The sequence below is a fragment of the Aplidium turbinatum genome, chromosome 3 (genome assembly GCF_918807975.1).
Source record: "Aplidium turbinatum chromosome 3, kaAplTurb1.1, whole genome shotgun sequence".
Taxonomy (NCBI): domain Eukaryota; kingdom Metazoa; phylum Chordata; class Ascidiacea; order Aplousobranchia; family Polyclinidae; genus Aplidium; species Aplidium turbinatum.
The window spans coordinates 35,545,256-35,689,434 of NC_137474.1; the positions used below are offsets into that span (position 1 = coordinate 35,545,256).

The 144,179-nt window shown below is 37.4% G+C and overlaps 3 protein-coding genes and 1 non-coding gene across 10 annotated transcripts; 3 read left to right on the forward strand and 1 right to left on the reverse strand.

Moving 5' to 3' along the window:
* Positions 1–20,205: 20,205 nt before the first annotated feature.
* LOC145766339 (uncharacterized) lies at positions 20,206–35,989 on the forward strand. Of its 3 annotated transcripts, none has more exons than XM_082578029.1 (14): positions 20,206–20,441; positions 22,892–22,948; positions 24,928–25,094; positions 25,810–25,924; positions 26,525–26,678; positions 28,317–28,438; positions 28,878–28,960; positions 30,481–30,607; positions 31,033–31,164; positions 31,656–31,806; positions 33,023–33,141; positions 33,884–34,001; positions 34,462–34,623; positions 35,076–35,989. In XM_082578029.1, the coding sequence occupies exons 1-13, from the start codon at positions 20,295–20,297 to the stop codon at positions 34,605–34,607; spliced, it is 1,638 nt and encodes a 545-aa protein (XP_082434155.1). In that variant the 5' UTR covers positions 20,206–20,294; the 3' UTR covers positions 34,608–34,623; positions 35,076–35,989. The 3 variants fall into 3 exon arrangements, with proteins under 3 accessions (XP_082434155.1, XP_082434156.1, XP_082434157.1); XM_082578030.1 differs by having other exon boundaries at positions 35,341–35,989; XM_082578031.1 differs by lacking the exon at positions 22,892–22,948.
* A 6,388-nt stretch (positions 35,990–42,377) lies between these two features.
* Positions 42,378–46,211, forward strand: LOC145767050 (uncharacterized). Its single transcript, XM_082578788.1, has 3 exons — positions 42,378–42,586; positions 43,879–43,979; positions 44,201–46,211. The coding sequence occupies exons 1-3, from the start codon at positions 42,508–42,510 to the stop codon at positions 44,567–44,569; spliced, it is 549 nt and encodes a 182-aa protein (XP_082434914.1). The 5' UTR covers positions 42,378–42,507; the 3' UTR covers positions 44,570–46,211.
* A 16,236-nt stretch (positions 46,212–62,447) lies between these two features.
* On the forward strand, positions 62,448–120,285 carry LOC145767644 (uncharacterized). 5 transcript variants are annotated; one of them, XM_082579506.1, is made up of 21 exons: positions 62,448–63,991; positions 64,465–64,630; positions 74,488–74,644; positions 75,351–75,442; positions 77,257–77,330; positions 83,935–84,142; positions 86,113–86,164; positions 87,850–87,937; positions 88,354–88,417; positions 108,373–108,940; positions 109,798–109,857; positions 110,999–111,156; positions 112,074–112,183; positions 112,435–112,551; positions 114,111–114,234; positions 114,817–114,885; positions 115,160–115,226; positions 115,920–115,951; positions 116,149–116,623; positions 117,244–117,403; positions 120,174–120,285. In XM_082579506.1, the coding sequence occupies exons 1-20, from the start codon at positions 63,942–63,944 to the stop codon at positions 117,267–117,269; spliced, it is 2,757 nt and encodes a 918-aa protein (XP_082435632.1). In that variant the 5' UTR covers positions 62,448–63,941; the 3' UTR covers positions 117,270–117,403; positions 120,174–120,285. The 5 variants fall into 5 exon arrangements, with proteins under 5 accessions (XP_082435632.1, XP_082435633.1, XP_082435634.1 ...); XM_082579507.1 differs by having other exon boundaries at positions 62,450–63,991; positions 108,373–108,922; XM_082579508.1 differs by lacking the exon at positions 114,817–114,885 and having other exon boundaries at positions 62,451–63,991.
* On the reverse strand, positions 66,042–66,144 carry LOC145767740 (U6 spliceosomal RNA). The gene has a single exon (XR_014288889.1). It is a non-coding gene; the product is annotated as a U6 spliceosomal RNA (small nuclear RNA).
* Positions 120,286–144,179: the final 23,894 nt, after the last annotated feature.

Here is a 144,179-nt window from a genome sequence, read left to right on the forward strand (position 1 = left end):
CCCGTTACCCTTACCAGAAGACTTAATGCAAAAGTTGGGTGGTGGGTACGGTTTCAGCAAGATAGACTTGGCTGATGCCTACAATCAGATTCGACTTGGTCCTGACAGTCGAAAACGACTCGCATTAAGCACTCACCGTGGCGTACTTTTACAAAATGTTTTACCTTTTGGCATATCTTCTGCTCCAGGTTATTTTCAGAAGATCATGGACGACCTTACAGCCGACCTTCCAGGGGTTGCAGTCTACCTAGACGACATTCTTGTCAGTGGCACTACTGTTGAGGAGCATCTCCAGAATCTTAGACGGCTCCTCGATCGACTTCACTCAAAAGGCCTGAGGTGTAGGAAAGACAAGTGTAAGTTTGCACAACCTCAGGTAGAGTATCTCGGACACATTTTGTCCAGGCAGGGCATCTCCAAAGGTCCCAAGGTAAACGCCGTACTGGAGATGTCTGCCCCCACTGACGTATCTTCTCTTCCTTCGTTTTTAGGTTCCTTACAATTTTACTCGAAGTTTCTACCATTGAACGCTTCTACTGTAGCAGAACCACTATACCATCTCACGAAAAATGACATTCCTTGGAGATGGGGAAAACAAGAGGAAAACTCTTTTGTTCAGCTGAAGCATTATCTTTCTACTGATGAAGTTCTTACACATTTCAATGCGTCACTTCCGGTAGGTATCGCATGTGATGCTTCTAGTGTGGGCATCGGTGCTACTTTGTTTCACCGTTAACCAGATGGCACAGAACGGCCTATAGCAAACGTTTCAAAAGTATTAACAGCCTCTCAGAGAAACTATAGTCAAATTCAGAAAGAGGCTTTGTCGATAATTTTTGCGCTAAAGAAATTCTATCAATATCTTTTTGGTAGATCATTCATTTTGGTCACAGATCATAAACCATTGCTTAGTCTTTTTGGCCCGACCAAATCGACACCTTCTTTGGCAGCAAATCGTTTGGCTCGTTGGGCACTCTTTTTGTCGCAATTTACATACACTATTGAGTACAGGAAGACGAAGGATCATCAAAACGCTGATGCTTTGAGTCGCTTACCAGCAGGAGGGGATAAAGTCTTCGATGAAGAAGAAAGTGCGGATGACATTGATATCATCTGTGCTATCGATGCTTTGGATTTGCAGGTCCAGACCCCAAATGCCGCCTCACTGCGTAAAGAATCTTCTAAAGATCCTATCATTTCCACGGTAATGCGTTTCATTCATGAAGGATGGCCGGTCAAGTCTTCTCCACAAGACCCGGTCGAACCGTTCCGTAAGTACGCAGACTCTCTTTCTACTTGTTACGGATGTCTGCTTTATGGTTCCAGAGTGGTCATCCCTTCCAAACTTCGTCCTTCCGTCCTTCAGTTGCTTCATGAAGGACATTTCGGCATTGAGAGAATGAAGCAGTTGGCAAGGACGTCCGTCTACTGGCCAAACATCGATCGAGACATCGCGGAACTTTGTCACAAGTGCAGTACCTGTGGCGAATATCAACCGCAATCTAAAACCCAGGTCCAATCATGGACGGTTCCAGAAGCACCGTGGAGTCGCTTGCACATAGATCATGCGGTAGAATTCATGGGTTACCATTGGTTACTCAGCATTGATGCTTTTTCTAAATACCCTTGTATTCATGCTACTACTTCCTTATCTTCAACAGCTACTATCAACCTGCTAGAAGAAGATTTTGCTCATTTCGGCTATCCCCATACTGTAGTTACCGATAATGCTACTGATTTTAAATCCACAGAATTCCAAACTTTCTATAAGGAGAGGGGTATGGTACACATCACGGGTGCCCCTTACCATCCGGAAACCAATGGAGCGGCGGAGCGCCTCGTACGTACGTTCAAGCAAGCACTTCGCAAATCTTCCCTGCCCCCGAAACAAGCAGTCTTGGAATTCCTACAGCAGTATCGACGCACGCCCACTCCGAGTGGCTACTCTCCAAGCCAATTACTCAACAATCGTCAGATTCGAACCAAGATCGACACGCTTCTCCCCACACCGTCTCAAGTGGTACCCCGACAAAACCCTCACAACACGGACGCCTCTGAAGTTACAAAACGACATTTCAAACCGGGAGATCCCTGTTACGCGCTATCATTCACTCCACGACGGAGCCAGGATCCTAGTTGGGTTCCAGCCGAGGTGATTAAGCGACAGGGTAGCCGAATCTTCCTGGTACGTCTGCTGCCACATGGTCCGACGTGGAGGCGCCATATGGACCAACTGCAACCTCGCTATGCATCATCGGAAGACCAGGAGCCGGGAGAAACTCCTGCACCAACAGTCGACTCCTCCGCTGTCTCCACCTCAGCTCGAACGGATTTGGACGACACACCGACTGTACCAGAATTCGGGCCACACAACCCACGAAGGTCGAGCCGTCGCCGCAGACCTCCGGCCCGTTACGGACTTTGAGAGTTATTGTTTAATTCGGTGTCTTGTTCATATTTTTCTTTGTGTATAAAAATTATCGGGGGAGGTGTTATAGTCGTCATTTTATTTACGTTGAATATATGTAACTCGTGACCAGCGTCTCTACATAATCACAGTTCAGCGTTTTCTGGTACAGACGTTGGAATTGATTACTACCGCACTGCGCGTGTAATCAATTGAGCGTTCTGTACCACGTTCCTTAGTTGATTGTTTTGCGTTTCTTTCTTACTATATATTGCGTTGCTTTTATACACTGAATCAGTAAGTAACAAGAGGTAAATGGTTTTCTCACTTGGTTGGCTATCGCTACAATTATTATTGTTTATTTTATATTAAACGTCTGGAAATACAACAATAAGAAAAACATGAACAGCCTCACGAAGTTCGACCAGGCGGGTTATCACTTTGCCACGAGACAGCCATCGCCCATCGTACTTCTATGTGCTACAGTAGGCCTAATGCTTCGTATCTTTCTCCTATCTTCTTGCACAGTTCCTTGAAAAGACGACTGCTCAATTTCTTCACTTTTATAAAGTTCACAACCTTAAATTGCTTCACTGTTTCTAAATCGGGTCTCGTTACCCTCCAAAAACAGGCAAATTCCCCCCCGGGGGTAATTTACCCCCAGGTTGGGAACCACTCCTTTAAGCACATTTCAACTCACATTTCACATCTTAATCCCGCGAGTAGGCTATCATTTATCTTGCACTGCTGTCAGCCATACGACTCGTAAATGTCTTGTTACAAAAGCATGCATACAAAAGCAAACAGATAAGTGAACGGTATATTGCATGGGAGAGGATCAAATGTTTAAAGCATATTGATATTTTAGAGTTGCATTGATAGAAAGCAAATCCTACCGTACCTAATTCCTGTTACTTGGAGGTCCATTTCACGAGCAGCATCTATCAAGCGATGTGACAACTCAATATCCGCACCAAATTTTTTGCTCATTTTATGGACACCTTGGAATCTGTTTGCTTGAATACGTAAAATAAGCCTATAAAAATAATTTTTAAGCATCAATATTAGGTTATCAAAAAGCAACATTTTTGATGGATTAAACCTTAAACCCATACAAAAAGTACCTTTCGTTAATGTTTATCTGTAGTCAGACAAAAGGCGATAAAAAAATGAAGTTTTGTTGTCTAACTCTAGTCTATCGAGAATAGCCTACAATAAAGATCAACTGTTTAAACCAATGGTTCTCAAAATGTTCCCTGGTTGGCACTACCTTGAAATCACTAAACAGTTCTCCCATCTCTTTTACAGTAGAATGGCTAAAATGTCATAATCACCTACAATTCAAAATGTAGCCTGATAGGCTAAAGAAGCATAGTTTCTTACTTCATTTTATAACTAAGATTATTATTGATTGAGCAATGAGCATCTAGTCCAGTGCTACTCAAACTTTTTTATGCCGTGTACCGGCTGAGCACCTTCCATCACTTGGCGTCCCGGTCAATTTGCGAAAAAAAGACAAGAGCAAAGTCATTATTACTTATGTAACAAATACACAAAAAAACAAGTAAAAAAAAAACACTTTTATTAATGGTCTTTCGAATTTTGATGCGAAGTATGCGCTTGCTTATTTGCAACCAGCTTATCCAATAGCGGTTCAATGGAAGACAATGCTACTCGAAGAGGAGCATGGATATCCAACGCGTTTCTGTGTTGTCCCTTTAAACAGCTCATGGTAGAAAAGCCGGCTTCACATAGATATGTAGAAGGGAATAGAAGCAGTGTTTTAAACTTTTAATAGTCATGGTATACAGTCTCGGTTATTCTGCTTCCAATAATTCTGGATACTCGGATATTCTGCTTCATTTAATTCAATGATTCAATGAAGCCAAATTTTAAATACGATGGATCATATTTTCGAACAAATGTTGAACGACTTCTTTTTACAGTCAACACCTCTGTCACCTCAGTGCTTCCAGCATTACTTTCGTTTGAATCAGAATCATCATGTAGGTCTGAAACTGATTGTCTCTGCTTCATATATTTGTCCATAGGACCACGCTTTGCCATTTGTAAAACTTAGCTGAAAATATACTTTTTATAGGCTAATAGGGCTAACAGCTAACTCACTTTCTAAAAAAGAACAAGGTTTATAGCTTCAACAAATCTATGTAAAAACATGCTCAACTCACTCCAATCATCTGATATTTTGAAGTCAGAGTGTGGCCGATCGATTGAGCCTCTCACTTCTCTACTCGTTACTGGACGCTGCAGGTATAGTCAAGCACGTGGACACAGCACAAACACACAAAAAGGGTGATCATCTCGCATCGGCCATTGCTATACTTTGTTGAAATAATGGATAACAATTACGAAACACTTCTTTGTGACGTAACTGGAAGTTTAGCGGGCCCCGTAGCAGCGGGCCACCAAACAATCTATAGCTGGGAAAGCAGATTGAACATTATCGTTGCCTAAAAATTATTATATAGACGTTCTGATCAACATAAAACAACTTACTCAATTGACAATTTCTCCTAACTGACCGCGTACCAGCAGCCAAGTGCTCGCGTACCGGCACCGGTACGCGTACCGGCGTTTGAGTAGCACTGATCTAGTCTATACACTTCTCGGCAACAGGTTTTGCACCATTCAGTGGTGCGTGCAACCGTGCATCCCTGGTTAAAAATCCCTGGCTTAAGCTATAATCATGCTAAAAGTTATAAAATTTTAACTGCTTTTATGCATTGCGATTTAAATAGTGTAATTCATAGCCTACATACTACTGTAATATTCTGATATGTACAAGTTGTGCGCTACTTAAGATGTCGTGTTATAGTGGATAACAATCATCAGCCACAAAAACTAATCTAATGCACTAAAAGCGTATTGTATATCTGTTCATTTTACGATCTTGTTCAAATGAATAAAAGAATTCATACACAACGACTCACTCAGCCTGAGGATAGTTGGCTTTCATTTTAAATAATTCCTCTTCACAGTCAAAAACAATACGTTTGACACCAACGTCACGTGCGTAACGTATGTGTGAAGCCTGCTTCAAGGGATTTGCGTAGATGATTTTCTCAGGCTGCGCACCGAGTTCTAGTAGAGTTCGAATTTCTTTCTATTACAGTAAATGTTACAGTTTAAATTCATCTTTAAAAGAGATGTAGAACCAACTAAGTTACACTATAAGAATTACAAACCACACTTCTATGTTCTTTTGAACGATTGTGGGTTCTTTATCCTAGAACTCAGAAACCTCTTCGTACAAAATAAATCCTATAGAAGCTTTGCGTATTGATTGAAGTTTTTGAATCTCTGACGCATATCTGGTTTTCAAGAATTGATAGTCTTCATCTTTATGGGTGAGGTAACCCCAAAGACCTACCCATTATGCTTTCAATTGATTGTTATTGCAGTTTTTTCTAAAGTTTTTCCCAACTTGCAATCGAACTTTTTGGAATGTCTAACTTTGTAAACCAAGCTTATAATTCAACATCCGTTAATGCATAAGCTATGTTAATATTATTCCAAGTCGATACTTTTACAAAGAAAAGCCTAAGTAAAAAGACCGTGGTAAAGAAATGCTGATTTTCTTACCTTACTGGCACAGTCAAAGCCAGTTCCCAGTGCCAGAAGCGTTTTAAGCATCGTTGAATCAGAATTGCATTTAACAGCATAGAATGGAACAATGCGTGGTAATGTCTTCACCCATTCCTGGTACTTCGACAAAATAGCTCCAAGATCACAAATGAAAAATCCATCATCAATATCCTGCAGTATTTGGCATTATAATTAGTTTGTCAGGAAAAGTCATGTCCACTGAAGAAGCCACAGTTGTAACAAAGTGTTGTCAAATGCACTTGTCAAAACCACTATAGCATTACTACACCGGACAGGGTCCTACAATCCCTGACAGTTTACGTCAGGGACATATACTGGTTCTTTCAACATAACTCTTATACGCCATGATGGTATAAATTCTACATACACCTCCTAGTATTTGACAACCATATTTTCAAGGATTTAACTATTTTCAATAAAATTTTGTTGTCCAGAAAATGCGGTGAATTTTTGACAACACATTTAAAAGTGTCTAGCCCTCCTGCACACCAGACGACACAGCTGCAGGTGGCAACAAACAAGTTCAGACGCCCCGCCATCCTGCAGCTTAACATAGAATAAAAATCCACATTTAAGGTAATTGCAGAGCTCAACTTCTCCGACGTGAAATGGTTTCGCTCCGGCTTTACCGTCAACGCCATCACGGTTAAAACCATTCTCATCAAATAAAACTATGATTTACTTAATTGCGCTACAACTGCTAAGGATTTTTAGGGACAGGGCTCATTTTTAATTTTTCAATCATATTTATTACTGCATTATTTTATTACATACCACTACATTATTACAGACTTATCCTCTTTGCGTTATGTAAGCGAAAAGCCGAAAATACAGTTGGTATTGGCTTTAAAGTCTTCGGTATAGCTTGTCCTAGAATCGACCTAGACCTACCAGCACTAGAGCCGAAGACAATAACCACTCGGTCACTGAGTTATTTCTCAAGTTTCAAGTAAGCGCAGCAGAAATTAACTTAAGTAGGCAATACCATTTGCACTTTTTCAACATTTACGTTTTTAAACAACAGCAAAAAATATTTCATCGACGGTAGAATTTTACTTTTTTTATTTTTTTATTTAAGTTAGAAAGTAAGTTACACTCACTTCTCTGCCTTTAGCAATGCAAGATTTTTCTTCAATCAGTGCAACTTTGTCCTTTGAAGATACAACCTCAATGCAAATGGATTGGTCCTTTGTTGCGTTGCCCATTTTGTACTAATTAGCATACAAACTGACAATTTAACTACAATACACAACTCAAAAACTACAGGATAGTTAAGTAAAAAAAACAAAACATTAAAATATTGCAACAGATTTACCTGTGCCAGTTGGTTAACCTGCACCCCTTTTAAAAAGAGCAGTCAACCAATTTGTCGGCTGCGTAGCCGAGCGGTGAGAATGTCTGCGCGACGTTCGAAAGGATGTGGGTTCGACACCGCTCCAGAGCACGCGGCTATGTCTCGGCAAAGAAACTTAATAGCAAGCCAAAATAAGGGGAGCAGCTGACTCGAAGACTATATGTCACTTCGCTGCTTCCTGTCGTCTGTTGTATCGCATCTGTGATCGCAGTGTACTGTATGTTATCACAATGGCCGCAAATAAAAACACGATTATTATTAAGTCCACAATAACCTGTATCAACAGCTTCATGGACAGAAAATATGGCAAAACCGTGTGCTAGAATTGAGTTGCAGCGTCATTTTTACGATTATACTCATGTCACGCTCTTTGGGATCTACCATCTCAGTTACGTTGTTGTGCGTTGGATAAGGTAGGTTAATTGCTGATACCATATCATATTTGTCGGCTGCATAGTCGAGTGGTGAAAACGTCTACGCGACGTTCGAAAGGACGTGGGTTCGACACCGCTCAAGAGCAAGCGGCTGTCTCTCGGCAAAGGCACCTAATGGCAAGCCAAACAAGGGGAGCAGCTGACTCGAAGACTATATGTCACTTCGCTGCTTCCTGTCGTCTGTTGTATCGCATCTGTGATCGCAGTGTACTGTATGTTATCACAATAGGCACAAATAAAGGCACGATTATTATTATTACATTTTCCTCTTCTATGCCCTGCGGCAAAGTAGTACGCCACGGAAAAGGCAAGTGTTTCAGAAAATTGCATTGGTAATCAAAAACCTCAAAAAATCTAAATATTGGCACCTTTTACAAACGTTTATGCAACAAACGTAGCCGGCAATGGTTGAGACCCTTCATCAACCTAAAAGCAAACCAAAACCCATCGTTGTGCACTACTGTAAGTTAAACTGATCTTTTTGAAATGATTTCAGACAAAGTGGTCCGCGACAGAATATATTTGGACCACAACAATCTGCAACTTTGATTTTGCTAGTGAGCCATGATAAAAACGCTGAGAGGCATGCGACATACAGCACTATACTACTGTACAACTATGATAACCAACTGAGATTCCCTTTCACAATTTTTTGCTATATCATGGACCATTTCTTTGCGTATGCCACTACAAAGAGCCTGTTATAAATTGTCTACATTTACTATCGTTAAAAAATATGCAAACAACACGTCGACAATAATCAAAAAAATATACAAAAGATCTATAACGTTTTTAATCAATAAATTTATCAAGCAATAGTATGGAGGTACAGTAGTACACTACACCAGCCACTCATATCTAACTGCAATACTATTACTTTCACCTTTCTTTGAATTTAGCTTAATGTTTTCCTAACGTTCATCAATCGCAAAAGCGCCAACGTGATGTAAAAAAAAGACCGTTTGCTGACTCGGTGAGTTGTATTATTTAGTAAAATTTTCAACAGTCTTTTTGACGATCATTTATAACTAAAATACAATCGTTTCTATCGAATCATTTCTGTTTCTGTATTCAGCTCAGTGAAACCACACCTGCTTCGTTGTCTTGACCAGTTATTTTTCCTTTATGCGGTCAGAAATAAATCGTACAAAACTGATTACAGTTAGCCTAAGGCAACATCAACACTTTGCAGGCAAGGACTTTTTTTTTACAAGAACCTCTACGTTTAATTTTGGCATGAAATTTGTTATGCAACCAGTTGTTTCAAATTTTAAAGCTATCGTATATTCAGGACCAGTTGCCTAAGTTACGAAACAATTCTTCTTCCTCCTTCCAATGATCTCTCCCAGAGTCAGCATCGTGATATCTGCAACAAATCTTTTCTGCCACTTTTCTATTTACGCAAATGTCCATCTTTCTGCTACTTTAGCTGGTCATGTTGTGGACAATAAGATTTTCTGTAGTTAAAAGTTGAGACCCCTTATGAATGTAAGTTTACAATTAAGCTACACTTCTTTAACTGCAACCGTACACATATACATCATCATCAGTCGTTATCTCCGCCTGCGGCAGATTGCGCATCAACATGGCTTATTTGCTTCCAAGAGTGGCGATTTTGAGCCAACTCGTCCAGTGTCGTCAAGTTGAGTCCGGTCCATGATTGAATGTTGTCTTGCCATCGTTTTGTTTGTCTGTCACGTTTTCTTTTTCCTTCTACTTTGCCTTCTGTGCAAACTTTGCTGATTCCGAATTGTGATCTTTTAGTGTGGCCGAACAGTTTTAAAACGTTTGATTTTATTATTGCTGCAACTGGATGTAGTTTTGTCATAGTTAGAAGATCTTCTATTTTTGTGTGATCAAGTAACCTTTTGTTGGTCATGCTTCTCATGATGTGATTTTGGAAGGTAGTGAGTTTTTTCATTGTTGATGATGTCCAATTTACGCATTCTAGACCGTACAGCACGACTGGTAAAACGTAGGTGTTGAAAATTTTTGCTTTCAGTTTGATTGGGAGTCTATTGGATGTTAGAATCTTTTTGTTCTTTTCAAATGCTGCCCAGTCTAAGCCAATTCGGTGTTGCACTGCAGTCTTTCCATCGTTGGTTGCGGATAGTCGGTGGCCAAGATATATGAATTCTGGTACTTGTTCTATTTGTTTTCCATAGAGAGTGAGATTGAGTGTGTTGTTAGTTTTGTCGGTTGTCATACATTTGGTTTTGGACACATTTATTTGGAGGCCGAATTTAGCAGCATTTTTTGACAGAGCATCTAGGTATTCCTGCATTTTCAGTTTAGAATTATTCAAAATGGCCATATCGTCTGCGTAGCTTAAGTTGGATATTACATGACCGCCGATGGTGAATCCAGTTGTACACTTATTTTCTGTTTCTGAGATTATTGCAGCCGCTACGATGCAAAACAGGATAGCAGACAAGACATCTCCTTGCTTAACACCTTTTATAATATCAATTCGTCTGGTTGTTCCGATGTCTGTTTTGATTAGTGCTTTAGAGTCGTCGTACGTTGCTTTCAAGAGGTTGATGTATTTTTTGTTGATGAAAGTTTTATCCAGAAGTTGCCAAAGGTAGGGTAATTTAACACTGTCAAACGCTTTTTTGAAGTCAATGAAGGTGATATGAACGGGATTGTTGAATTCAATAGACTTTTCTATGATTTGTTCCAGCGCTAAGATTTGCTCGATTGTTCCTCTTCCTGGTTGGTAGGCTGCTTGTGTAGGGGGGAGGGATGCGTATAGGTCATTTTTTACGCGTGCCGCAATGATAGTGATAAAGAGTTTGTATACATGACTGAGTAGACTTATTGGACGGTAGTTGCTGCAGTCGAGTCTATTGCCTTTCTTGTAGATTACAATTATTAAAGCTTCTTTAAAATTGCTGGGTATCTTTTTCGTTGTTAAGATAGAATTGAAGAGATGAAGCAGTGCTGTGATTAGAGGTTCGCCTCCTGCTTTGAGGTATTCCGAGTAAATGCCGTCTATACCTGGAGATTTGTCATACTTTAAGTTGCTTATAGCATTAGATATCTCACTTCTTAAAATAGATGGGATTTCGTCAGAGGCAGAGTCATCGATGAGTATCTGTTGCGGATTGTCGTGATAAAGTTCTTCATAGAATTTTGCCCATCGTTCGAGGATACAGTTTTTGCTCGTGAGGATGTTTCCTTTTGCATCTTTAATTCCCCAACTGATGTTTTTAGGTTTTGTTTTAAGTTTCTTTATGGTAGCATAATAGATTTTGTGTGGAGGTAGGGTGTTGAGTTCATCGATTTTATCTTCTAATTGCTTCATTTGGTCTTTTTTCACGAGCTTCTTCGACTCAGATTTAGCGATTTTGTATTGAGTAGATGAGGATCCATGTTGTTTTCTAATTTTATGTTTAGATTGGATGGCTTTTTTAGTTTGTTGCGACATCCAGTTCGGTTGGTCTTGGTGCATTTTTCTGGGAAGAACAACTTCTGATTCTTCCCGTAGTCCTGCGGTTATAGCTTCTTGTATGGACTCTGGGTCTGTCATTTGCTGTAAAGTGGCATATCTGTTTTGTAAATTTACTTGGAAGTGTTCAGCGACTTCTTGTTGTTTCATAAGGTGGGGTCTCTGGATTGGTTTCCGCTTCTGCTTCTGAGGCCTTACACATATACATAGACAACATCAAATGCAATTTTCATTCATTAAAAACCTTAACAGGCTGTTTCACCCTTATTAGAATTATGAGAAGATTTTTATTCAACTATAATTCTAACTTATTAACAGGTAGGCTACAGGTTAGTGCAATATGAGGTTGCTAGAGAAAACATATGATAAGGGTAAATGGTTTGATTCAGAAGGTAAAAAGAGAGCTTTTCCACTGTTGAGTATACCGAGAGATGGACACTTTGGCCACGTGGCCAACTTACCTTCCATGGTGGGCCAAATTACCTACACAGGCGGGCAAGACAGTCCATTTTAATTTTTCGGAAAACTTGAAAAATTACATACCTAAGAATGTTGGTTCGATGCAAGAATATGTCCATCTTCAATAGCATTCGCTTTAGCATATCTTTTGTTATTAGCTCACAAATCCAATTTTACATTTTGCTGGGCCAACTTACCCAAGTCTCCCTTAGGCTACTGTTTTGGTATCAAGCACGTTATAACATTCAGTTCAATTGTTTTTATTTCTGACCATCACAGCAAAAACAATACACGTCAACATATCAAAGGTCCAGAAAAAGGTAGAAGCGACAAAACGCGAATGTTGAAACGTACTTGTGACCGAAGTAAGTTATTAAGTTAAAAGAAATTTGGCACGGTTGCAACACTTTCAGAAATATTTAAAATAGAAAGGGAATTAAAAAAAGAAAATGTTACAAACAAAAATAAAAAAACAACAACATTTATTTAGGCAATAGCTTTATTAGCCCATATAGCTTTAGCTGATATTTTCAAGATTTATAAATATTAAATAGACATTTGCTATGAAGATCGGCCATGGTGCGTTATCAAGAGTGCTGATGGTCGTGAGGGAAACACATCTTGATCCGTTTAGCTCAAAGCAAAAAAGAGCAAGGCAGGCAAAGAAAACCCCACAAAGAAATCCTACCACGGGCAAAGCCATTTCAAGCGCAACACACCAGCCCTTGCACGACTCACAAAATATAGTTAGCCTATAACTTAACGACACGAAACAATGACAAAAACAAACAAGCAAAAACAACATCATCACCTTGCGGAAATCCTATTATCCCCAGCGAAGTTATGTCTTGCAGATATGAAGCCTGCTTGGATATAAAGTTACGTCAATAAAGCGATAATTAAGCTTATAAAACCCCAGCCACAGTTAAACTCGTCCTTTCAACAACGATCGAACGTCAGCAAACGTTGAATCAATGCAAAAATGACAGGCCTCACTAGCTGGGAGGTAGGCTAGTCGTGGCATGTCACATACAATAGCATGACGATCCTGTCCAATATATTGATATAAACTGGTTGGAGCACATGGCCATCGCTTCATCGAAAGATGGCGATTGGTCGAAGAGGATGGAAAAAAACTTCTGTAGACCCTGTTTGTAGAACTTCTGTAGACAAAAAACAAAAGAACGAGAAAGCTAGTAGGAGTATTTACAAACTTACTATTCTGCTAATAAATCTACACACATTAGATTAGACTATCTTTGCAGGACAATGAAATATGAGTAGGCTACCGTACAGTATGTTTGGTGTCAACACTCTCTAGACGCGTATTGTAAAGGGGCACACCACATATGCAATACTTAGATAGGCTTAGGGTTCCTTCCAGGAAGATTTAGCTTGTTCATTTTTGATTTAAAATCTTTTACAGTTTTACATTCATTTCTTATAGTAGGTGGAAGCTTGTTCCAAACTGCTGGTCCCATGTACGGTACCGCACTGATTGTTTGCAAGTGTTAAGTCTGCTGTAGGAGTAGCCTAGCCTATATCGGAATATAAGGAGATTTAGCCTACTTCTTTTTGACTACTAATTGTTTACACATAGGCTAAGCTAAGTATATCATTGAATGTTTTGGGAAGTAGCTTTTTTTAATATTTAAAGATGAAAGTTGCAATCTCTGTAGTTTTCTCATGTGGTTAATTGATTTTGAATTGTTGAGTTACATTACACCTTTTATGCTTTCTCTGCGGACTGCGGTCAATGTCATATAGGCTACAGTAGGGTACGAAAAAAATTATTGCATGTAGCCAGTGGCGTAGCTAGGGAATGTGCCGCCCGGGGCGGATTCAGATTTTGCCGCCCCTTCAAGAAAAAGCATGTGAAAATGAAATGCGTTTTTTTATCAGCACTGCAACACGCAACGTGCTATTTTCAATTTGCGGTGTAAAGTCACACGAACGTACCATTATCAGTAGCGTAGCCAGGAATTGTGAAAGGGAGAGGTTCTGACGGCCGGCGGGCGAAGCCCGACGACGTACTCGCCGAAGACGACACTCATCGGCGGGGGGTCTGGGGGCCTCCCCCAGAAAATTTTGATAAATTACTTTGAATTTGGTGCATTCTGAGAGCACTTTCAACAAAAATGTGGGTATGAATATTCCTGTAAAATGGTGCTGTCCGGTGGCATAGCAAAAGAATAAGATCATGTTTTCTTCGGCATTTTTCGAAAATAAAGCTGAAGTCTTTTTGTTTTCTTGTTGCTAATTCCTGACTGAGATATTTGAATGTTTGGTATTGGAAAAACTAGCTCTTTTAATGCAGTTTCGTTTAAAATTAGGCAAACTTTTTTTAGAGACATAGGTTGATTGCTTTTTTTTTGCGAGATTATTACAGTTTTATGATTTATCAATTTTCTCCTTAGTTGATCCAAAAAACGATCTTCTTCCGGTAAGTCACTAACTTTTATGTTTTAAAGTTAACCCGAAGTTTAAAAAATGTAGCTTCATAGACGTCATACATCTTAATGAGTGTCAGACAAAAAGCTTTGAGACAAAGAAGTTACTTTATTTCTGATATATTCAAGTTTTGTATAACGAATCACTGGAATCGGCTATAGGCTATAAAAGCTTAGTGCAATTTTTCACAGCTGTAGATATTGCGATGTTTCCATCGACTGCACGAATTAGCTGCATACCATGGATACTGAACAGTTGTAGAGCGGTCACACTCTGCTATAATATGAAAGGTCATTCGAATTATAAAGCATATGACACACAAGTTCTTACTCATTTTAAAAGATAAAGCACCAGAATTGCTTTAACATGTCGAATTAGTAGAATCATGCTTACAGCTAACAGTAACAGGTGAAGAATTCATCAACACAAGCAATAAGAATGCAAAAAATCATTGATACTGATGAAACTAAAGGGAAAAAGAAAGTCGACGAACCTTTTCACACATCTGACATCCTCAACAGTTGGGACCAATTTTCTATACAGATTAAGCAAAGCCAAACCATTTAATCGGTTTTCAGAGGTTGAATTTCTTAAATAAGTTTAAGTCTTCGAAGAGCAGAAAAAGATCTTTCATTGGTGCAAGTGGTAGGCTAACTGGAAGAGTAGCCAGAATGCGGAGTAAAATATTAGTGTTTGGAAACGTTGACTGCGGGCAAAATGGCAATGCACTTACAGCACTTTTTGGCAAGCTGGTTTGGGAAGAATTGAAAAGACATCGATACCACATATACGCAGTTCAGATATAATAGCAAGGGTGTTTATACACGGCAGATCTGCTTCGTAAAATTTAAAGAGTGATTCAGTTTTCTCCATTTAGTTTTCTCAAAAGGGGGGGGGTTGAACCCCCAACCCTCCCTCCCCCTTGGCTACGCCACTGACCACTATAATTTAGTAATATACTGAATGCAAAAGCACAAAAACTGCTGCAGAATTAAAATAATCAATTTGTAACCTTTTACAAGTCTACCCAAGTTTGAAGATCATGTTTCCGCCTCTGCTTAATAAAGGCTAGTAGGAATTTTTGTAACGTATTTAAAAACATAACGGCAGAAAAATTCATGAAAATTTGAAACGTTTTTAGATGTTTAAGATGTTTTGAACGTTGCCATTCTGTTTGCTTTTATTTTTCGTGTACTTTTGCATTATCAAAAAAAAAAAAACGTCCTGTCTGAAAGTGCCGCCCCCCCCCCCCCCCATGCCCGAGTGCTTGTTGATTTAGAAAAGGCTTAATTTTTTTTGTCACGTATGTTTATCTTATTTTTTAAAGCAAGATTTCTATATGAGATTTCCATGACAAATGCTCTATCACAAATATTTCCAGAAACTTTATTGAGGCAACCTGTTCTTTATTTTTTCGTATATTTAAGGGTGGGTTGCATGATATTAGTGACTTGCTTCCTTGACTTGAAAATAATAACTTACATGTTTGGTTTTAGTGACATTTAGACACAATCGATTTGTTGATAACCATTGGTCTATGCATTCAAGCTCTTGATTTGCCATATCATTTACAGTAGAAACGGTTTTATTTTTATATAGGTACAATGGTGGTATTATTTGCAAACATAATTGCAGTTCCGTGTTGAAGGCAATTAGGAAAGTCATTTACATAAATAAGAAATAGAAGAGGGCCTAAGATAGACCTTTGTGGCACACCTAAGATATATTAGCCTAACATTAAAAGATAGTATGCCAATGTCGACTTTAGACTTGGTCAGGCCTTCCACATTTAATTGCAGCAAAGTGATGCCTTCCCATACGACAACCGAAGTTGCCCGCCCTGAACAGCTATTAGACATGAAGGGCGCATGCTCTGGGTCGACATCACTCTGTACAGGATGGAGTTGCATGGAGCTCTGTGAGCTACAATGGCTGTCTCGATTTGTTGTCATTCGCTTGATTGCAAGAATCAATTACCAGGGCTCACCACTAGGAGGTTGACAACTTGAGTGTGCCAATGAAAACTACGCAATAATGGATCTCTACAATATAATCATACTTTTATTTGCGCTCATTGCGATAGCATACACAACACTGCGATCACAGATGCGATGCAACAGACAACAGGATGCAGCGAAGTGACATATAGCCATAGACATGTCAGCTGCTCCCTTAACTTGGCTTGTCATTAAGTGTCTTTTGCCGAGATACAGCCGCGTGCTCAGGAGCGATGTCGAACCCACGTCCTTTCGAACGTCGCACGATTCGGCTACGCAGCCGACGATTTCATTGAAAACGTTCGGGTTTTTTCGCTTCTACCTTTTTCTAGATCTATGCTATGTTTAGTACATATTATTTTTGTTGTGATGATCAGAAATAAAAACAAACTGAACTGATTAGCCGAGTTTTAGGGCACAGTGAAAAAAATCATTAATTGTCATCTGGCAGCTCTGGTTCGTGGCGTCAAACATTTGTCACGACTACTGCAATTGTTACTCTGGTAACGAACAAGCTTATCCCAGATTCCCAGTGAATTGGTAGCCACTTTAACAAGTCGAAATTCTGCCACTGCGAATGACTACAATGCAACCGCCAACCAATCAGAACATGTTATAACAGGCTAACGTCCAATTGTGACCCTTCTAGCACTCATCCAGAGAGTTAATGCTTGTTTTGAACTTTATTTGGTAATTACAGAAGAAAAAGAGCAATAGCAGTGGTGGGAATCAAACCCGCGTCAATGAAATGGCTACTTTCTAGCCCTAATCCTAACCCTTAAGGCTAAGCCAACCAGCTGACAAAAAATCCATCACTTAATTTGCTTTCTATCATCTTCTTTTGGCCATTTTTTACGTCACTTAAACCGTAGCTTATGATTGGTTGGCGGTTTCATTCTAGTCAAGTTTAGTGGCAGAATTTCGACTTGTTAAAGTGGCTACCCAGTGAATTAGGATAATACACTTGTAATTTATCACCATAAGAATAGTATTATTAACCTTTAAAAAGGATCTATTTCCTGACTGAAACAGAGTGATTAAAGTGTTTGAAAAATACGCAAAATTTGAGCATTGGTAAAAAAAAGACAGCCTCATTTGTAAAATGTTTCTTAAACTGACCAAAAAAGTAAATAGTGAGTGTTGTGATTTGAAATAAATTACATATCTGCCTGCAGGGGTGGATCCAGTTATTAGTTTTCAGGAGAACAATTTCAAAAAAACACAATGATGTGTAAGTTTACATTATTTCGACTTTGAAAAAACACCATAAATACAGTTACTTTTCTTTGTTTTGGAGGGTCGATTGCCATAATCCCCCCTGGATCAGCCACTGTCTGTCAGCTAGACCAACCAGTCAGCATCCTACTAGTTCAAATAAAAGCAAGCTGTTTAGGTCTAAGCATTGCCCATGGCGGTGGTTCCCAACTGGGGTGCCACAAGCTATTTCTCATATCTTTAATTTTCATCCGCCCCGATAGCTCAATTAGTTAGTGCGTGACTTCTGGAACAAAGAAGCTGCAAGATCAAGCTGTGCTGGCTGCGCTGGTTCGACTCTCGGGGTGTGCGCTTGAGCAACGCACATTAAGGACTGCTCTCCAATCTCCATTCAGCGGCATCTAATGGCAGAGGTGGGCAGTAGCGCGCTACTAGCGGCGCTACTTTTTTGGTAAAAGTAGCGGTAGCGGCGCTACTTTTTAGCTGGAGTAGCGGCTGCAGTAGCGGTGCTATTTTTTTCCAAAGTAGCGGGAGAGGCGCTACTTTTTTTCAGTTGCACTCCCGCTACCCGCTACTTTTTAATTTAAATTGAAAAAATGCTTGTTTTTTTTGCAATACTGGCGTGGCCAAGCAGCTATATAATCGGCTTGGTTGCAAAGTTTTGGTCTTTTCTAGCTGACGTCAACTTCTTCGGCGAATATCTTCGTGTGATGAAGCCTATCTGCCAGGCTTTAGACATTCTTCAGGGCGAGTCCAAGGCATATTACGGAGTCTTGCTTCCAACCATTACAATTTGTGAGAAGAAGTTGACCGAGATCAGTGATCTTGTGACCTGTGAGGAGTTGAAAGTGAAAGTCCTTGAAGGGGTGAAGAAACGATTCAACAAGTGCTTCAACAACATGAAATGCGTTATGGCATCATGTCTTCATCCCTCCTTCAAGACGTCGTGGCTACAATTTCTGTACTACGTTTCCACGGATGATGCTGACGCACTGTGAGAAAAAGTCAAGACAGATGTAATTCGACTGTTGCGGGAGACATCAAGCCAGGTTGATACCGAGAAGAGTGACACCAACACCAGTCATGACTCCGAGGATGTATTTTTTGGTGTGTTTGCGCCATCCCATGAAACGTCGGTACAGAAGGAAGCAGCAATTGTGGAAGCCTTTTTTTCGGACAAGAGCAAGTCCTTGAGCTTTTCGAATACCGAGTTAAACATATCTGTTCATTACACACAACACCCCCATTCCTTCCAGTGCTGCGGTGGAGAGACTTTTCTCTTTTGGAAAAGATGTGCTTATAAGCGAAAGCGGCAGGACTTAGTGACTCTCATTTTGAAATGCTCGTGTTTTTAAAAGATGCATAACAATAAATTTCCCTTAGAGTGTGTTTTCTATAACGACGTTAAAATGACAGCGTAAACGAATGATAACATTCGTTTTCAAGGTCATTTTTGCGTTATGCGTCACTAGGGACTTGAGTGTTTCCTAGTGTGATTTTAGACAAAAGTAGCGGAAGAAGTAGCGGTCGCACGCGCTGTTGGCCCGAGTAGCAGTAGCGGGTAGCGCGCTACTTTTGTAAATTGGTAGCGGTAGCGCGCGCTACTTTGGCCCAAGTAGCGGGTAGCGCGCGCTACTTTGGCCCAAGTAGCGGGTAGCGCGCTACTTTAAAAGTAGCGAGTGCCCCCCTCTGCCTAATGGATGGAATAATTCCAGGCAACAAGACTTCAACAATCGGAAACTTTACTCTGTCAATCTCGGTGACTGGCCTGGGTCAGTGATTCAAAGCTTCTACAAATATGTGAAACTGCCAGGATTAAGCTCTGCAAGAAGCTTTCCCAGTTCAAGGATAAAGATTCAATCAATCAATCATTCGTTTTCAAATAAATGTTAAGATCAATGTTGGTAATAAAATTTTCATGCATCATTGTTTTGTTACATTTTTGTTTGGTAATTTTCTGTCTTAGGCCGTTGTATACCTTATGCTTATTATGGTCACAAATTCTTACTGTGGTACCCTTTTATTGTTATGGTTTTGTAATGTCACATGCAATGCAAGTTGTGCTGATTGTCAAATATAGTTCTTTTAGTTGGTCAATGGTGTGCATGAAAAGGTTTTTACTCTTTTTGTCTGCTAATGGAAGAGCAGAAGGCCAATATGTAGTTTCAGGCTGATTTCAAAATAAGTAAACTTGACTTTTTTTAAATGCCATTTCAAAGTGGCATTCAATCTCAAATAAAATAGCTGTTACTATTATTGTGTTGGTTTCTAAAGGTGTTACCACGAGTGGCCATTCCCAAGGGTACAACAAGCAAACTTGCCTACTTTTCTCCACACTGCATTACAGAGGGAAGTCAAGCATCATTAAGTAGCTAAATGTAGAATTGTAGATTGATTTTTTCTGTCAGTGTAAAAATGTAGCCTATCACTCAAACTTTAGTGAAAACTTTTGTTTGTTCAAAGTAGAATTCAATTTTTATGTATATTTTATTTTATGTATAATATATTGTTTCAGATATTAGTGACATTCAATGGCGTACGGTGACCGTTTTTTTGGGTTTTCACATTTTTTTGAAAGTTTGAACTGTATGCTTGATTCACATAATGACTTTTTATATCATATCACATCAGTTTATTTTAATTTGATGTGAAAAGCTATTGAGCAAGCAAATTTCAAAACTTAGTGTGTGTTTAAAGACTGCTGAAAAAGAAAAAATACCCCCCCCCCTAAAAAAAAAAATGGTTACTGTATGCCACTGGTCACATTTTCACTGGAGACTGGAGAGTTTTACTTTTTATTGATAGACAGTTTAAGATACGTAGGTATAAGTCAGAATATATTTGTTATTTTCATAAACATTTGTTAATATTTTGGTATTAGTCTGATTAACCAGCAATCATGGGATGTGGACAAAGCAGTTATCCTCCTGTCACAGCCCATCAAAGTGTTGTCACAAGATCATATCCACAATCTGTCGTGCTACCACAACAAGTTGTTCAACCTCAAACTGTCATCAATTTTCAACAGCAAAGTGCTCCCAAGCAGGTATACTGTAGTTTATTGCTTCTACAAATAATTTGTCTCCAGGATGGCAAATAATCATATTGAAAGTAGGGAATTGTATGGCCACAGTGCATAAAAGGCAAGGACTTGTTATTGTCCAACCAATACAATCATGATATAAACTACATTTTCCACATGTTTTATTTTTGACTTCGTTTACCAGAGACATTGTCTTTTCAGAAAAATTATGCTAAATAGAATGCATATGACATTGTGAAAAGCGGGTAAACACAAGTATGCTTTTGTGGTAAAGAAAGAAGAAAAATGAATTAGTTTTTGAATGTTTTAATTCTGAAAAGTGAAATAATTTTTTTTATCAAAACAACCTTATGAGCTTTTGTTATTAAAAGCTCAAAAGTTTTTACTTATTTTAGTGTGAAAAGGGCTCTTTTATTGGACTAGACTCATTTTTTAATTTTAAAGGAGGCTGTGGAAACCCATAGCAGAGTAGCTTTTCCAGTATTTCTGTATTGTAGGTTTTATTTGGTTATAATACATTTAGAACAGCGATGCCCAAAGTTTGGCTCACAGGAACACTATCCGCTGCCCCCATCTGGCCTTTAGAACATATGCAATCTTAAAGTTTGGGCCAAATTTCAAGAAAAAAATGAATTGATGCACTAATTTTTAGAAACATCTGGCAGGTCAGATTGGAAAACCCGATGGACCAGGTTTGGCACAAAGACATTAAAAATGACTTGGTCAACAGTTTATTTTTGCTCGTTGTATGTGGCGAGGGATCACAATTTGATTCCTACATACACCTGTTGGAGGTATCTGGGATTCAAATTTGGTTCTCTGTTCTCTTGTTTGACGTGTAGTAGCTTAGATTGGCAATGCCTCCTCGTGCAGCCAAGATACGGTAGTTGGGTCCAGTTGTCGAATACCAGTGATCTCCACTTGGGGGCCGTAAGATGGAACATTCATGGAGTATGTGTTGCATTGTTTGTTCTACCGCTCCGCAGACACATATCAGCGAATTATACAACCCCCACCTAAACAGATTAGCTCCAGTGCAGCCAACGTCACATCTGATCCTGTTCAATGTGACCCATGCCTTTCTTGAGAGGTCTGCTCCAGGAAGGATGGAGAGTGCTGGTATAACTGAAAACTGGGGAGGGATATGTGGCAGCTCGTTCCATTCCTGGGCCCATGTCTCCATGCAGCTGAAGTTCTTATCCACAAGTTGTGTAGCATATCGATGGAATGGGCGCCTTGATGATAGGCGTTGAGGTCTGACTGGTCCATTTGTTTGTGAGTGACTGTGGAGAAGGTGTTGAGGATCGAGTCTCGCATGCAAAGCCAGTTTGTGAGAGGCTTCTTCCCTACGAACGTGAGCAGGAGCAATGCCAGCCAAAGTTGGCAGATAGGCAGTAGGTGTGGGGCGGAGACAGCTAGTGATGATGCGCAAGGTGTCGTTAGTGCATACATCTATCTTTTTTGTGTGTCTGCTGCGGTTCCACACAGCTGAGGCATATTCGGCTGAGCTGTAGACCAAGGCTAGTGCACTTGTACGCAAGGTTGATGCTCGGGCGCCCCATCCTGTTCCTGCTAGGCTTCTCAAGAGGTTATTTCGTGAGGTAAAATAGGTAAATAACTAGGTAAAATAACAAATTTGGTAAATAACTGCGAATAAAAACATTTTAAAGAATCTCCAGGGTGGTAAAACGATCAGTCCTTGATCCCAAAGAAAAACAACAACAAACTTATAGAATCCTTGTCAGGATGACAGACCTTTAAGGTTGCTTTGACAAAGAGTGGTTTGTTTGCTCTGCTTAGCATTGAGCACTCTTTTAGCTATAATCATCAATCAACAGTATCATAGCCGATGCGGCCTTTGATGAACTAGATGCTCAGTTCGTAAATTTTTCCAGTGTTCCCTTTGTCGCGCAGTGTCCCAAAGTGTTCTTGGTTGGCTGATTGATGTATTGAAATTAGATATAAATGTTGTTCTTTGTCTGCCACGAGCACGTTTCCCGAGAAGGCGGCCGCTTAACCTTAGCTATAATATATACATTTTAAAAACGATATTTTTCTTAACAGAAAAGTAAGTTTAATTAATTATAAATATTTTGTTTTCAATAAATAGTATCAGTGTAAACTTGTTTGGTGATGTTAAAAGATGTCACTTCTCACAATCTGTGAATGTATTACCATTGCTATGCATGTATATGACAACGTGGAAATTTCCAAATTGAATTAGCTTGAATTAGCGTTGCAAATTCAAGCTTACATTATGTTTTGTAAAGAAGGGAGCATTCTTCTTGGTTATCAACACACGCCTGAGATGTTGACACAATATTAGTTTTGGCAGAAAGATTGTTTTCCATTCAAATTAAGCCATTTTGCTAAATATTTTGTGATTAGTCAAATTTCAGACCTGTCAATATTTGCTGTTTTGGCACATATTTCATATCAGCGATGATCTTTAGGTTCCACACAACGTTCCTGTAGGATTTTCTATTCCAAAAACAAATGAAGCACTGGAGGTTTATTTGCAACTTTGTGAAGTGTAGTCAACAGAGCCACTAATGATGTTTTTTATATATGATACAGTAGCTTAACTATAGTTTACTTGTACATTTTGTATCATTAACCTTTAGCAATGTGCTGTGTTATTTATTAGTGTAAAATTCTGTATTATTTCTTTTGTATGATAATAACAAAACAAGTAACAATAGAAGTATGAATACCTAGAAAGTAACTTTCTCACTGTGTCTAAGATTTTAATATTTCAAAGTTGTGGTTTTTTGATGAACAAACTATAGACCTATTGCTTTTATGCTTGGTTTTTAAATAAAGTTCATACTCCTTAGTTTTGAATTTGTTTGTCACAAGTTAGTCCTATATTATTCAACTATCTTCAAACAATGTATCCTGCTCCAACAAGTTTTTGTATCTCTGGTAATTTTATAATACAGATTTTTTGAAGTTGTCCATACTGGACAAGTGCTACTTTTATGTACACACATGACATTTAACTCGCCCACCAAATGCAGCACAAGTTCTGCTTGTTTTAGACGTAGCCTAATTAATGATTCCAAAGGCTGGCTGTTTTTTAGTAGCCTTGCGGTGTTGTCAAGAGAAGCATTGACAATCGGGGTAATAAAAGATAGACCCTCTGCCCCAGAGGTTGAAGCAGCAACGACTTTCTAATTATCAAAACTATCAAGATTAAGCCTGAAGAAAAAATTGTTGCATTCAGTAGAAATATTTCAAAAATAATTGTCAGATGTCACACTGAGTATGCTTTAACGAAACAACACAACTAGTAACGTTCATTTAAAAAACTACTGTTGCAAAAAAGTGAAAGGATACCAGTAATGTATTTTTTTGTTGATTCTAAATTTCTAACATAATAGTCCGGTTGCCAAATCCAATTTTTGGCAAAACCTGGAAATTTTATGTAAAGTTTTTTTTTATTGATTTTGGTATGGAGAGACACCAAAATTATCATTCTAGACCAAATACAAGCGAATTTGTTTGTTTTTGTTTGAATTTTGTAATATGGCAGCCCTATTGGCGGCATTATTGCATTTCTACATGACAATGCAATCCCCAACCTGTCAAATAAATAGTTTCAATGGATTCCTTGCCCCTCGAAACATGGTTAGACACCAAAATTATCATCCTAGGTCAAATACTAACTGAGTTATAGGGAGTTATCTGAAACGGCAGACATTTTGGACGCCGTCTTGAATTTCTCAAAACGCTCAAGGATGCACGGAGTGCACCCGGCAGATTCTGAAAAAGTAGACCCTAGGCTACCAAAATCAATAAAAAAAAAACTTTACATAAAATTTCCAGGTTCAGTCGTACTTTTGCCGGACTATAAGATGCTATAGTGCTTGTATGGGTGAATTTTTAATTTTATCTAGATTGGTGTAGTAGTTCAACTAACAATGGTAACAACGCAAATGTAGATTTTATAAACGCCGTTGCAGATTTTATATTCTTAACTTATACTAGCAATGTTTGTGTTGCTTATTTGTATAGCTGATTGAATTTGTGCTGTATTATAAGTTCTGTATATGCTGAAACCTATGTTCCTACCTTAGTCTATATTTGCATAAGTGTTACATTAAAGTATCGGCATTACTAACTTTCTTTATTTTTTCAAACTGTAAATAGATGAAAACATTACGCAAAAAATAAAACTATCAAACTTAAACAGGGAGAACTGTACCAGCTGAAAAAACTTAGAAGTGTTGTTTCTATATATTCTCTTACTTTCCTGTTAGTGGCTGTTTCTTAAATTCCAATTAAATGCAGTAGCGTACAGTTCGTATCCAGACAACAAATCAGTCGCTTTATACATTGATTCAACGTCTAAGAATCAATGTAAAAAATGACTGATTTGCTCTCTGAGTATGCACTGTTCTCAGCATGTGTTACATTATTTCTGCAAATCTTACTGCATTTTGCCGCGTTTTTGATGCAGTGATCGCAGTCTAATTTTTCTTTGAAGATAACAGAAGATATGGTGAGAAACTTCCAAGCTTTAAGTGTTGTGATCACTGAAATGGAACAGAAGAACATTCTAGCACGTCTGGCTGCAGAAATTGCGAGGCAAAATCAATTGCAGAACGACATCACTGAATTGAACCAACAATATACAATGCTGGATGCCAAAACGTATACATTTACATAGATATTTATATCAAATCTGTGCCAATGTCTTTGTTCACATCTAATCACTTACCGTCTTTATTAAGCTGGAATCTTAAAGATTTAATTGTACTTCTTCACAGCATCGTACATTATGTGGGTAATTACCTTGTTCAATGTTTAAAGAAATACAATTGATTAAGCCTACTTTTAGTAGCCTTATCTGCCTGATTATATTTTAATTATGGTAGCCTAAAAGGTGTGCTGAAGACGATTCTTTATTTTGTTTCAAAGAGTCTTTATCTTGATTGATTGATTGAATCTTTATCCTCGAACTGGGAAAGCTTCTTGCAGAGCTTAATCCTGACAGTTTCGCATACTTGTAGAGGCTTTGAATCACTGACGCAGGCCGGTCACCGAGATTGACAAAGTGAAGTTTCCGATTGTTGAAGTCTTGTTGCTTGGGAATTATTCCATCCATTAGATGCCGCTGAATGGAGAGCAGTCCTTAACGTGCGTTGCTCAAGCGCGTTAACCAAGCGCGTTAACCGATTGAGCTATCGGGGCGGACTTGAACAGGGAGAACTGATCTTGAAACACCAGAGTCGACCAGTTGTCTGCAGCAATGTTAAATCTTAATAAAAGTAAATGACAGAATACATGTAGCCTGATTATAGAAGTGATTCGATTTTTTTAGGCATTTTTGTGCATTTAAGTGAAACAGCTTTCAATATGATTTCAGTAAAAAAGAATTTCAAGACGTCAGCAAAATGCAAACACTTGCTCAAAGCGATTCTGTCTCCAAATACTTTTCTTCCCAACATGACTTCGAAGCACAATTTTCTAAAGAAGAGGAGGTAAAACATTCCATATTTAACTGTTTTAGCCTACATCTAGTTAAATAGGAGCATTTAAGATATCACGAAGTGATGAGAACGATAACAAGCTTTATTTTCTATGCTTTATCAATTATAATTGATAGCGTCGTGAGAGAGGTATGGAATGGCATTTGTTAGAAACACAACGAAGAAATGCAGACGTACGGTAGTTATTTGTAAAACGTTGGACTTAAGTTTGTGATAACCAAAGTTCAAGTGTCTCTACACGACGAAAAATTTAAGTCTTTGTAGTGGTTCTTTTACTTAAATTTACTGTACGATTATATGGCTTTTTTTAAGAATTTTGTGTTGCAGTAGATTGTGGAACATTTAGTATTATCAGTTACCGATTTCGTTTTGGTTGATTTAAATCTTTATCCGTGGACGAAGGAAGCCTCTAATAGAATATTCCTCGCCCACCCCGAAAGCCAGACCACCGACGCTTGATTGAGGTTTCTTCTTGTACTAAGTCGGGTGCTTAGCCACAGAGCTAACGGGTGGACAAATTCTTATCATATATTGTCATTTTTGTTCCACCTGTTGTTCTCTATCATCTTACATTGAAATTTATGTCTTCAGGAATTCATCCAAGCAAAGACAGAGCAGGAGAACTGCTACCAACGACTGGTCAAGCTGCAAGAACTTAGTTCTCAGCTAAGTGTAGAGGTTGACCGTTTGAAGAGGGAAAAGAACGACCTTCTAGCTCAATATGCAAAGCAAGATGCGCTACTTGGTAAGCGGTAAACTACATTGAATGAACAAAGTTTACAGTACATAATGCTAGCTGCGTCTGAATTACTTTTTGTATTATTTGCCAACAGTGTTAAAGTTTTTCATTTCAGTAAAAAAAAGTTCTACTGCAGTGAAATTATTTAACAAAAATACCGAATAGGCTATACACACTTTTGAAATCGCCTGAATGTTTTTTTAAGTAGCCGTAGTGACTTGTGTATTTAATAAACATTGATTGAATTATGTCAAATTTGAAGCAAAACAACCAACACACACAACGATCAAAAGAGATTTAGTGACAGCGCATTTAGCAAGAGACTTATTTTTATCTTACGAGTCTGGTGACATATCGGCAATACAAATTGAAACCTTTACCCTGGATATTCTATCAAGCTCTTCAAAAGCGACTAGTAGGGTACTGTAGATATTGGGTGCACGTTGGGTGCTTGACGAAAATAGTTGTTATATGTGAAATTGGATATCACTTTGTAATTGAATATCTCACCATGACTCGGCATGTTGAGAAGTATGGAACAGTGTCCGCCGTACAAAAAATGTACTGTCTACCCACTCGATTGCGCAACTAATTTTTTTATGTAGATTGTTGGTTTTTAGATAGGCTTATGATGTGAACATAGCCAGTCATTTGTAGTGAAGTTTACGAGTGTAGAGATTCCTCGTAAAACCGGCACTTTAGAAAACAAAACTAGATGAAGATAAAAAATAGAGATGCTTTTAAAAAAATGACCTTTTTTGAAAAGGAAACTCCGGTTGCAAGCATGAGTTTATCTTTTACTCATGATGTATTTAGAATTGTAAATACTTCTGTTCATGGCAGCACCAATACTGTTGAAGGCTTTCATTTATTTAACAAGTGATGGTTGTAATAATTTTCTGTAGGACGGTTTTAAAAATAATAAACATTTTACCTTGTTTTATCGATGTCGGTGAAAAACATCTCGCCATGGAAATATTTGCCTATTTTTATGGCAGGTTGTTAGTAGATAGTCTCAAAAAATACCGAGTAAAATATAAAAAAAGTTCTTCTCGTCAGTTTTTCTTTGCCTTTCTAATTCATGTTAATAAAAAGTCATTACTGAAAGGAACTGAACAATAATACTGACTACACAATGGCTGAATGGCGGTGGTTTTGTTTGGATTGTTCTTTGTCTTATTGTTTAGTTTTCCTTGGCGACGAGGTGTTCTAGCTAGATAAGCTTACATGTTTCTTATGTTCCCAGACTGCAAATCAGCCGTTTATTTTACATTGATTCAACAGCTGCAGACGTTGGATCAATGTAAAAACGGTTGGTTTGCTGTCTGGGTTAGCGCACTTGCCTTGCAACCGTTTTGACGACAGGATTGTGTTTTTATAGTTGATGACGTAATTAACACAAACTTTGTTGCTTCTCGGGTACTGAATGAAACGCGAACACTTTTTGTACGGTTTGTTACCAATTCACTCGCACAAGCTTGCTGAGAAGTCATTAAAAGCTTGTGTCTATTGCTTAGCATTTATACGAGAATTGGGTTTTGAACTGACATGATATACTGACATGCTTTCGCAAAGTGTGTCTTAAAAAATTTATTTTGTAGCCTTGTTTTAGCGATATGAACTGTTGTTTTGTTTTTCTTGCAGAAAGCATCTTTGGAGGAACTTACGGGAGCACGCTGGAGGATGAGCTGGAAGGAGAGCTAGATAAGATGGAGGAGAAGCACAGAAACATCAGGATGACGATGGAGAAGTGGAGGAATGCGGAGGTCTGAATTGTATTAACAATTTGATCGACACTAGTTATTTATTGCACTACCAGCTTTGCAACTAGCAAAATTGGCCATTTTTGCATTGATGCTTAACTTATACAGACGTTGAATCAATGTAAAATGAACCAAATTTTCTTGCTGGGTTATAGCTAACTTCACTGTAATTATTTTCTTTGTGCTTTAATGTTACAACTTCGTATATATGTGATAGGGTTGCTTAAGACTAAAAGTAATATAATTTTCGCTGCAGCTTACGTAAAATATAAGATGTCAAGCATGTTGTACCAAGGACTTCTGGTATCACTTTTTGATATCATCATAAATTTGCATGCTGCAATGGCCGAAACTGTGGTAACAAAAAGAATCCAAGCAAAAAAATTGTCTGTTTACATTGTTTCAACATCGCATTGCATCATGTTGAAGAGTTACGTTTCAGGCGTTGGTCAAAACGGCTTCAGAGCAATTGAAGTTCTCTTGCAGAAGATGGTTCGATATCCAACAAATATCTAACAAGGGAAAGTAAGTTCTGGCAATCCAAGTTCCAATTCACGTTGCTTTAACGTTAAGATTTTGATGTTTTCTTTTTAAATTGCTTCAAAGTGGCAGCTACTCTTCCATGCAGCAAAATCCGTCATTTTTACATGGATTCAACGTCTGCAGACGAGTATACAAGTTCAACATCTACAGACTACGTCTGCAGACGTTGAACCAATGCAAAATGACGGATTTTGCTGTATGGGTTAGTTGACCATAATCTGTAGTCATAGTAGTCCAGCTGTAATCCGGTGACGTCCCCGTTACCGAGGGTGACCGGATTCACCTCCAATTATCGCAATCGCCTTCACACCCTGCCTCCACATCGACCTGTCTAAAGCGTCTTCTCTTGTCAAGCCTTGAGCGGTTGAGGAGGAAAGCAGCAAGGTCGGCTTGAAACGTTTTCCACGTTTTCTTGGGTCTTTCCTGTTTTCTACAACCCTCCACTCGCAACTCCAGCGCTCTTCTCAACACACAATCAACTGAGGGATTCTGAGGGCAATGGTACTGAAGGCAAGAACCCCTAAACTACCAACCGCAGACGTCGACAGCCGGGGGTACTTTATCAGATAAAAGCATTTGTGTGAATCTGCAAAAATTAGGATTTAAAAAAAGGCATTCCGAACAAAACATAATAGGCCTTTTCTAAAAGAAATGATTTTATTTTATTTTTGATACAATTTAATCAACTGGCAACACAAAACTTTTTACATTAGTCACACGATCCCTGTAACCACAACATAACTTCATAATAGCCTTTGTAAAAAATTATACAACATTAAAAGAGTCAGCCTGCAACTGGCTAAGCTTCAGTTTGGAAGTTGTTAGAAAAAATGTGACAATTTTCCCTTGTTCTCTGACTGACCCCCATTTTTGTTGTTAGAATTTAAATACTTCCCGGAATGCTTGTAATGTATTTTCTTTGAACATTGTATGACCCAATTACCTTCATATTTTACATAAAAATTGTCATTATTACTGCTCGTAGACTAATTTCGCAGACTAATTCGTTTCTTGGCAACCACATAACAATTTTGTTATTTTCTAAAGTGAACTGCTGCAAATTTTACTGTACTATGCTGTTGATAAAGTTGTACTGAAGAGGGTTTAATACCCGAAATCGCGATCTGCAACACGATAATTTCAAGCTGGACCAGAAAAACTTTGAAAACTATTAATGCTGTAGTTGATCTTACATGGAAGTTTAGCAAATAAATTCTTGTTTCTCTTTGAATTGACTTGTACTCTACAAAGTGGACGTTAATATGTTAAGGTATTCTACCTATTTTTTTCTTAAATTTTCGACGCATAAGTATCTGCTTTACGTGGATCCCTTAAAAACTTTACGTTTATTTAAGGTTAAATGTGTCAAACCCCTTTTTAATTTGTAATTAAATATTGCACTTTTTCTTATTTTTTTTTTACAGATAAGTGATCAAACGGGTTACTCCTTTAAACATCTTCCCATAAGTTTTACTTCTTTTTATTATTATTCTTACCTGCAGCACACAGTTGGTCCGCATACAAGCCATTGGTGAAACACGCAACCATCTCATCGCTGCAGCGAGAAATCTCACCAGCGCCCAGCGATACCTCAGCCCTGTCAGGCTTCCTTACTGCGATTCTAGCGAGGTAGGTGGTGTGTTTGCTGCTGTGTTTTTTTGACGGAGGTTTGTCTATTTTTCGATTTTCTGGCTCTAAATGTTTATCGTTGAAAATAAGGTGTAATGAAATGCTTGTCATTTTCTTAAATGAATTGTAACTTTTGGGTAAATAGATACTAACAGAAATAGTGTGTGATTTACAAAACTGATATGAAGCTTGTACTGTTATGATGATACTGTATGGTTTTGGTTGCTCTCTGAAAGGCGCTTCCCGGTAGCATATGACAAGTAACAAATCATACACCTACAGTCCTACACTTGTTCCACTTTGTATGATTCTACAGTCCATGGCGACAAAATTCATCATTTTACATTGTATGTTTACCTATAGGCTACCGTTTTCGACTTTCAGGTGTGAAAATACTAAAACTTTACAGAATGTTTTATTTTTAGGTGGCAACCCTAAATAAAGCCATCACTTACATCTTCATCGACGGCACCACTCGGGATAGACATCATCATGCCATGCAAGTCTACCAAACTTCCAGTGCAAGATCCATAATGTTGCAAAAGTGGATCAAAAATGTAAGCTCTCGCATGGATTTCGCTACAGACTATGATATTAGCTACATTATACCTACACTCACCGTTCAAGTCTTCTTTTTCGACGTAATTAGAGGAGTTTTAAAATGAGAATGTTTAGGTACATTCTTAATCTATAACGTCTTCATTTTACCAACCCTAGTTTTATTAAGCTTTTATTAAACTAAGGTTTGTGAACTGATTGTGTTTGAGTAACCATTTGCCTATCTTTTCCGTTATGAAATGGTCCCCTGCTTCAATCAGACTGCTTGCCTGAGTTTAAATTTCAAGACCAGAGAGCTTTTATTAGGTTTCGTATCATATTTAGTTGATATCATCTTCCAAAAAAATAACACATTTTTACCATGATTTCAATGTGTTCATGCTCAGGATTATGACATTTCATGGAAATATTCAAAACAAGAAAAAACGCTGATACAAATACTTGCTTGCACTGAAAGCAAACAATGAAAGCAGATGATTTGCTTTTCCAGGTGATCGATCAGCGGATCTCACAGGATCTGGCACAGATTCGTATGAAGTGTAACGAATGCCGCGCCTCCCTGAGGAAAGAAAGAGTGAGTTTGATGAAAAAGAAAGTGGAGGAAGATACTGGGAAAACAATGGATATAACCTGGTCTGATGGTAAATAGCTTTGTTTTTAAATCCTGACAGAAACGTTTGCAAAATTATGTTTGTGGGATTGCACCAATCATGGCTATCTAGAGATACGGCTTGATTTGTCACATTTTGCAGAAATTTCCAGATTTTGCCAATTTTTATCCACTGTTTGAATGAATTTTTCTAAACGTTCTATTTTTACGCTTTCTTTACTATTTTCCCCAGATGACACAATAGGTTTTAACAGCATCAGATGTTGAAAAACAAAGACAATTTGATTTCGAAAATTTTAGTCAGACTGTTAATTTTCAATAACAGTCTGATTGAGCGTTTTTCAGCTTACTTTTTCTCATTCGCCATTGCTTCCCCAAGGCAACAAAAAGCTTTTATATCATCAAGAGACAGCAAAAGGTAAAAAAATCTCAGAAAATGTCAGTCAAACACTACCAGTAGCGGCAATTAGAATCTGCAAAATGTGACAAATCAGGCCGCATATCCAGGTGGCCATGCACCAATGCAATACAAAGCTGTAAGTAGTTAACTTTCTACCGCCATCTCATGATATTCCTTACATGACTGAACTCCAGAAGCTTGATTTGGGTGTAGATTGGAAGAATATAGATTTAACTTTAACTGCAGACAGTGGCACACCGTTTCGGCCTTTCGGCCTCCTCAGTGCAGTATGTACACTGGGTATGGCCACGGAGATATATACCTCCGTGTGACGTTTTCCCATTTGTGGAACCCAAGCTCCAAAAATGGTACTACCGCCAACCTTGCCAAACTGCTTAAACTGCAAGCAGTGAGCTTTGCGTACTGCACAGCAAGGTGCCACCAGTAAAGTGCTCAATCGGCATAAACCAAGAGCGTCCATTAAGTTTTCAATTAAAGAAAAAATTACCAACGGATTTTTTTGTCAATCTGAGTAAAAACTACTAAGCCTAAAAACCAGAAATCAAACTCATTGTTTGCAAACGTTTAAAAAACAAACTTTTTTATCGTCAGTGCTGCAAATTGAGTCAATGATGATACTAAAAATTTTAGTTTTCGAAACATTTGCAAACATGGATTTTGTCGTTTTTAAGTTGTGTATTTGTTACTGAAATTGATCGAGCATTAAAACCTTTTTGCTTATAAAAACATCAAGTTGTTTATGGAACTACTTGCCTCAGCTCTACATTCCGCTCTTTATTTTCCGAATTCGAAGCAAATTACTTTACAAGTTAACTTTTCCACCCAGGCCCAGAGATAGATGCAGACCTTGAGGAGACAGTTGATTTGGCCAGTGTTGCCCAAGCTGAAAAATTAGAAGACGTTCAAAATCTTGATGACCAAATCGAACAGGCTAAAGCTGAAAACGTACGTATCTTAGTGATCTTTGGTGACGAATATAAGATTATTTGAACTTGATTTCAACACTATGCCACTCACAGGAAAAGTTTATTTTAATTTTTGTAGGTCTAATCGAAAAATATCTAGTTAAATATTCAAAATTTACTTTTTTAAACAAAAAAATTACTATAAGTAAGTCAAAAATTTTTTTCAATCATACGTAGACTTTATGTCCAAAATAGATAAAAAAAAATTCTTGCTTACTAAATAGTGCGCACTGTAGGTTTTGTATTGGAAAATCAGACAACTTTTGCATAGTGAAATGTATAATAAAAATCAGCAACCACTCAAGCACATTATAACTCCACACGTAGTCAAAGTTACAAGACTTGACAGCTCTTACTTTCACACTTATTGATTAATTATTTTTATGAGGAAAAGTTTTGTAGTGATATCACCATTGAAAATTGTGCACCTGTGTATTGCATAGTCACAATTGCTCTAAAATGGAAATAGGAGATTGTGATGAAATAATTGAAGATAATAATAATTAATGATGATGATGAAAAAATTATTTTCATGGTCAGCGGTTTGATCTCTTTATAAAATAGATACTCGCTGATTTCAAGCTGATTAACATTTGACTGTTGATTATTGATTTTTATTCAAATTTCATTGCTTGTTTCTATGGTAGACACTCGTTGCTCCTTGTTTAGCAACAACATAACAACAAAAATATCTCAATTTTTCCTATTTCTTGCTGATCCAGGATGAAAAGGATGAGGATGCTGCCGCAACGCTTGCTTTAGCTTCCGCGGAATCGGAGAAAGCGGATAAGGCTACGTTGGAGGAATTGGCTCCTGCTCCGTCCAGAAATGAACTGTTTGGTGAGTTAGTGCAAAATTGGTTCTTTCACGTTGCCAGCCAAATAAAACTATTACCTTTTTTCTTAAATTTCTTCGATTTTGTTTATTTTTTCTCGAAGAATAAAACATGGTATGCTTTTGTATTGGGTGAGTTGTTTTACTCGTCGCTTTTATGATTAGCTTTTATTTTAACGCTACAACCATGATTACAAGTCACAGCGTAATGCTCTTGCACGGCCTGGTTCTCTGAGACAGGACAAAGCAACATCATAACGCAATCTAAACGAGTGCACTGCACCATCTAGCGGCAAACCAATCTCAACATTTTTCAATAAATAAATTTGTAAGCTATTAAAAATTATAGAGCTATCCACACGTCAGGCTTGATGGTTTTTTGAAAACGGGTACATGACCATAAAACATTTCGGAACCACTGATTTTGATTAAAGAAAAACAACTTTCAACAAATCTTTCACTCCAGGTGACTTGGATACCATAATGGCAACGTATGACCAACAGAAGCAGGTTCTTGAAAGCGAACACCAGTCTGCTAGAGCCAAGCAGGAAGCAGCTATTCAAGCCAAACTGAGAAAGAGGAGATCGAAGCTAATGAGATTGGAAGGTTAACCAGCAATTTTCCAGGGTAAGTTTCTCGTTAAATTTACCACATTTTCCTATCCGGTACTTCCCAGACAACAAAATCCGTCATCTGCTGTCTGGGTTTATGATCTAAAACAAGCCTGGAAGGTCTGCAAACGGTGAATTAAGTTGATAAAGGACTGATTTGTTTGTCGATGATACCGCCTCATAAATTCTCACAAAGTACTCGTTTGAACACCCCCGGTAGAACGACTTCTTTGTATTATGGATTTTCTCAACAAAACGTATCATACCCCAGCATTCGAAGTCATTTCGAGTCACCTTAGAAAGCCATAGGTTTTTGAACTGTTTATTCCTATCCACTTCCCATTGTAGTAACTTGTTTTAGCCTTGTACTTGCTGTTTGGGCCCTGATAAATGCTTATTGTTTCCACAATAAAAATACTTCTTGTCAAATGTTTTTGCACACTGCTTACTGGAACTGTATATTTTCAGGAGATATCTCGGCACATTCTGCACAGGGAAATTTTTCAAACTCATGCCCCCCCTGTCGCTGTGGTTTAGTCGTTTATGCATTTTTATAGCTTTTCTAATTTAAGATCTTGAAAAATTATTGCACTTAATTTTTATTACGTACTTATGTTTTAAAAATATGTTTTTTCATAATATTTTATCATAAACAAAAACAAACTAACCATCGAAACTGTATAGTAAATGTAATTTATATTTTTCAATAAGCTCATTGTGCGTTTTACTGTAGTTGCAAATTGTCTGGGATCCTCTATTTCGACTACGTAGGAGCAACATACAATTTGATTGGCAAAGAAAAAGAGGCAAAAGTAGCCGATGAAAGCTTGTATCACTGTTAAAGTTTTGTTTTCTAACTGTGAGCATTATATAAGTTGTGTGACGATCATGAAATTTTATGATCAATGCAATAATCTTGTTCTTAATATGATATGCTGTGGTTCAGTGGAATTGGTAGAGATGTAGTTTCATTGAACTTCCTTGCACTGGTTCATGGACATTTTAGAAGCCAAACAAACTGTCTGAACTGCGTAACATCTCTATGTTATGCGCTTCAATTGTTGTCAATAGACCTACAATATATTTATCCGATTTTGTTAATCGTTTTCAAGTGAAACTGACATATACTTTTTTTGTTAAAGTTATTATTTTTCTGCACTCCTTTAAAATACTAATATTGCACAATGCATAAACCTGCAAGTTCCCCTTACAGTAAGCCTACGGCAAAATTTTCAAGACTTGTAAAAAGTGTTGTGATAAATAATATGTATAGCGATTAGTATTACCGATGCTCCATGTCAGTAGAATTTGTAGCATTCTTTTTTGATGTGGTTAACTTGTCGGAAAGCAGACGTTTGGTGAAATAAAATTTGCTGGTGTCAGCTCACACGTTATTATTTGCAAGATTGAACTCGAATCCCGATAGCTCAGTTGCTTAAGCGCCTGACTTTGCGAACAAAGAAACTGCAAGATAAGCCAGCGCTGGTTCGACTCTCAGGCTGTGAGCTTCAGCAACGCATTTTAAGGACTGCTCTCCATTCAGCGGCTACTAGTGGAGGGAATAATTCACCGACAACAACATTTCGACAATCGGAAACTTCATTCTGTCAATCTCGGTTCCCGGCCATTCGTCAGTGGTTCAAAGCCTTTGCAATGATGCGAAAACTGTCAGGATTAAGTTTTCATAGTAGCTTTCCCAGTCCGAAAATAAAAGATAGCCTAACAGGTATTGCCCAATGTTTATTATGCATGGGGGGAGGGCTATGCCTATTCTCGATGCGTTTTTGCTTCATACAGTCAGAGTCCATCTTGTAGCTACCACTCTATTGTAAGGCGAGAAGTAAGTAATAATGTTATCGTTTTATTTATTGTCGCTCTGCAATTGCTATGGTCTTTTAGCGACAGTGCTCATTTTATATCAGGTTTACGATGCCATCACGTTATTACCTGACTTATTGTCACCGCTATATGCAAGAATGAACACAATCGATTCAAGAAGGAACACCATATCGGTCGGGAATATACCGAAGACTTTCAAAACGGTACCGATTAATGTTTTTTCTTGCATAAGACAGTGAAAATAAGTCTGATAATAATGTGATAACATCGTATATAAACCTTACCTGATATAAAATTAAAAATGAGCCCTGTCGCTAAAAGACCATAGCTGTTGTAGAGCGACAAAAAGTAAAACCATAACAGTATTATTACATAACTGTAACGTATCTGAAAATAGCCTACACCACAGGCAGCATCTAACATTATGTTTAACACTTTTGTCCTTTGATTTTGCATTAGCTTAAGCTTATTACAATGGAGATGAGCCGCACTTTGGGACTTCTGCCATAGACTATTCAAACAAAAAAGCAACGACTTGTTTAGAGTTCACCCAAGAGCAACTGCCTTTTAAACATTGTGTTTTTCAAAACTGAAAAACAAATAAGTTATGCTACGGCTGTAGAAAGTCACGAATAAATCTACCGGTAGGAGAGAAATCATTTCCAGTAAATTCTTACAAAGCGGATAAGAATCACACGGCGTGCAAATAGTCGGAGTTATGAGTCAAAAGAAGAATTATGATTTATTGATTTTGGCCCATTTGGTAGTCATCTTTTATTATTCTTTTCCTTTTCGTTTCCATGCATCATAAACGAACAATAAATATTATTTTAAAAAATGTAATCTTCTGCAAAAGAATGTTGTGGGCGTTTGTTTTCAATGAGAAATACCACGTGTTGTTGTGTTTTGAAAAAATTAGCTTGAACTGCCTCACTTGATGTAGCCTAACTGCCTCTAACTGATGTAGCCTGACAATTCCACTTGACTTATTTTTTTCACCCGTATATGACGTAGGCCTATGTCATCAAACTATATGACGATTCTGATACCTGCTACTTACCTCAAGCGCGTCATATGGGGTATGTTTATGTGAATAACACCTTTTCAATTTTTAGATTTTAAGTTGTATTTCAGGACTTCAACAATTTATCGATGCAAAACCTCGTCACTAAATTTTTCATTGAAATCTTCTTTTGAATGATCCAAAATGATGCGTAGTGCGATAAAAATAATCGAAAAACGTAGAGCGTAGGCAACGGCACTTAATCGGAAAATTCAAGTTCATCAAAGAGCTTTCATCACAAAAGTTTGGCTTCATCAGCAGGGCCGTTAAAAGGGAAATTTGGGCCAGTATCCATGAGAACCTCAAACCCTGAACCAAGACATTTCTAGAAAAACTTACTATATCTAAACAATACGACGTGGTTTCTTCAAGTTCCCTGGGCACCCTATAAACTTTGTGTAAAGGTTACGGGCTCTAAAAATCCTCCCGGCCCGGTTCCTAAAATACCCCTGGACCCCCTGTCAACGCCACTGTTCATCAGTATATAATTTTATTCAAATAGAAGAAGTAATAAGATGTGTCTTAGAAAGAAATATAAGTTTCTATTGGAATAAGATTATATGCTGATGAAGACACTTGTGTGGCGAAAGCTCTTTGATAAACTTGAGTTTGCCAATTAGGGCTGTACTCTCCAATTTTGCCAATAATTTAGCATGTAAATTTATTGCAGGTTTTACGTCATTGTGAGCATGTTGCGACTGTATTGCGCAATTGTAGGATACCCACAAAAAGAACAATTTTTATCGCAAGTTAATAGATTTCAACAATCCTACTAGGCACCGCAAAGTGAGAGGTCAGAATTTAAGAAGGCTACAACGAATTCTTGCTCAGATTTTCATTACTGGTCAGTTCAAAGACCAAGATGACTTTTTGAGTTGCGTCCAAAGCAGAAAAATGGTGTTTTTTATATAGATTCAACGTCTACGTACTTTAAATTGATTTGCTGGTTGAAGAATGACCAAGCCTCGGAAAGCCGATGACTCAAGCAAAGCTTAATATTTGTCAAAGAATAACAAATTGACAGTGTTGCATTTTTCGGAGATCATGTGATGCAAGCACAAGCATCAATCTCCTATGTCGGATCAACTTCATTTTTGTTTGAAACCGATGCAAACAAAAATTATCTTCCAGATTTAATACAGATTGAAAACTGTTTCGATTTTTATGTCATCATGCAATTGACAGTTTGCTTTGAAGTTATTGTTAATCGCTTTTGATTTGAACTACGGTCAATCATTGATTTTACATGAGCAATCATTGAAAATAAAAATGATGGATCTCTAACTAGTAGACCTGTGGTTCTTAACCTTTTATTTGACACGCCTCCCTTTAGCAATAATCAGATGCTCTCCCCCCCCTACCTTTAGTTTTGAACAAGCGTAACGCAAAAAGCAATTCTATTTTGTATATTTTATCGATCATTTTACATGTTAGTGAGATACTTGAAATTGCTTCTCTGCAACTACACATTCAATGCTATGTTCCACTCTAGAAATTGTGCAACGTAGCTTAAGTCTATTAACTCTCGCAGTCTATTCTTGGTTTTAACAGCAACTGCAGTAGAAAATTGAGCTTCGCAAAGAAATGTCGATCTGAGTAGCCTACCTAGTAGGCTATTTGAGACGTAGGCTGAATTAAGAGTGAGACGACTAAGTAGGCTAAATACGGTTCCTTAAAAATATTTGATAGATTTCCAGGTTTTCATGTAGCGACTAGCCTATTGTAGAAGCCACACTGCAAAGCAAGTGCAACGAAAACTAAGCCTGCATAGTGCATATAACCCTCCCAGTGATTTCCAGTTTCAAAGAAAGGTAATCTTCAAAAAATAGTTTCCGTACATTAAAATCAGGGACCTCAGAATACCTCAGTACTTCAGAGATCCCTGATTAAAATCACTGCATACTACAAAAAACACTAAATATCGCAGTAGAGCTCGCGCTCCGCATGAGAAGTGGTTGAGGGGGCGTACTCCTTCCCCACCCCGGTTAGGAACCACTGTAGTAAACTCTCCCATTCCACTATACTAAATCACAAAGATATATTTGTTGTACAACAAAGAAAACTTTTTATCAAAGCTTTAATCTTAATCAATTATTAGCCCAAAGCGCCAGCGAGGCTACGTCATAAATCAAGCAGTTTGTTTTTATATCAAATTAAATAAGAAATCTATTTATGAATGGTTCAACATAATTACAAACAAACAGCGCAAACAACTCATTAAACATTATGTAAGTATCACTTTTTATTATATAAACTTAAAAATAAAAATAAAATCTTTGCTAACCCATATTTTGTAGCTGTAATTCAGGCTCATCATTTTCAACTCAGGTTTCGGGAAATCCGTTTCGTTTCATAACCGTTTTGGCTCCAACGTAAAACAAAGTGGTCACTTGTGGTGAGGATATAATATGAAGTAGTAGTAGTCCAGTTTTAATCCGGTGATGTCCCTGTTACCGAGGGTGGCCGGATTCACCTCCAATTGCCGCAATCGCCCTCACAGCCTACCTCCACATCAAGGATAACACAGTATAGTCGTTTTTGACCCACCCGAATTCAAGAACATTTTATTAGGCTGAATAGGCTGCATTTACCGTGCTGGAAGCTACTGATTTATGCCCAAAAGAAATCTATATGTTATTCTTGGAATATTCTTTTGGAAAGAAATGTTTATCACAGATTGGAGTTGCGTGGGATGACTTCCATCAATCAAATTATTATCTTTTTTATTAATTTTTTATTCGATTTGCTATTACCATTCCGCTTTCCTATATACTGTAATTATTACTGTAGGCTATAGTTCCTTTTTTGGATTGTGTGCATGTGTACTATTTTGCCCTAGAGAAAAATACCACTTGAGATTTATAATAATTGGGCGTTCATTGTTTAAAGACCGGTATAGGATCCCTAATGTTCAGGCTACCATCAAGGGTTCGCAATTTTTTTTTTGAAATGGGGCTGCAGAGTGTAGAGCAAAATTTTGTTAAAAGCATGATGAATCTAATAAATTTTACCTAAACGCCACAATACTTCTCAATCACAACAAGCGTTTAGAAATGTATTTCGAATGAAAAGCAGTGGAATTCGGCTATAGTGACATTTCCTTATGGTGACACTTTCTCAAAAGTCTCTTTAGATATCACTTGTTTTTATAGGCGAATTCTACTGTATAGCCTAGGTTACTACTTTTGTGGCTTTTAGAATATGCTACAGCATTAGACCTACTCCAGTTTCGATCAAGCAAAGACCATAATTATAGCATGATTTGTTGTTGATACCAGTTTCGTACCCATCTGATGAAAAACAATAAAACTCTCAAAGTCCAATTCTCATAAACTGAACGCTTGAACGGTACTTTCTTGTTGTCCCGCGTTAATGTTTGATAAAGACGACAAAAAGGCACAACAATAAAATTTCAGCGAATAAAGTTTCAATTCTAACGTTGATTAAACAGCGGCATGTGTTGGATTAATGGAAAATGAAATAATTATTTACCAGAAAATAGTTGGTTGACTTGTTCTGATTCATCATTTATGGTTGCGCAGCTTCTTTAAAAACACAACGGCTTCAGAAACATCTTAAATGAAAGGAATTTAATCTTATTTCAGTTAAATCAAAAACCGATAGCAATAAAAGGAGCTTTTTTGGAACAACAGCTCAAAACAAAAGTTTTGCAATGAAAGAAAAAATAGGAAGAACAAATAGGAAGATGCAAATTTAGTAAAATAGTTATCTCAGCTTTGTTTGGAGAAAAAGAGAGTTTGTATAAATCTGATTCAAAGGCTATCGAGATAGGCTATGCTTGTATGCGAGAACATTAAAAGACAAATGGATTTTGATTACTGACAAGTTTGTTTGATTTGGATTTGAAATTTTAGCAATAATTCTTGCGCGTATTGATTTGCTATCAATGTAATTTTGAAATGGTCCATGTCAACTGAGCGCCTATAAAGTTTGTTATGAGGTAAAATGGGCTACAATTTAAAATTTCTAAAAGTTTACAACCCATCCAGCAAATCAATGTTTTTTTATATTCAACGTAAGCAGACCTTAAATGAACGTAGAAAAAAACTGGCTTGTCAATTGGGTAGATACTCAACACAGAGGTGGTCCTGGACAAATCGTAAAAACTTAACGTTTGTTTGGAAATACTAAATCTGGTTTATTATCTTCCGTTCCCGCCTATATGCTCATGGAATCGATTTATTTGCTCAACCAATGCAAAAGATTTATGAAGACCAAACATAGAAATGTGCTGATCAATATAGATCTTTACTTTCTAGGCTACAGCACTGTTGTAGACATTTTGCTTCACTGAGCAATTGAGCATAGCTACAGTGCAGAATGCACAGAGTATAGTCACAAAATTGTGTCTACAATATTGAGCAGATTAACTACCAAATGTAGGTAGAGCTAGTGTTTTGTATGTTTGGTTCAAGATTTAACATGCAAGCTAGGATTGTTCAAAAAAGAAGTGTTGCAAAATTTAGATAACGTTTGCTTATTTCTTAAAGAAGTTTCTCAGTGAAGAACTTTGTTTCATTTTGTTTGAAATTTAAGCATTTTTGTTTCGTTACGCCTTCAAAACGAAAGTTAAGCGCACAAAAATTTCATAACTCAGAAGGCGTCGTATAAGTCAAAGAGAATGCTGAATAATTTGATCTCGACCTTGAGTTAATTAGCCTACTGTACAGTGTACAGTACATGCTGAGGACAACAATTCACATTTCCAAATTTTGTTGCTTAGCAGCAGGAAAGAAAACTATGTAAAGCTAAACATAAATTGCGAGTTACAATTTCATGATAACTATTATTTTTTTAATCAACTCGTCTTCAAATATTGGTTGTAATCTATTTGCTTAGGTTTGACGTATTCGCATACATTTGTAGTCCAAAGTAAACTTTCTTTCAAGTGTTCTGTTGGTTTACAATCGATTTATATCCCACCTCACCAAAGATAGCAAGCAATGAAGAAAAGCTCTCGCTGAACTCTATCAAAAGATGATGAGGCAACGGAGAAGTGGAGTAACTTCAGTCAAGAAGATCGCATTGAACAACAATGATCACGATAATGATGGAAGTGAGTAGTTTAAAGTTTTGGTTATAACCTAGCCTACCTTTGAAATATGTTCTATGAGTTTGAGACTGAAAGACTAGGCCTAGTGGAAGTTATGAACGATGTTCAGCAAAGTAGCCTCTACTGTTGTGCGAAGTAATCAATAGAAATCCACACGGACGTAATTTACTCTGATTAACATAACCCAGGATAGAATTCTTTTGATAAATAGCCTATTCCCATGACATTCTCCACGGAAAAAATTGAAACTATTTAATAAGAAGATAGTTTTTCCTTAAATTTTTAACCGGATGAATTTATTTTGAAATGATTTTTAGGGTGGATTTTTATAATGACGACATGAAACGACAATTACGGTCGTTGTGTTGTTCTGGAAACATGTTAAAAGCAAGGCTTTCCAAATGTTCGATTGCTGTTAAAAATGTGTTGTTTCGTTCCTATTGTATTCCTTTACAGTATATGCCTGTCAACTATTATGGTGTTACTATCTTTTATCCAGTAGAAATCGCTTACGTGTTGGATACAATAATTACAGAATGTTGCATAATCTGCAGAGACGATGCAGCAACACTTCTGCTTTCGTTGATAACAATATCACAACATTTCAAGCTCTCATTCGTAAAAAATTATATCAGTTTGTAACCCGATGTAACTTGTCTTCCAATCAATGGATTTATGAATTAATGCGAACAGACTGTTAATATCAATCTTTGTATTTGGTACATTACGACTTAGCTCTTCCGGGCTGAGTATCTGCTCTGTTTGTACTTTTTATGTTTGATCGTAATATGGACCATCTTGAGTCTGATGCAAATAAATAAATAAAAATAAAAGTAGATTTTTACTGCGTGGCATTATCCCTTACCCACATTCGTATCGTCCTGCTTTTACCCAACAAAGGTCAAATTTGAAAAAACGTGCTCAAATAATAAGAGAAATTTTGATCTTTCGAAAAAAGGACATAGCTCAAACCTCAAACTCCATTTTCTAAACAAAATAGCATACCCTTTAAAATCGTCATTTAAGCTCATTGAATTCAAAATAGTGATTTCGCTTCAATTTACATCTCAACATAACATCAGTCAATTTTTATGAACGACGTTTTATCACATTTAACTTAAACTGAGTTTCCTGACAGAATTGAAGATAGTTGCAATTTTCGTATCTACATTCTACAGTGTAGATTTTTTTATAATAAAATTGTAGCCAATCATACAATAAATAAGTCTTGTAACTTAGTAATTGCTGTAGCTTATTGAAAACACATTAATGTTTTTAATGTTATTTATGTTAAGATATTTTGCAACATCACTACGCAAAAGCTCATCAGCAAAGCAGCAACAACCACAGTTTAAAGAAAGTTCCAAAAAGAATAGCGGACCCTAGAGACGTTCAAGTAAGTTTTGCTTTATGCTAATGCCACCAGAGATATCCAACTTAAAGTTAATCAAACGTTTTAGAGTAAAAAATGTTTTTATTGTTTCACGATGCAGGTTTTGATTGATTGTGGGTATTTTTATCCTCAGATTGAGAGTTTCGTTTGGAGCTTAATTCTGGCAGTTTCGCATACTGGAAACCAGAAAACTTTGTTTTGTTATGTGTCTTTTTATTGTGCAGGATCAAGGAAAACACAACAATTCAAGGAAGAACGTAGCACCAGTTCGACGGATTTCCGCTCACCAAGCCCCGATGCACACCGCATCCTTAAATGGACACGTAAAGCAGCCTGTGATGAGACGTAAGTCTGCTCCGGCCATGGTCTCGGATCAACATCTCAAGCAACTTCTTAAGGAAGAATTAAGTGAAGACGAACGCTTGCTTTTGGCAACGTATCGTTTGCAGCAAAGAAACGATACGTCATGTCATGCTAAACAAAATCATCATTCAACTGAGAAAGAACTGAAAAAGTCCAGAAGAGTTTCATTCTTGGCTGAAGTTGAAGAACATCACTTAGCAGTTTTGCAAGAAGAAAAAGAGGACCCATAATAACAAGCTTTTTATTATTACTTAAACTTTTATGCAAGCCTGTTCAGATAAACTATTTTTTACCAAATGAAAGGTAATTATTGAAGATATCATTAACATTGAAAGTCTTCATCACCTAAGTATGTGCTCTCTTCGTTTTTCTTTCTCTCTCGTTTACTCCCTATTTCTCTCTCAAAAAGTACTTGTGAGAGAGACCTCTCTTGTCACGTTTCTTATAGGGGAGATGTGGGACTTGTGGACCACCGGGACCTTTGGACCATGACACTTTTCTCGAAAACCAAAGGGGACTGAAAATTAAATCTTAGCTCAAAATGTTTACTTTTTTGATTGGAAACCCTGTACTTGTCCAAATCAGGTTTACCAGCAGTGCTTAAAATGTCATGGCAGAAAATTTGTTTTGACAACGTAAAAGTAAATATTTCGGATACATTTCAAACTTAACTACAGTAGCCTAGTTCAAAAACGTAGCAAATATTTTACATATTTCTATTTTCTAGTACTGTATTAGCTGATAGAATTTGCTTTACGAGTTAGACGGAAAGTTGAATTAAAGTGCAAGTTCTTCTGACTTTTTTTAATTTTGTAAAAAATGGTGGATTGGGGGACCATTGGACCATTTAATCAGGCTACTTTTAGACCATGGTCCAAAGGTCCCACAGTGTAATACCAAACCTTTATTTATGCAAATTTTAGGTTTTTATTATCTAAACTCTAGATAAAGTTGTGTTTCGTTTTTGTTCACAGTGATAACATTGATTGAGCTTGTTCAGTGGAATGTAGGTGTAGTAGTTCAAAGGCCCCACTAGGACGATCCAAAGGTCCCTACCCCTGGCGACCTTTGGACTAAAAAACTGCAACATTTTAAGCAAAATAAAATCACTGACTAATATCTTTTATCAAACTAATTTTAATTCTAACATGAACAGTAAAGCTTTAATTTCATTTGAAACTTAATTTCATTCCGCGTTGAAGCGAAATAAACTTGTCAGACAAAAAAGATCAAATTTTGACCCAATGGTCCAACATCTCCCCTAGTATGTTCTTGTTAACTAAATCTTGAGAAAATAGGCTTTAGATGTTGTAAGATTTTTGTTATTGCAACCAAAGTTTGGTTTTAGTAAACAATCCCGCCCAGCGTAATAAATGAGTAACTTATTTACTGCAAACTAAAAAGCGAACAATGCCAACGAACATGCTAATCTTCAGCCTTTAACCTTCAGCATGTATAAACTTAAGACTGGGGTCGGCAGCCAAGGTTTATCTAATAAAGAATCCTATAGAGAGCAACCAGTCTTAAACCTGCTTATCTAAAACAAGCAGTTCACTGGCCTATTTGGTGGAGGTAATCAATAATAATGTCAGTAAAATTTAAAGTCCTGTAGATAATGAAGTAAAGGTTTCTTATCGATGTGTTTTTGTGTTCAAATTGTTTGATTTGCTCACATTTAACCCGCCACCAACTTACTTGAACAAAGTTCTGAGAAAAAAATAAATTTCTTGATTTAGTAATTTACTTAGATATTGTTTGCAAGTTACTTATGTTTTTTTTCTACAGTGTTACAATAACAAAAGTCAGGCGTTGTTTAAATGTCTTTTGTTTACGTTATCTATAAAATAAAGCTTGTATGACAATTTGAGTTTATTCTACTGGTGGTGTATTTTATCTGTTAAACAGTTGTCAACTTACCAGATTTCGAAAAAGTGCCTAAGGCTAAATTATCATGTCAAGTAAACTACTTTTGCTTCTGGAGTGCCCGTGATTTTGGTAGACCTAATATCCGCCATTTTGTCAAAAATGACTTTTTTGCATTTTTCTACGTTTAAAGACTTCATGCATCTCCTGACAAAAAATTGTGCTCCAATGTAGTATGGTTTACGAGATAATTGGTGTGTAAAACCTAACATATTCCAATCTGTGCAAGAATAATTTTCTAAAACCAAACATATTCGTCTATCCAATCAAGTAACAGGAAATTGTCACGTGACCGGCAAAATTTCAGCAGAGTAGCCCAGGCTACTTCACATCTTACATCTCTTAGAGTTGCGTCGATTGGGTTGAAATGTTGTTAAGCACTAGGCTCCACTAGGTAAGCTTAATTATGCAGCTCAAAAATGTTCGTCCGAGCACACTAGCTTTTCATTAAACGCCGCATCATTTAGGCTACGTCTCGCCGAACAGTTTGACTTTTCGTAGCCTACCAGTAGCCTACTGGTGAACTGATGGCTTAGTTGACTTTGCGGTAGCCTACACTAAATAGCTTAGCTTGCATAAGTTTATTAAGATTTTAAAGCAGAGGCCTGGGAGTACGCTACCCAGTGTGTTTGGTCATTTCTAATCAACCAAACCAGATGCTGTGTAGCCAATGTAGTAGGGTAGCCTTAAATAAATGCATGGTAATTAAGTAGGCTACCAGCAACTGATTTTAAATCGGCGATAGCCTTTAACCTAGCAGGCTTCTCTGATATCAGCAAAGTTATCTACATATTACAGTGACGAAATGATACACAGTTCTGGGAGAAATTCAAAGGCTTACTTTAGGTTTGATTTAGGCTTCTATTGCTGACTCTTGCTATTTTAAGTAGGCCTACTGGTAGCCTACGCTTAGGCTCTACGTAGAAACTATCCATGGAATAACTAAAACGGTAACGACGCCTTGCGGTTTTACTTGCAGGCCTAACTAGAAGTTTGGTTATTTTAATAACACCATTATCCGGTCGACAAATAAATTTGATTATCTTCCTGAAATGTTATGACTGTGATTTAAAACCAACATATCACAGCAAGTAGCAAAAACTTCCTTGAAAAATCAAGGAGGCATCAACATAACGACTTGTTTCAATTATACTGTATGTTAATGCTTCTATTATATCTACTACGAGCAAAGTAATCCACAATTTATTTATTTCAGGGTACTGTACTCACACTAAACGTCAAAGTAAAAAATCTGCCAAGGCAATTTAGTAGCCAATAATGTTATACTAGGCTTTACTATTCAAAATCATAAAATTATAGTGTGATCAAAGCCAACATTTAGTTTATATTAAGCTTTTCCATACAAAAGCATAACATTAAATAAACCAATAAGGTGGTTAAAGCCTACATCGAGATTATATTAGGTTTTACCATACAAACCTAATACATTTTTTATAACTAGTTATCTGGCAAAACCAAACATACGCCATATTTTAATTAACAAACAAAAACCTGGCTTAAATTTTATTTATAAAAATTTTGTTTGCTTGTCCGCTCCAGCCTTCCAAAAGTCAACTTCGAGTGTTTTACCTTGTTAATTTTACAGCTATAAACACAAAAAGTCGTTTATCTCGAAAACTTGAAAATGGCGGATATTAGATTGTGACAAATCACGGGAGTGCTCTCTCAATCTAATGAGTTACATTACGCCAATGAGTGAAATTTCTTAGAGTATTTATGTCAAGCAAGACACAGAGTGGCAGTCCTGTGGCAACCTCACATGGTTAGATTCCTAACGTGATTGAAAAGTACAACTTATTGTTTGAGTGTGACGTAAGTATCCAGTTAGTATTAGCAAGAAGTCGCGAAGGGTGCTGTTAATGAGACGAATATGTGCTCTTCGACTACACGCAGGTGCATAATGCTCAGCAGTGATGTAAACTAGGGATATTACATTATGAGACGCGTAGCTCCGTTTTTCCGGTTACATTAAAAAGGTCAACTGCCAATTTGAAATTTTTAGCCTACGCCTCGCTACAAGCTTGCTTCCAAAATAAAACCTTGACAAATTTTATTATTCTTATATCACTTATAAAAAGTACAAATATGTTCAAGATCAGAAAAAAAGTAACCCTTCTAGTGTGGCGGATAAGCCAAAAGCGGATGTAGGCTAGTTTCTAGGGATTGTAGATCATAGGGATGCGAAACTACATCCGCTTTTGACTTATCCGCAACACTAGAAGGGTTACTTTTTTTTCTGATTTACACTACAAATTAATGTACTTTTATGGGTTTTATGAGAAGAGTGAAGTTGGTTTTAAAGTAATTTAAAGCTTTTAATTGAAAGCAAGCCAGCAACAAAACGTAGAAAAATGTGAAATTGGCAATTGATTCTTCTAATGTTGGCGGAACAACGGAGTTAGGCCTACGTGTCCCTTAATGTAGGACTGTGCCTAGGTACAGTGCCGGTCTAAGGGTATTGCGGGCCCTGTGCGAAATATGTTTTGCGGGCCCCAAGGACAATGATCCAATTCAGTAACGTATTTAGAAACGGGAGGGGGTGTTGACGGCCGGCAGGCGAAGCCTGAGGACGTGCTCGCCGAAGGCGACACCCAGCGGCAGGGGGTCTGGGGGGCCTCCCCCAGAAAATTTTGAAAAATTACTTTGAATTTGGTGCATTCTGAGAGCATGTTCAACAAAAATTTGGGTATGAATATTACTGTAAAATGGTGCTGTCCGGTGGCATAGCAAAAGGATAAGATCATGTTTTCTTGGGCATTTTTCAGAAATAAAGCTAAGTCTCTATGTTTTCTTGTTGCTAATTCCTGGCTGAGATATTTGAATGTTTGGTAACTAGCTCTTTTAATGTAGTTTCATTTAAAATTAGGCAAATTTTGTTTTAGAGACATAGGTTGATCGCTTTTTTGCCAGATTATTACAGTTTTATTATTGATTAATTTTGTACTTGGTTGATCAAAAAACAATCTTATTCCGGTAAGCCACCAAGTTTTATGCTTTAAAGTTAACCCAAAGTTTAGAAAATGTAAACAGACGCCATACATCTCGATGAGTATCAGACAAAAGGCTTTAAGACAGTGAACTTACTTCATTTCTGATATATTCAAGTTTTGTATAACGAACCACTGTAATCAGCTATATATAAAAGATCAGTGCAATTTTTCACAGCTGTGGATATTGCAGTGTTTCCATGGACTGTACGAGTTAGCTGCAGACTACTATGGATACTAAACAGCTGTAGAGCATTAAGATCCTATACCATACTAATTTAGTGTTGATTAGAAAGCACAAAAGACTGAAAGCATAATTTTCAATATCGTGACATCACACGCGTTCCAAGGGGGGGGGGGGGGGGTGTAACTCCCAAACTCTCACTTGGCTACGCTACTGATCCAATTTGATTTAAGAAAATCGGTTTACTTTTACTTAGTTGCATATATATGCATACAAAGCATGAATGAAAATACATCAAAAACACAATGCTCAACTTTCATGAAATGTGTGCATATTGTTTTATGGGAATATTTAAGCATGAAATATAACAATGCAAAAGAAACAAACCCAACCAAATGTACCTGTGCAGCAACCAGCAAGGACTCCTTATTATGCTTAAATTGGTCGGAATCCATCTGAACTCAGAAGTAGGTACCTAGATTGAAGTTGTTTGAAATGCTTGCAAAATGTCCAGCAGGTTCACTTCAGAAAAAGTTTTTACTAAAACTGCTGGCTGCCAAACTCAAAGTAACCCTGCAACTGAAGATGGGCAATATTCTCTGTCAGAGTCAGTTTCTATACAGTGGCAGAACAGCATTTAATTAAATTGTTTGCCTCATTCCTGCAAATGCAAGTTAAAACATAATCAAGCAGGCTAGAAATGGATTCGTACATGAAACTAAGCCACAACAGGCAAGACAACAAGGGGAAATTTTGAAGACGAGTGAAGGTGTTATTATTGAAGACCTCATGCATCAAGTACGTAAACCATGCAATCATGCATCTTAATACTTTGCGGTGAAATACCTCAGTCATGTTATACAAACATATTGAAAAATAAATACAGCTACTCAATCCAAGGAAAAAAGCACATTGAGATGTATATCTCAATAAGTTAAATATGAAGTATTATATATAACATAATAAAAAAATGAAAACCACTGCACTTGCTATTTGCATGCCACATCTAGTAGCTCAGAGTAAAGACATGTTGTAAAACAATTTTAAGGTTATGGTATAGCGCACACTAAGCATGCCATGTAGTTCATTAGGGCTATATAGTGAATGATGTAAAATACATGCAAAAATGCTATGGCCAGGGCCGTTTGAGAAAATATTTATCTGGGATTTCTTATCATCAACACCAAATTTAACTGAATAGACATTTTGTACGCACACTAGCTCTTCGAGCAAAGACTTGGCGTTTAGGTCATTTGGGTAAAAATTAGCCAGCACATCACATTTAGAGGAAATCGAGCATTTCTGCTATTGATCTAACATCATTGCAAGCAGCTGGAGTTTGAATAAGGCAAAGCTGACCTCAGAATTTAGTGGAATTAATCTGTTACCACCAGTAGTGACATCATTTAAGATGTTGTCAAAGAAGTAGATTCAGAGAGAGAGAAGTTCATTTATTTGCATCAACAGCACATGTGGAAAAAACAATACAAGATTACAATGTGAACTAGGTTGTTTTAGGTTTGTTTTCATTCACTGGTGTCATTACTGCATTTACTGCAACTAGTATATTTTAAAAACTTAGAAATTGAAGAATGCTTTGTATAATTGCTCAACAACTCTTTTTTTAAACCCTTTTTTTCTTTGCTCCACTTTTACAATGATTAGGTATATAGCTAATGGATAAATCACTAATGGTACTCTATTATTGAGTTAAACAACCTTTGCTGGTACAAAAATTACATTGGTATATCATCAATCTTCTTCTTGCTTTTGAGGCAGCAATTCAGGTAACATCTCCCAATTGTTGCAACTAGAGCAGTGTCTTCATATATCATCAATCAATCACAGTCCTGATTATATTACTATTCAGTGAAAAAAATCCAAGCAATGAATAAGTGTACATTGCAGCGTACAGCACAAACTGTACATATCTAAATACAATAACAAGTAGCCTATATTAAGATTTAAAAATTGTTTAGGTTGGGTACTACAGAGTAATCAACTTGAAACAATTTGAAAAGATCCGGGCCCCTTAAATGTTATTTTTCAACCCATGGAATAACAATGACATTTTAGTACCGTACTGGAAGTAACATGTATCTAAACACAGTTGCCACAAGGTTGAAAATTTTGGTTTCTGTTGTCACTGAGCAATGTTAAACATTTGGTAGCCTACATGGCGTTTTGAAAAAACCTGAGCCCCTCAATATTAGATTTTAAAAATTACATGCATAGGGCATAATAATGATAGTTTAATACTGGAAGTAACATGCATTTAAATTTTCACAAGAGTGAAGTTTCCTGAATTCATAGAATATTAAGTGATTTGATACATGGCGTTTTAAAAATCCGGGCCCTTTAAATGATTAGTTTTAAAACTACACATCATATATATGGCATAATAACAATGGTTATTGTATAGAAACTAACATGTATTCTATTTAAATGCAATTGTCACAAAACGAAATTCTGTTGTCACACTGCCATGTTAACTATTTGGCACATGGTGAAATGTCATGGGGGGCCTAAAAGCATGTAAAGGTGGCCCGACGCGACAATTTCAGCACTTGCCTCACCCTAAAGCCGCAACTGACTTCAAGGATACCGGTACTTGCTTGGGAATCGAATTGAATTTTTTCCATTATACATGACAAAAATTACTGCATTTTCTGAGTAAATTGCGGGCCCCCTAATTTGCGGGCCCTGTGCGATCGCACGGTTCGCACACCCCAAAGACCGACACTGCTAGGTAGTTTCGCATTCTATAGATTAACAAATGTGCAAGATCTGTTGTTGCCAAAAGTGTTTAGCGAGTTGTTGTGCGTTATTTGGTCAAGGCAATGGTTATTATTTAATTTTAAATCACACTAAAAAGTGATCTTGACAGTGTTGTACGCGTCAACGAAATAAATTGACTGTGTCAGCGTCAGCGCGAATTGCCTAAAAACTTTACGGCGTAAAGTACTGCGTCAGCTCTTAAAGAAATTGACGGCATCAGCGTCAGCGCTAATTTCTAGCGCTATTTTAGCCAGAGTCTCACAAAACGGAAGTATTTCAACTAAGTTTAGGCTAACAATAGCTATGAATAAAGAGCAGGTATTATGTTTTAAACCACCTGATTGCTGAATGTGTGTATTGTAATTAGCTGCTTAGCTTATTAGTTATTTCCTTGTGGAAACACAAGCATTTGAAAACGTTTGTCTGACAATGTGCTGCGTTTGGGACGCATAATGTCCTTTCCATGTGAAAACATGTGTTCCACAGAAGCGCTGGATGGTATTGGTGTGTTGTATTTCAAAAACAAGCCTTGCTGAAAACGTTCACTCGGAAAGGTATCACTGTTCCAAGCGTGCTGTGATGGTTTAGCGTATATAAATCTTTTAACGAGGTCCACTGCAACAAAATCGCTCTTTTCAGGGCCATAGAGCTCTTGAAATGAAGTAGGCCTATCTTCAACCTCAGCGATGACATTCATTGATTTTTCGCTTTCTCTGTCTAATCCCTCGTTCTCGATAGGCTACTGCTCACGATATTAGTGATCGCCATTTGGCGAACTCCTTCCGCTTGTATTTCAGGTAGCCATTCCAGCCAACGCGAAAGCCAGTAATTCCATTGAGTCGCGCTGGCCAAAATACATTGTAAAACTCTCATTGTGAAACAAGAAAACAAAAAAATGACGCATAGCGCTTGACGCTTAAAATCGGCAAAATAGATGATGGCCCTATCACTTCCGTCAATTTAAAAAAAATGACGGCTCTAGCCTCAGCGTCAACGTACAACACTGGATCTTGATTGATTGAATCTTTATCCTCGGGCTGGGAAAGCTTCTAGGGCAGGGCTAATCAACTGGTGGACCGCGGTCCGAATCCGGATCTTCTGGGTGTTGATGGTGGACCTTGAGCTTTTGGAAGCATAACCTCATTGTCACGTTTCAGGGCTTCTTTGAACATATTTCTACTGGGAGGAAGCAATCTTTACTGTGATTATCCTAGTTGCTAGTGGGCTTCGCCTCCCAGACTCCCCAACACTTTCTCAGAAATCCACGTAGAGTTACATTTTACCTAAAAAGGTGGTTTGGTAGAATAATTTAACATTCGTAGTTGCATGTGAAATAACCTATTTACCGGACCGCTAAAAATATTCAACTGGTCAAACTGGACCTTCGTTAACATTAGTTAAGTAACCCTGTTCCACAGACCAATAGAGTGCCCTGTTCTAGGGTTTAATCCAGGGGTTTAATCTTAGCAGTTTCGCATACTTGTAGAGGCTTTGAACCACTGACGCAGGACCGGTCACCGAGATTGATAGAGTGAAGTTTCCGATTGTTGAGATGTTGTTACAGAGAAATTATTCCACTCATTAGGTGCCGCTGAACGAAGAGCAGTCCTTAATGTGCGTTGCTCAAGCGCTAACCAACTAAGCTATCTGGGACGACTTAGATAAAGATTACCAAAATAAAAGTGATCTTGACGATCACGATCTTGATTGTCAAGATTAGGCTAGGCCCATGCCAACACAATAACGACGATCCGTTCAAGCTGAGGCTTCTAGAGAAAAAAAAACGTTAGAGGAGAAATGAACCGTTAAAGCAAACGGAAAACGAAAAAAAACATTAGCCTATCATACTAGAACAGGTCTGTATAAGTGTATAATCCCATCGGCGTGTAAAAAAGTTGATTAGGATCAATGAGATGCGAAAGCGTTCTGTTTTGGTATCAAGCACGTTACAACCTTCCCGTTTTGTTGCTTCTATTTTTTTTAGACCACTGTTATGTTTGGCATATATTGTTTTTTGTTGTTGTTATATTCAGAAATATAAACAAAATACAATATGCATTGTAGTCTGCATAAAATATTCACTGTTTATTTTAACTCTTTCTGTGACTTCATTAAGAGGGGTTGCGGCGTTCAATTTCCTTAGCTTCCATGCATAGCCTACCCTACGCCCTTCTGGCCTATGTTGTAAGCCAACTTTATAACAGGTTATTACCGACCACCGTCTTTCAGAACTTCAGAAGTAGCCTAACCTACAAATCGTCGCGAAATCTTGTCTTTCAAATTACCTGCCAGTCATTTCGAAGTGCCTTTTTCAAAATCGATTTGAATAAGCTGTTCGTTTCGATTGTATAACATCTAACAAAAGAAAACAAATGTTTTTTTTCAAAGTAGAAGGCTTATTTATTTTATTGGCTTCCTCGAGTAAATATCGGAGTAAATATAACTTAGGCCTACTATTAAATGTAAAAAAAAAATAACTGAAACAAAAAAGATTACAACAAGCTTATAAATAAATCCAAATGTGCAGTATTGGCGTTAGAGCAAAGTCTGAGCTAATATAATAGCCTGTGAATTCAAAAAAATTCTATGATTGTACCGTATACATAGCCTACTTAAGTTATAGCCTACTATTCTCGCAACAGACGAAATAATAGGTTTCTCTCTCTGTGAAAAAATATTTTCTTGAAAGTTGTCTTCAATAATTTTGCATACTCTAAAAAAAAGGTAAAGGTGAGTCCCATACTTGATTCAAGCCTCGGGGAACGAGAAGATAAGGTTCTCATTAGACTAAGCCTTCGGCACTAACTCTAGCATACTCTAGGTAGCGCTAAAGCACCTCAATTCCATCAGATTTCCAGTCAACTTTTGCAAACCTTTGGAAAAGTATAAGCCTTTTCAGCCACTCAACGCAACAAACAGTTTACCAGCCTCATTTTTTAATTATAAATTGTTCGACAATATTTTTGCATTTTGTTTTTATATGAAATTGACCCGTGGAAAAGGAAACAGTTTGACAGATAATAATAATAATAATCTTCTTCAACAGATTGATCATGTTTGGTTAGCTGTGATCTCCTGTATGAGCTGCCTCCATTTTGTTCTGTCTTTTGTTTTTATTAGTGGTTCCGGCATGCTTTTTATAATTTTATAATATAATAATAGTAGGCCTACCGTAATGCTTGTTTTTTTATATAGTGCTGTATCCATCGCAGGATGTTGCTCCTCATCACTTTACAAACCAGACAGTGTCAATGCCGCCGTATAGATGCGCAACTGAGTAGGCCTACATTATTACCCGAATCCTTTCCGCTGCTCAGTGCCAAGCAGGAATTAGATTTAGTAACATTTTTAAAAAGTCTTTGGTAACCAATGCTGCAGCGGGCGCACTAATTACTAAGCCACCGAGTCCTACAGATGGAAATTTGGGAAAGTTTCAAGATCATTGGGGACAAGAATGGCTGAAACAGGCAACTGGACTTACTTCCAAAATAGGTCGATTTTTTTCGAGATCATGACAAAATCGTTAGAAAACCTGCTGTATAAATTGATTCATTTGATCTCTATTCTCGAAAAGAAAAAACTTTATTGAAAGCTAAATCCTGGTAGCATGGCTTTCGCATAGCCTACTTGTATAGGGTGAAGTTTCTGATAGTTGTTGAAGTGTTGTTGTTGTCGAGGTTTTATTCCAACCACTAGGTATCGCTGAATGGAGAGCAATTCTGAAATGCGTTGCTTAAGCGCACACTCCGAGAGCCGAGCCAATGCTGCTTGATCTTGAGACGGGCACGTAACCACTGAGCTAACGAGGCGGACGAAAATGTATCTTTTCAATGGGTGAAGCACTAATGATTAAAAAAGAAAATTTGTGAAAAAGTTTTTGTGACATGGTATTTTACAGGTGGCAGATGAGGAGTAAAGGCAGCTGATATGGTTTCAGAACTGATTTTATTTCTCACGGTGCTAGGCAGACAGGGGCTCCGGACATTTCCTGAGAGTGGGAGGGATAATTTAAGCAGGGGCGAGAACGATATTTTGACATCGACAGGGGCTTATTGGATAATCGCATCATAGGCTATATGTAGCCTATAGGCCTACTTCTGGAAGGTCACTCTCCAGACCCCGTTCGCATTACTGAAAGCTTCAGTTTCTTATACAGTGTCTTAGGCTGCATGTTTCGTGCCAAAGGCGCAAAATTTTTGCCTTTTAGACGATTTAAAATCGAAAAATTCTTTCAACGAATCTGAAATCACGAGCAAAAGCTTTTTAACATTTTCCACATTTTTTGAAGTTTTGAGACAATTTTGACTGGAAGAGGAGACGTACGCAAAATCCCTCTCTGTATTCTTCCTTGGCTCAAGTCCTCCAAATTTTGCACTTCAGACTCTAAAAGGTTAGATTTAAAAGGCCAAAAGCGTTAAGGTCAAAGCTATAATCTATAAAACTTAATTTATAATTAGGCCTATATGAATACAACACGACAACCTGTGCCATAACATCCACAGTGAAATGAAACGTTTCAGCATCTAGGGTTAGGCCTACATTCAACTCAGAAAAAAATAAGCTAAAATACATTAACTTTTACAAGAACTGAAAATAAGGAGACATCTTGATCGATAGCCTACTACAGGAAGGCCTACCATCTGCGCCGTATAAGAAATAACACTAAACAAAAATTGTCATAACACCCAGGTAATAGGCTACCTTGTGCCAAAATCTCACAAAAACTACAAAGAAATAACATTATAAACGAACACCTCAACTCAAAAAAACATTGAGTGCACTCTGCTTCTATTCTAAGCAGAACAGTCAGAAGGCGCCAAATACTTTAAATCTTTGTGCATTGTTGAAAAAAATTTCTTTGCAGATTTCATCTACACTTAGTTCATCCAAATACACTTAATGGGCATGGCACATGGCAATGGAATTGAGTCTTGAAGCAGTCATTGTGCTTCGGAGCCATGTTTTTAAGCGGCGTAGCGAGCTAAACGATCTTTTAGCTTCTGCAGAAGAAAGGCCATTGACCAATAGCAATTTTACAAGTTTTTCCACACTAGCATAGAACTCTTTGACAATAATAGGCCTAAGTCCCATTAACTTGTTTCGAGCATCGCACACATACTTGATCAGCCCAATTTCTGATGGAAGTGACTTAAATCTTGGCCCAAAATTTTCACGTCGAAGCCATATCGTTCCAACGCTGTAACAGCACTGTCGTTGACTGTGCCAGATACTAAAACTTCAAGCATTTGGTGAGTATTAATTTTTTCGCCATTGAAGTGGTGGGTGAGGCCTTGCACTATGCTGTCAATAGATGCATAGAACTGCCTTCTGTAATGAGAAGCGAGGTCATGGGAAGCACTTTGCTCACAGGGCTTTCTTGAAATTTGGACTTTTATAGCTAAGCCTAAACTATCTACTTGCGGCTGAAATTCCTTGTATAACTGCATAAATTGTTCTTCATTTCTAAGACTCTGGTAATTAACTTTTGAGTTTTCAACTAGCTTCGTCATGTCGCTGATGATATAAGACTTGATCTGCAACAGGCCAGTTATCTTTTCAAGTGAGAAATTTGCCAGTTGGAAGAGAAAAATTCTTTCTGTGGCGTCTGGCAACACTGTTTTTTGCACCAAGTTTTAAGAGTGAACTTGATCTGTGACTGACCGTACCGTAGCCTACCTTAAGTCCTAGGTAGTAGGTACTAGGTACGTTACTAGTTCTAACCTCAACTGACTAAAGCAGTGACCTTATGTTGGTTTGACCAGGTCGGAAAACTCATGAAGTATTTCCAAGGGTGCCGTTTGTGAAGTTGTTTTTGTTGGTGTTTGAAGTTGTGGAAGCTGCTGGTTCTCAAGCCCTTAGCCTATAAATTGTATAGATAGCCTGTTGTCTTGTAATCTCAGAAAATGTACAATTCAAGATAAACACTACAGTGTAAAACAACTTTTTATTGCTAACACGGTGCTGAATTTTGTTAGCTGTTTAATTGGCTACAATACTTGAGATTAAGATTTCTGAATGAGCCATATTTTGAAGAATTTTAGTTTAAATGACAGTTTTAATGTTTGCCCCAATAGCTCAGTTGGTTAGTGCCTGAATTCATGAACGAAGAAGCTTCAAAATCAAGCAGCACTGGTTTGACTCTCAGGGTGTGCACTTGAGCAACACATTCTAAGGACTGTTCTCTATTCAGCAGCATTTAATGGATGGAGTAATTCCCTGGCAACAAGTCAACAAGACAGCAACAAACTGAACAAGACTTCAACAATCGGAAATTTCACTCTGTCAATCCCGGTCACCAGCCCTGCATCAAAAGTCTCTACAAGTATGCAAAACTGCCAGGAATAACCTATCAAGGCCTTGTCAGTCCGAGGATAAAGATTCAAAACCAACCAACTTTTCTTGCACTCTTAACAGAACATCGATCTCTAGCTTGTCTAAGTAAGCTATTTTCAGTATTATATTGGCTACTAAATTACTCTCGTTTGGTTAGGCTGTTAATTTTTATTTAACCTCGGTGTTTAGACTTAGGCTAGTACTTTATCAAAAGAAGCAGTATAATACAGTGTATGTGCGTATTTGTAACCATTTTTTCATGAACTTCTGAAAATTGTATTTGTTAACAGTCAGTCAGTCAGTCAGTTTATTTATATGTCACAAACACAAACATGAAAAGAATACAAAATATACAATAATCTGCTGTGTGTCATATGACGAGGAGACTACGAAAAGACCAAGCGGTCATCTAGTCAGCAGCCACCTTAACATAAACACTTTAAACTGCTATATATTGTTTTTTTTTTATTAGAAAGATATTTTCATACTCTTAAGCGTGTTATAATTTGGTGGTATTTTTGTGTGTATTAAAGTTACCATTATGCAATTATCTCAATGGTCGCAAATACGCACTTTGACCCTAGCAGCATAGGCGCCGACTCCGGGAGGGCGGAGGGGCGGCGCCCCCCCATGAAATTAGCTCGGGGTGGCTGCCCCCCCGCAAATTATTTTAAAAAAAAATCCTAAAGCAAATGTAAACTTGTAAATTCAAATTTGCGTTAGTTTGACCTTCATTGCGGATCGATCTCAATTAAAACATCTACTTGTTGCAACAAGAGCGCTGCTCCTAAGATAACAAAAGAAACAGAAGTACGGTAGCTGATAAACGCCAGCATGGTGCCGTTGAAGCATAGTAACAATGATTAAAAACCTTTTTCTTGATTTCTTCCACTTTCTTTTTTCTTGGGAGTGTCAATAACGAGGTGCAATTTGCTCAGTTTAGTATCTACCCGTATTAAGAGCTAAAGTTCAAAGTGACTAGGATATAATTCGAAGTAGCCTACAGGCCTCGAAATTCGTTTTTGTTGACGGCGGACAAACGTGTCCGGTCTGAGCAGCTATCTCGGCGGACAAATCAAGTCTCACGGCGGACACACCACTTTTAGCCATCGATCGTCATGCTTAATCACTTTATCTTGATAATAATTCTTCGCCATTTCAGAACTATAACTACGGTTTTAGAAAGCTTTTTAAAAAAATCAGTAAAGTCACTCTGAAAGGCTTTCATCAGACCAACGACTTGCGCTTGAAGAGTCAAAGCGCCGTGTAGCTGGTCAATACGTCACATAACTGATTAACTTCCCCTGAACGGGGTCGTGTGGCTTATTGCGTCACAATACTCTGGGCAGGAATCGGAAAATTTCTACACCAACGCTACTATTTTCTGCTGTGCAAAGCTTCACAGGCTTTTTTCTTTACGTTTATTTTTGCGTGTCATGTGAGCGAAAGTGAATTTTCCTTGGGTCTTTTCTTTCTTACTGAAATACCAAAACTTAATAAATTTTGTTGCATCTTGCTGTGATAGCCTACTCGTATAATCTAAATTAGTAACCAACCTTGCCGTATCATTATCACTCGGAGATCAAAGCCAGACAATGTGACGTAAAACTTGAACTAAATTGCGCATGATTAACTGATTAGTGTAGAAGTACCGGTACTCCTATCGATTCTTAGCGAAGAATTCACCTTTGTTACGCTGATTCAATGTCATCAATCGTTGAAGCAACGTAAAAAGCGAAAGTTTTCCTCCTTGAATGGAAGCTAAGGGATACAGTATTCACATTTTCTAGATGCGCGCTAGAATGCGCTAGAAAATATATTATTGCAACAATTGTTCGTGCTATGCAATGACGATTTGTATCGCTAGTTCCTGTGTTATTTCTCGGCGGACAAATATGACCGATCTAGATGGTACTTCCCGCAGACATCACATGCTGTGACGGCGGACATGTCCGCCGTGAAATTCGAGGCCTGAGCCTACATTATAAAGCTTGGCGATATAAAATGGCAGATAGACGCAAACAAACATCAATGATGACAAACAAACATCAGCATTTTGAATGTAAGCAATCAGTCGACTAGAAAGTTTGCCCCCCCGGCAATTTTCAAAACCCGGCGCCTATGCCTAGTGGATCTTACAAAAGTATTTGGGGGCCCCCAGAATTTTAACGTCTCAAAAATTTCAAACAAAGTAAGCAATCTAAATATTGAGATACAATATTAAAAAAAGGGAAAACAAAGGCCAGCAGGGGAGTTGGTCTATCTCCCAAAAATTGTCGCAATTGTTACTTTAATTTGGTAGCTTAATTTGTTCTCCATTATTTTGCCTTTGCCTGAAACTCACATTGTGTTTGGATAAACTTATTTTACAAAAAGTTGGATAAACTTATTTTATAAAAAGCTAGATTTCTGTCAAATTTAAACTGCAATGTTTGGTTAATTAAGTTAAGTTTCAAATTATTTTCTTTCATTGCCACATAAGAACATCAATTACTAATTTTTTGATAAAAATTTGCCCAGCACTTGACCAAGTGCCTCCCGATCTCCTACTGGAAAGAAATCATGTTTGCAAAGCCTTTAATAATGCTATTTCCTTTGTTTAAATGCACTATTAGCGATAAATCTTGTTTTTGACAGTTGATTGGCCTATATCTAGGGATGGGCAAAATATATTATCGAACATAGAATAACCGGTTGTGAAGCCTAACCGATTTTAAAATGCACATGAAATCGGATAATTGAAACCGCTTTAACGATCAACTTCGTACCACTCCGTCTGATCGCAAGGAATTCGCTACAGCAAAAGTTGAATTTTTTATCGATTTGGTGCAATCCAGCGTAGAGAAAACGCACAAGTTTCGTTTTTCGCATTAAAAAGATCTTGTCAAATGCTTTGCAGTCGTCACAGTCTTGCAGAAGTACATATCGACGGTCGAAAACAAAAAAGTCGTAAGTGCATTTTTACACTTTGGAGTAAAGGGCCAAAAAAACACCTTTTTTTTCTTTTTTCTATTTTGTTAATGCTTTTACTTTGAGCATTAATATCTGTAATTATAGTAGTAAAGTAGTATTAGTAGATAGTCCTAAGTGCATAGGTTTTAAAAATGCAAAAAAGGGAATTTTTCCAAATGTCACTTACGACTTTTTTGTTTTCGACCGTCGATATGGGGAGTTAGCTTTTACTATGCCAGTACAGTAACATAGACTTGTTGTGGGGATGAGCTGTGGGATTAGATGAGCTGATGGGATTAAAGATGCTACATGCTGTAATGAAAATGAATCAGCAAATTTGGCTTCCCCCCCCTTTAGAAATAGCTAGCTATCTCACGTTGTTGAAAGCATCCACTGCATCTGTTGAAAACGCCCTAGTTTGGTGGAAAGCAAATAAAAACCAGTTTTCTTGTTTATATCAGTTAGTTTCAAAATATTTTTGTGTACCTGCCACAATCCATTTGCTTTTTCAGACAAATGTTTTTCAAGTGCAGGTTTAACTGCCACCAAGTTGAGATCCTGTTTGACTGGTGAACCTTTAGAAAGCCTAAATTTGTTACGGTACACTGCAAGTGCAATAAGCTATTTTTGTGATGTTCATTGTTTTTGTAAACTCATAAAAATTATTAAAATGTGTCGATAGTAAAAACGGTCAATTATTTTAGAATAGATATCTGTATTCTATATTCGGTTTCAGTGTTCTAGAATATTCTAGAATAGCTATTATAATTATTCTATTTTGCCCATCCCTACCTATATCATCATTGATGTGAACAAAAGGTCTTGAAAGTTTTAAGGGTCTCACCATTCTTCAGCTTGGGCAAAACAATGTATGTAAGAGCATGGTGGCTTAAAACTGACCAGATCCAAAGAAAGATATTGTGTGGTTTGTTCAGTTTTCTTGATTTTTAAATGAATTAAAAAGTTGAATTTTGTGCTTGCATACATTGCAGCTTCAATCAAGACTTACCAGTTTGGTAACATAACTGCTGTTTAGGAGGATTTTTGAGTTATTGCTATTTGCGTAAATATTATATTGTTTTGGTTTATTTTTAAGTCTATTGGAACAGTATTGTTGCAACTATGTGATTCAATGTTGGAATTGGATTGGCCAATTTGTATTTAACCATGATTGTGGCAAAAGCATAGATTCATACTTCTACCAGGATGTAGTGGCAGTAATATATAATAATGTGGTAAATTTTTATGTGAACAAATTTGGGAAAATAACTGTTAAATCTCAGAAGGGGTCTTGTTGCCTCAATATGTAAGTAAAATCATCACCCAATCTGTTTGTTTTTCGTTTGTGGGAATGTAGATTTTCTCTATGCACTGATTGTATTTATATCTTTTCTACAATCCGATCTGTCGACTGCATCTATTTTATCTTATGATGTTTCCGTCAACTTTTTTAGACATCTTTTCTCTACTCATGTATATACCTTTACAAATACTTTTGGTTATTTGTGCCACTGAAAAATTAATGCTTATTAGTTTTAGATGAATTTTCTATTGCATGTATGTTGGCTTGGTGAATATCAAAAATAAACTGAAAAAGTTTTTTAATTTAGCTCTTTCTTTAGTTCTGTGCCAGGCCCTTGTTTTGCACTGTTGTTGCATGCTGGGGAAGTGGGTGTGCAAAATCTGTTTCTTGCATTTCCACTCTCTTATGAGTGGTATAAAGTTGCTCAGTGGAAAATAATTTCATTATTTCCACTTAGTTGTCTTCATTTTGATTAATTTTACTTCATATATACTGTATATATATCATATATACCTCAGTCCCTGGTGGTTAATATCTGCGTATAGTCAATAGGCTTACATAATGCTTCCACCACTTTTCATTGTGTTTTTATTGTTTGACAAGGTTATTTTTGCTCAAACATGTAAATTGATCTGAAGACGTTTCTATGCTACCAAAAATACCTTCACATACTCACAGCTTATGTTAATAAGGTATTTAAAGCCCATAAATGACACTACTGTGAAAGTTTAGTTTTATTGTAATAGCTTACTACTGTCTATCAAAACAAGATTATCATATATGGGTTTATGACATCATAGTACATTTCTTATTAAAATATATAAGTATTTGTTTGATGTCTTCTACTTATGTTTTGTATCTGCCTGTATGCAATAGGGTGTAGCTTTTTGATTCACTTTTTAAAAGTCTTTGAACATTATTTAAAATGTGAGGAGGATTCAGAATATATATGTTTTGTATGTTGTGTGTCATATCAGTGTTTTGTTAGTTATGTTTAGTTTCATGAAGGAAGTTACCAAATACGTAAAATATCAGTTTCAGCACCAGTCGTTCAACGTGAATGTGTGAAACTTAGCAAGTGGTTTAATAAAAACGTTCTTGATTTATTTGACGAATTTAAAATGACTGACTCTGATGATCAAGGTGACAGCATCTTAGACAATTTGAATAAGTAAGTACATTCTATGTAGTTTTCTGATAATATTGGTCACAGCCAAAAACGGCTATGTATTTTGTTTTTCATCATTATCAAGTCTTGGCCAAATAAGAGTTTCATTATCAGCTACAATTAAATTAAAGGAAATTATCTGCTGTTATTTTATGATAGATTTAATTTACTGTTCAATGTTCATGTAATATGATGTCGCATTCAAATTTATGATATACATAATTGTTAACATCAGGTAATGTGTATCTTACTAAAAACTGAAATATGAAAAATGCTTTTTTGAAGATTTCTATATATTTTTGCTTTTATGGCCGTCAATAAGAACTTGTCGAAGTTTTCTTTGATTTGTTCAAAATAATAATTATGTCTTCAAATGCAATTTTGTAAATTTCATTTCATAAATTTCATAATAAACTAATTTTTACGCTGCTATTATATTTTGATAGTTTTTTTCATTTCACTCTAATATATTTCAGAACTCGAGAGCTGTGGAGCTCAAAAGCTGATCTGGGGACTCCAAATTATTTAATTCCAAAATCACCTACATCACATTCTGCACCAACAAAGACCTCTCATTCTGCGGCTTCTTTACCAAATGGAGCTACAGAGGCACCTGTAGAAGTTGTCAGAGCTGAGGATCAGGTAACTGCACATGTTCAACTTGCCAGACAACAAATCAGTCGTTTTTAACATTGATTCAACATAGAATGCCAACTAAAGTGTGTTTACTGTAGTTTGGTGGTTTGTAATCAAGAAAGTAAATTTTTTAATTTTATTGGAATGTTGCTTGTTTTGCAGTTTGAAAACTGTTCCCAGCTCTCACAATACTGGGTCCACACGTAGAAAAGAATTATATGAAATTATGTGTTTTGAAAGTTCGCTGTGACATCGTACAGATTGTTTTAAGCACGAGCACCATAATGGCAGTTACTAATCTGAGCAAAAATTCTGCATTTTAAACTGTGAATTTTTTTTTTTTTAACATACTAGTGATCAGTCCGCTTCAAGTGGTATAAATTTGGACTTAATGATAAATTGATAGGTTACAAAATGGATTGGTTTATAAATTTACATTGAAATATCATTTCAAAACCATACTCTTGTCACAGTGTGAGTTTTTAATGTGATTCTCTGTTCGGCAGAGGGTGTCGGACTCTTGTTGTTGTCGTTCTTGACTTGCTGTGTTGATGTTGTCAGCCAAGGTTGTTCTTCATCTTTAGAACGTAATTTAGTATTGCAGTGACAATAAGCTACCGCTGAAAATTATCATTTTCCAGACAATTGATTTTGTGAAAGCTCAATCTAGCACTGTTCATACAATTGCCTTTCACACTTCATTATTCCATATTTTTAAGGAATTTTGATATTTAAAGATAATATTGAATCGAAATTCTGGCTGGTTTATGAGTTGTTGACTTACAATTTTGAAACAGCGCAAACGCCGGTTTGAAAAAGACCTAACTTTTTCCAGTGTCAGATATCTTTTTCAATGAGGTGCAAGTTCACCAAGTGTGATTTTATACTAAAGTGGAAATAGTTCATCGACGGATTGGATTTTTGTTATCATTTAACCAATTTCTCCTTCGGTACCGCCATGACAAACAAAACCCTCTACACCAGGGGTCACCAACTGGCGGCCCGCGGGCCGCATGCGGCCCGCCACGCTGTATCGCTGCGGCCCGCGGAAGGTATCAGCGTACAAGTACAACCAATTCTTGAGGAGTTAAAGAGCACGAAGGCAAAAAATACTTTCCGGGAAGCATATTTTCGCTTTGCATACGATTCCACCGACCGACCAATCAGATTATAGTTCTAGATGAGGGTTGCTTAAAGTTATTCCAATGCGATGTCCAGCCACATTGTCCCAGTGGTTGATCAAAACGTCTGTTTTCGAATTTCTGTGAGCATTGGGTTGCTTATTTTAAGTTTGCAAATATCATGTGAACACTAGTGTGCGTTTCACGGTTATTGTGTTTTACGAGCAGTATTCTCTTTATGCAAGATTTTGTTAGCAAAATAGGTCGGTGTGCCAACTCAATTTATAATAAATTGGCAAAATATGAAACGCTTCACGATTTTGCGTGTCATCCTTGCGTAGGGACCATGCTAATCTTCTCCGTATCGTTCCAATTTTAGTATGGACTGCCGAAGCAAGTACTGCAAAATGTTGTTATTCAACAAATTCTTGCCACGCTAATAAACACCGCATGTGACAGTTGTCTATAATAAAAGAAAGACGGTTTTATAGACTCTCACAAGAAGGATGAAAAACCAACTCATTGCTTTTTTAGAGGGAAGACTGTTCAAGAATTACGATAGAACTACGACTTTTCGGTGATTTCCACAAACGTTTGTTTCATGGTGCCTGGTTTCTTTTTCCTTGTTATTGGAGCCTATTTTTCGCTGATATGTTTGCAGGTCACTATTGTTGCCTGTATTGCGATGTGTCAAACATTTCCTTGTTTACTGAAATTGTTAATTGCAAGATATCATTTGTGAAGCGAAGTGACAACACCACTCTTACTTGGCGATGAATATTTTGATGAAACCATCACTCGCCTCGCTATAAGTGCGCAAAACAAGTGGCCTCGTTTATTAAACATTGTTAAAAAAGTCAAAAGTGTTGTTAAAGGAGCTTAATTGGCCTGGCAGTAGCGTTGTTCGACAAATTGTGTTGCTGCGGTATTTTAAGACAAATATTAACAACATGTAGGCCTAACGCTGGATACTGGGTACGAAATTCGTTCTTTTCTAGCATAAGAGTCAACCTACCTAAAATTTTATTAGTGCGGCCCGCCACAGCTCTCCTTAGTGCCAAAGTGGCCCGCATGCAAAAAAGGTTGGTGACCCCTGCTCTACACAGTCGAGTGACAGCCGCATTATCCAGCAATCTTTCTCGGAAATAAAAAGCGTTCAGTGTTGATGTGCCCATATTTGTCGGTTCAAGTGCACGCTTTACGCAACGCCTTCGTTGTGAGCACTGAGGTTTGAGTAGGCTAACTTCGTGACGAAAGCCTGCTTTGTGTTGATTGCCCACCAACCGTGAAATTCTGCGGCATTTGTCTCAAGCGATATATTCTACCTTTCCGTTTGCGTTGAATATCACATGATACCGTTTTTGACCTTTAATTTAGTGATTTTCACCTGTTTTGGTTTCTATTGTTTGTAGTTCACAGCAATGATTGCAAGTTGATTAGTGCCAATTCTTGTTCTTTTTTTTCTATTTTCTTTCTTTTGTTATTAATTTCGTTTACACATTCAATTGCTGAAATTCTTCATGCTGATTGTAAGAACGTCTTGAAACGTTCATCACAAAAGCCACCACCTCGTGTAGTTATGAGGTGAGGAATTTTACCAACAGTTGTACACGCATTGGTAAACAGTCAGGTGTCTTCTCAAAACTTGTCTTACGAATTCTTTAAGTCTGGGCGGCTTAAGCTTTAGTAAAAAGATATGCCCCGTGGCGTCGGCAGCGACCAAGCGTTGAATTGCAAAGCTTTGATATCAGCCTATAACCTGCACGTAATGTTGAACATGTTTTAGTTTTATATTCATAACATGCAGATTGCAGAGGTTACTTTTTGCTTTCCTTTGCCTCGCTCAAGTTGGTTGAATCTTTGTCCGCGGACTGGGAAAGCTTCTTGCAGAGCTTAATCCTGGCAGTTTCTCATACTTGTAGACTGTAGAGGCTTTGAATCACTGACGCAGGTCCGGTCACCGAAATTGACAGAGTGAAGTTTACGATTGTTGAAGTCTTGTTGCCGGGGAATTATTCCATCCATTAGGTGCCACTGAATGGAGAGCAGTCCTTACGTGCGTTGCTCAAGCGCACACCCCGAGGGCCGAGAGTCGAACCAGCGCCGCTTGATCTTGAAGCTTCTTCCTTCCAGAATTCACGCGCCAACCAGATGAGCTATCAGAAGTTGAATCCATCATTCTTACAAATGCACGATGCCACGTATTGGAATAACGTAGTTACATAATACATATATATGCAGTAATTCTGCTGGTTGTCTAACCCAGTGGTTCTTAACCGCCGGTCCTCGGACCGGTGGCGGTCCGTGTAATTTTTTTGCCGGTCCGCAAAAGATCTTACTTTCTGCAAAGCTTATTTTAATGTGGAGTCATTAACATATTGTAAAATTGTGATCGCACTGTGAAACATGCACAGCTGTAAAACTGACATATCTCCACGTAAAAATGTTTGATAATAAAGGTGAACTTTTTGATGACCTAATTCTGTGCCGTTGATAATGTTTTTGTGACAAATTGCATAATAGTTTTCAAAAAGTTTTGAAGCACAGAAATACATAAACAAATGCGGAATTTTGTCCTTGATTTTGAAAAATTTCAAAGTCGTTGGAGACGAAAATTTGGAATTAGATAAGTTTGAAGTTCCGGGATAAAGTCAGTCCTGCAATGGAAATTTGCCAGAACCGGAGTTTGAGAAAGCAAAGATCTTGTTTTTCAAAGAATGGAATGAAGACAAGCCGATTTGCTGTGGAAAATGCTGGTGAAATGGAGTGGTGAAAAAACTAAAAAGAGGCACTGCTGAGCGTTGTGAGTCAACAAGTGAAAGAGTTGGCTAACAATTTTAACGATTCATTTCGCGTAACATGAAGATCTTCGACATGGAAACTTTTGGATAAATAATCCATGCATCGATGATGTCAACACATGTGACCTTAATCTTCATGAAAAAGAAAGTCTGATTGAATTACAATATGTTATGATTCTACTTTGCAGTCCAGATTCGAAAAGCATCATCGTCACACTTCTGGTTATCTCTGGCAAACGAATTCGTGCCTAACTTTCAAAACAATCGAGTTGATGGTAATTGTATCAACCAGCTATTTAGAAACGACAGTTCTTTTTCATGGCTTTTACAAAGCAAAGAAATCGCCTGGATGCCGAAACAGAGCTACGTGTTTTAGAAACTTCTTTGATATCTCGTTTTCCTCACATAGGCTACTGGCAGCGTAACAGTAGCAAATTTCCCGCTGACATTGATTTTGTATGGAAATGGATTGACATTTTTCTGTTTGAGTTGATTTGATTGCCGTTTTATTCTAATTTTTGGTTAGGAGGGAAGGAGGGGTCAAAAATTCGGAAAAAAAGCGTTACGTAATATTTGAACGTTCCCCTTTTTGGTGGAACGGAACCCAATGAAACATTGCAAAAGCTCGAGGAACCCCTGTTCAATAATTTAATTGCCTTATGCAAAAAACATCGTTTGATTAATTAAATTAAAATACTCATGTTCAGATTTATTTATGTACAATAAAAATGCAAACTGTAAAAAATTACATTTATTCTCATAAAAAATTCAATGAGAAACTTGAGCCTGGTGTTTCTTGCACAAGTCTTTAATATTGGGTCGTGTGTTTGACAGACACACACGAAGTTCATCTTCTACAGACAGCAATTGTGCTCGCATCTTGTGCTTGATGGTTGTCAGAGCTGAAAATCCAAACTCAGACAAGTAGGAGGTTGAAAACAGCATAAGAAGTCGCAGCGCTTTCTGAGCGATTGCAGGATATTCCTTTTCAACCAACAACCAACAATATTCAAAATTTGATTATATTTAAACAATATGCATATAATAAAATATACTCTCGGATTTGAATGTAAACTTGCGGAACCCTTGGACTTACTGGCGGAACCCTGGTTGAAAACCACTGATCTAGGGCTCTAGGCCTACATTCAATTCAGAAAAAAATAGAATAAAAAAATAAAATGCATTAACTTTTACAAAAGCGAAATTAAACAGTTTGTAGCAGTGAGAAACTATGACGTCACACATAGCGCATTGTGATGGGTATATTTTTGACAGGATACATAGTTTGGCCATAGATGACTTGGCTTTGTCTTGCGAGTCGGAGTTTCCAAGCGAAAACCTCAAAATCGTGCAACAAAATAAAAACATGAAAATAAAACACAAAAGTAAAAATATATTAAAAATAAAAAAAATTCTCTACATTAGTGGGGGGGTGGGTAATTTTGCATTAGTTACCCCCCACTCCGATTGGTGGGGGGTAATCACCCCCGCGGCCCCCCCTCTAACGGAGCCCATGGTTAAGAACCACTGGTCTAACCAGTTATTCATTCCTTACTTCGTTTATTGCCGTACCACACCAAATCATACCTCATGTTATTATCACTTTCAGCCTGTGGTAGCCCACTGCGAAGCGAAGACCTTCCCCTTTTCTTGCCAATCGTGTGTTTTTGTATGTCACCTGAGTTCTTTTTTTCAACGCAATTTTTTAATCGTACAAATTTAGCTGCCAGAGCAACAACATGAAATGTTCACATTCTCTGAAGTTGCGACCATGCCCAATACCTGCGTAAATTTGTTCACGTTTTCATGGCTTGTAATAACAGACTGGAGAGATTTGCTTGTAACTACAGAATGAGATATGCACGTTTTTTGATTTACGTACGATCTCACGATGTAGCCAAGGTAGGGATTATGGTTCATGGGGATGCGAAACTGCATCCACTTTGACTTGTTTGCAACACAGTAGAAGGGTTACATTTTTTTTTTGATTTACAAAATAATGTACTTTTATGGCTTTTAGAAGAAGCTTGAAGTTGGTTTTAAATTAATTTAAGGTTTTTAGTTGGAAGCAAGCCAGCAGCAAAGCGAAATAAATGCCAAATTGGCAATTGACCCAGGTTCTAATGTTGCCGGAACAGCGAAGTTGCACGTCCCATAATGTACTGTCCCTACCCAAGACAAAGGTCACAACGGAATTGTAAGTAAAAAAAACTTTGGTTGATCGCATTCTACTGTAGGCTGGAAGCAAAATCTGTCCGAAACTCAGTATTAAAGCAAGTACACAGGTTCTGATTTTGCAATCGTATTGCGGACAAAAACGTCAAGATTTTTATGTTGCTGGTCTTGTACTTGCTTGGGATCATTGGCACCAACCTCGGTATCTTGATGAAGTTGTTTGACCGTTGTATTAAAAACTGGAATATGCATGCATGTATATATGTTAAGTTGCGCTCTTCAGTTTGGTAGATGTTTGAGTGTGCTTGATTGTTTAAAGTTCCAGGTCCCTGGCAATTAGAAGGCTACGGATAGCAGTCAGTTCTGCGATGTAGTTTTTTCGTTTTAACTTTTTTCTTGTTACTTGCTTGACTTGTTTTAAAACCCATTAATTAGTTCTGATATAATCTATGATTTCTTGCCTTCTTCAGTTTTTGCTTTCAACTTCTTTGGTTTCTGCAAGCTTTTGAGAGTTGCTGCTAGTGGCAGTGATGATGATGGATTGATTTGTGAGTGAAGAATTGTTCTATTTTAAAAACTGTTATAGACGAAGTCAAATGCCTTCACAAAGATGAATTAAAAAACAGTCACGACAGAAACTAGCTAATGTTGCGTTCCACCTGAATACGGAAGGGCTGTTCAGAGTTGGAAATTAAGCGGCTACCAATTCGTAGTCTGTTTCTAGAGATATCTAACTCGTTTACCAACATATTTTAGTGTGCCGATTTTTCTAATAAACGCATAGTTTAGTTTTCTTCACGCAAACAATTTTCTGTAGTAATTATTACCACCCTGAAGCGGTGTGATTGTGTGCTTCAGTTGGTTGATGTTGGCGAGTATGTTAATCCTTTATGTCGATGATCACTGAAAATTTCCGGCTTTTGATAAAGTGATATTGTCCATTGCATTGTTTTGTGTATTGTTTTTGTTCAATTGAAGCGTTGTTATAATTTCTCTTTAACCTCAAGTGCGATTTAACTCTTCATATAAATATTCCAAATATCTAATATCCTGGTACGAACTTCAAATTCAGATGACTGACGATACACTCGTCATCTGTTACATTTCTGGTCTCGACATGGTACTGCTTGCAATCGGAATGGCCCGTTTCGGTGAGTCCGATGGGGTGAGTCCGATCCCTTAACGGGGGATTTTTTTAATTTTTTTTTTAATTATCGGGTACCGTAGCCTAATTATCATTGCCGTTTTAGGGTTAGGGGTTAGAGGTTTAGGAACTCACCGAATCAGACTCACCGAATCGGACTCACCGAATAGTAGCAGACCCGCTTGCAATGCAACGTATGTCAGCCAGGCAAGGAGTTTATTTTTACGTTGATTCAACGTCTGTAGAAGTACTGACTTGCTGACTGAGAGTCACATTTATACGCAACAGGCGTAGTGAAGAAACTTGGCGTTACAAAATTAGTTTTTATCGTAGTCAGTTATAAGGCTGATTTGATTAACATAGCGTTTCCTGCAACAATAAAAATCTTCCACCTGAGGTGTTGTTTTCCCCATTTTTTAAACATTAAGACATTATTGAGGTTATTTTTGTCGAGACTTAAAAGTTGAAAGTGCCATTGTCAGAGATGCAACATTTTTGTAAACATTTTTAATCCGAATTCAACTCAGGTTAGACTGGCAAAACATACTTGTAAGCGTCATTCAGATTTAAGATGCGTGTTATGCACAAGCGTGGTTGGCAGGTAGGCTGATTATAATATAAAGTTGTCTTGTATCTGTCTTGTGAGCCGCTGTTTTGCTTTCATCTTTCAGCGTTTAGCTTGCCCACTTGCCTTTTTTCAATCCTAGTTTTTTGAGTTGTTTGTTAGTGTGGAAATGTTATCATTCGATTGGAGAAAAGCCGCTTCACTATCCTATTACTGCTTTGAGATGTTTTGTCTCCATAGCCGCTTTACCTAATATAGGGATGAACTTGTTGTTTTTGGTTTGGTGGATAATCCATTACTTAGCGGGCAATCTAATACTTCTAGTGTTACTGATGTTACAGATTTAGCTTTTAAGTTTTCTTTCTTTCGCTTACTAGAGTGGATTTCAATAGCAATTCTATAAACTATATAACCCAATAGTAACCCATTCTATTTGTTCTTCAACTCAGCGCAAATTATTCAAAGTTGTGGTAGTATGTTGAACTTGAAGTATGGTGCCTTTGGTATGTGTCATGTTATCATTCGTATATAGATCGCTATGGTATGTAGCTGTGAACCAACTATATTAACTCAGTGTATTGTGCAATCGAAACAGACAGCAAAAATCCGTCATTTTTGCCTTGATTCAACGTCTGCAAACATTGAATCAATGCAAAAATGAGGAATTCTACGTCTGAGAAAGCGTCTTGCATGAATCGTATATTATTTATGTTTTGGCTTTTGAAACTAGATTACTGTACTTCCACGGCCTACTAGAACACGGCCAAATATGTTGCTATTTGAGGAAATTTCTAAGAGTCTGAATTGTTACAATCATAGCTATGACAAATCTGTTATCTTCCCATTTCCAAAAGTAAGTAAAATAAGCAATATTTGTACCTAGACATATGTTTGGCTTGTTTAACCGGAGATTAGGTATGTATGTTAAGCACAACTTATGCAATAACAATGTAAAATATGTAAGATTTTCCAACTGCATCCTGGAGGTAGTATCGTTTAGTGATGCTTTTGGTGCAATTGCATGTTTCATTTAAAATATCAAGGATTTTTTGTGAATTCTATGTTTTAAGCGGTTCATTTGATGTCTTAATTTAAATTTTAGTTCGTTTTGTTTTCCACCAAGTTTAATTTTGCAACTAAAATGTGGCTATTGGCAAAAGATCCTGCTATACAAAAAACCTAACGACTGTATGATGAGACTACCTCCAGGATGCAGTTGGAAAATTTTTACATATTTTACATTATTATTGCATAACTTATGCTTAACATACATATCTAATCTCCGGTAAAACAAGCCAATAATATGTCTAGATACAAATATTGCTTATTTTACTTACTTTTGGAAATGGGAAAATGACAGGTTTGTCATAGCTATGATTATAACAATTCAGACTCTTAGAAATTTCCTCAAATAGCAACATATTTGGCCGTGTTCTAGTAGGCCGTGGTACTTCTTTATTATACTCAAGCCTGGTGCCTTGGTGGTTGAAGGATTAGATTAAAGACGGGACCGGGAACGCAAAGTACATAAGTGTGTTGCCAAAGATGCGGCCACACGCTTTCGTTGAGTGTCGAGCCGTCGTCTTGGCGAACCTCATGCCAGTGCTCTCACTACTCGGCCACGCATTCGACAAAGATTCTTACTTTTTGATTGAGAATCCTAGTTCCCAGACAGTAAAATCTGTAATCAGACGTTGAATCCATGTGAAAATTACGAATTTTGTTGTCTGGGATTGTAGTATTATTTATTAGTGTACCGACAGTTGGACTTGTTTTTGTATCTTCATAAGAAGACAGTTTGGGTGTTTTAATTTCATCATCTGGTTAGATTATAATCAGTGAAGATTGAGACTTAATGAATGGGAGGCCTAAAATATGCTTGAAAATCAGTTCCATTTTGAAAGCAACAAATTTTTCAATTGAACTATTAAGTTCGAATAATTGTATCCACCTACGAAGTCATCCTACTGTACTGTGACAAACTCAACCGTTTCAACGAAATTGCTTGTATGATGGTTGACCAGGACTCGCTTTCACAATCTTCTCTTCGATTTCAGGTTGTTGAAGAGTTTGAATTGCCTGATATCAAGTCAATGCGGTCGCAGTGGGAAGTCGCCAACAGCAAGAGCAGTGTACCCTTACCCATCAACAAATCACCTGCGGTGATCGCACGTGAAAAGACCATCAAGGAGAAGACGAAAGATCAACCGCCCCGTGAGTAATCCTTCTGGCAATATTCGTCTTTTTACATTGATTCAATGTCTGTAGACGTTTTTTGTTGATGTTAGCCGTCCGGCAAAGCTTTGATTTCATTTCACAAACATGAGGATTTTTTACAAGTATAATTAATGGGGTTCTTTTCTTTGATCCCACACTCATACGGGTGGATGTGAGCTGGATTGTAATTCCTCTTCCAAGTAAGCAGTAATCGTAAACTATCCTACGTTTCACCTTTTTAACTGTTTAGGGTTTTAGCCTTGGTCATGGAAATTATTTATGAATCCTTAACGTCGTCGTTAAAGCAATTCAAAAATGGAAATGTTTTTTCACTGTCTAAATATCGACTCCTCGCTGGGTTTTTTTTCACTGAGACTTTTCGGTCATTTGTCCGATATGACTTGAAAAAATTCGGTCATTTTTTATTTATTTCGGGCATTTTTAGTCGTTTTTGGTCGCATATAGACTATATTTTTTTTTCGGACATTTTGCTAAAAAATCGGTCAATGACCGAAAAAAAAAACCCAGACTCCTCGTATGGTTTGCATCGTGTTCTTTTTCTAAATAAAATCTCAGTGAGATCTGACCTATGGCAAAACGGTGTTGGTCCAATGTCGTTGCATGTAACGTTTTGTTGCCATTCACATGGACAGTTCAATGCAGTTGTTGGGCTTCAGTAATTGAGTCGTTTTGTAAATCTCAGCTGAAATTGTCAACCGCGATGAAGAACAGAATGAAGAGACGTACGAAGTGGAACTAACAAAATTGAAAGCCCAGTTTGAATCAGCTGCTAGGGTGAGCATGATTGATTTACACCTTGTATATATTATTGATTAAAGATTTCAACTTGTTACATTTTAGAGTTACAACTTAATAGATCTCAGCTTGTTAGCAACTTCTTAAACTGGCACAGAATGTCGTTTCTGGCGTAACAACGTTTTAAAATTGGTCAATAATCTTTCATAGTTTTATAGCCTAATTTCTGGAGAATATTCGCTTTCTTGTACTACAAGCAGGCGAGGCACAACACAGCAGGATTAAGCATCATTATAACTAAGTATAATATATACTGTACATAATTACAGATAATTTGAACAGTCGAACGTTTTTGGCTTAGCTTGAGCCCTCATCAGGAATTTGAAAATAGTTGTAAAAAAAGTTTCTAAGATAGTAAAGTTTTGTTCATAATTTTTATGTGCGTTTTTTTTATTAATCAATTAATTTTGATTGTTGAGTCAAGACAGCTAGACCAATGGACGGTATGATTGAGGTTTTATGATTGTTTAAAAAATAATGAAACGTTTTTGCGACTTCAAAAATGTCAAAATAACAATCTTTTTTAATTTGATATATTATACAGTAGACCTGACATGCCACACTTCTTTCATTTGCTTTTTTAATATTGTAGCATTCCGTGCGTAGCAATGGCCTGCAAAGGAACATATTCATCCGCGGCCGTAAGCTGCGTCGTTTGTGTTCAAAGTTCGAGCCCACAGCGACTAAAATATCGTCTTGTTTCATAGTATTGGTGAGATTTTCATGTGAAAATAGTCGTACCGTACTTCAAAACTTTGGTATAAAATATATCTGGTATATATGGTATAAAAAATGTCGTATATATTATAACATTGGGTCGAAGTTGATGGCTGTTGTATGTCGTGTTGACTGTGAGAATGACAGTCGACTGTAAGGCATTTTTATTAAATGTTTTATTAATGTTGTAGCGATATAAAAACTTAGTATCATCATTATTCATTATCACCAAAAAAAAAAAAAAAACGCATTGGCAAAGATACATCTTGTTGTATCCGTGTCTATCAGTGTCTGTCATTTGCGTCTATTTAGTGAGGATGAAAACGTACCTATAAAATTATACTACTCTCAGTACTCTGTAACCCTTTGTATTGAGAACTACAGGTTCTATCTCTTGCCCAAGAGACAAAATGATCGCCAATGTCTGTGCCAGATCAGACACGCAATCATCTTCATGTTTTACATTTGCTTTGTATTGTCCATTCGCCATGGTGATTCGTCAATTGTAGTAAATCGCATGATCCGTTTGTATTTGCATATGATGTTGTATTTTTATCATTGTCATGGTATGGCACGTTAAGTAGCTTGCTGATCAATTAGTGTGATGCGTCATCACAGTATGAGATGCAATTAACCGTCATTCCACGTCTCTACAACGTGGTTGTGACGTAATATGTCTTTTTAAAACATCTTACACTGCAATCCGTCAAGCCCATTTACGGCAAACTAAAGTTTAATCGAGATTTTAAAAGTCCCCTGTTAGGTACATTCTTCACTAACAAAATCCGTCTTTGGATTATTTCAACGTCTGCAAACTTTGAATCAATGTAAAAAATAGATGTTGTAGCTGGGTCAGCGAATGAACAGTTAATCCCTACAATCATACAAAGCGATTGATCTCTGTCTGGAAATTAATGATGTAATCTCTCAGCTGTTATTTTTATCCTACCAGAGCAGAACCGAAACCAGCTATTTGTATATAATATTGCAACTTAATTTTTGATGAACTTCTATCTTTTGCTTTAAAATGTTTTTTTCAAGCATCTCATATTAGATAACAATCTTTTCCATCGCAGGCCGCAAGCAAAACTCGCCCCAAGTCCCCAAAGGCACCGATGCCGAAGACTGTTATAAAGGACCAAGTTAACAGGTGCAGACTGAGCGAGTTAATTGTGTCACTGATCATTGGATTTAATGCGATCTATGATTTTTGCTTTCAGTTGACCTTGTGCGGTGATTGATGAAAAACGCTTACAGGTTTTTCGGAGAATCAAAATGTGAAAGTGTAGCAGTAGCAACAACTCATAGACTGTTTATTCTTGATTTGATCATAAGACAATCACGCATGTCTATCTACACTTTTTGATTCACTCACCAATCTAAACCTCAGCAATACTTGATCGAATACATGCCTGAACAATTGTAAAAATATATGTATTTCCCAAGCATAATGTGCTATCCCACCCGGACTACGATCAGATGTAGAAGCATTGTCGCCAGTAATTAGAGCTTGTAGCTGCTAAGTCAAGGATAAAAAATATTTTGTCGTCTTCACAGTCTAGAATTGCTGGTTCGGCTTCACATTCCTTCTAAGTTATCGGCTACATTACCGAGCGGCGAAAGCCCTGGTTCGACACCGCTAAAGAGCTTGTAGCTGTGTCTTTGACAGGACACTTAAAGGAATGCCTGAAGGTGTACACAAAGAATGCCTTCTTTACCTCCCACTTACTCTGAACTTTCAACTACTGGGCGTAAATCTGAATACGGCAAAACACGGTCCTGCTATGAGACTGCTTAATTTTAAGTTTTAGAACACTAGAAAGATTTTGACAATCTTCTCTGGCTTGCAAACTCTCGGTGCAGCCCAGGTAAACACCAACAATCTTGGGTGGTTAAAAAGAAGACATGTGACGTCTACGACCTCAACAAAACGTTTGGGATAAGCCAAGAATCACGATGGTTCTTCATGCTCATAGGCAGTAGCCTGGAAGTGTTTCATCATCCGCACATTTTAAAGATCTGCTTAACAAAAGTGATAGACCTTTCACTCTATCATGTTTTACTCTCCTCTTCCTTCATTACCACCATACTTCTATCTTCAACATCATCAAAACAATTTGTTATGTATTTTTCTATGGGTCGGCTGTTTGGCATAAATCATGATGAAACCTGAAGTGAAGAGAACGACAACAAGCAACCCAACTAGCAAAATTTGTTCTTTTTGCATTGATTCAACGTCTGCAAACGTTGAATCAATGCAAAAAGGAGGAATTTTGCGAGCCGGGTATCGAATTTGGCGCAGGAGTTACTGTTTCCAACAGCCGGGACTGAGAAACACAGCTGAGGAAGAATTGTCTTTTTATAGTTACTATTTTGTGTCGCTTCAACGTTGTCGAACTTGCCGATGCAAAAAATACGTTTTTCTGAGTTGTGTTTCCAATCATCAAACAGCTGTCGTTCTACGTGACAACTGACAGGCACAGTAAAATAACCGAAAACTGTTTATTATTCTTTGACTGAGCGTTCCGAGCCTACCGTCAAGTTGATCGGTATCTGAATGATAACAACAATTCATGTTAATTGCAATTTCACAATTTGTCGTACGGCGATCAAAGGTGCTAAGCACCAACTGTTGATGGCTTGCGGATTAGATAGACAATATGCATTACTGCATTAGCACGTGGAGTACTTAACTCATCAATTATTAAAATTGATTTTTTACTTCTATGATTCTATATCATGAACGGACCGGACAAATTTTCATCACTCATCAATAATGAATGGATTTATAAACTTATTGAAAAACTTAAGGAAAACTTTGTAAAAAGGTTGTTGCAGCTACAAATTGTTAAAGTAAACATGCATGTTGTTGTTTCTTTTTATTGTTCAATTTTCAGTGCTACATAGTTCAAAAACAATTCGAGTTATCGTACGATATCATCCTTTCTCACTCCTACTTGATTAACGGCGTAGGCTATTGATACAACAGCAGGAGCATAAATGTCAGAGTGAACCACCCCTGGCCTTTGGCCATTTAAAATGAAAAACTAGGGCTAATTTTGTTTTGCAGCTGTGAGCCCACTTCAGGTTTGTTTGCCCCTGGTACTTGGTCACGTCACTCCTGACAAATTTGTTAGTCTTGGCGTTAATTCGTCATCTTCTTGCTGTTTACTGTGACCAGAACAAATAAATGTTCAGGAAAAAAAAATGTTTTCAACGTTTTGTAACACAAGACCCCCATTTTGCACCGTGGGCATTGCTGCATCAAAAGTTATACTCCAGCTCACTATGTTGGCATTTTTACATTGTTTCAAGGTCTACAAACTCTAAAAATAATAACTTTTGTAAGCTGGATGTAGTGGTGTAAAGAATCATTAACAGTTAATTGCCAACCTTTGTTCAAGTTAAATTGTTTGACCCTTGATTCCAGTTTGTGATATTTGCTGCCAAGGCAGTTACAGGTTTCGTTTGTGTGTAATCAAAAGCTTAGCTTACTCTGATTCACATCAGGTTCAAACGCAACATATGTGATTAAAAAGTTTATTATTGAGGTGCGTTATGTACTTTAATAACTTAAATTGTTTGCTTTTGCTCTCACGTGCATCTCCGCTGCTTTGCATGCCAACCGTGCTGCTTTTATTTGCTTTGCATGTCACCGCTTACTTTTCTGATTGATGTTCAATGACTGAATGCCGTTATTGCACCGCAACAACTCGTTACTTTTTTTGCTTGCAATTTTGATTAAATATCTTTTTTCAGCTTGTTTCTACCCAGCCAGCTTATCGGCAGTGGCGTAGCTAGGGGCGGCACGTCTGGGGGGCGGCACTTTCAGACAGGACGTTTTTTTTGTTGTTAATAATGCAAAAGTACACGGGAAATAAAAGCAAACAGAATGGCAACGTTCAAAACAGTGGCGTAGCCAAGGGGGAGGAAGGGTTTGGGGGTTACAACCCCCCTTTGGCACGCATGTGACGTCACGATATTGAGAATGATGCTTTCAGTCTCTATGTCTCTCAAACAAAGTTTGCCTAATTTTAAACGAAACTCCATTAAAAGAGCGACTTTTGCCAATACCAAACATTCAAATATCTCTGCCAGAAATTAGCAACAAGAAAACATAGAGACTTAGCTTTATTAAGTTACCGAAAAATTCTCAAGAGAACATGATCTTATCCTTTTGCTATGCCACCGGACAGCACCATTTTACAGGAATATTTATACTAGGGGACTTATACCCATATTTTTGTTGAAAATGCTCTCAGAATGCACCAAATCCAAAGTAATTTTTCAAAATTTTCTGGGGGAGGCCCTCCAGACCCCCGTCGCTGGGTGTCGTTTTTGGCGAGGACGCCGTCGGGCTTCGCCCGTCGGCCCTTAAAACTCCCCCTTTCAAAATTACTGGCTACGCTACTGGTTCAAAACATACAATAATTCCACTTTAAGTCAATTAAAAAAATTTCATTTTCACATGCTTTTTCTTGAAGGGGCGGCAAAATCTGAATCTGCCCCGGGCGGCACATTCCCTAGCTACGCCACTGCTTATCGGTTGTTTTTTTTAATTTACGTTGAATCAATGTAAAAACCGACTGATTTGCTGACTGGGTGCCAGGGTGTTTCAATATCCAAGGAGGTGAGAAATTGAATGAAATAACACCAGTTGTCTGGTCTATAACTGCTTGCTGGTCTTTGGTCAGTTGTACTGACTGACGCGAATGAGATGTTGACTTGGTACGGCTTTCGGCATTGGCCAAACCTTGCCACTATTGGTGGGTCACGAGTACGACCACTCCACTTTAAAGCTTTGGTGTACCCAGACCATTTTCTCGGGTTGTTAAACAATTTTTCTTTTACTTTAACATGTTGTGTTCTGTGGTCCATCGATTCAACGATATAAAAAAGAACTGATTGCTGACCATCCAGCATTTTAACGTGCAATGGTTTTATATGCTGCCTAACACACTTGAAAAGTTTTTTTTGTATTAATTTGTTGTCGTCAGACGTTGAATTAATGCAAAATCAGCCTATATGGCTTGCGTGGCATATGGTTTAAGGCTGCCGCGTTTTAGCATGTCCTAACACTAATATCTTCTTTGCTCACACAGGTCATCTCTGGCCAAGCGAAATTCTTCCAAGAGTTTTAATAAAAAACTGAGGTGCATGGTTTTGTTTGTTTGTTTTTACTTTAACCGCTACATTTATTACCATTAGCTTGCTTTTTATATTATCTTTTTGCATGGTTCGAACCACACTTGCAGTTCTAATATTAATTGTATGGCGAGCGTATTTTGAACAGCCATAAATGTACAAAAATTCCTTTCAACTCGATCACACAGCGTTGCAACTGGCTCTCAAATGACTAGCTATAGTCTTGCAAATCTATAATTGCCTTTTTCAAAAGAATCAAAACATGTTTTGCTTTTGCTTTGTCATAGGTTCACATACATAGAAACAATCCTAATTTACAACAGCATAAAATAGCACAATGAAAAGTATAGAATAAAGGTATTTGGCCTACGCCTGCTTGGTGGTGGTTTATTTTATTGAATCTTTTTTTTTAAAGAATTGTACCTTTCAAAGTGCTACACGACTTAATCTTAGGAAGAGCACCTTTTGTATTTATTTGAAAATATAGATTAAATACTAACTGTATTTTAAAAGTAGTGTAATTTCTAGCCCACAACGTGTGTGTAGAATCATCCATAGTTTTCCAAAGAGTTTTTTTTAATGAATTTTTGATGACCTACTAATGTTTCATTGCTCTGGCATGGTTAAAATTTAACCTTCGTTTTCCATCACCTTTACGTCTCACGACGTTAACATTGCGTTTTTGTGTTGTAACTCATTAAAACAACTGAGTGTAATTATAATATTATGCTTGCGTGCCATTCATTTTCTCTAATGCTTGTTTTTGAAGCAATTTGCATCTGCCGTGGTCTGCTGCATTGTCCTCAGAAAAGTGAATGTCAATTTTTGACCAGTCATATGTTGATTCTTGTGGCCATGTCTCTTTCAAGAGATTATATCATAAAACTGTTTGACAGAATAATTCTTATATTAGCTGTTGTTTACACGAATTGTAGAGCAAGCTGTAATAACGGAAAATATCTACTGCATTTAACACGTTCTATCAGCTATTATAACCAACTTCATCAGAAGTTACGAAATATTTTTTTTTTCTATTTTTGGATAGCATTTGTGCAGCAAACCATAACTGGTTGCCCTTACGTATTGCGTTAGAAGTTGTACTATTGACTTTCCAACTCTATCAGAACGTACTGTAAACGATGACATCACAGTCTGCAACTTCCACAGTCACGTTCTTTTAACATTCGTTGACATTGACCCAATCATGTCGTCCACAGTCTTGAAAACACCTCAAATGGTACTTTTTATGCGACTGCCTCAATGTTAAATCAGGGTTAAAAATACTGCAATTCCCCAGTCATTGTAGCTTGTTGTACCACCCTGAGTCGCATTTAACCGAGTTAATCATTACATCAGAATCCACTTTGCACTAAAAGTAGCAATAGATCTCAGCTAACAAAATCGCTTTTTTTACACTCTTACAACGTCGTTGGATCAACGTATAAAGGTTTAATATTGTTAACTAGGACAGTTAACTCCAACCTATATCGGAAGTAATCACAAGAAAAGGCAATTGTTGGCGGTTTCAGCATAACGTCTGAGTTTAGACTAAGAGCATTTCGGAAAGTTTATTTTTATCATACCACGACATAAACCAAGTACAGTAACGCCACATGGTTTAATGCTGTGTTCAAAGCAAATTTATTGATCAAATTTCAGCAGCATCTGCCATTGGAGCGACTATGGTCGTCATGCTTTAAATGAAAACACCAATGTCCAATATCTTGTAAATTGTAAATGTTTTGCTAAAAAGTGATTAAATACCTAGATAACAAATTCCTTGTCTAAATTCCGTGGCTCAATAAACAACCTCTGATAATACCTGCCCACGCTGTTTACGTACGAATTACTGTATCAACACAGCAATAGACTCAATAAATTATGTTTACAACAAAATGGTGAATCTTCAGCTGTTTAAAGATGTTTGTACCCAATTCTAAATAATGGACCGCAATATTTCAATTGCAATTTTACTATAAATCAAACAAGCCTAGCAATGCTTTAGTAGTATTTCATTCCGCGTTTTCCATTCTCTAAAAGTTCTTTGAAATTGTACGAATGTATGTGGACAAAGCTTTCTCTTTGTTGCACCGGAAACTGATGAACACCCCCAGTATGGCTGAAAACTCTGCTAGATATCATTCGCTTTGCTTCCACTATCACCACGACTAGGATAATAAGTAACATATTCGGTACACGGTAAAGGTCAAGTGCTTCAATTGTTTTCTTTTTGATCACTCTGCTACCGAAAACCCGTAACTTGAATAAGATATTTATATACCAAGAGAAAAGCCTTTGCGGCAGCAATTTTTCTGAATTATTTATATATAATAATATGTATGGTATGGGCTAAATGCAATATGTCATATTTGTTTGTTCATGCATTGTTAATATATTATATATGTTCTATTCTATAACTTTTTTGTTTGCTTCATATAATTGATTAAAAACTATTAGCTGATTGTTTGTAGCTTGTTGATGTTTCAGGCTTGTATTGATTGAATTGATCTATATTCCACTTTTTTTGCACAAATGTTGATGTATCGGCTCACTAGTGTGGATATGCGTCATATGCCATATGCTATTGTTACATAACGTTGGTTCCACAGGTTCGAAGACGAGATGACGTCAGCAGGGGAAAAAGTACAGACGGAACAACGGACAGAAACGGAACAACTATCCGTCGACTTGACGGGAATAAAGTCCCAATTTGAGATGAGGAAAGACGAACACCTGATCACGCCTGAACTGAGCGCAAAACGCCTTCAGGAAAAGGTCGCTTCCCGGTCTTCTCTAACAAAATCTCAACCTCCTTTGGTGAGTCGTAGTCTACGTTGCACGGTTCTTCAATAAAACTTAATATGTTATTGACTCATGATCATGATAGAAGCAACTGATCGTAAAGTGGATAAGTGACTCTCAGATCATTTCTACGAGTCAGCTATCAAACATACAATCGACACCTTCTCCGATTTTTTATATATTTTTTGAGCTATTTCGTTGAAGTAAATAAAAAAGAACGAGGAAGAGTGATAACTATGTTTTTATTCACCCTCTCAAAACTTTTATTTATGTAGATACAATGAAACGTGTATTTAATTAACATTGATCATTGGAGATGGTATTGGTTCAATTCAGTTTATTTTTTCTGCTAGCGAATAAACAAAAATACACAAAACAATACACAAAACAAATAATTCGCACAACAAAGATGGCAGCGAAAGACCAAAAATGTTACCAAAGTCAACTGCTACCCAAACATATAAACAAAATAGCAAAATTTAGGAACATATATAATACCAGTACTTAACATAATAGCCTACATAACGGGAAAATTACAAAAAACAAGATAACATAAAACATAAACACTATGTACAAAAAGATAAGCAGGTGATATGTTTTATGAGTGATTTACAAATTCTTTAAAACAACATCTATATTTACATTTAAAAGTATTGTAAGATGTTTCTTTTATTTCTTTTTGTATTTGATTCCACAGTAACACTCCATTGAAACATAGCATCTTCATCTTAGCTTATTATTAGCACATTTTCTCGTAGGCTATTAAACTGACAGTGGTTCTTAACCTTTTTTCTATCAAGCCCCGCTTCAATAATGGTCATGTGCCTCGCGCCCCCCCTAGATTTTAAATACGTATCATACAAACACCATTGCATTTTTTTCTGTTTATTGACCTCATGTGACCTGATAAGGTGATCGAACATTAAATAAAAGTGTAAAAAAGCAATCGAGGTAAATAAAACAGGCCATTAGTACCGGTAATATTAGTACCGGTAATATTAAGTAAGGTGATCGAGCATTAAGTAAATAAAACTGCAAAAAGCAATTTGAACAAAAAAGTAAAAAGGAAACAGCGTCGAGAAAATTTGATAAATCTGAAGGAGTTAATCAGCACAAAATAGTTTTGTAAAGTTCTGGTCTAACTAATAAAGCAAGAATTACTGAATACAATATAAAATAAGATAAAATACAAAATATGACGAACAGCACAGGTCCTAGGACATTAAAGTAATTAAAAAAAATTGAAATTGTTGTAGAGCTCGCGCCCCCCTTAAGAAATGCTTCACGCCCCCCTGGGGGGTGCGCCCCCCAGGTTAAGAACCACTGTATTAATCAATTGTGTTCCAAGATAGTTTTTAGCAATTGTTCTTGTCACTTATCTAGTAAATTGACAAGGCAGTAAATTTATGTGGAATTGGGCGAAGATACTTTTCAGTAATCCAATTTACTCGGCCCTCTTTAAAATGCCACCGCACACAATTTACCTTCATCAATGATTAATCTGCTTGTTAAGTTCATCGTTTTGGGTTTAGGCATGCTTGCTTTTCGTCCACGTAATTTGTGGCCACTTTAGCTGCTTTTCCTTGTGACATAGTTCATTATCAAGTATGCCATTAAACGTAGCGGTCGACATTTATCCCATTAAACGTGGAACAGGACCTCTCAACAACTTGTTTTCTTACATGTTCGTGAAGTATATACATTTTTAAATATAAATTTTCAAATATATAAATTATGCTGCTTGCAAATTATTGCGTTTCAAAGGTAAAAATGCAATTTGCTAAAAAAATTCCACCTTCAAATTCTCATACAATCTCACAATAGATAACAAATTCCATTCCTTTTTGAGACAACAGAAGAATTTGGTTTTGATTTCACTTAATCTTGTCGCTACGTTCGATACAATGGCTTCCTTTACTATGAACCTATTGTGTTGATTTGACCTATCAGAAAAAGGTCGTGCAACATATTGAACTCATTTTCAGGGCTCCCCTTCCAAAGAAGATAGTCCGACTAATTACGGCGATGATAGCAGCGGTGAGTTGAGTTCTGAAAAGGTGTAACAGTTTTGCTGCTTCTGCGTGGTTGCAATCCAAGTAACAGCGTCAAAGTAGCAAAAATTAGTGCATGATTTCGTGAGCAATGACAGTTTGTGAACATCAAAGCCTGGTTTCAAAAAAATAAAACACCGCCAGAAAGCCAAGTTAGGACAGTTCTAATTTACTGCACTGTAGCCTACTGGTCTAATTCACGTTCTGGGTTAAAACTGGCTTTTATTAGTATAAAAACGACTTTAGTTTGACAGGCAAACTTTTGCAACATCCAGTTGTTGCAAAGCACGTCGCAGATCTTTGTTTCGTAATTTGAGAGCATTTTAAAATTAAAGCAAGGTGTTTTGAAATGTTTTACAACCCTGTTATGTTCAGGGGCGCATAGCAGAGTGACTCCGAGCCCTTTTGCGATCTCCGAAGTCTAATTCTCATGATTTGCAGTAAAAATGGTTTTGTCAGCGCGAAAGGGCCTTGAAGTGACGTAAGATTTTCAAAAAACGTCACGTTGTTGAAGCCTTTCTTTTTAGAAAGTATAAAGATTAAGCATTAAGACTTGTTTGCATTCTTATCTACTAAGCTTTTTTAATGAAATTCAGGTTTTTGTTTATACGGTTGGTTATAGCATATTGTGCTGTTGTTCATCAATATGGCTCCTTCCAAAATGAAAATTTATTTATCCCGACAAACCAACCTAGAATTGCACTTAACTTTGGTAGCAGGGATAGGTGAGTTATGTTCAAAACGAAAGGTTTAGATTTCACTACTCGTTGTTTACGTATTCACTTTTATTCAATTTTCCTTATGGAATGGATTCGGACTCAGTTGCGCCTCTATACGGCTGCATTGACACTGTCAGCTTTGTAAAGCGCTGAGGAGCAACGCATTCTGCGATGGATACAGCGCTATATAAAAAAAACAAAAACATTATTATTATCATATTTCCAATCTCCTTGCTGTCCTGCAAGTGCTTTGCTCAGCAAAACGTATAAGATAGGTCGATGTGGATTTTCTCCGATACTTTGGACTCAAATCAAGCGACGGCTTGCCTTTTCCGAGACGATGTTGTGACAGTGACCTCGAATTTGGCACTACATCCATAACTGCGTTTTTGATGAACTAACACCGAATTTAAACTTCATAATTTTGGCTACTGAATGAAACATTCTGGTCGATATTTTCATCGGAAACATGTCATTGTGTTGAGTGCAACCTTATACGTCTAACATTACCAATGCAACTTATACGTACCTCACCATGACATTTACGCGAATCGATCACGCGAGTGGATTGTTACCACGAATCAACTAACGCTCGCTGTTTCGGAATCTGATGACAAGCCATTAGGAAGCTATTTGTTGCTGACAATTTCCGATCGTTCAGTGTATTATCACAATCTGTAATAGCGTCCGTTGCTGTAGTCCACATTGCTTTACTATCTGTGTTCCCAATCAGAAAATCAGGGCTTATTTCGTTGCGTCAGCGTCTGTGAAACGTAGTCATTCAACGTTAGCAGTAATAACTTGTTGGTTAGGTTGGTGCATCGTTGAAAGAATGTCGCTGTGCGTCGTAGCAACATTTCTGCTTGTTGCTTTTGTGTATTTAACCGTGGTTTGATGTCTAGAGTAGCGAAGTCCAAAAACTATATTCACCGTTACTCGTGCTACTGTGTAGTGTCACCGCGCATAGAGCCAGTCAAATCGAGCGAACCGGTGTACGATGAAATGGTGGGGGAGGAATCGGTCAAGGACAGGCTTCAAAGGTAACATTGGCATTTTGAAAAAAATATGCTGTGAATCTTGTGACGCCACAATTATTTTGATAGAGGTTTAACATTTTAAGCTAATTGCTTAGATTCTTCAGCAACAAAAACAAATTCAGGATATCCAGTGATAAAGACTTGCAAATAACCCTTGACGGAGTTTTCCTTCTGTAGGTTTGGTCCCCGGACAGCAAATCAATTGTTTTTTACATTGATTCAACGTCTGCAGATGTGTAATGCAGGAAACGATTGATTTGCCGTCTAGGTCTGAACCATCACACACGTGGTATTTTACTCTGTTAATATTCTCATTAATTCCTGTCACGTTCAATATTCATTATTGAATCATAATGAAAAAAGCAATTAACTTGCTATTGCATCATGTCACCGGTAAAAACAAATTCCATCTTTTCCAGATACAAGTCAATGACAGAGAGCACCCGGACCCGCCGAGCCTCAGTGGAGAGGAAGTTCTCCAAGGTACGGTGATATCATGATAGACAAGTTTCATCATTTAAACGCTTCTGTATAGTCGCTAGATTTGTGGCGTTATTTTAGGCGGCTTGTATCCCAGACGTCAAATCAACCGCTTTTTACAATAATTCAACGTCTGTAGACGTAAAAAATGTAAAAAAAAAACGGTTACATCAATGTAAAAAAACAGTTCATTGCTATCTGGGATTTGGTCAACCGTACAGTAGTGCATTCATTGCTGCTGCTTCACTGCTATCTTCGTTCAGAAGTACTGCCATATATACAGTAGTGCATTCACAAGTGACAATTTATGAGGAAATACAAGAAGATAGTTTCAGCAAAGTGTAAGATAAATTTAGAGATTAAATTTTTTGAGATAAATGTTTCCTTCACTTTAAGTTACTTGATGAAATTTGACATAGTAGTTAGTACGAAGACGGATAATATTGCCATTTTGTTTGTTTAAACCAACTTCCAAACAGGCGTGGCAATGGGTTGCTTTAATAAACTTGTTCTGTTATTTTATGTTTATTGTCGTGTTATTTGATTAAAACAAAATTCTTCCAAAAGCCATTGTCTTATTACAACGATAAAGAGTAATTCCAATAGGCTGTAAATCTTTGTGTATCAAGATATTAACTGGATCCATCACTGCGTTGTTTTAAGTAATATTTATAGTATTTCTCGTACATCACGTTCCACCATCTTTACATTGATAATAACATCCAAAAGCGTTGCATAAATGTGTAAAAACGTCAAATACTTCGTCAACATTACTTCAATATGCTCAGGCAGTTGAGCATGTTCAGTTGTTCACTTGCGGTGAGATTCGAATTTTTGTCACCGGAATTGACAAACAAAGCCCGCCTTGACAAATATAATCTGACCTATGCTCATCACAGAACGTGATACCTACCCAGCCATCAAAATATTGCTACTTAAATCGTCGTTTCAACGTTTGGCTATGTTAAAACGATGTAAAAATGATGTTTGTTGGAAATGTAGCTAAACTTGAGCTAGACGTTGCATTCATTTAACGTTTTTATAATATAACGTAGGCGTGGCAAGTGCGCAAAGCTGATTCAATAAAAATGCTATCCGACTTTGTTTTATGGGAATTAACGCGTGATCACCATCTCGTGTATTGTCCGTAGCAGCTTTGCGTCCACCACCGAGTGATATTGTCACGCAGTAGAATCGCAGATCCACGATATTAGCGCTTTAGGTTCTAACATTGTTCCAAGTTTGGTAATGAAAGTTCTCCTGCCTCTTCTGTGACAAATTGCTACAAGTTCAAAGGTTTGAGCGGAAATATCTGGGAATTGCCATTTGTTTCACAACGAAGTCGCTAAGTTGATGAACGTCATGAATGCTTCATGTAACACTCTATATTAGATTGGCCTCAGCTTTCATACTTTCTGTGCAAGTTTCATCACTTTTCGCTACTGGAGAAGTGAAACCGTATGATATTTGTTAGCATCTTTTGGCATCTTACTAGTACCAGCTTAGCTTCGTTGTCTACAAAATCGTACTCGTCGTTCTGACCAGATTGTTCCCACTGGAAGGTTTGTGTTATTTGCATGGCTGGCTTCCAGTTTGAAAACTTTCAGTTAAGATTTTTTAAATACTATAGTAAATTTTACTGAAGTTGTCCCGTTAGATAGTGTGCAAGCAATCCAAGCAACATTTAATTGTCAAGTTTTGCAACCAAAGAAGAGTGTTACTCATAGACGATAGTTCGACTTGGTGTAAAAATTGTCAAATCAAACGTGAATTAAAAACCGCGGAAGTTTACTTAGATGTTAATTTACTGCATTACATGACTTTTTGTCGTACGTTCATTCACCGAGCTCTATTGAGTTGACTGGAAAATCGATTCTTGTTCAATGAACTTGCATGAACTTTTCTGAAATTCATTTTCAACTTTCAATGACAACCTATGTCGATGTATTTTACTTTCCCCATGCCTGCACAGATTGCGTTTTTTGTTTTAGTTGTTTGGAGATCATTTCCTTTCATTGTACCTTGAGCTCATTTATCTTGCATAGGTTGAAGAATGCATTCTTTTCAACTTATTGACATGGGAAAACCTTTGGGACACTTGAAAACGCTTGGAGATTTTAACGTCCTTTAAAAGGTTTAATTTTTCTGGCTGGTGATTGCCCTGCGTTACTTAAGGTTAGGCAATGAAGGGTGTAGTTTCGTAAGCGTGTAAGTCGGGCCTGCACAACACGCGGCCCGCGTACCTTATGTAACGCGGCAACATCTTTTCATGCGACCCGTAAGATGATTCAAATATATTTTACAATTACACTTTGTATGTTGACTTATAATTTGATTTTAAATAAGTACCGTACGGGTTAACTTTTTTAAATGCAACAATGAGATATTGCGGTACGCTCCTTCTGCCGTTACCTTCAGGACGAAGGAGCGTAGGTTTCATTTTTTTCTTTATTGAAGCGTTAGAACAACGTTTGTATGCCACCCTCCAAATATCGTTTTTCTTTTTGCGGCCCTTGTACGATTTTGAGTTGTGCATGCTTGGTCTAAATCGTTCTAAGTTTCTTGTAATGTGCAGAATGTGCAGTCAGTTAATTGAGAATACGGTTTTTGTAGCAAGCAAACCGCAAACTAATTTTCACTGATACTCCAATCACAAAGAAACATTATTTCGGGGGCAAACCTAATTTTTTCAACTCTTTTTCTTTAAACTGACGTTTTGTGACTTCGGCTCTTTAGTCTATAGTTTTACGAAGAGTCACTTTGCATTAACACTTGACTAGAAAAGTTACGAATGATTCGGTTTATCTTTCAATGTAAAGAGAGATTTATAAAGCAACCACGTGATGCCGCTAAAGCATTTGCTGCTCTGGCTTTCTCTGTAACCCTTTATTGGTTTATCCTCTAGATGGGGTTTGTGAACTGCATATCATGACCAACTTTCAATGAACTAAGAAACATTGAAGAATGTGTAATTCCGTTCATCGTTAAAACTTTTCCTCTTTGTATGTTAACTATTGCGAGATTATACGAACTAATGTTCATGCGATCTCCGCTCTCCGGCACTAATGATAAAAACACGCTGGTTTTGAGACGTTTGCTGAATATGAGTTTACATGTAAATTTTGCTCTTTGTATTGTTTTACTTTATGTTTAATAACTGTTAATAACGTTATGTTTCTCGGCAGCCGATTTGTAGCAAGAATTGACAGCGATAGACACGTGTTTCGCCCATGAGGCTGGGCTCATTAGTATCGCACCGTATTCTTGCCACAAGGGTATTCGACCGCCGCTTTACCAGTCAGTTTAACTCAGTGGTTCTTAAACTTTTTGAGACACGCCTCCCTTTTACAATTTTAACAAAATTCGCGCCCCACCTTGTTTCAAAATCAAAAAACATTACGCAGAACAGCAATTCGTTTCCAGGTAAGTTGCATTAATGCAAAGGATGTAACTGTTTTTTGGTTACCAATTGTTTAATTTGATGATTAGTAGCAGATAATGCACATCTCAGATCGGCTTCACAGTCAAGTTTGTGTCTAGTTTTGTCTTTATGTTTACGGGAGTAGAAAAAACATTTCCGCACAGGTGGATGAAAATGGAAGAAGTGTGCGTATAGCCACAGCACCCACACTCTTGTAAATGTCTGTAGGCTACATATTTCACCCAGAACTCAGTTAGTGGCATTGCTTCAAAGTCGTTCCTTTCAGTAGAATTTCATTTTAGCTCCAAGAATTCCTCGTGTAAATTGTCTGTGGGGCTTCTTCTTACGAAAGCACTCGCTACTTGCAATCTTTATTTTTTTAAAAGACTCTTTCTTGCATTGGAAAAAAGCTGAAGGTTTATTTTGATGGTCGAGGTGTTTTTTTCAAGATGACGCTGCGAACGAGTTGGTCTCAAAGTGTCGTTGCTCAGATTTTGAAAACATATGACGCATTGTGGTACAACTTGGTCATTTACTATAGCATCTATAAAGTCAAAATTCATGTAATCATCGTCATACTTTCTCTTTTTTCCACTCAGTTATGTCAATAGAATTGATTACTTAAGAATAAACCTAATTAAATCAATGCTAAAATTAAAAAAAAAGTTTACCCATCGTAGCCTACTGTTGTACAGTAGAGTTGGGAATACTGCTGCACGTCTAGCCGCTGTCACTTGTCAGTCAGTCGTTGCCGTTACAGTATTATTGCAATTAGAGATCGAGGCTGCTGTGTCAGAAAACCGTTGTGTTATGAGAGTTAAAGGTGTCGCAGAAATATTTAGCAACGTCTAAAACATCACAAAGAATGCGAGATGTGACAACACGCTCTACAAACACTGGTACTACTGTAAAACAAAGTTTCATCTTCAACAATCGACTGTCCAGCGTAGTTGTGAAGACATGTTTAGTCATAATTTATGCAGAGTTTTTCAATTTCTTGCGCCCCCCTTGTGAGCCTCACACGCCCCCCCCCCCAGTTTAAGAACCGCTGGAACTCTTATCTTTGTGGAAAGAAAAGAGCCAACAAAACCAGCAGGCGCCAGGTGAGGACATGTGAAGAAAAGGGCGTTCTTCCCAGCTCGCTGTACTAGTGAGTGCTCAGCCTTGTGCTGATAGCCGGAAAGAACGCCCCTTTCTTCATATTAATAACGTTGTTCGCGTTCAGTGCATTTATCTTTTCAAAGCCGTCTTAACACTTTGTGAGAATCTTTGTTCTCGGACTGACAAAGCTTCTTTAGAAGTTAATCCTGGCAGTTTCATGTGCTTGCGAAGGCTTTGAACCAGGGGCTCTATCCACTTTTAGAATTCGGGGGGTGATTTTTGGACAGTGGGCTAAAATCGTCATAGGCTAGTCATTTCAACTTCTGGGGGGCTACGCCCCCCAGACCCCCCATTGCAGCATCAGCTTCTTTCTGATCGAAGCATAGGGTTTCCAAATCGTTTCACAAAGTATGTTTCGGAAAGGGCATTTTTGGGTAAGCAAACTGGTAGTCACTTAACAAGAAATATTTCTCGCACTGCAAATGAAAACTCGAACCAACCATAAACTACGTTTTTCGTGACGTGAAAAAGGTAGTTTATGGAAAAAGGAAAAAGGAGTCGAACATGCAGGCTCTCGACTGCGAGCCCAACGCGCTAACCACTCGGCCACTGCTGCCGACTAAGTTGGCAACTGGTTGGCTTTTTAGGGGTTAGGGTTAGAAAGTAGTCATTTCATTGACGTGGGTTCGACTGCTATTGCTCTTTTTTCTTCTGTAATTACCAAATAAATTTTAAAGCAAAGATTAACTCTCTGGCTAAGTGCGAGGAAGTCACAATTGGACGGTAGCCTCTTATAACATGTTCTGATTGGTTGGCGGTGTCATTCTAGTCATTTGCAGTGGCAGAATTTTTTCTTGTTAAAGTGGCTACCAAGCAAGCTAAGTTAAAACACAATGTAAACGCCTGGCTTGTAGTTCAGGGTTGCCAAACCAAAAAATCATATTGAAATGAAATATATATTCATATTGATAAAAAATTCAAAATGTGCCAACAGCGAAAATATATTTTTCAAAATTTGATTAATAAAATAGCACAAAACCTTTTCAAAGCCAAATGAGTGGGGGGGTGATTTTGCATTGATCACCCCCCCACTCCAATTAGTGGGGGGGTGATCACCCCCCTCACCCCCCCTTGGATAGAGCCCATGCTTTGAACCACTGAAGCAGGCCCGGTGACAGAGTTTGACAGAATAAAGTTTCCGCTTGTTGAAGTGTTGTTGTCTGTGAATTGCTCCACCCACTAGGTGCTTCTGAATGGAGAGCTGTTTTTGAAATTTGGTTGCTCAAGCGCACACCCCAAGAGTCGAACCAGTGCTGCTTTTTGCTTGTTTAATTTTCATGCTAAGCAAGAATTGCTGCATGGTCTTTTCTGCTTTATAGTCCTGGCCGTATGGTATGCGAGCGTGACATTGTACCGCTGCTGAGTCTTGTGAATGACAGATGGATACAGAACGGAACGGCGGGCTAAAATGATCCATAGTCTGGCTGTTTGGTTTTCATGATGATTCCACGTTTTATAACCATACTTTTTGTCAATTCGCTCCCAGACGACTAATCAGCCCTTTTCTGTGTTTATCTATTGTCTGTAGACGTTGAATGAACGTAAAAGAATTGATTTGTTGCCTGGACTGGTTTTCGAACTCTAGTCTTCTACCCTTCACCTGTGGCCAAGTTATGGTGAGCTAAATGACATAAATTGGAAATGTCCCACCCGAAAACAGTCCGCTTGAAATCGCCCAAGCTGTGTCAGCATCACAATTGCATTACGCTTGTTTCCATATTCAGCACTTAAAGTTCAACCAGACATCTTGTCAGGTTTTCAATTTCCAGAGAATATCCATTTTTCCTTTGGGAATTCAATCACTTTTGACAAATAACAGTTTTGAGCGCGGCGTCAGCACAAATGACGTAATAAATTTCCTTATATGGTCAAAACGTGGCAATACTGTGGGCGTAGTTAGTGTCGTTTGATTCATATGCCTTTACATGTAATTGATTTCCAAGCTATGTAGTATTTCCAAATTTTGAAAGTTGGAAGCAGAAATTTGAAAAATGTTACTTTGTGGCATCAATAAACTGTCAGGTTGGTTTGACAATTAATGTACAGTTCACTGCGATAGTTACAGAAACAGCAAACTTTACGTATTATGACAGTTTTTTTTTTGCGTTATTTTAGAGTTCATCAGAAGTCAAAAAACAACTTGTGTTACTATTTAAGTTACAGTTTGATGGCCTTATCGATTTTACGGCCTAGATGTCAGTTGCGCTTAGTCTCCAGGTAGATCTTGGTCATCAGATTCGAAAGCAACGTGAGGTGTTCTATCATATTTATCTCTTATTACTTTTGTGGAATAATTGCTTTCTTCACGTGTAGCTACGTGAAAGAGGATTGTGCCACATGCACGTAGAAATCACAATCAACAGCTAAATGAAGATCGATGAATAAAGTTGAATAATTTTAAGCCTTCATTTTACGAAGAGCTTCTGTCGTTGGAACTTGGACTTATGCCACATTCAAGTTATGTTGTTGTTTTTTTGCACTTCTCTAAAGTTTCTGCTGCTTAACTGGAAAAATCCGACCCGGAAATTTTGATCCTGACAGACTAGCAGCTGATCGTGGTGGCGTACGCTGTATAAAGAAAACTTAGTTTGCAGGTGGAGACACTATGTGGTTGTGGAGAATGGAGATAGCCTACTTACCTAATAGCTTTGCATACTTTTGTATTGTTGGCAGTTATTCAATTGCTCTCTATGTTACAGAAACGTAAAAATTGTTAATACGGCTCATTCCGTTGCGGCGAAGGCAATTTCCCGCTCGTGTGTTGGGTTTTTCAGCTATGAAGTTACATCAGGCAAAACTACTGTCCTTTCGGCATATTTTTTGGTAGAATTCTTAAAATTATCTACTGTCCTGTATGCTCTTCATGACATCTCGTTTTGTGGTTAAAAATGACTACTTATTTGGATGCGGTGTTATCAGTTGATCCAATCACGTTTAATTGGTTTTCTTTTACTCTGTTTTGACTTCGGTTCTGCTCGTTACCTAGCGACCGTGTGACGTCACACGCCCATGCCTTGACTTCCGGTCACGTGATCACCAAATGAGAGTGAGTAGCTGAGCACGTACATCGTCTCCACTGGTATATATAGTCAACAAGATATTGCTTTTATTGCTGTTACTTTGTGACTGGAGTTGGTGACATTGGATTACACTGTCGAACGCCCACCGTGCAAACAAAATCGGTCTTTTTGCTTAATTTCAACGTCACCAGTTGTTGAAGTGATATAAAAAAGATGAGTTTAACTTACTGGGCAACTATCGCAACAACCAAGCGCTTTCTAGCAGCAGTTGTGGAGAGGCGAGAGATAAACTCGTAAACGGTGGATCTATCACCGATTAAGCAGCTTTATCCGAGGATTAAATTTTTTTACACTCAACCTTAATCCACTGATTAGCATTGCCGATTAGCACTGATCTTAATGCACTTAATGCCGATTAGCACTGATCTGATTAGAACTGATTCTAGATTAACTAATCAAACGGTTAGCGTAATCAGCCGCTTTAAAAGTCCACTGTTGGTGCATCCAAACGCAAGAAGAACTTGGTGCCGCGTTTATGTTTGATGCGTTCAGACTTAGACATGGGCAAAGGGGCTATCCTCTCCAGTCAAGTAATCTTTCTGATAGAATTTAAGGTTGTTGATGAGCATTGGATTAATTCAAACCATCAATTCTTTGCTCATAGTTTTTGAAGTCTGTATCCATTGCTGTAGGACTGTTGCACATAAAATTATTTTTCTTGATGTCGTTTAGCTCCGAATAATTTTATGTAGAATTTCGTCATAACGAAAAGAAGTCGTTTCCAACAGCTTGGATCAGCCAAAAAAACAGTTATTTTCGGTAGTATCTGATGTGTATTTGTGTGTATTCAAATCCCTCTATCAGCATGTTAATCAGTGGGTTTCGAAATTCAACTTTTTGCCTGAGTCACAGATGCAACCCGGCGTTACGCTTCCTAACCATGTAATGAGTGTGAAAACGTCATTTTGCTCCCAGTTGCCTTCACACACCTTGCTGTTGAGACGGGTTTTGCACTTCAATTATTCATTAACGCCGTTCTTTTCCCAAAACATGCACCAGCCATCAAATGTTGTTGTCATCAGACGTTGAAGCGATGAAAAACAGCAACTTTTGTACTTGGACGTGTAGCTGCACAGTGCCCAGCTTTTGGTTTACTTCACAGTCAACACAAGCTTTCGTTGGAAATCGGTTTACTTGCTTCTGATAAGTTGAGAAAGCTTCGGTCTACAGGCATAGTCTATTGTGGAAGAGCATTTTGCGAAGTTTCTTTTACGAGTATGTTGATCGTTGGAGTTAGTCAGTATTATGCAAGTTATTCCTTATAACCCAGACAGCAAATCAGTCGTTTTTCAACGTTCTGCCGACGTTGAATCAATGTAAAAACGACTGATTTGCTGTCTAGGTAGGCCTTAGTCTTGTTCCAAGAGAACCACCCACTTCAAAACTACTGATTTTTAAGAAGATTGTCGACATGTTCTAACCATTTTTTGGAAAGGCTGCGCTTTTGTGATCATGCACCCTTGCTAATTACAAAGACCTCTAAGCTTTAATAAACTGTATTAACTTTTGAGCAATATTTGCTTCTTGATCAAGTTCTAGAATTGCACGGAGTTCAACCATTCAAAGCTTACCTGTTGCCGGGTATAGATTCTCGTTACAGTCGTCATGGAAGACAATACACAACTAAGTCTAGATAGAATCTCCAAAGTTACCTAAGGAGCTCAGTGTAGTAGTGTACGTACCACCAAGCCGGCAGCTTAGAAATAGCTTGAGAACATGTTTTGGAGCATTTTCCATTTCTTGTATTCAAATTACCTTATTGTGAACTGCCTTAGTCATAATTTTTTTTTTAAACCAAATTTTTTGATAGTTTGAAAACGTGCACAATGCACACTCTAGCAAACCCGTGTAAAATTTTAATGGAATTGCGCAGATGAGTTGGCAGGTTGTGAAGACTCTGTGCAAGGTTGGCTTGTATCGCTGATATGACAAAGTATTCATCACCAAAAAATTTCACGATTTTCTTGTGTAGGGGAAGGAGGGGCAAGAAGTCACAAAATTTACTAATTGAACCATCTACACGCCCTGGGTGGGAATTTCATAAACATTTACAAACTAAGGTTTACTGTCGCACTTCGAGTACTTGAAGTACATATAATATTCCACATAACTATATTCTTTATCAAAAATTTTCGATATTTTGAATGAGCACTGAGGTGAGACTTTTTCCCCCGCCTCCGGGTTAGTTGTCACAAACCTTGGGGTAAATTGTCACATGCAGTTTGTAACGCGTAAAGTTTATTTAGGATGCATTACAATGGAATTAATAAGATAGTACAGATAGGCTACATTAAAAAGCCAATTATACATAGTAGCCTATTCACTTTACAAGTATGGTATTTGTTGCTACTTTTAAAATTGTCTTTTGTGTGGAATCCAAAACTACTGCACATTGTACTCAGATAATTGAGAGCAATGAAAGCTAAACAAGTTTGCTCCTCGTTTTGTTTGTCCACAAAGTGGAATTGGAAGCTTGAAGACAACATCCTCTAGTGGATTTTCAGGAAAATGAAACTGCATGTTTCCAAATTTATCAAGGCATTTTTTCCGCATGAAGTTTGATCTAATCTGATCTTTGGTGAATTCTAAATCTTTTCCAACGTAATATTGTGTGGCTCGATCACTTTCGAATTTCACAACAATGTGGTCGTCCATATCTATGTTATCAAGACTAAGTGGTGTCTGGACACAACTTTCATCATCTGAGTCTTCATCGGTGGTATCATCGCACAAGGTTGTTTCATCTAAGCTTTCATTGTCCTCACTTGATGATTCTGGTGCTGGAGTCTTGGTCTTCTTTTGAAATTTTATCACTCTTTAAGCGGCTGTTTTCTTCGCTTTTCTTTTGCTGTTTATTTCTTCTGCCATCCTTTTCATAACAGATGAGTCTGTGTATATCTCAGATTTTCTCTTCTTCCTTTTCCTGGAGCTCTTCTTCCTTGCTTTGAGGTGCCCAAATGGTCGTAGAGTTTGTGGAGGAATTAAGATTTGAGTAGATGAGGCGGAGCCTGAAGAAGGCAATTGTGTGTCTTCAAACAAGGCTTGACTTGTGGTTTAGATTGGAATATATAACGACTTAATGTTTTGTAGTTAACATCATTGTTGCTAGCAGATTTTCTGATGCTCAGGCCACCATTCACAACCGCTTCTGCAGCAGCCTCCATCGCGTCTTTCGAATACCGTCCACGTTCAGTTTTCTTTTGGTAGTTCCGCATCTGCAAAAATATAAGCTACCGGTACTGGTTTTATATGAGAAAGAAACAAGAATTATTGGTAATACAGTAGGTTTAGCTTATTTATGACAGAATTTACAAAAATACACTCTGGTTGAAACAAGATAGTTAATGAAGTATTAGTATTGAACCTCGGGGTAAGTTGTCACACAATGTGACAACTTACCTCAAAGCATCTTTAGTTTTTAAATTCCAAATTTTGGTCAACATGCTTCAGCATTTTATACGATAAGTTCATCCATATATTACTGACATTAGTCACTACTAACAGAAACAAAAAGATTCCGCATATATTCAGAAACGTTTAAGTTGTATCAAAATACCTACCTTGGGCAATTCGTCTTCGCAAGAAGCAGAAAATCACTACAGGTTGTTGTCTAGATTTTGTTCACTTCTGTTGCTTAAACCAACATGGCCGATCTCAACGTGTAACCAGGGAAGTAGTACTTGCTTTTTATGACGCCAGAAAGAAGTTTATTACACTGGGTGCGCTAAACTCAGGCTTGTGACAACTTACCCGTGTGACTTTTAGCCCCTCTCTCCCCTATCTATGTGTGAGTATTACAGTTATGACATTAAAGTAAAAGTAAGTTCTTTATGTGATTTGCACTGCAGTTGTTTTTTATGACTTTCTTATGTCACCGACGTCGTAAAATTCAACATTCCTTCAATGGTGATAGCAAAACTTGTGCAGCAATCATTAATTAATTGTATGTCAGCTCTGTGCGGTCGTGATCAGTTGCAATTTGAGTTTCAATCACTTTGAAAGACGGATGGACTTAAAATCACGCTTCCTACCCGATACGTTCATCGCAATGACTATTTTTGTTCTTCTGCAACAACACGACGAGTGTTTTGCGTTTTCACTTATTTCAGATTTGCTAAGACAAGAACTAGACTGATTGCTGCAGCTGGAGAAAATTAGCTGTGTGGAGTCATAAGGCTTACCCAGCTAGCAAAGCAAAACCTTTCCTTTTACGTTGATTACACAGTGAATCAATACAAAAAGGATGGAATTTTCTAGAAGAGTAACTATAATAGACTGATTTTGTTAACTTAACATGAGGTTTTATGTCTTGTTTGCATTCGGTGTTTTGTCTTAGTAGGCTGATTCTATTTTTAAAGACCACAAAGTTAACAATATCTGGATGTTTTGTGTGGGCATTGCGAGTGCCTTTCTCCATGCAGACTTTAAATGCTTTCTCCCGCAAAACTGCATCTTCAGGAGTTTTTATAATGACGCATGCATCACCCGCTTCGCTTCTGCGTCATTCAACCAATAACTCAGTAAAACATTTTTTGGTACCGAGGACAAGCCCATCAGCTTACTCACAAGACAGCCAGCTCAAAGAAGGATTCCGACTAGTACTGATGTCACCCAGTACTGTACATCAACTGATGTGTGCTAACATGGGCGCGTGGCTTAGACGTATGTCGGGCACTGTTCAATACCCACTCTGGGCATGTATTTTTGTCTAACTGTAAGTCAACTTGGTTAACTTGCCGCTCTTCAAAGGTTTTTCATCAAGGGAGCAGCCGATTCGGTGATGTGTCATTTTTCGCTATTCCATGGACCATGTCTCTGTATGGACTTCGACCAGCAAATCATTTACTTATTTCACGTCTGTGTACGTTGTGAAGTATTAAAAATGAGTGATTTGCTTGCTGGGACGTTTTATGTTGCGTATGAGTTTATGACGTTTCATATTGATAGTTTGATTTTATTTCATTTTTGTTTTGTTTAGAAAGGAATACTAGTTGCGAATACTCTGTTAAAGAGGTATCCTGTCTATTACGTGACGGCTGCACAACTAGTTTGAAGCGGTTTTAACTCGTTTTCGTGCCTTGATTGATTAGTTGAAGACGAAAAATGCCATGTAAAATATCACGCTTTGTTGCATAACGTCACCAATCACATAAGCACGAACTTCTTGCCTAAATCCCTTCACTTCTGTGAACGGACCAGTAATAAATTGTTTCTCCTTTTGTCAAATACAAACTTTATGCTCGCACGAGTTTTTCAATTTTAGAGTGACGTAAATACCCGTACCGTTTATTCTTGTCCTGTATTTTGTCACGCCGCATTCTGTTTTACTTTATGACCAATCCAGACTAAGTTGTGAATCAGTGCTGTGTTGTCAGTGCAAATTATTTCCGGTTAAGGTTTTGTTTATGTTTGGTAGCACGGATTAGTGGTCAGGAAGTCTCCAACATTGCAGGTAGTACGTTGTCAATTTGCCACATAAAATTGCTGCTAAGTTTGGCAGACTACACAGAACTTCAACGTCCGTGGTTCTTGTCAGACTTTAAGCTGTGCAGCTACTATCATTTATGTCAGCTAACAAGATATTGTAGGTAAAGCTGTGAAATTGAGTTAATTATCCCTTCAAAACTAAATTAACGATTACCTTTTGAAGAGAGTAATTGCGCACGCCAGGTTCAACAATTAGGTGAAATAGCGGGTATCTCTGCGTGTCAGGTCATTGGCTTTGCGAATTATCACGGCAGTTGGTCTTGTTCTTTTCATCCAGCTAAACAAAACCAGTAGTTCTCAACGTCCGCAGACGTCAACCCAATGAAAAAATGTGGTACTATTCAGTTACAAGTTATTTAGTATATATTTAGTTCCAAACATGGTAACTCCTTGTATTTACGTGTACGAAAATATGAAGTATCTCGTCAGATTAGAGTAGTTTATTTGCCTTCGGTTCAGTGGTACAGCAGTTAGTGATATTCCTGTCTAGTTGTAAGAGTCTTTATAGATGCAAAGGTTAGGTACCGCGATGAATTTGCTCTCAAAGCATTTTAGACTATTGTTTTTAGTTCATGCAATTAAAAGTCAGCTTTTCAATTTCTTGAGATATTTTTTATTCAAACGTAATTTTGTCTTCACCGACGCCTTGGTGCACGAACACCTGAAATGTCATTTTTGGCAAGCTAGTTAAAAGGACATATTAAGGCTGCTGTTTTTTTCGTTTTTTTTGTATACAACTTCGTAACTCATTTTTGTGTGTGTTCCAGTGGCTTAAACAAACCTTTTAAATTTATAAGCAAACATATTATGTCAAAGCGAAAGTGTCTTCCATCGCTTGACACACCTCATCTACATCTCGTCATCCTGTCTGTATCGAGGAAAGCTATGCCAGGTCGATTGCATGCGGTAGACAATCTCATTTAAATCGATCGCTTTTGTGCGACGCGCACACTTTCCATATGCCGCTAACTTCTTGTTACGAAAATTGACGTTTTCTTAATCAGAGTCAGTTGTTGGAAAGCTGAGGAGTTCCGAGCGTGGAGATCGTTGGACTTGCCTGGTGTTATCTCAGTTAGCAAAGTTGTCTCATTTGGTGCAAGTTGAATCATCAGCTAGTTTTTGCATTTTTTATGTAACTACATTTCTAAAAACCAACAAAATCAGTCTTTTATAATCAACAAACTGGATAGTGATGTTTTCATTAGGATTGTTCTACAGGCCTTTTTCTTCTGTCGTTCCAGGCAGTATTTGTGAGCCTAATTGAGTTAATTTTAAAGCAGGAAGTGTATTTTAAGCTTCACGTGCAATGTATCAATTTCTTTCGTAGGCCTGGCAGCTCGTGAGATCAGTTATAGATGCTACAGATCTACACTGATGTTGCATATGTTGGCAGTATTGTGAATGAACTTAGAAATAACTGTATTTGTTGATTATGTTTTGTACTGAGGCAAATTCGTTTACATACCAATATTAAATTGCTTGATAGGTCTATAAACACATGCACTGATCATTTTAACTACTTAACTTTTAGCTGCAACACCAAAAATGGCTTCTAAGCATTCACCACTTTATGGAGAGATACGACCAATCAGAAGCCTTAACCTTAACTTGGTAAAAATACATTAGATTAGTCAGTCGCTTGCTGTTTGAGCCGTCAACTTCTTCGTGCATCAGTTTTCAGGAATACAGTTCAAACAGCCTAATATTTAGCGCACTGGAGCCTGTTTGCAGGCTGACAACAGTAAAAAATTAGCAACCCAAGCAGTTTTGGGTTAATATTCTTGGCTATTCATCCAGTCTCTTTCACTGCATTACTTTATTTATGTCAAGTATGTCAAGTTGCCTTCCCCACTACCACATTTGTTTTATGAGGAAACATCAAACAACGTGTTCTACGCAAACCCGGTCGTGTATTTTGGGTAAGCTATTGTATGACAGAATTGGAAAAAAATGGAGAGAAGACAATTACTCCAAAGCACATAGTGTTCTTGCCATTTTCATCCTTCTACCTAAGAAGAGAGCTTGAACTGCAAAGATTAGCGTTGAGTTTTTTTGTTCCTAGTAAAGTAAAGAAGTATAGTGTAGCCTATTTATGTTTACCTGGTCTTAGTACCCAGATATCAAAGTTGTCTTTTTACATCGTGTTAACGTCTGAAAACGTTATGCAACATCTGCTTGCATTGAAGAATCGCATTGCCACACGAGATTTTTCGTGAATACTTGCGATTAAATTGAATAAATGCACTTACAACAGATTTTTAATCTTGAGCCAATATAGTTGTAGTGTTCATGTGACAAGTCATCGTCAGTGATTACATGACTCCTTCATGGCGTCGTTCAATGCAGGGTTAAGATGAAAGAAAGGGACGAATATTTTGGGACTTTTAGCTGGGTCGGTTTAATGTGAATTAATTGCCATAATTTCTTCTGTAAAGTCAGTTTAAGTTGAAAGAGTTCAATCAGTTTACCATATCCGTGTCTCATATAATACTCAAGCTTGTTTATCGCAAATTGGTTCATAATGAATTATTGATATGGATGCATGTATGGTTGAGCCGGACGGTTACTCATGCGCATGTTGACACGTAGGAAAAGAAGTGGTTGGAATCGCATTATTTATTCACTGTTATGAATCGTCCTAGGTAGAAAAAGTTGCTGTAGACATCGTTTCAACGTCGAGCGTCGTTGAAGCGATACTAAAATGTCAACTTCTGCTGGATGCCTGGTGAGAAAGATACTTGCTGATTTGCATGACGCACGCTGATGCCGATGGGTGCACTGCTTTAAACTGGGTTCATCATAAAACAGATTTTTTTTCTTTCAATTATCAAAATCCGTTCTTTTTACATCGAACCTGCAGACCTTAACCTGACATCAAAAAGGGTTTGCTAAGTGCATTATTTATTTAAGTGGCGTGGTTCATCGAGAGAATTACTAGAAAAAAGATTATTGGAACTGTACAGACTTCTGCTTTCGGAAGCGTACCGCTGTGCGGCACATGACATTGATGGGCTAGTATGTAGAATTTGTAGATGTCAGAGCACAGGAAATGTGACCTCATTGCGAGGTCACATTTTGCTTGTCGGATGAACCTATGTTGGAATGGACTAACGTTGAGGTACAGAAAAGACCGTAGAAACCCAAGTCTAAGTGCCATAAAGCGTCCTATCAATCATCAGTACCAAAACAGTCCGTTTTGACGTATGCAAACAAAATTTCTATTACATTCAACAACAAAGTGTGAAATTCTTGTGTGAGGTAGTAGAGGCTTTGTCGTGAACCACTAACATACATTGGCATTGGGTTGATAGCTCGTATGATAATAATTTGTTGTTTTTGTATGAATCAAGTGAAGGAATATCTTCAATTCTTCAAGACACATATTTGTTGTTGGTCTGTCTGGAAATTTGCTGTAGTAATTTGTCAACACAATGGCAACATAAGCCCTTCGAGGAACAAGGTAATAGAATATGCCTAAGCAGAATTGCACCAATCCTTGTAGAATGGTTTGCATACAGGAAGTCGGTCATACACCAAGTGGTGTGCAGTGCACTTGTGTTGAAGGCATGAATTGGTCTTACGTTGCTAATATCCACATTTTCAGTTTATAAATATTTTGAGCAGTTGATGAGCTCGCATTTGTGAAGTCTTAAAATATTTCTACCGTAGCATGGAAGACTGCTCCTTTTAAACAAACCCATTTGCAATAAATAATTGATTTTCTGTTTTGAAGTTTGATTGTTTTTAAGCGTTTTTCTTTCCCTAAATTGAAAGTGAACAAAAGATGTATTTGCAAGATTGCCGCACAGTCACGTCCACAAAACGCCACACGGTCAAGACATGTTAATCGACGTAAAGTAACATAAAGCGCTGACTATATTTTGCAACTATGCTAAACTTTCAAAATGAGCATGAATATATGATTAGATGCCATGGAGTTAACGTTATTCTGTGAAGTTCAAACCAACTCTTCAAAGAATCCCAGACAACAAAATCCGTCGTTTTACACGGATTCAACGTCTGCATACTTCCATCCACTTTTTATCAATAGTGTGTCGAAAATTTGTCGGCAAACATACGGAAAAAATCGTGATGCTATTTCTGGAAGAGATTCTTGTATTATGTGCATTCAATGTAAAAAATTCGATTCTATAGCCCAGAACGTTTCGGCCCGATACAATGAAAGATTCAACGTCGATACAATGAAGTTTTGCATCAGTTTAAAACTGGTTCTTAACCTTTTGCCTTATCGGCACCACCTTGAAATTACCACCAGTTTTCGCACCCCCTCCTAGGATTGGCTGAAAAGTAATAGTTGCCTCAGTTCGAAATTTTTGTTGAAACCTGGACCTGGTAAAAACAACTTTGCTTCTTATGTCGTATTATAACAAACCTTATTCGGCATCCCCTAGGACCACTTAGGAACAGGTCTCGCACCTTTTAGTGGTTCGTGCACCCCTGGTTTAAAACAAGTTCAAACAGGTCCAGCAAACCTGTCTCTTTTACATTGATTTAACTGCACCTCCACTCGACTGCTGAGAAACACATATTTTTGGAAAAGTCTTGATGGCTAGTGTGGAGGCTACACCATTATGGTTAGCGAAACACAATGCTCGTTGTTCTAGTGCAGTGTTTTTTGGCCAAACGCCCCCTTTATAAACTGGCGAACTTTTACTGCCCCCCCCCCCCCAACAAAAATGATTAATTTTTTCCTGTGCTGTTTACTTCATAATGGAACTCACCAGATTTTGTGATAGGTTATAGCCTACTGGAAATTACTGAATTTAAATTTTAAATAGATAGCGTTTGTAAACAAAACGTTTGTTCAATCAAATACGACGATGGTGTAAGAGAAATTGATTGGCTATCATGCGAGCATGTAGAGTAGATTATCCAGACAATGATGTGACGAAATCGTTACGCTGGGCAGTAGATGGGTTAAACCAGAATGCCCCCTAATAATCAAAACGCCCTCTTAAGCCGAGGTAATCATACCGCCCCCCCCTGCAAAATCAACCCCCTCCCCCCCCCCAGGGGGCGGTACCGCCCCCGTTGAGAACCACTGTTCTAGTGAGTAGTCAGGGAGTGCTGAGTTGCTGACCCCAGAAAGATCGCTCTTTCTCAACAGGTGACTGATTGGGAGATGATTTATTTTCGTCTTGATACGACCAAGTATTTGAATCCCACACAGCAAATCAACCGTAAAAAAGTTTGATTTGCTGTCTGCGAAAGCGTAAAAATGTCTTGTTCATCTTTGCGATGTGACAGATAATGTAGCAAAGCACTCTTGCAAGATTTGCTTTTCACGCTTTTTCAACTTTGGGCGACGTTAAATAAACAAAAAAGGACAGATAGTTCGCCAATGAAAAGCATTTAGTGTGATATTGCTATTCCTCTAATCTTGATCTCAATAAAGCATGTGACATTGATCCCACGAAATCTCGTGTCAAATTATATTTGAAATGACAATATCGTTAGCAACTCACTAGTAGACATAGTATCCTGGCCATGGGAAACGCAGTTGAAAAAGTAAGTGCTCAATTTGTCTTTGTTAAATTGTTTGTGATCAAAATAATTCATCTCGTAAGTAATTGATGGTCGGTTCGTTGATTATGCCGATGTAGGCAAAAGGTGTTGTAGCTTGCTTGATTGACAGCGGAAGACCTTAGTGATTGGGCTTGCCAATGTGGTGCGTCTGTTTCGCAAGATTTTGTCTTATTTTAAAAGCATTGATTTTTGACATGGTTTGGCATTTGATAGGTGAAGGTGAGCCTGGGTAGGAAAAGCGTCAAATAACGTTAAAACGTGGTTGATTTAGAGGTTGTATTAGTCTGGATATTTTACAGTTATCAATGTGTGCTCTCTTGCGCACGATACGTTATCAATTCTAAAATGAACTGTGTTTTATTCACCTTGGCAAATACAAGTCTTGTACCTGATAAAATACTTACACAGCTGCCTGAGAATTTGCTGTCGGTTGCACACTCGAGGATTAGAAGGACACAAAATTGTCCAGGCTGAATTTTGAATAACTCCAATGTAGTGTGCGATAAAGTTGAGTAGATATTTGCGAGTGTAGTCGGTGCTTGTTTTGGATTCTATTTCACAAACGTTTGCATTGCGTTGTCGTATTTTAACATACTGTAGGTACGAGCATTAAGAAGTGAAGATTTACGTCAGAGAAGCAGGCTCACATTTGGAAGTATTGAATTAAGACAAAGTTTTTGCTGTGTCCAGAATCAACTTGTTGTGAAGTAGTTGGCTAGATGAAGATGCTGAAAGTTGGCTTCTTAGTGAGACCCTGTTAAAATATCAGAAACGCCATTTGCTTTTTCTCCCCCTTTATATGACGTCAAAATGACGTTTTATGCGTACCTACATTGCGCAATACAACACTTTTAACGCACCCTGGGGATACCAAATTATACGTGAAAAGTCAGGTTTTCGGTTTAGTGAAGCATTTTATGCTAAAGTGGTTGTTTCAAGTCAAGATAGGAATCTAAAAATACCGTCCTTGGTTACTTGCACAATATTGCCGGCGTAGGTCTGAGTTTCCACACTGTTTTAATGACAGGTTTTGTTACTGTAAATGCTTTGCAAATCAAATTTGTTTTCGTTTGGTTGTAGCTTTTCCTGCAGCAGTTGCTTTTCAACCCATGCGTTGACTACGTGCAATCAAACTTAATATTTGTACAGCATCAAGACCGTTTGTTTTTTTGTTGCAATGAACTCCTTTTTTACACAACGATTAATTAAAACTACTCTATTGCATTTTTGGATGTTTTAAGTAAAACTTATTTCTGTTTCAGCGAACAACTGTAAGGCGCAGTAGTGTAAGTAGCAGTGAGGGGGAACCAAGCCAATCCATTGAAGAAGTTGTGAAGTCACCACCAGCGGGCACAAGAGAGCAGCCGGATTACACTCCCAGTGTTGACTTGCGTCAAACCAAAGCATTATTTGAAGTCCCGGAACCGAAGAAGCGTTCCATTGAGACAAGACGTCGCAGTTCTGCTCGCAGTTCCTCCGAATCCAATCCACGTTCTCCAGCAAGATCCACTAGAAGTTCCAGCCGAGGAAGCCGTACTTCCAGCCGACCTAACACCCCCTCTCCGAACCGTCGTTCAAAATCTCCAGCTAGTAGCAGCACTCCACGTTCCTGTCCCATTTCACCGACATCCAGCGACATGTCTGACGTTGTGAAGCCGCCGCCAGCTGGCACCAAAGAAGCCGCTGATTATGTTCCCTCCGTCAAAATCAGTTCCTTGAAAAGCATGTTCGAAAAATCGAAAACTTCAACGTCATCAACCTCGGCGCAACCTCCCCGACGACGACAGCTGAGGGGAGAGGACTGGGCGAATGGTAATGAAGTTGTAGAAGGTGCATCCCCTTTTTGTTATGTTTTAGTTCTTTTTGTTTGGTTTTAATTGTGTTGAAGCTTGTTAATTAAAAATACATCAATGTTTGTTTTGAACAACAAGGCAATCTTCCGTAATTGGAATGCTGAAAGTTCACCCAAGATGAAATATAAAACGACAAAAAATTACTTCTATTGACAATAGCTGTTTTTCATTTTTTTTTTTTTCCGTATAATTATTATTTTTTTTTTTTTGATGTTTTGTTGCAAAACAGTGAATCAGAGAAACTGTTGTAACTGAATCACGGTTGAAACACTGCAGTATCCTGAGGAATAATCTTGATACTGATCCAGTTTTGTGCTGTGTGGTGACGCTGCAAGTGAGGGCGTTTGTGTGCGAAATTGTGAATTGCGTTTGCAGATTCATTATTTTATTTTTGTCTGCCATGCCTGCCACACGGATTGATTGTAATCGTTTAAGAGTTGATTTCACAAAATGGTTGGCTTGTTTAACTCAATTTAACTTCTGAAATCTTTGCTTGAAATTATCTTTTTTGTTGAAGCATTTTATGGCCATTTTATCGGATTTTTGTTTGTGGCTAATCACTAGTGTATTGATTCTTGATACATTACAGAAATGTAGTAAGTGTTTCTTCCATTTTTTTTTTCTTCTTTTTTTAAATTTGAAAAAGAACAATAGTTAGTCACTGGTTAGATCTTTCGAAAAAAATTGTATATTTCAAACTCCCCAACATGACTGCGGTTTGTAGCAGCTCCATAATCCTACTTCCAATCATTCACCGTTACATACGCATGGGTAACTAACTTTTCTCCCCAAAATTTTTATTAGTGTTTCCATTTTTTTTTTTTTGATTTTCAGCCAAGAAAGAAGGAGCGGATTCAAAGGTGGTAGCCGAAGGATCCTATGAGAACAGACAGGGTGAGCGCCATTAATTGTCGCCCAATAACCAAAATTGATCGTTTTTGCATTGATTTAACGTCCGCAAGACGTTGAAACAGTACAAACAGCACCAATTTGGAAGCTGAATTGTCTTGACAATGATCCCAAAAAGCAATTCAGTCGTCTTTTACATTTTCTGCAGACGTTGAATCAATGCAAAAAAATGACTGTTTTCTGTCTGGGATACTTCCAGCAGGACTGAAGTTCCAAGGACTGACATCACAGTTGAAAACCTGTACCCATTGTTGGCGAACGTTTGAAAAAGAGCGAGCGTCCCATCAGCAACACATGAAACTGCAGAGTGGCGAACGCATAGAACATGGGGCGTAACGCCTTCCACACTGGAGACAGTAAAATAATAGTTTTCAAGTTAAAAAAAAAAACTATGACTGAAACATATTTCATACCAGTGAAACATTATAACTGTGTCGGTCTTCCTTATCTTACTAGTGGCCGAAAATTTGGAAAGTTTTTCGTCGCGCTGGGTCAAAGTATTAAAAAAAATCTTTTGTAGTCTTAATTGGTTGATCGCTGTAAGATGTATTTCGTAAGCCACTACGGTTGGTTGCAATGTGCATTCTTACTCCGATATTTCCATTGCAGACATCAAACATAAAACCGTCATCATTTAGTTTCACCTAACGGATAAAAACGTCCGATGAGTTAAAACGGTAGATGGCGTGAACATACCCGTCATATGTGACCTTTTAGCAAACAAAAACTTGCATTTTGCTTCGTTTTAACGCCTGACGTTGTTGGAACGGTGAAAAATGGAATTGTGCTGGCACGAGCAGTAGATTTATCTCAGTTAATGAATGCCGACATTTTTGCTTTTGAAAGAATTGCCCCGCTCGTTTGAGCCTCCTCAGAACCACACGGACTGTGGCCACATATTGAGTTGACCATCAAGTCCCAGACAGCAAATCCGTCTTTTTTTACAACGATTTAACGTTTGCAGATGTTAAATCAATGTAAAAAAAACGACTGATTTGCTGTCTGGGGTGTAACTAATGCTTTTATGTGTAATTATTACTTTTCATATGCTGTGTAACTATTACTACACGTTGACTCATCAAATGTAACTATTGTTTTCGATAACTCACTTCTTTAACCCCCACAGGAGTTGTGAAGCCTCCCAGCGCTGGCACGAAGGAACGACCCGCTTACAATCTGTCGTCAGATTTTCTCAAATCACGAGCCGCCATGTTTGATTCGCCACAGCAGAAAAGCTACACGCCTCGCAATAAAGTCAGCGTCAAGAACGTTGGCGGACCAACGGTGAGCGTCCCTACCCGCAGCAAATCGTTCGTTTTTTACATTGGTTAAACGTTTGCAGACTTTGTAAATATATAATAATCAATGTAAAAATGTTCTGATTGGGCAAGATGAGGGTTCTTTTATTTCAAAGCTCGGTCGATTATCGAATAAACAGTTTCTAATTTAATGAATTGCGAATGCGTTTCGTGTCATCGCATTTGCGCCGTTTGTTTCACATCAGTGCAATGACCCATGCGTGTAAAAATAAGTCAAAACTATATATAAACCTGATAAAAAAAAAAGATTATATTCAAAACCCAAGAGTGCAGCTTTTATATTTTGGAGTCTCTGTAGATCAGATTGGTCACCCTTTCCCTCCATTGTTCTCAAACAAAACACGACTATTACGAATTGTGATCCCATGCTTCAGGTTCCTATAGTCTGTTTCTTTTGTACCATAGTGTCATCACAGGAATTACCATTGTTTTAGTTTTGAAAACTAGTGGAGCATATTGAACTTCCGGAAAACCTACCCTTTTTACATTAATTCAACAGATTTTTCTAGCCGGTTCCAAACTCAGTGTCTAACATAACGTCTAGAAACGTTGAATCAATAAAAAAAGACAGAATTTTCAGCTGGAATTGTAATCAGATTTTTGCCCAACTGTTGCACATCTATCGAGTATCCCCATATTATTCCGCTCACCTTTTTTTATTCATGTTCCGAAACGGTGTGAACGCACTGAGACTTTAAGACTACAATTTGACATTTTGTGTGCTTTGGTGCCACCGTCCCATCTTTTCAATCATCGTTTTAACACATCCATCACACCTTTTTGTGTTTTTTTAAACAATTGTAATCTATGTTGATTTACTTGCTAACTGTTTGCGTGCGGTGATTCAAAGTGGGATCTTTTAAATGGCCACTTTTCTTCCAGGAGGTAGTCAACGCAGAAGCCCAATCGTCTGACTTGGACTACACACTTACCAGCAGCTTGAAGGACACGAAAAAGATGTTCGAAAATGGGGAAGCTCCTCCTCCAGACAAGTAAGCTCACTTATTATCTTCAAACATCTGGTGGGTTGCATCATCCCGCCATTGTTGAACCTCTTGCATCAAATTCACTTGTACACCGCATCTTTTTTGTTTTTGAGTTTTCCATTGTTTTAACGTATGTTAACCGCTTATTGATGTTGAAATCATGTAAAAAACGAGAGTTTTCTGATAAAACCCAAACCTAAGGGCTTTTTCACCTACTTTTTATTCACCTTCACTCACTGATCATTCTGGTTGGCCAGGCCTACTCCTGTGCAGAGGAAAACCCAAGTAGCTTCCACACCGTCTGGTGAAGTAGTCCGACCTCCTCCTGCTGGCACCAGGGACGAGTCCGACATTGTTCCCGCATCCAACCTCAAGTAAAAGCTCTTTTGCTGATACTTGCCTCTTTGCATGCGTTGTAGTTGTCCATCGTGTCTAACTGGTGGGGTCTAATTTTTTACGTTAATTCCTTGTTCAATGACGTCAAATCAACTCCATTTCGATTAGTTAAAAGGATATCTCACCCTATGGAATACCAAGCTGTTATCATTTTTGAAGGTGATTCTCCACAACACCGTACCAACTCGGGCTGCCGTTGATTGCAAAGCGATTATTATGGTTGTGTTTAAATTAAACTAGTACCAGCCAGCACATAGCCTCCTTTGTGTATTAATTCAAGTCCTAAGACAAAAAAAATTGAGTTTCTAGCTAGGTGATAGATATTAATCATAAGCAACGGCGATAATCTCGATCACAGATTCACTCAATCATTCATTTCACCTAGCTGCCTAAATCTGTCTTTTTTACATTGATTCAACGACAGAAGACAATGATTCAATGCAAAAACGACTGATTTTATCACCAATGAGACGAAGCAATGTGGTTGTAATGTGTCGTAGATCTCCCTTGATTGTAAGTCGCAATCATGGTAACACATACTTTGATTTACGGCTTTATGAATGTAGTATTGAACAATTTTGAGTCTCTGTCCAACTGATTAGACGCCAAATCAATGAGAAAGAGACTGATCTTGTTAGCAGAGTAATTCTCAAGTTTTCTAATTGCTTATAATCCTTCAATGTTGTTGTCTTGATTATTTTACAAGCTTTAAAATTCTCGATAATTGGAAGGCATAGAAACAACATCAACCTGTGATTCAGCGTCAAAAGTAGACATTCAAATCTACTTTTGGTCGTGACACAAGTTGCACAATTCACAGCCAACCGGACACTAGTTTGATGGGCACATTCACAATTACTCCTTTATTTTTATTGCATGCTCTTGAGTTCAGTATGCGTGGTGTTTGTGAGACCTATATTGTTTTCACTTATATGTGTAGTTTTTGTAGAAAATGCGTGATATGTTAAACTTTAAATTGTTCCTGTTCAAACGTCGTTGGTTACTTTCTTACTGCGTGTAGTTGCCCGTTTATCTTTCAAGATGAAGCAGTTCATTCAGTAAATGCAATCATAGTTTCAGACCATGTCTACCCTTAATGGGTTCTTGTGACTTCAATCTAACAGTTATTTTTATTTTTCGTATGTTTATGGCACAACAGAGTGTACGAACCATCTACCGTAGTTATCCTTTGTAAAAGTTGGTATTTTGAACACGCATTAGATGCAGTTCAAACGTGTTTTTTATTTCCATTCACAGTTGCCAAATATTTTTATGTTCTCGTGTTTGTGTCAATGGACCACCTACCCAGACAGCATAAACCGGTCAGTTTTACATTGATTCAACGTCTACATCATGACGGGTTGTGCTGTCTGGGTAATGTTTTCTCTTCAGTTAAGGAGCTGCGCCCAGAAAATAAAAGTTTTTTTGTATTATTTTAATGTTTCTTCCACTCCAAGGTTATGTAAAAATTAGAAAGAAGTGATTTGTCTCGTGGGCTCTTCATCCTCCAGGACTCTAACCATAATTATTGATGCAGCTCCACCAGGAGCATGTTTGAGAATCAGCCAGAGGAGCCGGTGCCTGCTGCCCGCAAGGAGCCGATCGACATCCGGCAGGAAGCAGCGGAGGCTCAGGAAAGAGAACAAGAGGTGGAAGAGCAGGTCAGATCTTCTTTGGTTTCATGCAAAATCTTCCTCTTAGTCATCTTCATATTTAATGTACAACTTGAAGCAACATACGGATGCAATGTTGCCAGAACACTTTTAAAATCTTTATTTTCGTTACTTTTTCGAGTGAAAATCTTTAAATTGAGAACATCCACGAGCGGAAAAATCCAACGTCTTTGGCTTTTATGTTTCCATGTTGAATGAAGTTAATCTTGCAGCTTATTGATGTTGCTGGTGTTACTACTACGCCAAGGAAGCCAACGCATGCTGCTTATTTACGACTTATGTGCTGGTGCAACCGTTTATGTTCTGTTATCTGATTTGAAGCTGGCGAGCATGCCCGTTGCCCAATTTACTTTCTCCATTCAGTTTTATTTTGATAAATATTTTGCTAGAGAATTGTTTTATTCACACATCAATTTTGTTAACGTTTTCGTATCCTTCAAAGAACAACGCCAACCCAGCCATAAAGTCAGTCCTTTTTTACATTATTTCAATGCAAGCAAGGACTGATTTTTTTGGCTTGGATATGTTTTCCATAATAATTCAAAGCTACTTTGCCATTTTCTTAACCAGACTGCTCACCAAGACGAAGATACGACGGACAGCGAAGGGGAGTACACCCTTGATAAAGCGAGCCGTCCGGTCTGTGTTGTGTCCTATTGTTAAATGTAGCTGTTGTCAACGCTTTTTGTTTTAGTTTATTTTTGTTGTGTTTTTTATCTTTGATTTTGCACGTTTTCTCAATTTTCTTTCATTTTTTTTTTCTTAAGTTCAGTTGTGTTTTTTATAACTTCACGACCTTACTGTGTTCGACAGCAAGTCATCTGCTTGTTGAGTACATCTAATTACATTGCAAGACTCGCTTCCAAACTTAATTCCTATCAACATAATGATTTCTTTCTGCTGACCATTTTAGAATGAAGAAGACGAAGGTGCAGCGGTCACTCCCGTCCGAGTAGCCGTGCCGGAGCCCGAAACAACAGGTGCGGTTTGAGATGATATTTCTCCTTTCTCAGAAACTACGTTCGTTTTGGGCGTACCGTGAAGTTAAACAAACTCGAACCTAGACAGCAAAGTCCGTCATTTTTATAATGCAATTTTATTTTTATTTTTTGGCGGGAACATGTAGAGAACGACAAAGTAAACACACAAATTTTGCACCAACAAAAGGAAAAGATGTTAAAACCAAAAGGTTTAAAATATGTATCAATAGAAGGGTGTTTGGAAATCCTTGTCTTAAATTTGCACAACCACCAAACCTAGAAGAGAGAGAGAAAAGAATAACTTATTTCGTCTGTTGCAAAGCTAGGCCTACAATTAACACTTGCAAGTGTAACAAGGGCGATATAAACCTTTACAAAACACAAAGAAATTCAAAAAGTGACAAGTTTCCCAAACTTATGTTGAGAGTCTGATCTGCAGACGTTGCGTCAATGTAAAAATAACGGATTTTACTGCGTGGGAATGTGGCTGTGTTTTCAACATTGAACAAAATCATGCCAGCTAAAAAAAGTCATAGTTTTGTTTGTTGCGTAGATGTCAGACATGTTATTTTATTCGGCGTCATTTGGAAAGCGTCTGTGAGTGTTGTTAAATCATTAGAAAAATAATGAATCATGTCTGCCAAGCACCTTGCAAGCATCAATACACGCCGTGTCAAAAATTTTACTTTTCAGGTGACAACGAGTCGGAAAAGGACTTTATCAAGGTAACCGAACATTATGTCGCTTTAAAATAATTTATCTTCATGATAAACTGTAACATTGTAAGACTATGAATTGAGTCTGATTGACTCTTAGTAGTCTGATTAACTTTCACATACTAGAAATCTGGATGTTAGCGGAGTTTTGCTGTTAAAACGTTATTTGTTGGATATTAGCATGAACTCGTATTTATCTCCTCCAGGACGAGGAAGATTATCCATCGGAAGATGTTGATCAATATGACAACGACGTACCTGGGTTAGTGGAACAAGGACACGAAGTCCAAAATGATGAAGATGTCGGCCAAGAAGAAGAGGGGCAAGAAGAAACTAATGAAGTAGCTGACGAAAGTGCTCCAGTTGAAGAGGAAGAAGAAGTCAATGTCCAAACGGAAGATGATAGTGCTTATGCTCCTGAAACTGTTGAAGAACAACAGGATGTTAACGATCAAGATCCCAGTGATAATGTTGCCCAAGAAGATGACGAGTCCCCTCCTGACGACCCAGAAGAGAATTATGGAGACGACCAGCCTGAAGCTCAGGTGGAGGTTGCAGATAGTCAAGAGCAGGCAGAAAACAACCGCCACGATGAAGGTGATGATGATCTTATCGTGCACAAACAGCCAGCACAAAGTGAAGATGCAACTGAAAACGGGTTGAGCGCAAGTCAAGAAACAGGTATGTCCCATGTTGGTGGCAGCACACACAGTGATGACAGTGATGATTATGATAAGCCCTATTTTCACTACATCCATAAAGAATCCGAGAGTGCGTCCACAAAACAACCGGACGTAGGTGATGCTTCATTGATGGATATTTCCTCATTTGAGTCTTCCAACAATGTTGATCTACTTAACGGGTTCTCAGGAGCAGAGACCTTTGTTCCTCCAGTTACTTTGATAGCAGAAAAACCTCAGTCCTCAGATCCATTTGATATCTTTGCTCCGGCTCCTGCTGCTCCGAGTAAAACTCCAGCAGTATCTGACCCTTTTGATATTTTCGCTCCCACCCCAGCTGCAGGACCTCCACCGAATGGGGACTCAACTGAAAAAGATCCTTTTGATTTGTTCTTTTGAGGAGATAATTCTTCATAGATTACTTCCTATTGTTACAATTAAGTTTTTATCAGTTGATTCCTTCACATTTGTAATCAACTTCCTCATTGACAGAAAACAATTTTGCGTTGATCTTTACGTAGAATCAACATAAAAAATCTTGTTTTCCAGAGCCCATTTATGTGCACCAGGGTCACAGTTTCAAACTTAATCTATTTTAACCTTTTTTACTGATTTTTGCAGATGGAGATAACGCTTATTTAGACTAGACAGTTTATAAAAAATAAACTCGGTAAAAGCGACATTGCCTGCGTGGAGCAAAAAAAATCAATAGCAAAAACCGTACATTCCCTTACTCTCACATCGTATGGACTCTGTTTTTTGTGTCAATTACTGAATACGCGTGAGTATAAGCATGGCTTGGTTGAGCTTGTCACGTTCAAAGAGTTGTTTTATTCTGTCCACCAAACAACGTGTTTCTTCGTTACTTCGACCTTTAACTGCTTTAAGATTTGTCTTGAAACAGAACTATTTTGCCTGCACTTAACCCCAAATTTTACTAACACCTACAAACAGATACAAAACTGGCCCACACTGCAAAGCTAAAGTAAATTGCACTGCGATGGTCCTCCAAAACTACACTCTCTGCCACCACTTTATTGGTTCAAGATAATCGAGAAGGACACCTCCATAACAGGGAGTTTAGTGATGAAATGCGAAAACTAAAAAGTCTCAAAGACAATCATTCATGTCAAGTTCACCTTTTTTTTCAGGCGGTCGCTTTCAAAATATGCCATTTTGCGTTCTTTCAACGCTCTTTAAACGTTAATCAACGCTAATTTTACCAGTTTCTCGCACCCATGGCATGTGTGTATGACATCATATTACAACTGCATGACGTCATCATGTAAACTAATCATTATTTTGCGTTTTATTTTTGCAAAGTGAACGGAATTTGTGGCAAGCGCTGGACCAACTCGAAACAGCACTTTTTCTTGAGTTGACTTCATCAGAAATGCAAAACTTATATTCGCAGGCAGCAAATCAACGGTTGATTTACTGCCTGGGTTTTCATTGCGGGGTGTGCGCATGTGCATGTGCTACTAACAATTGAGCCTGGAGAAAAGAGGTTGTTTTGACGTCGCTTAAACGTCAAAAAACATACCTAAATCAGACGTTCTTTTTGCAAAGTATTATGTTGATGGCATCCCATGATTTTCTTCAGCTACCAAAATTGGTCTTTGTTTAATTGATTCAACGTCTGCAGACGTGGAATTAAAGGAACAATTTTGCTAGCTGGGTCAGTCACGGCTCCAAAAAACAGGTTTGGTTGATATTACGCAATCTGATGTATATCTAATATATGTGTGATGGGTTTTCATAAAGCCAACGTTGTTTTAGTTCAGTCCCCAGACAGCAAATCAACCATTTTTTGCGTAAATGTAACGTCTGCAGATGTTAAATCAATGTAAAAACGGATAATTTGTTGTCTGGGTCTTGTGGAAAGTGACGTCATTTCAACGCTCTATTTACATCACACATCACAAATGTTTGTCTGGGGCAGCATGAGATCTCTTTAACTTTGATCACAATCTTTTGAACGTTGAAGAAACGTTGCAAGACTTTGCAACAAACACTATCATGCAAAATGTCTCAATCGTGAAGTAATTTTATTTTCATAGTGATGCAGTTAGAATGTGTTTCTCAGATCATGGTTTTCATTTCCGCGATTTCATTTCAGCAAATGAGTTCTTTCTACCTTGAAAAAAGGACAATGAATGCAAAAAGGACTCATTTGCTGGATGGGATATATTTTGCCATTTGGATTTGAAAAAATCAATCGTTTTTCTCTTTTGTTACGGTTGATTGAATCCATTCCAAATGTGCTTGGAACAATTCTATTTCTTTCTAATGTTTGATGAGCAAAACTTTTGCCGTTCGATGTGTGACATTCTGGTCATAAAACAATCAAGTTTTATAGCAAGATTTCTGAGTGTTGCCATTTTTACGTCTTTTCAACGTTAAAACGATGTCAAAAATGAACATTTATGTCGAGAATCTCCTTTTGTGTTGCGTTTTTATGTAAGCATCGTCTGTTTTGAACAAACCAAATACAGTAGTTGAAAATTTTCTGCCAAATTACCATAATCTTGAAAATGAAATTGTAGTCCTGTTGTTGTTATTGCTTTACCAAACTTCTATTTTACGTTGACTGCAGCTGAAAGACATGATTTTTTTTTATACTAAGCCATTGCATGGTGTTACCAACAACAGTGCTCATGAAAATATCTAGTCGTTGAGTGAATAATTTTTTAAGATTTAACATTAAAAATGGTTGCAGTACACTTCATGTTCACAACAAATTGTGATGATCGTTCAATCAAATTGAGAACAGCATACATCATTAATCCATGATTATAGCTAAGTTTAACAGCCTTGTTTGTTCTTGTTATTACAACTTAGAATTGGTGAATTTTTTGACAATTTGATTCCATCCAAATTCAAGTGCAATATGGATAGTTCAAGGCGTCTGTTGTAATTAACTGGATTAGTTTTTTACTTGATAAACCGTACAACGATGTTCCAGCTAGCAAAATCTATCCTTTTTGCATTGATTCAACGTCTGGAGACGTCGAATAACTGTAGAAATGGCGAATTTTGCTAACTGAGAAGCCCCACAGAAGCCTACGCGTTAACAAGTTGAAAGCAATCTTTCACACATTTGAGCCTAAATGACGAGTAGAATTTGTTTGCGCTACCATCGATTGTGTTAACATTTGTTCCTGCTATTTCTGTTCCATTTTTTTCACGTCACTTTGGTGTGTTTTTGTGTTGAAACAAAGCAAGTGAAACGAAGTACGGAGCTGACTAGCCCGAGTTTATTCAATGAAATTATTTTACTACGTGGAATTAAAGAAATAATTACACGGCTGTAATTTGTAAAATGATTTTTTCACAACTTTTGTTGTACAAAATCTCGTCATAAATAACGATATTTCTACATTGAACCGACGTAAAATTGCCGTTATTTCTAAACGTTTCTTTACTCGAGATTGTAGCAGAATCATACACGCTCTCATATTTTTCCGCTTTGCTTACGTCGTTTTGTTCCTTGTATCAAATGTACATAGATTTATTAACTAACCATTTCTTTCCGCATATTACGTCATCAGGATGACCAACGTGTTCGTGACGTCATCGACTTGCTTAACACTCAAGATAAAGTTGCTCAGCTGATCGTCGTACGTCGTAAACATAACGCAAATACAACATATCGAAACTTTATTGTGGTTTCTTTCCTGTTCGAAAATGTTTTTTCGCGATTTGACTGACGGGTTGGTTTTGTGTTATTTCTGCTTAAAACTCATAAAATAATGAGTGCCGTGTGGGCTAGCGGTCTACAGTAGGTCTCTCTGCTCTATTGTCTCGACCGTAAAAAGGTTAATATTATGGCAATCTTTATACACAAGTCATTACAACATGAAGTTTAAATATCGACTAAAGGCCGATCTGTTAGTAGCCAAAATCGCGAGTATTAGTTGACTGAGTGTTAATTAATAAATATGGTCACTGTGCCTATATATTTTTTTGATTTTGAGTTACTTTTTTGCTATTGTTACCATTCAAATAACGGAATAGATCTTGACACTTGTCCTGGAAACCATAAAAGCGTCTGGCAACACTGGTAATTGGGAAAGAGTTGTCATTTTTTCACGTAAAATTATGAGGCTTGTAGAGATTTGAGATTCAGTGATCACACTTTAGCAATTTGGATTCTCAAAACTATCATTTCAAAGAGATGTAAAGTAAACTTGACTTAGAATATTCGAAATCACATCGGTCTTCAGTTCACACGATGTCAGCGCCTGTGTAGCTTAGGCTGTAGATCGCTATGGTTAAAATACACTTAGCCTAAGTTTGTCCAGTCACATTTGCTTCATCGGGAAGACACATTTTTTATAAAATCTATCAATAGTATTCACAAAAGTGTGCAATGAAAGCAGAAGCCATGCGCTTTGTCTGGAGGATGAACTCAGAAGTGACTAAAGGTATCCTAATCGTTAATAACTTAGGCTACCATTGTAGGTTATGTGAATAGTTCATCACTGTCGATGCTAAGAACCAAATCTTGCATCCAACAAACAAGTTAAACAATTCATTGGGAGTAGCTTACATTGAATGAAAGAATCGTCCGCCCGTTTAGCTCAATAGATACGCGCCTGGCTCAAGATCACGCGGCGCTGGTTCGACTTTGGGGGTGCGCGCTTGAGCGACGCATTTCAGGAATGCTCTCTATTCAGTGGCACCTAGTGAATGGAATAATTTCCTGGCAACAAGACTTCAACAATCGGAAAACTTCACTCCGTCAATCTCAGTAACCGGCTCTGCGTCAAGAGCCTCTACAAGTATGCGAAACTACCAGGACTAACCCATCAAGGCTTTGTCAGTCCGATGATAAGTAGCCTAAGTTACGGTATTCAAAAACCAAATAGATATTTAACATTTGTGTGTTGTGCTCGGCGATTCCACCGTTCAAACTAAGTTGAATTATAAGCAAAAGCATTACACCATGTAACAAAAAGGCGTACACCGATGCATAGCGCTCAAGTCCGCTTTCCCGCAATGCAGGATAAAGATAAACAAACAAACAAAAATTAGTTGTGTCAAGTTTTTAGTATTTTTTGAAAGATATAGTTGATTAAAACATGCTTCTAGCAATTTTTTTCCACAAGTGTCGTTTAAAAAATATTTATTTAAGGTTTTTGAACTTCTAGTACCCTGTTTCCAAAGCTCTTACTCTAAATTCCTTATAAGGTCGGTAAACTATGACATCATAGTGGCTATCATTTTAGCTTCATAACTGTAGCTTGTATCATAACAATGATCTTTGTTTGGTCATAGTCGCGGAATAGAGCAAGTAGGCTACAAAATTTCAAGTTGTTTTTATTCACTATCAATGTAGCCTAATCAGAAAATATAGAACTTAAAACGTTTCAATCATTCGTTGTTTCTTACAGTGTTCTGTAAAAAGCTCTAGCCTAAATTGCAGATAAGTTGGGAATTGAATCATCTCGTGAATGCAAACTTTTTACTGATTCAAAGAAAATGAAGGGGTGTACCAGCAAACATCTATAGGATTGGTTACTTTTCGTAATGTCTTTTTAGACATTCTTTTTGAGTCAATAATACTTTTAAAGAAATAAAAAAGAGTCAAAAGGCATGTAAATTTCACTCTGTGTGGAGCTACATGTACTTGAGAGGTTAACTGTTATTTTTTTATTCACTTTTTACTGATTGTTTTGAAACTTTTTGCTATGTTTGTGGTCTATCCATATCAGTAACCATATCAGACCAACAAGCGAAATGTGCAATGAAACAAAGCTTTTATACTTATGAAATGTATTTTGGTATGGAAATTAGTGACCAAATTGACCAAGTTAAAAGCTGTGCACCTTATGTGATCTGCAGAACACATTGGTCCAATTTAGATAGCTGACTAAGGGAAAACGACATTTGATGCTACAGTATTTGCTAATTCAAAAGTTTGGAGAGAACCCCGAAACCATACAGAAGACCGTTGTTGCTATATGGTTGACAGCTCACGGTTTAGAAAAACAAAAAACCGATATGACATTGCATATTCTTCCATATTATGTTCTATTGCACCTGTTTCGCATAGCAGTCAGCAGCTGAGTTGCCGATTCTCAAACCCTAGAGCAAAAAAAGCTGCATAAGACATGGTAGTGTCTCAAGATATAGAAAAAAGTCTCTCATGACGAATTCAACATACCTAATACAGACATAAATTCAGAATTTTGGTAATAGGCTCAACGAAACAATAATTATTATCACTTTTTGGAAACAATGTGATAGATAAAAGAATATGAAAAATGGTGTGTTTCATGTCCATAAAAATGCATTTCCTGCACTCCCATCTTGATTGTGTTGATCCCTATGGGTGATTGATGGAAGCGGAAAAGATGGTAAAAGATTTCATCTTATATGGAAAGAAAATATCTAGGGCGGTGGATTTGCAACGTAAAATGGGGGGGAGTGTATGGTCCGCAATACGAGAAGATTTCTCAGTGTATAGACCCAAGTCACACAAATGTGACCACTTTTGAAGTGTTTTCATCTTTGCATGATGCATATATGGCTTATATCTGCATTTTATTTCTTTGTGTTTGCATGTTTACACGTTTAATAGAAAACTATGCTGGTTAATACAGAAAATCTCTGAATAAAACTAACAATCACAAAAAGTGACATTTTATCAAAAGTAAGGACACTTCAGAATTTTTTTTGCTATTTTGGTGATTAGTTTGAAGTAACAGAACGCAATACATAAAAAATTTTCCGCAACTAAAAATTTTCCGAAATTTTGTTACATGGTGTTATCTTGTTGGAAAGTGTCTGGTGATCTGCTATTTCAAAATTAGCTGGGCGTCCATCGAGCGTCTAAAAGTTTACTGTGATGACCAGAAACAATGATGCCCAACGTGGAACACAAATTGTTTACGGAGAATTTTAAGTCGTCAATAGAGAAAGTGATTTTTTAGAGGGCATAACATTTTATAAAACAGAATTTTGTGCTAAAATTTAACTTTGCAAAAAAGTCACAAAATAGACTACCTTCATGTTCATCATGATGCTTTTTTCAAAACATACTTTCGCGACGACATAAAACTATAAGTGGATTTATTTCTTGCTCAAAATAAGGACATTAGTGAAGTTCTCCAATTGCACAGACTGAGATGACTAGGACATGTTGAGCACAGCTCCAGCTGGATCTCACAGGTCAGATGCGTCAACAGCACAGCGGGGTCAATGCAAACCAAAACTTACTTGAGAAGAACTCGTAAAACGTGATCTTGTAGCCCTGAACATGAACTCTGCCAACCCAATAGATCGCGTGATGTGGTGAGGAAGACTTCGCTCTCGACAGACATGAGACAAGCTACACCCTTGACATAAGGATTAACTCATGGCCAGTGTGATCAAAATTGGTTGATGATGATTTTTTGATAAGCTCCTATGTTAATTATTTTCTATTACCGTGACAGTATGCTGTAAGATGCCCTTCACCTCTATATCACCGAAATAAGTGGACGCAGTTGTTAACTTGCTGCGGTTAAAAAAAAAACTTTTTGGGGTAGGCTACACAGAACCCTCCCTATAGCTTCCTTGGATCTAGGCTACTTCTGACTTGATACAGGGCATCTTGTCCAAATAACGTTAATTTCATTAACGTGTCGTCGTTTTAACATGTTTTAACTGTTTTTCTAGTAAGAGGGAGAGTATGAATGGCTTTTGGTTTTAAATCCAACTTTAGCTCTGATTTTACGTTACTTACAATTACAACAGTAGACTATGCTATGTATTTTAAGATCTGGTAGCCTAAGTTTTTAAATGTTTTTTGTCTAAAATCCCCCCTTACCCTAAAAATTCCTTTTTGCAAGGTTTATATTTACCAACTTGTAGAAATTGCTAGATCTCGGACTGGTTAGTGATCACCATGTGGTACCTCAGATGGTGCAACAACGATAACAAAGCTATTTTGTTTTGAAGCTAAAGATCAACTAAGATGGCGGACGAGAAGTAAGTTAAAACAGCTTCACTTTCTCTGATGTTATGAGGAGATCAAGTTTCGCAAACCACACATCGAAAACTAAGCAAAATAAAACAAGAAATGGCCACTTCCCTTTAAAAAAAAGGGAAATTACAAAAAAGTTCATGTAATATAGAGGAGATTTTTGACTAAAAAAGGAGATACCTTTTAACAAAGCAAAAATTTTAGTAAGTATGGAAATACATTTGTCATAATAGAACTTCCAAAGAATATCCGGAGCTTATCCTCCAGTTTCCAAATCTCCTAGAAAAATTAAGAAGCCCATGAAGTCGCTCCAAATCGTAGTCTACCTTTAAAAGTAGGCCTAGCTTGCTCCTTGAACTCATTAACTTGTCAACGTTACAGCCGAGTTGAGAAGTAGGCCTAGTCTAAAGAAACAATTGCATAATAACTTACAACTAAAAATTCAAAACAATACATTTGTCTCCGAGCCCAAAAGACACGATTCAATTTTTTACCAGGTATTCCTACGATGCATCTCTTTTGTAGAGTATCAACTATTTGTGACATGCTCTAGTAGTCTAAAAGAACTCGACAGTCCCAAATGCCCAGATATCAGTCGATAGTAGCCTGATAAGTTCACGATGTAAGTATGGCCACATAGCCTACTTATAAATAATTGATTGCCATGTTTATAATTTAATGACAACGTTTCATTCAGAAAGTTTATTATCACATTGGGAGTGTTGCAAGAAGTATTAAACTTTGCTGTCTCCTCTCGTTGCATTAGCCTGCTGTGAATTGCTTTAACAACACAACGAAGTCATCTCAGCTCATACTGAAGACAAACCTTTCAGTTATATTAATTTATCCAATACAGAGCATCCAAGGGGTGAATAATTTATGAAATTTGAAAAACAAGTTGAACGTATAAAACTTGTTGATAAAAGGCTTTTGCAAAACTTTACCCTTTTTAAACTTTTTCTTTCAAAAAATACGCTTAGCATGTAGGAAAGTATCGATAACATCATAAGTTCGTTTATTGATTTTATTTATTTTCTATGGTACGGTACTTTCTTATTAAAATACCGATACTGTTGTCGTGTGATTTGCTTCAAGCTGTAGATTTAATACGCTTGACCGCTTGCAACTATCTAAGAACATAGCCTAATGCTGTGCGCAATGACTTTATGAGACCAATTCACACTATAGAGTGCAAAATATTGACTAACTAAAGAATTTCACAAAATTAGGCTATATGGCAGTGGTCTTTAGGTAGCTTACCGTATAGAAAAAGGATCAAATGCTAGAAAAAAAATGAAGATTGAAAAAGAAACATTTGAGCATGAAATACATTGAAATTCTATCATGGAGCCCTGCCAATTTAAAATAATATACTAAATAGGCCACAAGAAAAAGAGGTGAGTGGAGTGAATATTTTTGATCTGATAACTTTTCTTGATCTGCCAATTTTTTGTGATCTGATGACTTAAATTGTTGAAGCTTGAAGCAATTGAAAGCTTCAATCAGAAGGAATGTGTTCCAGCAAAGGAAAGTACCCTAACTTATAGCCAATGCATTGAAAAATGCCTTTGTATTTGGTTCAACATAACTTAGCATACTGCATCTTTGAATATTACCCCTTCTTTTGGCAAACTTATTAAAAATCAAAGTCAATATTAACTTTCACATTAAATCGCATTTCTTTTGTTGCGGCCCATTTACAAAATTTAGGTTTTCAAATTGGCCCCGCGCTGAAAAAGTTAACCACTGGCCTAAACTATGATGAATAGGCTACGTTATTGTTGCAGCCGCTATTTGGGAAAGTCTCTCAATTTGAAACTTTGTAAGCTTGGCTCATATTGTCATTATCACGGCAGACATTAAACTGGAAGTAATCATACTTTTTCGTGGTGGTTATAAAAGAAAAGTCAAATTTTTTTGATGTTCACGAATGCCTAATTTACCCCGTTAGATTTTTGAAAGTGTTGTCAGAACTGCTACAGCTTACAAACAAAAAGAAAAATGCAGATAATATATTCTGGAAACTGTTGTAAACAGCACATTGCCTTTTTTGCAGCATTTCGACTAAAATCTATGAAACATAGCTTTGAATAAACCTCCGCAGAAAAATCGATTGATCAAAATAAAGTCAAATTTTTCCATAAATAAGGTCAAAATAAAAATAGCTCTAATTATCTCGTGACAAGATTTTGTGCTTTTGACAAAATATACTGGCTAAATATTTTTAAATTACTACTGAATTTCATATCAAAATATAAAAGAACTAAAGGCCCAATTCAGCGTAAAAGTTAGGTATAATCAAACCCAACACAACACCGCAACAAAGCATATGGAATATAAAGTGACAGCAAAGTATCAGGCTTACCCTACAAAAACAAAATAATAATTTAATAATTAATTAGCCTACGTTTCGTTCAACATAACTCAGTTCATAACTCTTCTTCCTTTCGACTGCGTAGCCAAGTGGTGAGAGTCGTAGTTCAACGTTTGATAGGGTACCGGTTCGACACCGCTCAAAAGCATGTGGATGTGTCTTGAGTAAGACACTTAAAGGCATATCATCAATTGCAGTGTGGCGCCCCTTCGATTACAACACCTTGATTTTTTTCATGGTTATAAACAGTACGTTACTCAAGAGAGATATGCAGATACGAGTCTCATTGGTAGGAGGTGGGGTGGGATGGAAACTAGATTTTGGGATGGAAGATGAAAAATGTCAATGATGGAAAGGAATCAAAGATTTAGATAATGGATGGGATACAGTCTTCTTTCATTCCACCCCAATTCCATTATTAACTTTCTAACACCGTTTTAAGACATAAAATATCGTAAAATAACTTGAGCAAAAGTTGCCGTTTGATTTCTGTTCTTAAACTGAAACAATTCAATTTTTGTTTTCGTATTGAACTAACGCAATTAATTTCCAGATTGTTGTTCGATAACGAGAAGTCGACAACATAGTTTTACTTTTAATATAGTTTTACGTTTTACAACATACCGTAGGCCATAGCCGTAGGAGATGGGGGGGCAGGGGGGGCGGTCGCTCCCCCGCTGAAAAAAAACGTCGCGAATTTGGGCAAAAATGTCAAGTTATTTGGGCAAATCAATCTTACCATAATGTTTCGAAGTCTCACCAGTTTATAAACTTTTTTCAATGATTATAATTTATGAGATGCATTGACATTTTTCAATGAATGTAAAATGCATTATCATCGATTTTGGAAACAATTGCATGTAGTATTGCAATCTGGGCATTTAAATGATAAGTTTCGATTCCAAAACTGCAAAAAGTAACTGTAAAAGAGCACACTTAGCCCTGTACGCTTAGCACTGATTTTCACTAAAACATAGGCTGCATTAGTTAGATATATAAGATTTAAAAGCTTGCTGGGTACTGGTAACATTATGAGGGTTTTTTGTTTTTTTCCTCAATATCCTACTAGGCCTACTGTGATGTAGTTGTTTGCAAAAATCTACTATCCCTACAAAATCATTTGGGCAAAAATATCTAGGTATTTGAATAAATTAATTCTTGGCTGTGGTTATATTTACACTATAATAGTGTGAATATAGCCGTAATAGTGTTGCCAGATAAGGAATTCTGCCCTAATTTGAGAAAAGTTAATCCTAACTCTGGCAACACCTTTCACAAGCAACCATGGCAACAAGTGTGTAAAAATAGCCACTTTGTTAATTCTTACCATGAGTTTTCAACATTTTACCAGTTTAGTAACTTTTTAGTGTTGCATTTTGTAGCAGGCCTACATTAACATTTTTCTTTGAATGTAAATGTAGCATCAACAATTTTGAAAACTTTTGTGTATGGTATAACTTAGAAATTTGGGCAGAATGTAACTTTCGATTCACTATCTGAAGAAAGTAAATGTAAAATAATGCATTTCGCGAGCTGAGGTAAGCTTATTACAGATCTTCATTAGGATATATACACACTAGCTTTCATTTCTTCATTGGTAGAATTTTGAAACCCTACTGGATTCTCGTAACCTCATGAGGTTTTGTTTTTCGGATAAATTAATTTTATCATGAGTTATGCTATGCTCACAAAACTTAACTTAAATACTACAAAGATAGCTTGTCATTTTTAGATATGACCAAACAAGTTAAGCATTTGTTATAAACTTTAAAAATCAACAGTTGTGAGGCCACATATGCACCACTTTTGTGAACATTTGATCTCGTCAACTAACTACCGCATAGGCCTGCACAAAGTGAAAAAGTATATTAAATGAAAATAATTTGTAAATTTTCCAGCATACGGTAGTTTTATGTAATTTGTGGGCTACGGTTTAACTGTTTTCTATAATTATGTAAAGAAGTTTTTTGTTTAAACTGCTGTTTGTCTTTGCTAGTCCTGGGGTTGATATGCTCAGCTATATACTATCTATGATACAGTATTAGAGCAACAACAATCAAATATAAAAACACATGTTATGTTGTTCATGTTTTGTCATCCAATTCATGCAGTTGATGCATCAGGCAATGTAAATAGTGCTGTTGGTAATGAGGTCTGTAATATTTTGTGGCAAGGATTAAGTTTGAAGTTACTACCTGGGAGTTGCTTTTCTTCAGTGCTTGCGATTTGAGTAGCTGCTTCATTATGAAGTAAGAATATCAGAATATCATTCTAATTATGTTCTGTAAGAACATTGAGTATGATTTCATTGTGATATGATTTTGTTATCAATATTTGTGATATTAAAAGTAATTTTGTTCAAAGGTGCAAGTTTGATGTGCATAGCATCATAAACTATCAAATTCTTTTTAGGCTATAGTGTTTGAAGTAGCATGGATATTGGATAAAGTAATGTTACTAGTTTGATAAGTAAATAGGTTGTCATTTTAGATTTTTTTAATGCAATTTACAAATACTGAGTCTTTGGACTATCTTTATATTGTAAAGATTGAGCTATTTTTTGTCTGGCCTTTTAGTGAAGTTAGGCTGGAGATTTTCAAATAATCTGATGACAAGGATATTCATCAATTGTTACCCAGTTATTGCTGAAGTCAGTTTAAATTGTTGTTGAATCCAGCTTGGCTTAATATATATGATATTTTTGTGCCACACAAGAGTGTTTCAATTTGATCGTTTATTTAATTGGGACACAGACAGGTCTATATGAATGCACGTTAAAGTTAAGTTAGCCTTGTTTTGCTGTTGTAGCCTACGTTATGTTGCCTGTGTTTTCGTACACGGCCAAGTTGATGCCTGTAGAGTTATTAAATGCACTACTGTACCTCAGAGATTGTGACTAATTTTGTGCTTTTGAAATATACACGCAAAGATAAAATTTAGGCAAACTTTGAAAAATTTGGGCGAATTTTGTTCGCCCCCCCAAAATGTTTTACTCTCCTACGGCTATGCCGTAGGCTATTAGTTTTACTTTCAGCAGTGACGATCGGTGAGGGAAAGCAAGGAAAGCAGTGCTTACCTGAGCGAAAACTATGCAAAGTATAATGATTGAATTCTAGGTTTAACTTCTTATTATTTTTATCATGTCTATTTTAACTTGAAAATTACTGTATTCGTGACTAGAATTACTCGTAACGCTAGTGAGTAGTCTAAATCCTCACCAAACCGCATGTCTTGCCTATAAATGCCAATTAACGCAAACGCTTCTGTCAGAAACAATCACTGAGGCTCCAAGGTAAGCAACTATCAAACTTGCTTACCCAAATTCAAAAATGTCAAAAAACGCCTTCGTTTTATCCAATCATCACTCGTTTTGCAAAACGTCACCAGCTGCTTAGCCAATCAGATGTGTTATGGTGAGACCAGGTGAGTCTTGCTTTCCCAGTGACGTCAATGCATACATTCGCTAGAGCGGCTAGACTAACTCGTCAGAATGGTGCTCGTCACGGTACACCGCACAAGCATCATAATGCCGAAATAATTGTTGCTGTTTTTTGATGTCTCCTCGCCATGTACTGTACTTTAGCCTACTAGCTTTCATAGTCATGCCTTTGCCCTTTTTACAGCGTTGATGTAACGTTACTTCGTCAATGAACGTTCAGGTGCGGGTGCAATATTTAGTTTGTTAAGCTTCTATACGCAGGAGGCAAACTTATCCAGCTTTTTGTACAAATTGCTTGCGGTTGTAATGTTTAGACCTAAGTGTTAGTTTTTGTAGTGTAGGCCTAACTGAATATCTCAGAATGAATATTCATGACGAATTAAATATTTAGACAACTATTATTCCATGTCTAACACTGGATTTTGGTCCTGCAACGTTAAAATTAAGATTGTTCATGACTTCTAAACATTAAATGGATGTATGATCACGACAAAGGCGAAGCACAATTTGACAGATTTTTATGTTTGATTTGTTTTGAAAATGCTCTCAGAGCGCACCAAATTGGAAGTGTTTTTCAAAAATTTCTGGGGGAGGCCCCCCAGACCCCCCGCTGGAAGTGTTGCCTTCGGCAACACGCCTTCGGGCTTCGCCCGACGGTTACGCCCTTCGTGCCTAGGCCTACTACCTTGCTGCAGCATATTTACAAGTTGCTTTCCCAACGGTTTAAGCCACCGAACGTCACTGACTTTCAGTCATATAAATACAGTACACTACATCGTTCTTGCATCATTTTATTTGTGTGAAAATATAAACAATCAACCAAACAGTTTGAGAAACATTTACATTATGTGGCAGTATGCACAGCGCTTTAAAAATCATAGCGCTAACTGTGATAATAATGATAAAACAATCAAGTTTATTTTAGTGTGGCTTCACATACCGGTAGTGCACGCCCTACGGTAGACGGTAGTACATTTAGCAAAGTTAGAGACAAAAATAGTAGGCTAAGCTATATCAAACACATAGCTTAACTTTTAAATCAAATATAGTTATTACTATCTGAATCTTTAACAGCCTGTTTCACCTATACGGATCATCAGAAGTTCTTATTCAAATAGAATCCTAATGGACAAAACTTTGATTCTATTTGAAAAAGAACTTCTGATGATCCGTATAGGTGAAACAGGCTGTTAAGGATTCGGATAGTAATAACTATATTTGATTTAATTAGCTCTGCTTTGCTTTTTTGCCTAGCATTGAGCACATTTTGTAGTACAGTATTAATAGTTTTCATTGTTTTATCTTAACTTTTAATTTCATATCGAAGTTACACATTGGAGGTTCTGAAAAAAAAAGACATGCCCTTATCTGAGACAAGGGTTCCTCCACAAATATAAATCAAACGCGATACAAGAGAGTAAGCTTTCCCGCTACAAATTCCAAACACACACTGGACAGAAATCATTACCAAAACACACAAACGCAGCATTGACAATACACCTGGAGGCATCGTAAAAAACAAACAGTTATCCTACTGCTAGTGAGATACCCACATGATGTTTTACATGAGTTAACAGAACAAGAAAACAGCCACCTCAAGGCATTTCATCTCACTTCCCTCCGTGTGGCTACAACAAGTGTTGAAGTTGCACCGAAACAAAGCCACTTTCAAGACCACAGATATAGGCCTACCTGTACTATAGATTTTCTAGTTTTTACTTTTAACACCGTAGGTAATTTTTAGAAAATAAGTGCTGTTAAATTTTTAGCTTAAATTTAGCTACAAAATTTGCAGATGGAAGAAATTTTTGAGATGTAATGGAATGGGATGGAAGAAAATCTCATGATGGAATACGGAAAAAACGCCTTCCATTCCATCCCATGATACCCTGCTCATTAGGGCTGTCGCCTGCCGAACTTAACTTATAATCTCGCTGGCTTGGTGGGCTAAGTTCAAGAAAAATTTTCATCAATAATCCGAATAGTGAAAATTCAAGTCTTTGATTGCCAAACTGAAAAGTCGAAATTTTATTTTGGGATACTTTCTGATGTGTCTGATGCTCTTTCACTCTTCTTATGGTACAACCCTTGTCCTCGATAGCATTGTACAATATTTTCTTTCACAGATTTAAGTTTAAATTGGTTGTAACCAACTAATCTTGGCTTCAAGAATGGAAAGGTTGATGATAAATTGCATTGAGGTACACAGAACCATGGTAAACTCTTTTACTCGGCGGCAGAAACAAATCTGGGTTTGTGAAAGGTTTAAAAAACGTAGACCTAGGGTTTGTAATTATAGTCATGATCAGAGCTGTAAGTTTGTTCTGTAAATTTATATATTCGAAATTACGTTTTTTGTTTAAGATATTTGTAAACTTTTTTGATGTAGTAAAGCAATGTATGGGCTTTGAATGCAATTCAGTGTCTACAAACAACCTATCGCACACGGTGTTTGATCGGTCTTTCCAATAAAGTAGCCTGCAAAAAATATTCCCAAGAGTTACGATAAGATTACATTGCAATACTTGTTACAGTGATTTACTTTTACTCCGCGCGAGAACAAAGTAGTTCAATGGTGATATTAAATTTGTGTCGCAGTCTTGCACCCATGATGATGCAGCGTTTCGACCATCCATGTCATATTGTTAACAAGCATTATAAAATAATTTTTTCAACAATTGCAAGCAGGGGCGGCGCCAGCCAAAAATGAGTGGGGTGGACAAAAATATTTCGAGGTAATATACTACCGTAAAGTATGGTCACTAAGATTACCGATTGCGATGTGATGACTCACTGCAGCTCGGTTGTGAAATTTATTGAAAAATAAACAAAAGGAAATTGAAAAGGGGCAAAAGCTCGTTTTACATTGAGCGCACTCTAAATTATGAATAAAATGATAGAATGGGGCCAAACGCTCCCATACATTTCCTCTGCAGTCCGCAGAATTGCCGACTACGATCTTGATGTTAGCAAGCATGTCGTTATTTTGTGTCATGGAGCTGCAATGATAGGCGGCCTCATAAAAATTTATTGGGTGGCCCTTTAAACAGAATTAAAAAAACCTGGCTATTGGTACCCAATAATACCCATAGCCATAGATTAAGTATCACTGTCACAAAAGTTTTATTTTGCGCTCGCAGGTCAGTTTAAAAGCTTTCATCATATTTTTGAGGACCAGTGTTATCGGCAATGTCTCGCTCACTGCTGATCTGCACCAGATGTTCAAGTCTTTGTGATGACATGGCAGGTTGCAGATAATAATAATTTATTGTCTTAACTTTGCTGTGGATACGTTCACAAGATGCCACAGTCATGGGCAAAGTAGCAACAGTAGCAATAATTTGAAAAAATTCGCTGTACAAATGATTTAAGATCGTTTTGTCCACACAATTTCAAAAGTGAAGGCAAACACAACCACGCGGTCTTGGTCTATCTACTTTGGTGCTTTTTAAATTCTAGTTTCCACTTGTGACAATTAGCTGACCTCAAGAAAAGAAGATCCTATTGCTGCCCAACCTGATTTTCATCGAAATTATAGAATTTGACTAAATATTCAACTTTAGGCAAATTTGATGGAGACATGTGCGTGAAATAAAATGCAGTTGCATTTGACATTAATTCACATGCTTGACCCGAGTAACGCTTTTTAAGTTCATTTAGCGTTCTGTCAAAGGATAAAGAAAAATCTCTTCTTAACTTTTCTGTAATGGATTCAGATTCACTCCACGGAAGACTGTTGCCACCTATCAATCATATCTGACCATCTCAGAAATGGCTTGGTGGGTAGCGACATCACTTAGCCGGTGTGGTGGTTTCACTAGTAATTTGATTTCTATCCGCAAACAGCGATGAGTTGAAAAGCAATTTGTTAAAATCTTCCTCTGAACGCAGTGAGTCAAATGCTCTTTTCAAGTCGTTGATAGCAGTAACCCCAGTGGTGAGATCCATTTCTTCACTTTTTAAATAATCTGAAGCCTGTTTACTTAGCGAAAAGCATTTATGAGGAATAAGACTAGCAGTAGCAAATTCAGTTTGCTTGATGCGGAACAACAAACCAGTAGCTACACCATTACCTTCGTTTGACATTTGTTGGAACATTGACAGCAGTGCTGGATATAGCCTACATTAATAACCCATCCACATCATCTGAACTTGTCTCCACAGTCACTCCACAGTCACTCCACACTCCACAGTCACTCCCAAACAAATGGACCAGTCAGACCTCAACGCCTATCATCAAGGCGCCCATTCCATCAATATGCTACACAACTTGTGGATAAGAACTTCAGCTGCATGGAAACATGGGCCCAAGAATGGAACGAGCTGCCACATATCCCTCCCCAGTTTTCAGTTATGCCAGCACTTTCCATCCCTCCTGGAGCAAACCTCTCAAGAAAGGCATGGGTCACATTGAACAGGATCAGATGTGACGTTGGCTGTACTGGAGCTAATCTGTTTAGGTGGGGGTTGCATAATTCGCCGATATGTGTCTGCGGAGCGGTAGAACAAACAATGCAACACATACTCCACGAATGTTCCATCTTACGACCCCCAAGTGGAATCACTGGTATTCGACAACTGGACCCAACTACCGTATCTTGGCTGCACGAGGAGGCATTGCCAATCTAAGCTACTACAAGTCAAACGAGAGAAGAAGAAGATCATCTGAACGTGCAGACCATCTAGTAGCCTATCAGATAACGAGTGCAATGCAATTTTTCTAGACGTGATTCTCTCCTTTTTCAAATGCTCTTTAAAGAAAAAAATGTCTCTTGGGAGAACAGTCCATAAAGTGGTAGATGTTAGCCTACCAATTGTTTCAAAAATTGTTTTGACTGTCGCTACGTTTTCAACACTGTGCCCAAGCACAAGATTTAATCGGCGTGCAAAACAATGAAAATATACCGACAGTTTGGCACCCGCTGCAACTAGGTGTTGCTGTACACCTTCATCCTTTCCTGACATGTTGGTGGCCCCATCAAAACCTTTGCCTATTAGATCTTACAAAGCTTATGTCTCAGCTGTGATAAAAGCCATCACCTCAAAATGATAAAATTAGACTAGCCTACAATCAATCAATGCAACAGAGCGATAACAATGAAGATTCTTCATTTCTTCGTATGTCAATGCTGCAAAAGTAATTCATACGTAAGAAGTTGAAATTAATTTATGACGCAGTCACTAGGCACCCCTAACCCCCTGCATACACCCCCAAGTTTTCTCATCGGATCTCGACGAATTACAAAATTGACCCTAAATAGGAGTGGGGTGGACATGTCCACCCCAGTCCACCCCGTGGCGCCGCTACTGATTGCAAGTTTAGTGTTAGTAATTTGAAAAAGCATCGTCATTGGCTCGCAAACAAATCAACAAATAACCACGGACAAAATTGATTTGCAAAGCACTGATCTACAGTTTTGCGATAGGTCTAGAAATTTGTTGAAAACAAAGTTTGATTGCTTTTGCTGAAACGTGATAAAATCGCTATAAACTAAAGGTGTTTGAAGCAAATTGAGCAAAGGACTTTATTTCGTTTGAGAATTTAATTCGGAAAGAAAATCAACTCAAAGAAATTTTGTAACAAAAATGAAGCAACATCTTGAAATAATTTACACCGTATTTTGCATGAAACACTCCCACGCAAAACTATAGTTCATACAACTGGGCTGGATCAAGTACTTTTCGTATATGCAAGCTCGCTCAATTTGAACTTCAAGGTTCTTTCAGTGTTGTAACATGCTGCTGTATTTCATATTTTTTTCAAGCGCCAACAAAACCAAATTGCTACGATTTCGAAATGAAAGACAGAGACTTTTTCGTGGAAACGAAACGACATTTTGTATTAAAAACTTTTTAACATAAAACCGTGAGTTAATTCACCAAAACCAGATCTCATTGAAAAGTTAAGTTGGTTATGTTAAAATTAAAACGATTACCCCACTGCGTGAAAACTGCAGCCTAATAAAAATTAATTTGTCTAACCACAAGTAAAAAGTATTATTTAAACGGGTGGTTTGCCTGGGTTGATGCTAGCCTAGTTTTGCTTCATACAGCCCAACTAGGCTTACGAATAACAAAAGCGTAGCTTGAAGTAGATGAAAATTTGAGAAATTTATATACCAGCTAGACATTTTTGCTTGAAATCCGTCACAGAAAATTTATTGGCTATAGGTAAATGTTGTTATCAAAACAAAACACTGTGTCTTTCTTAGCCTCGATATAGACAAAATAATTGGTTTATAATTTACGCTGATGTAATAAAAAACAAAAAAATTGTAAAGAAAAACAGATAACACCTTATGTAAAAAAAATAGGTGAGTCCCATACTTGAATCCAAGCATTGGGGGATGAGAAGTACTAAGCCTTCGGTACTAACGAGAGTAGGGGGCCAGTTCCTTTCTATCGGCGCCTTTACTTTAGTAACTACGCCCACCCAATTTATTACACCCTGGGTAGAGGTGAGCGTTGTTTGCCAACAACCAGCATAAGCCGGGAGTCGAACCAGGATTGCATGATTGGAAAGCGAGCGCCTTACCCGCTGCGTCATCTGCCGCAACACCTCACGCAAGAAAGCCATAATAGCAATAAAACGATACAAAAGTTCAGATACCCACGCAATGGATGCGGTTGACCCGTTACCACCGAAGATAAAGATTTTTTCAATTCAGAAACGCATGACATTTAATTTTTATAAAAATTAGTTAATTAATTTATGTAGAAAAACAGAACTTATTGATTTCAGGCGACAACCACAAGACGAAAAATGATCAAAACTGTGATGTAACCGAAAGACAATAATGATGTCATAAATGCTTTTGTAAATACATGGTTGGTAACAATGTTTTAAAAAGCATTAACTTCATTAATGACGTATTCTTGGAATGTCACTGCTATTTCTCGTTTTGCATTCGAATTTGCAAAACAGAAAAGCTTCAAGTGCATGAATTGCACAATTTAAGTGATTAGTGAGCCTCATACCCCCTCTCTCCATATCACTGATACTTTAAAATTCGGAAAAAAAATTCAAACAAACCTTAAAAAAAAAGTTTCAAAAAATAATAAAATTTTTTTATTGTAACGGCAAAATGATTAGGTGGGCACGTGCTTCCCGGTGTCCCTTAGATGCTACGATATTGCATCGTTGCGTTTTGTTGAAATTTTCCCCCTAAAGGCTGCTTGCTGGTTCCACTCCTAGTTCTCGCATTACAGCCTATTTCACTACTTTAGCATGACAAATGAATAAACACCAAAAGAAAGGTTTCTCAAAGCTTAAATCCTTTTTTGTTTAAAAATGGAATTGCTTCTGCATGCATGCAGTTAGGTCTATATCAGGGGTGGGCAAACTTTTTATCTCGGTGAATTTGTTTGAGGGCCACCCCACACTATAGTATAATCAAGATTATAAGCCAAAGCATAAAATCTAAAATAGTTACAATATAAACTTTTATTTCATTTTAAAGTGACCAAAGAAATGGAGATTTTATATATTACATAAAAGACATACAAAACGTTTGTCTCAATTATTTATTTAAATACAACTCACATGTATCAAAAGCATTAATGAGGTTTGTGCAGTTGGTCATTAACCTACTTGTAGAAAGACTATAATTTATCTTTATCGAGATGAAATATATGCAAAAAAAGTTTAAATTAAGTCCTTATAGTGATTAAGCTTTTCCAGCAATTTTATTATTAATCTTTATATAATTGCTTCAGGCTTTCGCGGGCCGCACAGAAACTTGTCTCGGGCCGCATGCGACCCGCGGGCCGTAGTTTGCCCACCTCTGGTCTATATTATTTTATAAAACCAAAACATGCGTAAGCCTACGCAGAACACACAGAACAGTGTTTAGCTGCTACCGCATTAAAACTAGAGAATCGCAGCGCAAGGTTGTTGGTTAAAATTTTGTTTGTCAGCTGAAAAAGCGAAAATAGGCATAAGATATGCATCAGAACATGAAGAAGCAAGATTGGCTTCGTCTACCTACTAAAAGATTAATGTTTAATTTCCGAAATTGATCTACTGTTGTTCCCGCTTCTGTTGAAAGGTTTATAAAAGGAAGATCAAAGAAAGCAGTTATATGTTAGCACTGTCTTAGCCACAGAAAATTCATTTGTAAGCGTTAGCCCAAACTCAGGTGATTTGTTAGTTATTAGCATATGTTGCTTGTGTATTTAACAAATAAGCTACAAAGGCAGTATAAGTTCAGTTGAAACGTTGTGGGAAATCAGTCCCCGCACTTGCTTATTTATCTTGCCCAAGGAACATTTGCAATTAAAATGCATAGACATTTCTTGACTCTTATTGTATTGCAAAGTCTAATACAAATATATGTAATAGCGTTTCACTGTAAACAAACATTAAGACAGGTTTGTGAAATGGAAAGAAAAAATGCAATAACGCTTCATAATTTGATGCACAGTAACGAAGACGAGAGATCTTGCTTGATGTACGCTGGACATCGTGTTGTTGAAGAGGAAACTGATGATGGCTTTGACGAAAGCGATAGCAACAGAACTGTGAGAAAAAACAACGAACGTGAAAAAAAGAAAAATGCTTTCCAGACTTCCAACGGAAAAACAGCCGTTAGAATAAATGATGACTCAGTTGCTAGAAATGAAATATCAAACAATTTAGATGAGGATAAAAGAGAAATCGTAACCAATAGAAAAACATATTTGAATTTATCCACAAAAAAGAACACAGGCAAGAAATCGTATGAAGAAGAGAAAATAGTGAGCAGTGATGCAATAAACAAAAGAATTGCGTGGAAAAACTCAACCGCTGTTGCATCAGAAAGAGACAGCGTCCTAACAGCAAGTGGAGACGATCGTTCTTCTTCATCTTGTGAAATGCGGCCTGAAAAAAAATCAGAGCAAGACTTCGGGATGAGAAAAAAGCAGGAGGAGTCTTCATTTGAGAAAGAAAACAGCAATCGTCTCACTGTGCCTTCTCCAGGAAGAAAAGCCGGATTCTATTCAACGACTCCTTCAACTGATGAAGGAATCGTCACTGATGATCAGATGACTGTAGAAGATCCAAGTAGTCCAGCAAAAGCTGCCGTCAGACCTCATGCTAACAAAATAACTACATTGCACGTTGAAGAAAAGCTTCCAAGGGAGAAAATAAATATTTTCATGAATTCACAAACGAATGCAGCAGAGCAGCCACCTCACATCTCTTACATGCGCTCACAACCATCAACCAATGACACAAGCGACAATCTAGTAAGTGTTCCTTATTCGGTTAATTATTCGTACACCGACATAAGGTTTGTTTGTTTTTTGATTAATAAATCGGTTGACTGAAGAGATGTTTATTCTCTACCCGAAAAAGTTTTGGTAGTTTTGCAATTTGCACACTTATAGAGCAGTATTATGTAGCAATATTTTTTGGTAGTTGATTTATATTGGTTTGACAGCTTTCTACCCGAAGAACCATTTTTAAAACAAGATCAATCAAAATGAGCTTTGCAGTCCTGTATATTACCTGTATTTTTAAAACTTTTAGTACGGCGGAAATCCTTTAAATTTGTTTAAAGCATTGTCTTTTACAGTACATCTTCCGACATAGGATATCTAAATTACTGTGCGTTTTTAAACAGTAGTGTTGGAAAGAAAACGTTGTCACCTTTTGGTTCACTAGCCTCCCAAAGAAGTATCGTAATTTAAAGTTTTTAACTATTATGGCTTCATTAACGTTTCTGCAATACTGTAGTATGAAGCTTTTCGTTTAGCAATTTCGAAAGCAACTTTTAAGTATTAAAAATATCACATTTTTGTTGGTGTTTTTAAATATGATGCCCCAAATCCCTCGCGGTCTCCTGAAAACTTCTCAGTCATCCCCAAGTTGAACATCGCTGTTGTAGAGATTCAAACCACCAGCACTAAAGCAGAGCAGGTCACCGAAGTTAGCAGATCGAAGTTTCCGCTTGTTGTTGTCTGTAAATAAATATTTTATTCAATAAATACCCCTGAATTTAGAGCCGTCCTTGATATACGTTGCTCAGCGCACAACCGAAATTTGAACATGGCTACCCAGACAGCTATTTGGTCCAGACCCGGTAAAGATGTGTTCAGATCCGTACCGAATCCGATAAAGATCTGGACCAGTAAAGTGGCTGTCTAGGTGCTTAGCTTGATCTTAGAGTTTATTTGTTCACCAATTTGGTCGCATAGCTAACGGAAGCTATTTAAAAGGGCATGTTAGCGCTTGAACAACGCATATTGTATGGAACTAATTTTAAATCAATTTACTTTTTCAGCTAGTTTATATGACAGAAGTTTGGAATTATAGATTAGACATAAAGCTTACAATTTGAGAAATTTGAGCTGTTAGTATTGAATAAAGACACATTGTTTCCAATGGGCTAACTAAACTTTTGACTGCTGTCAAAAAATTAGTTAATAAATATTTAATGTGCTTTATACAGTACGATAAGAAGTGGGAAATTTTGTTTAAAGCAGCCTAGTTTCAGAGAGTTCATATCCTACTAGAAACCTGTTGGTTATTATGGATTCTCTAGCTTGAGAAGATAAAAACAAAGTGGTAATTGGTTGTACGTGCGTGGCTTACTCCGCTCATCTATATTGCATCATTGCAATGTATTATCCTACGATTATTATCCTTCTAGTTGAAACTGGTTACGCTCCAGTGCACTTTAAGCAAATACATTTTTCAGAGTCTTGCATGTGTTAAATTCTAACAATAAATCGATAGTTTAAATTAAGTTACGACGCGCTGGTTGCGCGTATAGCTAATGTAACTGATGAATGACAAGCGTTTTTAATCAGCTTTTCCCATAATCTATTAAATCTTCAGATGCGTGCGATGGGATATATCATCAAACTTTCAAACCGTTTTATCTTGATTGAAAATGACATTTAAGTTTTGACCATTTTTTAATATCCCTTGCCTATAGCCACTGATTAATACATTTAAGAATTTGGACCGGAACTAAAAAATATCATATAGGCTTATGTACCCATCGTACATGCAGGTTCATGTTTAAATCTATATACCGTTGCATATATTTGTGTTTTTTCTTTGCAAAGATTTTGTGTTGTACTGAACAACTGTAAAAACACAAGAAAAAGAACTTTTTATGCCACAAATACTCTGAAACTTCTCAGATAACTCTGAAAATAAAGCTGTTGACGTTTTATAAACGTCAAACAAAGAAAAAACTTTGTTGACTTTTAATTGCTCTAATCTAAGTCATTTACCTCATTAGTTTCTGTTTGCATGTTTCTCTATCCTGAGTATTTTTTGTGTTGAATCAATGTAATATTGTGACTGACGTTGAAGAAAAAATACAACTGTTGTGTTAAATGTCATCACTTCAAAACAATTTATCGAGTTGACTGCAATAATTTAGTACACCTTCAGTTCGGTTCTTTACCTCATTATACCACAAAGTGAACGATAATTCTATGTGAATTAAAAACCAAAAATAATGTATTTTTCCGAAGTGAATCGCATTAATAAAAGTAGTAAGTGAAGTATCTCCTGTGCGTTATGTAAGGTAGTTTGAAAGTGTTCGGACTATTTTCAAACTTATTAAAAAAATACAACAGTACAAAAAAACTTTGTTAACAAATAAATTATTGAAATCCTTCTGTGGTCATAAAAGAAACTATTTGAAACTTCCCTTTGATATGAAGCCAAACCTTTCTGTAAGTTTCTACAAGCTCTCTCTTAAAAGAAAGTATGGAAAACCTTGATGACTAAATTGTACAGTAGATAAAAAGATTTTCTACAGAAGCAAAGATATAGACTTTTTAAAGTTTTAACTAACGTCACATTGATGTAGAAAAATAACAACCTGTTAAATTTTTGATACATCACACTCCCATGACTTCTTCCGCGCGCATTTTAGCATTGGTTGCTTGCAGTGATTCTTTCACTTAAACAAAACGTTTTGTTTCAGCAGTTTTGAGTTGTTCGATTCTTAAGTTGTAAAGGAGACTCAATTTCTCCAATATTTATCATTTATGTTTCTTCTTTAATCTCAGCAGAGTATAAAACTTGTAAAAGTTTTTCATCCATACGACGTCATGAATGAAATTATATCTCAAATCGGCGTAATGACGTAACATCATCTAAACATTTTACCGAATAATAAATTAACAAATTCGATCGTCAAAAGTGGTTTGGTGGTGGTAAATATTACGTAATGAAAAAAATGTGATAAGGTTGGAAGACATTACGTCATGTATTTTCAATACAAATATGAAGTTTAAAATTTATTCTTTTGTTCATAGTCGTAATTCACCTTCAAAGCGGTACTACAAAGAACAATTATCGATAAGGGGGGCATCAAGAATATGTCGACATAACTTTTAAGGTTTACGTCAGCTCCGTAGATCAGTAAAATATAAGGTTCTCATTATCGTGATTGTAAGCCGCGGTTTTTCTCTAAAAAATAGATTCCCGGGAAGCTAAACATTTTTTCCAGCCCTGGTCGAAAACAAGAGAAATTAAATAATATACCATTGTCTTGCACCAGTGGCGTAGCCAAGGGAGGGGGTTCGGGGGTTTCAACCCTTCAAATTGAATTTACGGATGTTAATACATTGTTTACAAGAAAAGTTTTAGCCTATGATGTAATTTGTCGTCAAACTGTGCAAGGATGCAAGCCATCTGCAACTGCTGAGATCGCTTGTTCGATCTAGATTAACATCTAAACAGCTATTCGTTATACAAAACTTGAATATATCAGAAATAACCTAAAGTAACTTCATTGTCTCAAAGCTTTTTGTTTGACACTCATCAAGATGTATGATCTCTATGACGTTACGTTTTCTAAACTTTGGGTTGACTTCAGAGCATAAAAGTTAGTGACTTACCGGAATAAGATCGTTTTTTGAATCAACCAAAGAGAAAATTGATAAATAAAAAAACTGTAATAATCTCGCAAAAAAAAAGCAATCAATCTATGTCTCTAAAACAAAGTTTGCCTAATTTTAAACCAAACTGTATTAAAAGAGCGAGTTTTGCCAATACCAAACATTCAAATATTTCAGTCTTGAATTAGCAACAAGAAAACATAGAGACTTAGCTTTATTTCCGAAAAATGCCGAAGATCCTTTTGCTATGCCACTGGACAGCACCATTTTACAGAAATATTCATACCCACAATTTTGTTGAAAATGCTCTCAGAATGCACCAAACGGAAAGTAATTTTTCAAAAATTTCTGGGGGAGGCCCCCCAGACCCCCCGCCGCTAAGTGTCGCCTTCGGCGAACACGCCATCGGGCTTCGCCCGCCGGCTGTCAACACCCCCCCTTTCAAAATTTTGGACTATGCTACTGTCTTGCACTGTCAATATTTTGCCCCCCCAATGTTGAAGGTCTGGCGGCGCCACTGCTTAGTGCAATATTAGACTACTCTTGCTAATGAAATACGTAGGCCCACGTCATATACCGAGACATGGTGGCCAACACATAACAAGCTCAATAGTTGTTTATATTTAATTTAGGAAAAATCTAACCAATGCTATGCAGATGGTACTGCTATTTTTCATTCATCAAATGCTGGCATAAGTACTATGCAGTCTAATCTATTATGTTGGTGAATAGCCTATACAAGCGCAGAATACAATGCAGTCGTAAGAAATTATTTGGAAGAACGATGACGATTTAATCATATTGTATTCATGCAGTAGCAGAAAAGTGAGAGCATCTCATTTTCAAAAGTGGTTTGTGCATCGATCAACTAAAGTTAGAAAAGGTTTATTTGCTCCTAGGCTTCCAGTTTGATAACCTTGTAT

Coding starts and splice junctions, on each gene's coding strand:
- LOC145766339 (XM_082578029.1), top strand. CDS start 20,295: ATGGGATGTGGACAAAGCAGTTATCCTCCTGTCACAGCCCATCAAAGT. Junction 25,095..25,809: donor ACAATGCTGGATGCCAAAAC/GTATACATTTAC, acceptor ATATGATTTCAG/TAAAAAAGAATTTCAAGACG. Junction 31,165..31,655: donor TGCAAAAGTGGATCAAAAAT/GTAAGCTCTCGC, acceptor TTGCTTTTCCAG/GTGATCGATCAGCGGATCTC.
- LOC145767050 (XM_082578788.1), top strand. CDS start 42,508: ATGATGAGGCAACGGAGAAGTGGAGTAACTTCAGTCAAGAAGATCGCA. Junction 42,587..43,878: donor TGATCACGATAATGATGGAA/GTGAGTAGTTTA, acceptor ATTTATGTTAAG/ATATTTTGCAACATCACTAC. Junction 43,980..44,200: donor CGGACCCTAGAGACGTTCAA/GTAAGTTTTGCT, acceptor TTTATTGTGCAG/GATCAAGGAAAACACAACAA.
- LOC145767644 (XM_082579506.1), top strand. CDS start 63,942: ATGACTGACTCTGATGATCAAGGTGACAGCATCTTAGACAATTTGAAT. Junction 64,631..74,487: donor TTGTCAGAGCTGAGGATCAG/GTAACTGCACAT, acceptor CTTCGATTTCAG/GTTGTTGAAGAGTTTGAATT. Junction 86,165..87,849: donor TTACGGCGATGATAGCAGCG/GTGAGTTGAGTT, acceptor GCTACTGTGTAG/TGTCACCGCGCATAGAGCCA.